General features: G+C 40.5%; 3 protein-coding genes across 6 annotated transcripts in view; 1 reads left to right on the top strand and 2 right to left on the bottom strand.

Moving 5' to 3' along the window:
• Positions 1-1,316, bottom strand: part of BCKDHB (branched chain keto acid dehydrogenase E1 subunit beta) — a gene marked incomplete at its 5' end in the record, with an annotated part of 229,743 nt that extends 228,427 nt beyond the window's left edge. The window contains one exon of the mRNA XM_079716325.1: positions 1,121-1,316. Within this exon, the coding sequence (XP_079572451.1) occupies positions 1,121-1,316 (196 nt within the window). The remainder of the gene's footprint in view (positions 1-1,120) is intronic.
• Positions 1,317-15,325: 14,009 nt separating this feature from the next.
• TTK (TTK protein kinase) lies at positions 15,326-57,159 on the bottom strand (the record flags this gene model as incomplete). Of its 4 annotated transcripts, XM_079716768.1 has the most annotated exons (22): positions 15,326-15,753; positions 17,467-17,564; positions 17,867-17,951; positions 18,470-18,646; positions 21,686-21,766; positions 23,112-23,236; positions 24,603-24,754; positions 24,887-25,044; positions 28,703-28,795; positions 32,112-32,238; positions 33,826-33,962; positions 40,828-40,976; positions 45,411-45,531; positions 46,611-46,698; positions 48,598-48,692; positions 49,006-49,078; positions 49,242-49,353; positions 50,032-50,175; positions 52,601-52,707; positions 53,304-53,526; positions 55,859-55,999; positions 57,144-57,159. In XM_079716768.1, the coding sequence occupies 21 exons, from the start codon at positions 55,995-55,997 to the stop codon at positions 15,667-15,669; spliced, it is 2,571 nt and encodes an 856-aa protein (XP_079572894.1). In that variant the 3' UTR covers positions 15,326-15,666. The 4 variants fall into 4 exon arrangements, with proteins under 4 accessions (XP_079572894.1, XP_079572892.1, XP_079572891.1 ...); XM_079716766.1 differs by lacking the exon at positions 57,144-57,159 and having other exon boundaries at positions 33,826-33,959; positions 55,859-55,997; XM_079716765.1 differs by lacking the exon at positions 57,144-57,159 and having other exon boundaries at positions 40,828-40,997; positions 55,859-55,997.
• Positions 57,160-72,393: 15,234 nt separating this feature from the next.
• On the top strand, positions 72,394-97,681 carry ELOVL4 (ELOVL fatty acid elongase 4; the record flags this gene model as incomplete). The annotated part of the gene is made up of 6 exons (XM_079716326.1): positions 72,394-72,493; positions 88,742-88,929; positions 90,536-90,616; positions 93,727-93,898; positions 94,969-95,096; positions 97,406-97,681. 6 exons carry the CDS (start codon positions 72,394-72,396, stop codon positions 97,679-97,681), a joined length of 945 nt encoding a protein of 314 aa, XP_079572452.1.
• Between the last annotated feature and the right edge of the window lie 46,498 nt (positions 97,682-144,179).

Genomic DNA, 144,179 nt, shown 5'->3' on the forward strand with positions numbered 1-144,179 from the left:
ATTGTTTAGAATGGGAGCTCGGGAATCTGAACAATTAGATTGCAAAGCTGATGCTACCACTAACTTATCTGTGTAATCCAGGACAAACCATCTCAAGACCTCATTTAACTTAACTGAAAAATGGGAATAACAACATTACCTACCTCTTAAGGTGGTCCTAAGCATCAAATGAGAGGATGAATGTAAACTTCTCAGCCCATGCCTGCCTGTGGTAAGTGCTCAATAAATGTTCATTTTTATTGCTCACAAGCAAATACTGGCACACTTCCCAAAATGTCAGCTCCAGCATGTGAGAAGTTATTAGCCAAGGAAAAGGTAGCTGTTTTCTCATTGTTTCCAATGTTCTGATGACAGACACTGGATCTTTTGGAGATTACAGAAAACTCGCAGAAGAAGCCATAAATGTCATGCAACTGTCATACCGTGAAGCGTGAGAGGTGCCACGTGTCTGCTGCCGTTGGAAGCACTTGAAGGCTTCCTCTGCCCGTCACCTACATCGTCACCTACATAGCTTACCCCTCCTTGGCTAAGTGGCAGCCTAGCCCAGCACAAGCTTAGTACTAGGCTCAGATAGGAAGCTGGATGTTTCTCATCTCTAGGAAGAAGCTGTTCTGTGACCTTGGGGAAATCAATTCAGTTACTTTAGTCCCTCCGTTTTCTCTTACCTACTAAAGCAAAAAAAGGGGGGGCGCTTTTTTTTTTTTTAACATACCGATGCCTGTAGTTTGTGGCCCAGCAATGGGCAAGCTGGGACAACTGTGGGGGGCGGGGGGCACTTGGGAAAGCAAGGATAGAGAGCGGAGAAAGGGAGGCTGTCCCTGGCACCACCCCTCCACCCCCAGGCCCCTGCACACCTGGTGTGCCTTGTCACCCATCTCGAGGGTGCCGAGGGGCTGCCTCTCGAGGGTTGAGCAGTCACAAAAATGGAGCAAGGAGGAAATCACAGTCAGACCCTAAGGTAGAACAAGGCTCCGGAGGGCAGGGCAGGGATTATGCCGGGATGCAAGCAGGTCAGCCCGCCGGACCCCGCCCAGAACAGGCAGGGCGGCACCCGTTATGACCTCCCGCGGGCCTGGGAGTCTGGGTTGCGCGGGAGCGGACAGGGCAGCCCCTAGCTCACCGTACTCCAGTGGCTCCGGGTCAGGCTGGAAAGTGAAGTGAGCCACCTGCCGCCTCTGGGCCGCATCCCCGTCGGCCGAGGCGGGCTGCAGGAAGCCCCGCGGCAGCCCCGCGCCACGCAGCCGACGCCAGTGTCCCTCGGCCCCGGCCGCGCGGAGCCGCAGTAACCTGCCCGCCGTCGCCGCCGTCGCCGCCATCCCCATTCGCCGCCGGGGTTTGCAGGCTGCGCCGCGGCCCGCTGCCGGCAGGGAGGGCGGAGCGCCGAGGCGGCTTCCACATTGGGTGGACCGAAGGGGCGGCCCCGTGAAGCGAACCAATCGGAGCTCGGAATTCGGGGGTGGGAAAGGCGATGAGAAGAGCCAGCAGTGTTTGCCCGTTGTGCGCATGCGGAAAAGGGGCAGGTGCGCTCCAATGAGATTGTTCCTGGAGGCGGAGTCCTCCCAGGGTCTGCTGTAAGGGCCCGGGAGCACAACGCGGTTCTGCAAAGTTCCACGCTCTACCTGGGTTTGTTCTTTTCCAATGTCGTCTGCGTTGTGAGGTTCCGATGGCTTTTCCATTTTAAGATTTATATTTTCTTTTGAAATGTAACCCTTTTTTATCCTCTCCTGTTCTTTACCTTTATTATCCTGTAAGTAAGGGATGGAAAGGGTTACCGATTGGCATTGGTTACTGGTTTTGAGTTTCAGAACACTGCGGGAATCGCTGCTCTAAACCTCCGCTCTTTAGTCAAACCCTCCCTGAGTGTTTAATAATTTGTATAGATTTTTACTGATTTTGTTTTTCTGGATTTAAATGAGAGTGAAAGAGGTAAATTTAGATTTCATCCTGCAAATCCACTTAATACGAATTCGGATGCATTTTTGCCCAGGTACAGTGAAAATACCTGATTAGCTTAGAAACCTGGAGAATTTGAGAATTCATTAATTTACGTTTAAAATAATCAACTTTGTAAATTTTCCTTTTAAAAATTCAGATGTTTAAAAGGATACCTACTCTGCCCATGAATTTACAAATTATAGCAAAATATGATAGAAACAAGAGTGAAAGTGTTTCCATCAGATGAAAGTAGGAAAGGACAGGCCCAAAACAATATGAAGAAGGAAGAGGGGGAAAGAGTGTCCCCCTTCTGCTATTCCTGGCCTCCCAATCCACCCTTGGTTTTGCAAGGAGGCAAAGGACAAGAGAGAAGAAATGGGGTGAAAGGAGAGACAAAGAGATGAACCAGCTGCCTGTTTTCTGATTGGGATTAAGCGACAGGAATTTAAAACTGCCCAAAGGAGAATAAGAATTCTGTCTCCATTATTCCTACTCCCATGTAAGCCCCAAAATTTAACATTTCGGGGATTTTTAATCTTGTCTTTTGTTACGTTCACCTCTTCTGTTTCATGGTGTGTGTGTGCATGTGCACACATGCGTGTGCATGCGTGCTGTATTATGTCTTTCATTTTTATGTGAGTGAAGGGTTTTTTAATTTTATTTTAATGAAGGAGGGGGTAAAAAAAATTAAATTACATTTACATAGTCAAATTTTAATTTTTAAAAAAGAGGATAAAGGGCTTCCCTGGTGGCGCAGTGGTTAAGAATCCGCCTGCCAATACAGGGGACACGGGTTCAAGCCCTGGTTCAGGAAGATCCCACATGCTGCGGAGCAACCAAGCCCGTGCACCACAACTACTAAGCCTGTGCTCTAGAGCCCACAAGCCACAACTACTGAACCCACGTGCCACAGCTACTGAAGCCTGTGCGCCTAGAGCCTGTGCTCTGCAACAAGAGAAGCCACTGCAATGAGAAGCCTGTGCACCTCAACAAAGAGTATCCCCCGCTCGCCGCAACTAGAGAAAGCCCGTGCACAGCAACGAAGACCCAACACAGCCAAAAATAAATTAATTAAATAAATAAAAAAAATTTTTTTAAAGAGGGTAAAAAGCAAGGATAAAAACCAATCAATCTACATTTTCTCAGTTTGCTGATAGTCTGGGGAGCTGGGGTGCTGAGATGATTTAGGCCTGGGGAAAAAAAAGAAAAATAATAAAAGGACTGGTGAGAATTTATTGAACCTCTGCTATGTATACCAGCTGGAAACAAGCTGCCATTGAGACAAGTATGTTCAAGATATAGTCTTGGCTTTAAGAATGTCCCAGGTGGCAAAGAAAGGAGACAGATTACATGACAAGTATAATCCAATGTGATAGGGGCCCTAGGACAATGTAAATAAAATGAAACATACAAAGAGCAATAAACTCTGCTTTTGTTAAGTCAAGAATGCTTCCAGAAGTAACACTGAGCTGCACCCAAAAGATGAGTAGAAGTTACCAGGCAAACTAGGGAGGAGAAGGCATTCCAAACCAAGAAAAAAATGTGAACAGGCAAAAGAAACATAGTGCCTTCCAGGAAGAGAAAACAACTTGGTACTATCAGACTCAGGGTATAGGGAAAGATACAGGAATTGACAGAAGCAGGGAAAAAGGATTAGAGGGAGATTTTGGAGGTCTTCATATGCTGGTCTAAGAAGTTTGCATTTCCAGCTGTATTCAGTCAGGAACAACAAAGAGAGCACCTAACAGATGTGTCCGCCAGCAAATCACTTTTTGGGGGGTGGGGGGTGGAATTTCTCCTACCCTCCACCACACCACCTACCCAGTAACCATGGAAATGTCTATGTTATTAAAGTGGGACCCACCCTGGCCACATTTCATTGATACTAATTTGGGAAACAGACTGTTATTTTCTGGGAATTTTGGAAAAGTACTTGAGAAAGAAAGATAGGCTATCTTTCAATGCCACTGGGAGATGCAAAAACAGCTTTCAGCAATCTCGTGGACCAGAAAAGGTGAAGAATGTGACTGCGGGCTTCCCTGGTGGCGCAGTGGTTGAGAGTCCACCTGCCAATGCAGGGGACATGGGTTCGTGCCCCAGTCTGGGAGGATCCCACATGCCGCGGAGCGGCTGGGCCCGTGAGCCATGGCCTCTGAGCCTGCGCGTCCGGAGCCCATGCTCCGCAACGGAGAGGCCACAACAGTGAGAGGCCCGCGTACCACAAAAACAAACAAACAAACAACAACAACAAAAAAAGAATGTGACTGCATTTGAGTTCCTAACTCTGTTTGTTCTTGAAGCCTAAACACGTTCTGGTCCTGAAGTTCTGTGAGATGCCATGATATTCTCAAAATAGATTCTTCTCTTTGCTTAAGCTACTTCCAGTTGCATTTCTGACACCTTAACCTCCCTGGACACATACAGAGCCCTGTGGAGCCAGAGTTCAAAGTTGCTGGCCGTTCTTCAGAATGACTCTTGACTTAATTTCTGTCCCTGAGCTGAACTACTTTGCAGCCTGTACCTGTTTGAACTCAGCGTGCTTTTGGACACCCATCATTTATAGCAACATAATATTTCGTAGTGATACATCCTTATATCCTGGCCCCTGCTCCCATTCAAACTCAACCAGAGGCATCAGGGAAGCAAGTAGCCAAGGACTCAAACTCTTGCTTTAGAATTTTAAAATAGATTGTAATGCTGATGGCCAAAATAATCATTTGAGAAAAGAGCGTGAGTTTTAAAGACTGGTTTCTGAGTATTAAACCTCAAGAACCTGAATGACTTAGGGAACAAAATTTATGACCTAAACAAAAGATTATAAGTAGCCTGCTAATTTAAGAGCCAGTCTTTCCCACCTTCCATGGAGGTAGAGCCATAGAACATGAAGAACTGTAGATGGGCCTGGAGGAGTATCACACGGTCCTCAAACACCCCTCCATGGCATGGCATTTGGAATAGCAGAATGTTTCTTCTATATGGCCAACCCAGATGCAGATATGGTCTAGGGAACCTGAGGAGGCCCAGCAATCAGAATGATAAGGAACTTATATCCGGAATATACTTTTTAAAAACTCTTAACAATAAACTGATAAATTACCCAGCTAAAAAAATAGGCAAAGAATTCTCATTCATTGATAGTGGGAATGCAAAATGGTTTGGAAGACAATTGGACAGTTTTGGGGGTTTTTTTAACTAGACATATTCTTACTATATAATCCAGTAATCACACTCTTTGGTATTTTCCCAAAGGAATTGGAAAATTATGCCCAACAAAAACCTGTCCACAAATTTGCATTGCAGCTTTATTCATAATTGCCAAAATTTGGATGCAACCAAGGTGTCCTTCAGTAGCTTATTGGATACATAAACTCTGGTACATCCACACAGTGGAATACTATGTAGCACTGAAAAGAAATGAGCTATCAAGTCATGAAAAGATATGGAGGAAACTTAAATGCATATTACTAAGTGAAAGAAGCCAATCTGAAAAGGCTACGTACTGTATAATTCCAACCATATGACATTCTGGAAAAGGCAAAACTATGGAGGCAATAAAAAGATCTGTGGTTGCCAGGGGTTGGGAGGGGCCGAGGGATGAATAGGGAGAGCTCGGAGGATTTTCAGGACAGTGAAACGATTCTATATGATACTATAATGGGGGTAAATGTCATTGTACAGTTGTCAAAACCCATTGTACCTACCAAGAGTGAACCTTAATGCAAACTATGGACTTTGGGTGAGGATGACATGTGTAGGTTCATCAGTCATAACAAAAGCACGACTCTGGTGTGAAGTGTTGATAGTGGGGGCATCTGCGTGAGGGCCAGGGGTCTATAGAAACTCTCTGTACTTTCCACTCAATATTGCTGTGAACTTAAACTGCTCTAAAAATAAAGGCTATTTTTTTTAAACAGGCAACGGTTTTGAATAGACATTTCTCCAAAGAAGATATACAAATGGCTGATAAACACATCAAAAGATGGTCAACATCATTGCTCATTACGGAAATGCAGACAAAACCATGAGGTTTCACTTCACATCCACTAGAATGGCTAAAATAAGACATCTATAGCAAGTATTGGTTAGGATATGGAGCAATTGGAACCCTTTTACATTGATGGAGGGAATGTAAAATGTGTAAAATGGTTCAGCTGTTATGGAAAATTGCTTAACCATCCCTCAAAATGTTAAACATAGTTTTATTATATAAGCTAGCAATTCCGCTCCTAAGAGAAATGAAAACATATGTACACACAAAAACCTGTACACAAATGTTCATAGCATCATTGTTCATAATAGTCAAACAGTGGAAACAATCCAAGTGTCCAGCAACTGATATGGGTAAACAAAGTATCATATATCTAGATGGCAGAATATTATTTGGCAATAAAAATAAATGAAGTGGGCTTCCCTGGTGGTGCAGTGGTTGAGAGTCCGCCTGCCGATGCAGGGGACACGGGTTCGTGCCCTGGTCCAGGAGGATCCCACGTGCCGTGGAGCGGCTGGGCCCGTGAGGCATGGCCGCTGAGCCTGCACGTCCAGAGCCTGTGCTCCGCAACGGGAGAGGCCCGCAAACCGCAAAAAAAAAAAAAAAAGAAAGAAAGAAAGAAACAGAAGAAGCAAATTCCAGCTCAATAAAAAGAACTTCTTATTAAGTACTCTGTCTTGGGAAGTACAGTTGTCTCTCGGTGTCCACGGGGGATTGGTTCCAGAACCCTCGAAGGATACCCAAACCTGAGGATGCTCAAGTCCCTTGTATAAAATAGTGCACTATTTGCATATAACCTGTGCACATCCTCTCATACACTTTGTCATCTCTGGATTACTTATACTACCCAATACATTGTAAATGTTTTGCTATGCAAAAACTTTTGCATAGCAAAAGTTTTGCTTTTTGGAACTTTCTGGAATTTTTTTCCAAATATTTTTGATCTGCATTTGGTTGTATCCATGGATGTGGAGCTCACAGATGTGGAGGACCGACTGTAATGAATTCCATATCACTAGAGATAATCAAGTACAGGATGGACGAACACCATTGGAGGAGCCTCTTGAGAGGATTTATGCTCCATTCAGAAGCTGTTTAGGGTCTTTCTAATTTTTAAAAATCTGATTCTACTATTCACGAGTGTCTATTGAGAGCCTTCCATGTGCCAGGTTCTGTGTTTTTTTGTTGTTGTTGTTTGTTTTTTTTGCGTTACGCGGGTCTCTCACTGTTGTGGCCTCTCCCGTTGCGGAGCACAGGCTCCGGATGCACAGGCTCAGCGGCCATGGCTCACGGGCCCAGCCGCTCTGCAGCATGTGGGATCCTCCCGGACCGGGGCACGAACCCGTGTCCCCTGCATCGGCAGGCGGACTCTCAACCACTGCGCCACCAGGGAAGCCCAACAAGGAGGCTTTCAGCAGGTGAGTCTGGTTGAGGTTCATCAGAGGCTCAATGGTTCTCACCTGGAGGGTTTGTTAAAGCCCAAAGTTAAGCCCCACCCCCAAAGATCCAGGAGGTCTGGGATGAAGCCCAAGAATTTGCATTTCTAACAAGTTCCCAAGAAGATAGGGTGGGGGTGGGGGGGTCCCTGGAGAAAGAGAACCACGCATGGCTTTCCTGACATAAGAGAAGGCATTTTGGCCTAAGCCATTTTGTGATCCAAGCCTGGCCACAGTGCTTGCCCTTGAACAGGTCTTAGTAAGTAATGATCTTAAGGGAAGTGAGGGAATTCAGGAACAAAGGAAAAGCAGTCAAGAAGCAACAGTTCAGCAATAAGACAAGACCTAGTTCCTCCTCAAGGGAAACGCATACAATCTGATACACGTCTTTGAGTTCTGCAGAAAGGCTCCCACCCTTACTGGGTGGAGGATGGAATGATGGTGTTGACCCTCCTGACTTCAGTCAACTAAAGCTTGGACTCTGTCGACCTTTGCCCCAATTCTATGCTGAATTCTCCTCTGCTCAAGCACTTTCATGAATATGAATGTACCATTAGTTTAAAACTTCCCCAGTTTCGCTGTTCAGGGACACACAGCTTTGGGAAAGATCCAAAGGTGTTCTCCTTACTTGCTGCAAGTAATAAATCCTTCCTTCTCCCTACCTTTGGCTTGGTTGTATCTTTTGGCGAACCCGGGTTTCAGGTGAACCATACTGATGCTGCTAGTCCAGGAACCACGCTTTGGGAACCACCGTTGTATGTGATGGATTGGAGGACACAGGAGTACCAGGGCAAGGAGGTGGTTTTAAAGATGGGAGTGAAAAAATAGGAGGGAATCAGGAAAGAAATCGGCACGTGGTTGGGATAGGTATGGGAAAAGCAGGGGAAAAGGGAGACAAAATTGTTTAGACTTTCAATCTGTGGACTGAAATGGCAAGGAAAAAAAAAGGGAGAATGTTGGACTAGAGCTGTCCTGATTATCAGAAGATAAAAAAATCAGTCTTTGTTATAAGGAGTGGCTGCTTGAATTGATCCCTTCCTGCCTTGTTCCCTGTTGCCCACAGTCATAGAAGATTAAGCAGCACGGACCAGCTGGTGAGGACAAAATAAACGCAAAGATTTGCAAGAATGCAAGGAAACTGGTCTGGGCAGTGACCCGGACAGATTGGGTAACCTGATTGCCAGTGTCTTTCAACCTGACCTGACCCACTTAGCACGCCAGTCCCTGGCTGAGCCCTACAGCATTGTTTCAACTGAGTCATTTGTGCACTCACACCCAAACCAGAAATTCCTGCCCAGGACCAGAACCACAACTGCTGTCGCGGCTACGCCACACAGGCCTGGGGGCTGTGAACTTTGACTCACTAAGCCTGGCTTCCAAACTTCTGGGGCGAGCGGCATCCCCTCTCCTACCACAAGGGGGCCCTCTCCAGCCAGCCAAGCGCGTGGAGCAAAGCGGGCCTCAGCCTGGGGTGGGGAGAGCATCCGGGGGTGACAAGCAGTCAGCTCTGGGGAGTGTGCATGCGAGAGGGAGCCAGGGAGCCCCTCAGAGTTGGGGAAGGAGGGCCCCCGCCCTCACCTGCTTCCCAGAGCTGTGGGCACACACAGGCTCACTGCTTGCCCCTTGTTCCTGTCAAACTTCCAAGCGTTTGCTCTCCTGTGGCGTCAGCGCGGACTAGAAAGTCAATGTCAGGACATCTGGGCTACAGCAAAAAAACAAAACAAAACAAACAAACAAACAAAAATTCCCTTCATATCTTAGGAAGAGGAGAAACACAGAAATAAGCACCCAGGGGCAGAGACTTCAGTTTACTTCATTTATTTGAACACAGAAATACTGCATCTGGGACCACGTCCTGAAACGCCTCTGTGGAAAGGCAGATCCTGATTCTGTGTGCAGTCCTATCAGTCAAGGGCACGCCTGGAAGAAGGGTCTGCCCCTGTGAACATCCTTTGCTCCTCGAATACCAGTGTCGCAAACCAGGTCACGTTGAATAGGTGATCGCCATCAAGGACATCTCATCTTGTCTAGCACTCTAGGGGTTATTACAGCAGTCGGCTGGGCTGGCCACGGTTTGCTAAAATGGCTCCTATTGTATATCCTCCATAAGAAATGTCTTATAATTCTCCCTTTCCAGGAAGAAAAGCTTTTTTTTTTTTTGCGGTACGCGGGCCTCTCACTGTTGTGGCCTCTCCCGTTGCAGAGCACAGGCTCCGGACGCGCAGGCTCAGCGGCCATGGCTCACGGGCCCAGCCGCTCCACGGCATGTGGGATCTTCCCGGACCGGGGCACGAACCCGCGTCCCCTGCATCGGCAGGCGGACTCTCAACCACTGCGCCACCAGGGAAGCCCCAAGAAAAGCTTTTATTCATGTTTCCAACCAGGATGTATCAAGTGGCAACTACAGGTCAGACACTGTGTTCAGCGCTGGGGATACAGGAGTGAACAAAACCAATAAAAAGGTTTGCATTCTGGGACTGGTATTACAATGGAGGGAGATGAACAGTAAAAAATCAATCATAGAGAATGTTAGACGGATACATACTATTATAAGTAATAAAGAAAGTAAGGCGATTATGGAGTACAGGGAACAGGGGGATTATGATTTTAAATATGCTGTTTAAGGAGGGTCTCATTAGCAAAATGACATTTGAACAAAGACGGTGTCACGATGTTTATTTATTTGTGGATTTATATTATTAGTTATGTTTTCGGACAAACATTAACTTCCATTCTTTAAAAACAAAACAGCTTTGTTGAGGTTTATTCTGAATTATTTTACACACAATAAAAAATAAGGAAATATGTTTGTATATTCACGTGATAGGATATTTTATAGGAATCAAAATTATATTTATGAAAGGTTTAAATGACTTAGGAAAATGCTTATGAGAAAGGCAGGTGAAAAAACAGGAGTATAAAGTTATTAACATTATCTCAGTTGTGCAAATAGGCCAAATGTTATCAGTAACCAACTCAGGGTGATGGGATTAGGCGTAACTTATGCTTCTTTCTACTTTACTTTTCAACTAGATTAAGATGAGACTATTTCCAAGGAAAAAAAAAAAAAAAAGGAATTCCCTGGTGGTCCAGTGGTTAGGACTCTGCGCCCTCAGTGCTGAGGGCCTGGGTTCAATCCCTGGTTGGGGACCTAAAATCCCACAAACTGTGTGGTATGGCCAAAAAAAAAACCCTTTTTCCTTTTATAATAACATTAAAAAACACACTAAATGAATAAACTAGATAATCCACAAGGACCTACTGTAGAGCACAGGGAACTCTACTCAATACTCTATAATAACCTATATGGGAAAGGAATCTGAAAAAGAATAGATGCATGTATATGTATAACTGAGTCACTGTGCTATACACCTGAAACTAACACAGCATTGTAAATCAACTAGACTCCACTATAAAATAAAAATTAAAAAGAAAAACCAACCCACTAAATGACAGATGCACAAGGAAAAGCCTCCATCTATGACTGCTTTCCATTTATCAAAAGAAATGAACTGGAGGAGGCAACGTACCAGGTTTATTTGGGACGATCGGTCCCGTGGAAGAGAAGAGAGGCAGCATGCTCGAGCCTCCCCAGATAGGGCTCCTAACCCTTCTCCAAAGAATCTCACTCATTTCCCTGCTTTCAATACCCCCCACCCAGCCCCACCATCACCACAGACTCCACTAGACTTTTCTCCCGGCTAGAGTTAGCTAGGCCACCATTGCTCCGTGACTACTTATCATTTTTCTTCATTGGCATATGCTTTGAAAAAAGCATATTATACCTCCTACATATTAGATATCCTATAAGGACATAATATATAGTATCCTTAAACTAAGTGGAGACTTTGTAACAGAGTTTGGGCTGGGCCCTGCGCTTCACTTGCTTGAGTGCCAAGGAGACTTTGTAACAGAGTGTGGGCTGCACTCTGCGCTTCACTTGCTTGACTGCCAACTGTGTTCTTGTCTTACTTCACTAGTGAAGTTGTAGCCAGAATGTGAACAGCCATCCACAATCACCTCCTCCTTACCCTATCTGTACCTATAGGGGCCTTTCTGACCTTATTCTCTCAAATGGACTAATTTAGTATATTTCTAATAACATAGCATACAAATTAGGTATATATTATACGTATTCTATACATAATTTTTACATTATTATAGCTCTACAAACATTGTAACCCAATAAAGCTTATTTCTTACTTTAACTATTAAGCAACTAAGTAGTGTAATTACTAATACATTTTCCTCTTCGGTACAATACACTTTCTCCAAAGGTAAAAGTGGAGAAGTAGAGGAGAGAGGAAGGAAGGAAGAAAGAAAATAAGGAAGAGAAAGGAGAATCATGGAGAGCATCCCAAAGTTGTTTGTAACTACTTCGGGAAAGTAGCATAAAATAAAACCCCTCCAAAGTGACGTTAAAAAATAGGATACTTCTATCCTCTTTGTGCCACTCAATACCCAGTAGTCCTGGGAGGCCCTGAACTACAGGGTAGGAACCCTTGATTGAAGCAAAATAAAAAAGAGTATTGCTATATCTTCTGATAAATTTTATTTGGTGCTGTTCATCATATATTTCTAGCTCTTTTTTTTTTCTTTTGAACACATGGTTATTACATTTAACCATGTAAATTCTTTAGCCAATGAATTGTGAGTGGAAGTAAAGGGTGTCACTTTCAAGGGGTAATTTTAAGAGAGAATGTATAAAAAAATGATAAACCACAACCAAGTGGGATTTATCCCAGATATGCAAGACTGGTTCAACATTCAAAAATCAATTAATGTAATTGCTAGAGGACGGAAGAAATGAAAAGTGTCTACTGAACTGGAAAGGCATCTTTTTGTTTTGTTTTGTTTGCTGTACGCGGGCCTCTCACTGCCGTGGCCTCTCCCGTTGCGGAGCACAGGCTCCGGACGCGCAGGCTCAGCGGCCATGGCTCACAGGCCCAGCCGCTCTGCGGCATGTGGGATCTTTCCGGACAGGGGCACGAACCCGCATCCCCTGCATCGGCAGGCGGACTCTCAACCACTGCGCCACCAGGGAAGCCCTGGAAAGGCATCTTGAGACGGACAAACTGATCCATATAATCAGTGGATCAGTTTATTTTATGGTAATTTAATCATAGGGTGGGGTTGGGATTGGGCAGATAATGACCTGGAAGCATTCACAGCTGCACTCTGCACGCTGAGGGGCCACTGGGACAATTTTATAGTTAACTTAGGGTATGGGGGGTAGGTGCTTGGAAACAAGACAGAGGTACAATCCTGCGCAGGGTCAGCAGAAGGACAGGAGAAACTAGAAGGGTCCAAGATGGTGTCAGTTATAACAACACACAATAATCCATCACATCAACAGGCTAAAAAAAGAAAAATCACATGACAATTATTGATCGATGCAGAAAAAGCATTTGACAAAATCCAACACCCATTCACTATAAAAACTTTCAGCGAGCTAGAAACAGAGAACTTTCTTAATTTGATAAAGAATATCTATAAAAAACATACAGCAAACATCATACTTAATAGAAACTTGAAGTTTTCCCACTAAGACCAAAAACAAGGCCAAGAAGTCCCCTCATCACTCCTTCCAACATCATACTGGAAGTACTACCTACTGCAATAAGAAGAAATAAAAGGTATACAGATTGGGAAGGAAGAAATAAAACTGTCCTGTTTGCAGATGACATTATCATGTATGTAGAAAATCCAAAAGAATCCATAAAACCACTCCTGGAACAAATAAGCAACTATAGCAACACTGCAAGATACAAGATTAATATATAAATGTCAATCATTTTCCTATATAACAGCAAAGAAGAAGTGGAATTTGAAATGAAAAACACAATACCATTTACATTAGCAGCCCCCAAAATGAAATACTCATGTATAAATCTAACAATGTATGTACAAGGTCTACATGAGGAAAACTACAAAACTCTGAAGAATGAAATCAAGGAAGAACTAAATAAATGGAGAAATAGTCCATGTTCTTGGACAGGAAGACTCAATACTGTCAAGACGTCAGTTCTTCCCAATTTGATCTACATTTGGGATTCAATATAATCCCAATAAAAATTCCAGCAAGTTACTTAGGGATAGTGACAAACAGATTTTAACTCTATGTGAAATGGCAAAACCCCCCAGAACAGCCAACACACTACTGAAGGAGAAGAACAAAGTTGGAGGATTGATACCACCTGACTTCAAGACTTACTGTAGAGTGACAGTAATCAAGACAGTGTGGTATTGGTGAAGGAAAAGCTAAATTGATCAATGGAACAGAATGGACGGCCCAGAAATAGACCCCCCATAAATATAGTTAACAGATCTTTGACAAAGAAGCAAAGATCTCACTAAAGAAGGTATCAGATGGATGGCACGTAGTATATGAAAAGATGCTCCACACATCAGCTGTCATCAGGGAAATGTAAATTAAAACAACAATGAGGGGGCTTCCCTGGTGGCGCAATGGTTGAGGGTCCGCCTGCCAATGCAGGGGACACGGGTTCGTGCCCCGGTCCGGGAAGATCCCACATGCCGTGGAGCGGCTGGGCCCGTGAGCCATGGCCTCTGAGCCTGCACGTCCGGAGCCTGTGCTCCGCAACGGGAGAGGCCACAACAGTGAGAGGCCCGTGTACCGCAAAGAAAAAAAAAAAAAAATGAGGTACCACAACAAATCTACTAGAGTGACCAAAATCTGGAACACTGACAACACCAAATGCTGGCGAGTATGTGGAGCAACAGGAACTCTCATTCACTGCTGGAGAGAATGCAAAACGGTACAGCCACTATGAAAGACCGTTTGGCAGCTTCTTACAGAACTAGACAGACTCTTCCCATATAATCCATCAGTCATGCTCCTTGATAGTCAACTCCTCTGAAGCTGAACACCACACAAAGCCCTGCACACAGATGTTTACAGCAGCTTTATTCATAGTTGCCAAAAATTGGAAGCAACCAAGATGTCCTTCAGGAGGTGAATGGATAAACTATGGTACATCCAGACGATGGAATACTACTAGGCACTAAAGAGAAATGAGCTCTCAAGCCATGAAAAGACATGGAGGTGCATGTTACTAAGTGCACATTGCTAAGTGAAAGAAGCTAATCTGAAAGGCTACGTACTGTATAATTCCAGCTATATGACACTCTAGAAAGGGCAAAACTATGGAAACAGTAAAAACATCAGTGGTTCCCAGGGGTTGGGGGTAGGGGAGGGACGAATAGGTGGAGCACAGTGAATTTTTCAGGCACTGAAAATATTCTTCTAATAGTATAATGATGGATACATTTTATTATACATTTGTCCAAATCCCTAGAACATGCACCACCAAGAGTGAACTAGGTATATGTATACTATAGACTTCGGGTGATTATTACAGTGCGTCTAAGTAGGTTCATTAAATGTAACAAAAGTACCACTCTGGCGGGGATGTTGGTAATGGGGGAGGCTGTGCATGTGTGGGGCAGAGGTTAAATGGGAAATCTCAGCACCTTCCCCTCAATTTTGCTGTGACTCTAAAACTGTTTTAAAAGCTAAAGAAAAATTGGGGGAAAAGAATACTATATGGTAATATCCTTAAGTAATCTGTTCGATTCAGACTCAGAAATTCTGGGACCACATTTGTAATTACTCATTACCAAGCAAGTCGTACAATTGAGGTCATGCCCTATACAGCCTACATCTTAGAATCCAGCATGATACTCTGAACACCCAAAACAACAGATATTATGAAGAATTAAACAGAGAATTAAAAGAGTCAAGTGAAGCCCTAAAATGCTGGAGTATTATCAGTGCCATAAAATAACTGGAAATCTATTTTAGAATTTGAATACTTTGGAATTTTTTTTTCCCCCAAAGTTAATTTACTAAAGTCTACTCTCATGCTTTCCCTTAACCCATTTTTATTAAGAATTCTGTTGCCTCACCAACAATATATTTGCTTGAAGAAAACAGTTCTACAACTTTGACCTTTTAGTGTCATTTTATACTATACAAAGCCAACATTTACATAGTTCTTCAGAAAATATTTCCACTTTTCACCCACTATCCCAAGTGTGAAAATGATATCAAATAGATTAGATTTACAGGGAAGCACAAAAGAGAAAACAATTCTACAATTTAATACATACAGTGTCATTAGTGGTTTTTTACAGTTTTCTTTTGAGGATAATCCACTGAATTTTTCTGCCAATGACATTTAGGAGTGAAGTTGTCTTCAGGAGTAGATTTCCACAGAGAATCAAGAGTATAACAGTCCAATATATTTTACAGGTGATACCTGACAGTTTATGAGTAGCTGCAAATCATTTTTTTCCCCATTTTTTTTCCAAAGTCTTGGATGATGAACAGGAATCATGACTTTCACCACCACTATAGTGCTCATATAAAGTCTGAAATTAAAAACACACATCCGATTTATAACTTTTAAAATTCAATGTATTACCATATCAGATTAACAAAGGTTTAACTCCACATCTTCTAATATGTAACAAATGTCTCCCTTGTTCTTATAATTAGGAAATTATTTTATACACTATTGGAGATAATGAAAAATTTTTAAACAGCTAGCTTGGCCTAAGAATCAGCTACCATGCGATGCAGATCAATCTTTCTGTAAGAAAAATGTAACACAGCTATTTATAAGCATATATATGCATCCTCAAGGCCTTCTTAATCTCCCTTACTTTTTCTTTTTCTTTTCTGTTTCAACAAACCTCTTTTTAAATTGTTTATTTTTATTGAAGTACAGTTGATGTACAATATTACATAGCAAAACTTTTTTTTTTTGAATTGAAGTATAGCTGATTTATAATATTGTGTTAGTGTCTGGTGTACAGCAAAGTGATTCAGATTATATCTATATCTGTATCTATATCTGTATCTATCTATCCCTCTCTCTATATATTGTTTTTCATATGCTTTTTCATTATAGGTTATTACAAGATACCTTACTTTTTCTTAAATAAAGCCAGTCTTAGATAAATTTCTACACTGTAAAATACACTCATCAGGAAATATACTTTCAACTGATATTTAAACTAAAGAATGGAAAACATTAAAGAAATACAACTGCTATACAAATAAGTATAATTAGCTATATTAAAATCTACATATTTAGTAAAGGATTTAAGGCTAAGACAACATCTAATTTATGAAGATGAAAGATATCTTTGCCATCAAGGAACACATAACCTTAGTGATAAAGGTAACCCACCTCAATTTTATTTATAAAAGGCTTTAAACAATACACTGGTAGAAATTTAAAACATAGAGATATAAAACATAGAGAAAAATTACAAAACAAATTTTGTCCAATTTCAATTCCTAAAGCCATTGATTTAGCTATCAGAACTTGAGAAAATTTAAGAAAAAATTTACCTTATATCATATGGATGCAAATATAATGGTGAATATATAGTAAATTCCTCCAAAAATGTATCCAAGTTCTTAACATCTTAGATTGGTGTTATCCCTATCCACAGAGCTAACAGTGTTTTTAGTTTAAGCTCCCATAATTTTACAATAATGTTATAACTGAAATATATAACTAGTAACTAAAGTCAATAAGCATACCTAGTGTTCTGGAAATGACTAGGTGTTTGATGTCAGTGAGATCCAAAAAATTGTGGTATAAATATAAACAGGCATTGGGAGACTACCAGATTTGAGACATTTGCTTTGAGAAATGTACTGACTGCTATATACAGCCTCACAGAAGTCATTACATGTGACAAGTACTGTGATTTCTCTATGATGGCTTAAAAATAAAGTTGGCTAGAAAAAAATGAATTCAAAAGCTGTGTTAAAAATGGTGTTGATTTAAGATTCCTTATTGAATTTATTCCAGTTGAGACCCGACAGCAGTCTTTTCAATGCACCTTATATGACAATCCATTTTCAATTGTGCTGTCTGCACAATAAGAATGTGAATCAAATAAATCTATATTTGTCAAAAAGCACATGTTAAGTATCTAAATACAGAAACACACTTCATAGCTGATCTGATGATTGGGACAACTTTCCTTTGCATTACCTGTTTAAGTGTGTAACTCACTAAATTATACAAAACAATTAAAATTAGTGTAGACAGAGAATAGACATACTTTAGCAGCTTTCAAAATGGAGTTAGGAGAATTCAGGCCAACAAGTTGGCCCAGAACATGTTTCATTTCTTCAGTGGTTCCCTTAGCCATCTGGTTACCTGTAAAATAATATATATAATCAATAGCACACTGGTATCAAATAAGAAAAATATAAGTTCATATATAAATATGCATTCTGTTTAAAAGCACAATAACTGGCATTCTTGTAACTTATCACTGATCATAGCCCCTTACCTAGGAAAAGTAAAAATGAATGCCAGCAGGTAAAGAAAGGTGATCTCATTTATTTTAGTATTTAGCATTAAGGAATATCCTTAAGGAAGGAGGCAGGCAGGAAAACAGTAGCCAGAAGGCTGTTTATATTAGCAATCTGGTAATAAACTTATTTTTAAAGAAGTACCTGGATGAGTTTGAATCTGAACATATGGATGTGCCAGAAGCTCAGGAATGGATATCCTCTGTTTAGGGTCCCTTATTAAACAACACTATAAAAATAAAGATAAATTTTTTAAAAAACGAAGCAAGTTTTCTTATGCAATATTGATACAGTATTTTCCCAGACTGCATCATATTACAGAAGTTGCTTTCTAGAGAGCCTACTTAGAAATGACAAAATTATTTTACACGTCATTTTTGCAAAATCTCCAAGTATTCATAAGTTTTAAAAACCTTCAAAATGAACTTAACACATCTTTAAAAGCTAACTCAGTAAGCAATTCCTCTCAACAGACCTCTCAGTTATATCTAAGCCAGTTACATGATTCCAATCATTTCAACTATTTCTTTTTCTTTTTCTTTCTCTTTCTTTTTTCTTTTCTGGGTGTGCCATGCAGCTTGTGGGATATTAGTTCCCTGACCAGGGATTGAACCTGGGCCATGGCAGTGAAAGTGCCGAGTCCTAACCACTGGACCGCCAGAAAACTCCCTCAGCTATTTCTTTAAGTAAACAATTAAGTACTACATGAAATATGGTTCTTCTATATGTATATACTATTAATGTTACCTTTAACACATCTTGAAGATCTTTCTCTGGAATATCAGGAAATTCAATTTCATGATTAGGGTCAATTATGGCATGTAATTTAGAAATCTGATTAATGATATGCTGAAACGGTGTTTTCCCGTAAGTCATATAGTACAAAATGCAACCTAAGGACCAAACATCACTTTTGGGGCTTATCTAAGTTAAAAAAAAAAAAAAAGAAGAAGTTACTGTTATTTTAACATAAAATTAAAATATTATACACACACACATACCCTAATATTTAAAATCATAACTAAACCTCAATAAATGTCCAAGTATTAGACTACGTTCATGACAAAACATCCTCTTCTAGTTTTGATTACACTTGGTTATTTTATCAAAAGAAATGAACTTCAGTTTAAATCTCATAATCAAAATATTTCAAGTGAAACAAAATATTACATTCTTGTCAGCCTGTGAAAACACAAAACTAAAAACGCCTAAGTGCAAATTTTAAATTTACTTGTTTTCCCCAAAATTACTGAATTAAAATAAGTTTTTATATAAATTCATAATATATAAGTATGTATAGATTTTAAAAAGGTTATTTAAGTTGAGCTATCCTAAACTTAAGAACACAAACTATAGAGCCAGATTGGGCTGGGCTGGGCTTGAATCCTGGTCTTATCACTAGCTAGTAATTCTACATATCTCTGTTTCCTCATCTCTAAAACAGAAATAACAAAAGTACGTTGTCATGGGCCTTAAATGATGTAACCATGAGATATGGGTAAGCATAGAGAATAGTTTCTGGTATAGTAAGTACTCAATAAATATTACTTATTATTAAATGTTCTTTGTATTAAATAATCTCATTAGAAATAATGTGATATTATAACATAATTATGCTTTTGACTTTTAAAAGAACCTGATTAAGACCAAACACAGAAGTGAGCATAATAAATGAGAATGGCTAAATTCCTCTTTTAAAAGATACTCAATATGCATTAAAACAAAATGTAACCACATGCTCTACACAAAGGATTAATCTAAACCAAATGACACAGAAAGGTACAAGGAAAAAAGAAAAGGACATCTATAACCAAATGCAAGAAAGAAAAAAAAAAAGGAAACGAAAGCAGAGACAGCAATATTAATATTAGAAAAAGAGAACATGGCAAAATGCTTCTAACAGAAGAGAGAAAGCCATTTTACAGTGATAAAAGGTACAATCAACCAAGAAGAGATGACAGTTATGAACTTCTATGCACTGAAACCACATTTAATAGAACTATATAAAGCAAAAATTGTATTAAATTCTTTGAAGGAGGACAGATTTAAACATGCCTTTCAGAACATGACAGATAGAATAGATCCCGTTATCTGAACACAAAAACTGAAAATTAATAAAATATAACCTCCTCTTCCTCCAATTTAACCACTTGGAAATATAAGTCCATTTCTAAATACTAAATCATGAATTAAGAAGAATTTCAGATTCTGGAAAAATGGCTGCAGCCGCATAGTTTTCAAACTCTCCAAAGCCCCAGATAAGACAGACAGAGCAGCCTGGTAGCAAAACCGTAAACATATGGAAAATATTTACAATAAAAGCAGAACATGAATGGAGACAAACTACCCACAGCCACAGGTCGTGCGTGGTAGAGGCATTTGAAGCAGAGAGGAGTGAGGAGTAATGAATGGGCCCAACAGACCTCAGAACAGGAGCCCCAGATGGCCAAGCCTGTTCACCGGAAAGCAATTCGAGAACAGAGCGAGACTGGGAGGGGCTTTGAGCTCTTCCATAACAAGGATTACCTCCCATGCTGGGATAAAAATTTATCTTCTATTCAGAATCACTAGTTGAGATTGACCAATACTACCTATTTAAGTACTGAGTTGATAACTGAAAAGAATCTGAACACTACATACAGTTCAGAGTAAATCTTATTTTAAAGTAACAAAGAATGAAACAATTTTAAAACTGAAATTAGAAATTTTGGAAATTAATGAAAATAAGAAACACTACCATAAAACCTAGAAGGAGCAGCTAAAGTAAAACTCAAAGTAAAATTCAGTTTTAATGTTTTAATTATAAGGAAGAATACTAAAATTAAATTAGCAATTATTTAAATGCAGAAGCTGGGGGGAGAAACCTAAAGGGAATATAAATAACAAAGATAAAAGCAGAAATTAATTAGAGGACAAATGAAAATAGAATTAATAAATGAAATGAAGACCTGGTTCTTTAAAATTAACAAAACCATGGCAAGTCTAATCAAGAAAAAGAGAAAGAAAAATCTAAGTATTAAAAGAAAAGGAGAAGCTAAAGAGGTGTAAAAAGAATTTTTATAAGAGAGACTATTTGGCATAATTTTATGCCAGTTATTTGAAAAGATATTTAGAAGCCACAATTTCCTAGGACGGAAAATATAATTTAGTAAATGAAAGCACATTTATTAAGCAATTGTTTCAAGCTGGACAATGTACTAAGTGCTTTATATTCTTTCTCATTTAATCCTCAATTACTTTTAAAATAGGTACTGTGTGCAAGCCTAACTTACAGAGGAAGAAACTAGGCAAATTAAGTCACAAAGACAGTTGATAAAGAGGCAGATCTATGACTTGAATGCAGGTACTGCACAGCAGTGTGTGCTTGCATCCATTTGAAGACACTGGTATAGAGATAGAAGGATTAGCTTGGGAGCCAGAGGCACCATGGCAGGCAGAATGGACCCAGCAAGGGGCACCAACAGGCTAACACAAAGGCTCACAGAGGTAGTGAAATAAGAAAAGTGGGAAGGTACCTGGGAATATTACCTACTAGAGTTGTTCTTGGAAACAGAAAATTAACAAATGAAGAAATGGTAAATAAAATTTAAGAATCAGAAAGGAAACAAAGGTCATCAGTTCACTGTTATTTAAGGTACCCATATCAGAGCTAATTTAGTCTTACTTTTTTTCTTTACTTTTAAAACTCAAAAAACATCCTGTGTGCATTTCTTATAGGAGCACATTGTGAGGCATCACCATATTAAAAACACAGTATTAAAAGAACAATCTCAAATCAATAAAGAAAAGTGAAACTGAATCCCATGACAGTTTGCTTAATAAGTCTCTGTTATGTCTCTGTAATGGCCTAAAAAGTTTTAGAACTTAAAGAAATAACTTTTCAGTTATCTGTTAAGTTCATTCAGAGACTAGCGCATTCCCTATTTGTGCCAGATAAATGGGATGTAAATAACCTTACAGTACCTTCGATTTGGCTTTCCCATTTTCTCTTGAGGAAGACATATCTTTGATTGCTTCTGGTGGCATATAATTAACTGTACCAACCTACTTGCCAAATCACAGAAAACACAGAAATCAATGAAAATACTTCATTCTGCTTTAGATTTTTTAAAACACTAATGCCAGATTCTTGGCAACTTGGATAGTTACAGGTTTCAGTAATATATTTGAGAAACTCTGAGAAACTCTAATAACTGACAAAAATATTAAGACATAAATTTCTTCACAATTCCAGCAAAATAAATTAGATTCATAATAAAAAAAAATTGACTCCTTACAGAATGCTGAGCTCTTTCTATGATTATGGTGGGCAGCAACCATAAATCTTTCCAGGATAAAATTATATTAATGGCCATAAACTTTGAAGGAATTGATCAATCGCTCATTTCTGTGCTGGAATAGACCCAGAACACTTTTTTAAATAAACCAAACAACCAACCAAAAATCCAGCTTTGTCTCCCTGGGCCTATGTCCAAATAGAGATGAGACGGGTGTCTGCATTATGCAAGATTTTCCACAGTAGGAGTATGCCAACCTTACACTGCATTCATTTTATTCTAAAACGATTCTGCTTTCAAACACAGAATACCTATACTTTAGAGCCTTACCATAGACGATATCATCAAGCTGATTTACAACTAAATGCTTAGCCATATTTTTGATATAGAAAGAAGTGATTGTCAAATAGAATTGTTTGAAGGGCACGCTGCCTATCTACTCCTAAAAGAATCCAGTTTTACTGCTAGGATTAAGGAAGATCCACATCAGAAATCTGTATACATGGAACACACTGTCTTGGCTCCAAGCAGGATTATTTTTAGTCATTCTTTGGTTGTCATCACCTCAGTTTTTATGGGGACAAATTTATTAAGATTGCTATTGCATATCCTATTATAAAAATGCAGTTGAGTATATTTATTACGGTGTTTCCAATATGAAGGCCCAATTAAGAATTTTTTTCAAATGTAAGTGATAGGGAAAGCTTTACTTCTCTGGAAGAGTGAAATAATTTTACCTCATGGACAATGAAAAACATGAAACTGCAATTCTCTCTTTGGTTGCTACCAGGAAACTGAGACAAAATTTCAGGTGAATTTTAGATAATGACCAAGATGATTTCCAAGGCAGGTATTACTGCTTCTCTACCTCAGCTATAGGAAAATCATTCAAAATTGCTGGATATATTTCTACTGGATCTTGACTTTCTATACTAAAATTGTCTTAATCATGTGATTAATTTTTTTTTATAGTTATAGTATCTGTTCTTGTAAAAAGGCTTCAAATCCTTTGAAAAATGAAGTAAGGAAAAATAAAATCCTCATTAGCAAAATAATACTTCAAAGGTGAAAAGGAATAGAACTCTACTGTGTGGTAACCAGCCATTCATTACCTGAGAGTCTTTAACAATACTTGTTGTATCTGGTTGCATTTGGTTTGCAATTCCAAAATCAATTAGCTTTAGCATTCCATCAACTATCAGAAAGTTAGCAGGTTTCAGATCACTGTGAACAATACCTTCAAAATAAAAATCCATTATAATATTAGACCATGTTAAACATCCTAAGTACAAAAAAATTTCACAATCTGCTGAGTTGATTCCTTTACTTAGTCAATCAAATTAAATATTCATTTTTAATATATACTACAAACATACAGCACTTGCTATGTGCCAGGCACTATTTGAAGTTTGTCGCTTGTATTGAATCATTTAACCCTCATACCAATGCTGAGGTAAGTACTATTATTATCCCCACTTTTAGCTGAGGAAACTAAGGCAGAGTTTAAGCAATCTGTTCAAGGTCACACAGCCTAAGTAACAGTGTCATGAGTTGAACCCAGGCAGTCTGGCTTCAGAGTTTATGCTCTTAACAACCACTGTGATTCACTGCCCACGAGAGAGCACTGTAAATTACACTGCCAGGTGGTAGGACCCTAATGCTCCTGACATATCCATCCCTACAGCCTGATCTTGATCACTGGTGAATTATCTTTTAACTTATAGGAGGGGAGACACAAGGAGACAATTTACAATTACCTACATTATCAGTTATTTAAAATAAGGAAAAGGTAAAGGCAAAGAAGCCATAAAAAGAACCAAGGCCAAGTAAGGTAAAAGCCAACCCAGAATGTAGGGCTAACAGTTAAAAAAAAAAAAAGTAAAACCAACTCCCATACAAGGTACACAATACAAAACAACTAGGAGAATAAGTGAAAAAAAATCTCAGATTTTTAGGATACCTGAACCCCAGTCTCATATCTGCTATAATCCAAGTATTTGGAGACCCAGGATTATGGACTATGTTAATACTGACAAAGATACATTTCATATTATGCATGCTTTATGGATGTGGGGATTTGAGTTCATGCACTACGTCCTTTCATTAACAGCCTTTTTTTTAATTAATTTATTTATTTTGGGCTATGTTGGGTCTCCGTTGCTGCATGCGGGCTTTCTCTAGTTGCCGCGAGCGGGGGCTACTCTTTGTTGCATTGCGCGGGCTTCTCATTGCGGTGGCTTCTCTTGTTGCAGAGCACGGGCCCTAGAGCACACGGGTTTTATTAGTTGTGGCATGTGGACTCAGTAGTTGTGGCACACGGGCTCAGTTGCTCCGTGGCATGTGGGATCTTCCCGGCCCAGGGCTGGAACCCGTGTCCCATGCATTGGCAGGCGATTCTCAACCACTGCGCCCCAAGGGAAGTCCCTGTTAACAGCATTTTAAAGAAATGGTTTTGTCCCTTCATCTTTATTAAACTTCCAAATATTTAGTTTATCTAGCCTAAAGATGCCAATAACCAATACCTTAAAATTATAGGTGTATTTCTCTAACATAGCACTACTAATGAATATTTTAATTTTACATATGAAGAGATTTTAAAATACCATGTTGATGAATCGTGTGAACTGCCTCCAACATATTTTTCCAGTAACTCTTGCGTTCCCATGGGTTGATGGATTTTTTCTTTTTAAGCCAAGTATTAAGATCAATATTTCCACATTCCATTACCATGTAGATGTACTGATCTGTGATTTCACTGCCATTAAAAACAAACAAAAACAAAAAAACAATAAATGGTTAGGTTATACTACTAAGATTTACAAAGTATTTATCTTAAGAATTAAAGCCAAAAAAAGTCTTCTTTTTAAGTTAAAAAAAAAATTCTTACTAATCATAAAGTCGGATGATTTTATCACTGTGTTGTTGTAGTTTATTCAGATAAGCAATTTCATTCCGGTAACTATCAATTGTTTGGCTATCTGCTTCTTCTAAGTTCACATACTTTATAGCATGTATCTGTTTCTTTCCATTCAACACCTGAAATACCTATAGAGTAGAACAAACGAAAAAGGTTAGAATACACTATTTATATACTGCCACAATATTTCTACATTAATAGATAAAATCTTAGATTAAGGATTATTGATGTGAAGAATTTAAAATGTCTGGGCTTATTTTGAGTATAGAAGGAAAAAAAAAGCATGTTAGGAGAGTAACAGTGCATTCTCAAGTACCTATGACAATGGGCATAGGTAGTTGCCCTATCTACATATAAGAAAGGTAATTTAAATTTCATATACATTCATAACACTCTGTTAGATGTTGCAACCAGGGAAATAACCTGAAGAAAAAGACATTAAAAAAGGCTAAGGAGGACTAAGGGCTGTAATAAAGAGTTAATTCATTGCACAAATGGTGTTTATTCCATTGTGCCTGGAGTTGACAATTTCATTCATGTGGTAGAGAATATTTTAAAATAGGTGCTAATTGTAAGCTATCAGTATACTTGGCTGTAAAAAGTAGATCAGGTCCAATTTTCAAAATCAAGTTGACAGGAACAAGATGTTCCTGTAAGCATATTGAGGTCCAGGTCGAATTGCTCTGGCTATAATGACAGTCAACTTCTAAGCAATACTGATAAGGCAGATAGTACATTCTGAAAACACTGCTAATGTGTCTAACTTTCAGCAAATGTGCAACAGGGATGGGCTTCTAAAATGCAAGAATTCAGATACAAAATGCTAGTGTAAGCAAGAAAAATTACATTCATTTATCTCCTTGCACCCACTGAAGTAAAACATCATTTATTTAAAAGCCATTAACCATGACTATCCAGCAGATACTGGCAAGAAATGAGAAAAGAGCCAAAGTGTAGATGAGGTTCATGCATTTCAAGCGTACTGATAAGCAGAGTCTGTCAGGTACAGCTTAGCTACCTGCATTTTAAATACAAAACTCTAACAAAGTATTACTAGTGTTACTTGCACAGAAAGCAAATTAGAGGAGATGGGGCATAAAACAGTGAAAGGACAAGAAGCGGCAGAAAGGAGCAAGGAAGAAAAGTAATTCTAAAACAGCAGAAAGCCATTCTGTGTGAGGCAAACGGCCTTATAGTGTCAGAGTTAGAACCTGTCAGTTTCATGGAACGTTAATGGAAGAACTAGAAAGGTTAGTGTTTTGAACATTCCCACTAGCCCCATGAGTTTTCTAAATGCTCTTAATAGGGTATAAGTTGGTCACTGTCTAAACTCTAGCATAGACAGAGCATAAACGATGTTAGTTTCATAAAGCATGTTACCCTCTTTTCCCTGAGGCGTGATGATTTTGTCAACGCCATCATAATAATTCAATCGCACTAAGAAAATATGGGTCGGTCATAGCTTTATCACTTGGCCCTTGACTTAAGGAAGCTTACATTTTCATTATCCTCCAAGGAAAAAATGTTCAAAACACTGTTAAGATTATTGTACATCTTCTGAAAACATGCTACTAAATAAATAAATATGTTGGTAGAAATCAACTCCATTGTCCTTTTATTCCCATGCCTAAAATGTAAGGCAAGGAAGAGAACAAAGGAAACGTACACAGAAAAGAAATTAATATTATTGAACAATTGCTAAACATGGTAATGTATACACCTTCTTTATAATAAGTTAACAAGACATGTTAAGCAAGTCTAGTTATTGTCAGCTGGCTTAAAAAATTATAATAAAACTTAAAATGAACCAAACAGGCTTTGTTTCATGTATCATCCTTAACAACTTAAAAGTAGCAAAACAGCTGAGGAGGGCTTTTCATTCAACAAATGCTTCAGTGTTTGTTATTTTTCCAGCCACTGTTCTAGATAACGGAGCAAACACTGGTGAACAAATCAGACAAACATCCCTACGCTGATGGAACTCACATTCAAGTGCAAGGGGACACAAACAACAAAACCAAATAAGTAAATTACACAGCACATTAGCAGGTGAGCTACAGAGACAAATAAAGCAGGAGAGGGGAATGGAGCTCGCTGGCAACGGGAAGGTAGGAGGTGGGGTTTTAGAGCATGGTCAAGGAAGGCCTGAGTGAGAAGACCCTAGAGCAAAGATGTGAGGGTATCGAGGAAAATCAACTCTTACGTTAAAATAGACCAGGAGAGCAAGGACTGAGTCAGTGAGACTAGTTAGAAGGCGACTGTGACAGTTCAGGGGAAAAGATGAGGCTACTTTGGCCAAAGGGATAATAGTGGAGGTGGTGAGGAATAGTCAGATTCTGGATAGACTTTGAGGTAGAACCAGTAAGGCTGATGACTGGCTGTGTGAATGTCGAGAGAAAGTGGAATCAGTGATGACCCCAGGCTGCTTGGCCCAGTAACTGGAAGAATGAAGCTGCCATTTACTGAAATGGGAAAGACTATGAAGCAACAGTTATGCTTGGGACATATTAAGTTTTGAGTATCTATAGACACCCAAGAAGAGATGCTGAGCAGTCAAATTGGATACGTAAGCCTGGAATTCAAAGGAGAAGTTTGAGCTGGAAATATAAATTTGGGAATTGTCAGCATGTCCATGGTACATGAAACCACGAGACTGGATGAGAACACCAAAGAAGTGAGCGAGTTTAGAGAGAGAAGAAAAGAGGCCAAGAACTGAGCTCAAGGGCTTTGCACCATTCAGATCAGGGATATGAGGAAGACAGAGAAGGAACGGTCGCTGGTGAGGAGGAATGCTGAAAGAGGCCAAGTGGGAACAAAGGCTTCAGTGAGGGAAGAAAAATCAACTGTTCCAATTGCTATGTAACCCACAATCAAGGCTAACAATTAGTTTTGGCAAAAACATGGAGGTCAGGCTTCCCTGGTGGCGCAGTGGTTGAGTCCACCTGCCAATGCAGGGGACACGGGTTCGTGCCCTGGTCCGGGAAGATCCCACATGCCGCGGAGCGGCTGGGCCCGTGAGCCATGGACGCTGAGCCTGTGCGTCCGGAGCCTGTGCTCCGCAACGGGAGAGGCCACAACAGTGAGAGGCCCGCGTACCACACACACACACACACACACACACACAAAAACAAACATGGAGGTCATTAGTGATTTTGATAACAATTGTTTGGTGAATAATGAAGGTAAAAGTAAAAATCTGATTTAGGTGGACTTAAGTGAACAAAATGAGAAGAATTGAAGATGGGAAGTTTAGACAACTCTTTTGAGATCCCTTCCAGCCAGAGAATTAGAACCATATGCATTTAGAACTCAGATAAATTTAGGAAATGATCTATTCCAAATCTAGAAATTCATGTGTTGCTAAATTCTGTTTCTGAAAAGAAAAACTCGAAACAAAACAAAACCCATTAATCAAATACCTTGCTGAATCATCCTAGGCATAGCAGTTATTCACATCACAGTCTGACTCACTTTTAGCAAGACTCTGGTGATAATACGAAGCTGTCATTTGCCACCCCCAAGTCAATGTTAATGTTATTTAGAGAAGAAATATGGAATCATAGGACACTGGAGGGAAGAGCAGGGAACTGAAATTAAGAGGTGGGTCTAAAGAAATATGCCATTTGTCGAGGGGAGGGGATGGGAGAAGGGGATGAGAAGGAGTTTCTGGCTCAAGGGAAATACGGGCCCCTAGAAGTTAAGAAAAAAGGCCTCAGAAGGTAAAAAGACAAAGAGAGGAAAGTTTAAAATATTTTTATCCATTCCTTAAATATTCAGGATACCTACCTTACTTGAACCTCCACTTCCTAGCTGCTTCAGTATGGAATATATTTTTCCGTTAACTGAAATGCATTCATTTGCTGAAGAGGATGCTGAAATCTAAATAATTAAAATAGATAAGGATTCAGATGTTCAGAGAACATGCCTGAGAAACCAGCTTGCATTTAGTACAGTGAAGTGCTTCCAATTCTGAAATTATCTGAACTCTTAATTAGATGTCACAATATTTCAATATTTTAAAGAAGCAATTTACATACTTTAGTCAAAAAATAAACTTATTAAATTAATATATAGGCAAAGTTCCAAACTCTCCCCTTCCAACTTGCCTTTACTTCTTAACATAATACATAAATAGAAAATTTAAGGGGGAAAAAAACCCTCTTACTGTCCAACACACAAACTCACAAGCTATCGCTTTCATTCTTTCTTACCTGTTCTTTTTTCTTACACAAACCTTTTTACTTACATACTTAACATATATAAACACACAACTTTATCTATATATTTTTTTCTCCTGGAGCATTACATTATAAAGGACGCAGCATGCTAAGGTGCTAAGAGTTCCAGAGTCAATCAGACAAATGCAGGTTTTAGTGATGCCCCCTTTATGCTGGGTGATATTCAACAAGCTGCTTATTTGGAACTCGAGCCTCTTCCTCAGCAAACTCTTAACCAATGCACTATATACAATACACCTCCCTTCTCTTCACTGATGCTAGACCATCTGTGGACCTATAAACGCTCTGAACAGATGGAGTGTGTGAGGACTTACTCTGAGCTGACAAGGAAGCTGGAGACACAGAGTGCCTGATTAGCTGATTAACCAAGTTGAAACAAGGTCTGAATAAACCTCAATTCAACTAAGTCCTGCTTTACAGCCCAAATGGTAGAATCTTTCTCACGTGCTCTCCTTCTACATAACATAAAAGATAAGCCTTCTCATAATTCAAAAACAGTCATGTATGTGCCCCAATGTTCATTGCAGCACTATTTACAATTGCCAGGACATGGAAGCAACCTAAGTGTCCATCGACAGATGAATGGATAAAGAAAATGTGGCACATGTATAAAATGGAATATTACTCAGCCATAAAAAGAAACGAAATTGAGTTATTTGTAGTGAGGTGGATGGACCTAGAGTGTCATACAGAGTGAAGAAAGTCAGAAAGAGAAAAACAAATACCGTATGATAACACATATATATGGAACCTAAAAAAAAAAAATGGTTCTGATGAACTTAGGACAGGAATAATGACGCAGACATAGAGAATGGACTTGAGGACACGGGGAGGGGGAAGGGTAAGCTGGGACAAAGTGAGAGAGTGGCATGGACATATGTACACTACCGAACGTAAAATAGATAGCTAGTGGGAAGCAGCCGCATAGCACAGGGAGATCAGCTTGGTGCTTTGTGACCACCTAGAGGGGTGGGATATGGAGCATGGGACGGAGATGCAATAGGGAGGGGATATGGGGATGTATGTATACATATAGCTGATTCACTTTGTTATACAGCGGAAACTAACACAACATTGTAAAGCAATAATACTCCAATAAAGGTGTTAAAAAAATAAAAATAAAAGATAAGGTTTCTAATTTCTTTAATCTAGGGCTGAACAACACTGTTGAGTCATGAAGTATGTTTTCTGTAAGAAAGTGTTAGGCTTTGAAACATGTACCCATTATTTGTCATTGAGTTGTAACTTCATGAAATTCTTCACTGCTCCCTCCCCTCTCTTGCTTTTGGAGCTTCCTCTCCTACTTAAACTGAAAATTTCTGAGAGGAAAGGAAGCCGTTCAATAGCCTTCCCCCCAGCTGCTGAAAGTTATTAGGTAAAGTAATTCTGACCTATTTCTGATTCAATGCCGACGTGACATTCAGTTTCCTACACGGGACATCCCGCAACGCGCTTAGTCTAAGATCACTTCACTTCCCTTCTCCAACCTGTTCCACGGCTTCCTATCCCTCTTGGGGCAAAACTTAAAGGGCCCAGCAGAACCCTCAGGGTCACCCCTGCCCCTTGGGGAGCTCTAGCCACACTCTGGCCTCTTTCAGTTTCCTCCCGACACTGGCCTCTTCTAGAAGGCTCCTCACCCCTTCACTCAGTCATGTCTGCCTTGGCTTCTAGAGTTCAGCTCAAACAGGGCATGACATGATTAATAGCTCAATGAATGTCTTTTGAATTAACGTATGGGCAAACCTGATCAGCCTGTTCTGTCTCCTTTATAATTTATTATACTGCTGAGTCGGTCCTCACAACACTATTACCTCTTTCCACCGTTAGTATAATCTATTGTTGGCTAAATTTTTTATTCCATTATTTTTAAAATTATGGTAAAATTTACATAACATAAAGTGTAACATTTTAACTATTTTTAAGTATACTCTTCAGTGGGGTTGAGTACATTTCACACTGTTGTGCAACCATTACCACCATCTACCTCCAGGACTTCTCATCATCTCATATTGAAAAAACCCTGCACCCCTCAAACAGTAACTCCCCATTCCTCTCTCCCTCTAGCCCCTGGTACCCACTGTTCTACTTTCTGTCGGCTAGTTTTTTAATCTCTTGATTTGTTTAGTTAATCACTTGTGGTTTATTTGCGGGGTTTTTTGCTGTTTTATTTCAACAATTGCTGCTAAATTTTATTATTTACTAAGCACCAGGCTCTGTTGTAAGAACTACATATATATTAACTAATTTAATCTTCACAATCATCCTATGGGGTAGATAGGTTTATTACCCCCATTTTAAAGATGATGAAATGAGCACAAGAGTTTATTTAACTTGTAAAAGGTCACATAGCTGGTAAGTAGTGAGGCCAGAGAGTCAAGGACAGGCAGTCTCCCTTCAAAGCCTATTCTTTCTACCAATATTAAGCTGCTTTTCAGATAGTTACCAGAAACAAATTTTAGTATTGATGTCGAGAGAGTCTCTAAATAATTTTTTTCCCAGATGGCAATACCTTACAAGCAAAAAAATTTTTACCTTAGCAATACTTTATAATAACTACTTTATAATATATTCTAGTAGCATCTCACATTGCTATTCTGATATTCTTAACAATTTGCTTGTATATTAATCAGCCAGTGAAATGAAGCTGCTCACTAACAGCTGGTTTACATTGTTAAACAGAAGAAAAAATAAACTAGATTACAAAAGAAATTTTATCTAGCTACTCAAACTAGATACTTCGGGCTAGTTAGTGAAAAAAGCTTCATTAGCTTCTTCAATAACTAACCTCTCCAAGTCATAAGGCACCTTTATGAGAATATCAGAAAAGAGTTTTGCTTAATGGGACTAAGAATGGACAAGTCTTTAACACCATTCTTAAAAACTAGATCCTGCAAAAATAAAACCTTTGAAATTGATCATACCTTAACATGTACCATTATAAATAAAGCTTATCAAACCTGCAAATTTTGAAGTGGAGTAACGGGTATTTGCTGCTGTTGCTGCTGGAAATAGGGAAGTTGGCCATATGGTGTTGACAACTGACAAGCAGGTAGAAAGTCGTTCTTTACAACTGGAGTCCTGAAACTGGGAAAGATATTTTTCAAAATTTAAAACATTAAAGCTTTGAAAACAAGATTCTGACTCATATTTTGTATGGTGGATATACATTTAAATGTGTTACATCAAACAGAATCCAAATCAGTTTTCCTAATAGATCTGAATTATTTATTCTAGATACACCATCACCAGAACTTTCATTTTGGGGGAGTTCTTTCTGAAAGTAATTTTTTGTCCCCAGACAAGAAATCCTTATTAAAATAAGTAAGATGTCATTTAAAATATAGAGTTGGGGTTATTTTATAAAATTTAGCCAAGGCAAATCTCAGTCTATGGCTGATCACAGATTTTATGAGTGCTTTTTTTTGTTGTTGTTGTTGTTGTTGTACGCAGGCCTCTCACTGTTGTGGCCTCTCCTGTTGCGGAGCACAGGCTCCGGACGCGCAGGCTCAGCGGCCATGGCTCACGGGCCCAGCCGCTCTGCGGCACGTGGGATCCTCCCGGACCGGGGCACGAACCTGTATCCCCTGCATTGGCAGGCGGACTCTCAACCACTGCGCCACCAGAGAAGCCCTATGAGTGCTTCTTAACAATAATGTTCTACACAGCCTCCTAGAAATATGTGAAAGCCAATTACATCCGAGCAGTTTGGCCTTTGAGCATAAAGAGGCTCAGCTCACATTCGTGCTTTGCTTGTCTTTTTCACTGTTGTATTCTCAACACCAAGAATGGTGCTTGGCACAAAGGAATTCTACAAGTATTTTTTGACAATAAATAGTTTCACAAGAAATAACTATATACCTAGTTTAGTTAGCTGTCATTCTTTAAAATATTCTAAGTATAATAAAATTAGGTAATATATAGCAAGATTGTATTAAGTAGGAAAGAGACTAGGTTATAAAACCCCAAGGCCAGTTCTCATTAAGATCAAAGATTACATTATGAAAATGGAAAGCAAAAGGCATCATGGACTTCAGTTATCCTCTAAGACATTAAAAATATAGCCCCTCGTTATAGGATATGCCACATCCCTTTCTTTCTTTTCTTAGAAATGCCATTGATTTGCTTTTCAATATCCTTGTGTTTCCTGTCAGTCAACACTGACCACCTTCTTCACTCATCCCTCACTGCCCGCCGCTCCGGTCTTGAACACCACCAGAACTATATGAGCTGCACCACCGGCAGAGACCATCACACTCCAGTTAACACCTCCTTTGCTATGTAATGTATCCACACTTTACCCGCTCTAAGAATGCTAACCTTTAAAATCTCTCTCTCAATTACAGAGAGTTATCCATGTGGCAATGCATGATTATCAAGAAGTTTTGCATACTTAGAGTATTTAAAGGTACTGCCTATAGGTAAGTATAAAAAGTATAGAGTATATATAGTAGGTACAGATTACAATATGACAGAGACTTTCATTACAATCCTTAAAAATATATCGTAGCCACCTTCCCCTCCCCTTTTACAGATGAAAAAACTGATGCTGAGAAAAATCATATGAATTTGGAAAGTCTTTAAAGTAAAAGAGCGGGATCCACCTCCAGATCTGTTTGGCCCCGAAGCCCATGTTATTTCTATTGTACCAAGCAAAGAACCAAAAGTAATTACCAGCTCATATAATCATCCAAGACACTGTTGCTGGGTGTCTTACAAACAGATTTTGGGTCAATCCATTTAGGTGTTGATATCGGTGGTGACTGCTTTGAAACCGAAAGGGCAGGTTGCTCAAAATTGGTTTGTTTCTGCTAGACCAAAATTAAAAAACATCACGATTTCGGGTTTTTAAATTAGTCACCTGTTCAACAGTTTCACAAACATAACTTCTAAAAGAAAATTAACATATGAAATACAAAAGCATACTAAAATAGGTAGACATATGTATTCCAGACTTTCAATAACTTTTTAGTACAGCTCTTTTACTCTAAATTTTGAAGTCTGTTATATTTTCCTCAAAGGGACTACAAGTAGAGGAAAGGTACACAGCATTGTTTAACAAAACAGGATCTAATATCCTCTCCCATTAGGGCTACTGTCACTAGCATTGAACTTTTATAATCTAAATAAGTACTCTGTGCTTCAGAAAACTAGTCTTTCTTTAATCAGTAAAATCACTCCCTACTTTTATGTTTGGAGGGAAAATGAGCAAATACTAATTATTTAGCAAAATTTGAAATGGCAAATACCTATCTAGTGTTCTTCTTTCTCCCTTGTAAAAGACATAGAGCTTGTAGAATTTATCTCATACAAATCCCAAAGCAACAATGAACATCGTCTACAGTAGAGATTGACAAATTACAGCATGTAGGCTGAATCTGGCCTGCTGCTTGTTTTTGTAAATAAACTTTTATTGGAACACAGCAATGTCTATTTGTCTACATCTTGTCTATGACTGTTTTCATGAGATAATGAAGGAGTTCAATAGTTGCATCAGTGACCATCTGGCCTGCAAAGCTTACTAAGCTTTTGCAGAAAAAGATTGCCAACTCTTGCAAACCACATTTTGCTTGAACGCTATTAGTGAGCGCTCACTACCTCTACTTCAATTTGGGGACAGCTTTAGCTGTTAGCAAGTATTCACAGATATTTAGGTTAAATCAGCTTCTATATTATAATTTCAACCCACTGGGTCCACATTAGGCTCTAGAGATCCACAGTGGATAAATCTATACTATTTTCTGCATTTCAATCCTTTGAGTTTTTGAAGATAGCTAGCATGGCCACTGCATCTCTTTTCCTGGGTAAGTTTTCCACTTCCTTTAAGATTTCTTCATATATATATCTGGATTAGTGGTCAGGATGGTATTAAGAATCTGTGATAGTTAAGATTATTAAGCAAGGAAAGTGGAAAGGTTGTCCTCATAGACCGGGAGGTTTGCATTTGAGATTTTGGAGATCAGAATTGAGAATATAGGAATGGGTCGCTAAGGTGAAATTAAGAAAATGGGCATGAGGGAGGAAGAAGTTATGAATCTGGAGGCCAGGTGTAGGACTAGTGATACATAGGGGTAAGAAGCTAACAAAGAGTGATGATAGATGTTGGGTTGAAGTTGAAAGTAGTGATCCAGAGCCTGATATTTTCAAAGAACGATGGGGAGTCACTAGGATGTTCAGAGATGATGGCAACGAGCAAGACAGGAGAGCATATCCAGGAGGCAGGCGCCTCAGAAGGACAGGGTTTTTGCAAGAGAAGAAATGGTCTGGACACAGCTTTGGGGAGCCTGTAGGAAAGTGAGATGGGAGACAAAAACAGCCTCCACTTGAGTGGGCTGCTGAAACTGCCTAGCTTTTTCTTCTTTACCTAAGTGTGCTATTCAGTGGTCTTTAATATATTCACAAGAGTATGCAATCATCCCCACTATTTAATTACGGAACATTTTCCTCACCCTAAGAAGAAACTCTATACTAGCAGTCACTCTCATTCCCCACTCCTCCTGGGCTCTGGCAACCACTAATTTACTTTCTGTTTCTATGGATTTGCCTATTCTAGACATTTCTTATAAAAGGGATCACAAAATATATGGGCTTTTGTGACAGGCTTCCATCATTTAGCATGTTTTCAAGGTTCATCCATGCTATAGCATTGATCAGTACTTCATTACTTTTATTATTGAATAAAAAAATGAAATAATAAAATCAGAGTAACACATTTGCTTATTGACTCACCAGGTGATAGATATTTGGGTTATTTCTACTTTTTTACAATTATGAATAATGCTGCCATGAACATTCATGTACAAGTTTTTGTGTGGATATATATTTTCAATTCCCTTGAGTGTATACCTAGGAGTAGAATTGCTGGATCTTATGTTAACTGTATGTAACCTTTTGAGGAACTACCATACCATTTTTTTTTAAATTCAGGACACTCTAATTTCAAATTAAGCACAATTAGTAATTATGATAGGTGCTTTACTTTTTAATATTTTCCCCCCAAAATTCTTAGTAATTAAATATGTTATAATGAGCACTATAATTGATAGATCATAAAAAATGCATGAATAAACATAAAATAACTACGCATACAAAGAAATTTTTATGAATAGCGAAACAATGCAAGTTGGTGGTTGATGAAGCAGTATATAGATACAAACCTGGAGGGCAACTAGCAGGCAGAGGAAAACTAGACCTCATGTGCAACCAGGAGTAAAAGGCAAAAAATTACTAGTAGGAAATCTCTTTTAAGAAGGCACATTTAGATTTTTTTCTTAAGTGTAAATCTTCTCAACTAGCACCTCATAATAACTCTGGTAAGGTGATCACCATTTATTTAGGTCTCAGAATGGTCCTCTTCTGCCTTGACCCAAGAAGAAGCAGTGGAGGTAAGTTATACTGCTACTATGCCATACCATTTCAAGTGACTGCACCATTCTACATTCTCACCAGCAGTGTATGAGGGCTCATTTATCCACATCTTCATCAACACTTATTACTGTCTCTTTTTAATTATAGCCATCTTGGTGAGTGTGAAATGGTGTCTCACTGCAGTTTTGATTTGCATTTCCCTAATGACAGATAAATAGTTTTAAGTCCCTTTACCATTCTACTGGTTTGCAAGTTTTAAAAAGAAAAAAAGAGGAGATGCTGTTTGTCCATGGTTCAACCTGTCAGGATTCTTCTCATTTTAACATTTGTTACCTACTCTGTTACTTAGATCAACAGTTCTCAAAAAGTGATCTAGAAATAGCAGAAAGAGAGGGGTTCCCAAGATCTTTTCCTGGAGTCTGAGAGGTTAAAACTATTTTCATAATCATACTAAGACATTATTTGCCTTTTTCACTTTCATTCTTTCATGAATATAAACTAGAGTTTTCCCAAGGCTAGAAGGTGTGTGATAGTGAAATAGATTGAATGTAAAAGTGGATACAAGAAATCCAGTCTTCTGTTAAGCCAACCATTATAGAAATTGTAAAAATTGTAAAACAATATCACTCTCTTCACTGTAATTATTTTGTTTTGAAAAATACTTATTTTTCAGAAGGAACATAGCTCAACATAATAAATCCATGTATGACAAGCCCACAGCGGACATCATACTCAATGGTGAAAAGATGAAATCTTTCCTCTAAAATCAGGAACAAGACAAGGATGCCCACTCTTCACACTGTTACTTAACATGGTATTGGAAGTCCTAGCCACAGCAATTAGACAAGAAACAGAAATAAAAGGTATCCTAATTGAAAAGGAAGAGGTAAAACTGTTACTATTTGCAGACATGATATCATATACAGAAAGTCCTAAAGATTCCACCAAAAACACCTGTTAGAAACAATACCATTAAAAACAATAAAATACCTAGGAACAAATTTAACCAAGTAAGTGAAACACTTGTATACTGAAAACTATAAGATACCAATGAAAGAAACTGAAGACACAAATAAATGGAAAGATATTCTGTGTTCATGGATTGGAAGAATATTGTTAAAATGACCATAACTACCCAAAGCAATCTACAAATTCAATGCAATCCCTATCAAAATTCCAATGGCATTTTTCACAGAAACAGAACAACCCTAAAATTCATATGGAACCACAAAAGATCATGAATAGACAAAGCAACCTTGAGAAAGAAGAACAAAGCTGGAGACATCACGCTCTCTGATTTCAAACCATATCACAAAGCTATAGTATTCAAGACAGTATGACACTGTCATAAAAACAGACACACAGATCAGTGGTGTTGGGAAAACTGGACAGCCACATGCAAAAGAATGAAACTGGACTACTTTCTCACACCATACACAAAAATTAACTCAAAATGAATTAAAGACCTGAATATAAGACCTTAAAATATAAAAATTCTAGAAGAAAACATAGGTGGTAAGCTCCTTAACACAGGTCTTGGCAATGAATTTTTAGATCTGACACCTAAAGTAAAGACAAAAGCAAAAATAAACAAGGACTACATCAAACTAAAAAGCTTCTGCACAGCAAAGGAAACCATCAACAGAATGAAAAGACAATCCATGGAATGGGAAAAAATATTTGCAAACCACATATCCAATAAGAGGTTAATATCCAAAATACACAAGTAGGGGCTTCCCTGGTAGCACAGTGGTTAAGAATCCGCCTGCCAATGCAGGGCACATGGGTTCAACCCCTGGCCCAGGAAGATCCCACATGCCATGGAACAACTAAGCCCATGCGTCACAACTACTGAGCCGCACTCTAGAGCCTGTGTGCTACAACTACTGAGGCCCATGCGCCTAGAGCCCGGCTCCGTGACAAGAGAAGCCACCGTAATGATAAGCCCATGCACAGCAACAAAGAGTAGCCCCCGCTCGCCGCAACTAGAGAAAGCCTGTGCACAGCAACAAAGACCCAACACAGCAAAAAAAAAAAAAAAAAACCCCACAGGAAACTCATTACAACTCAATACCAAAAACCAAATAACCAACTTATAAATGGACAGTGGAGCTGATTAGATATTTTTCCATAGAAGACATACAGATAAATAGCCAACAGATATATGAAAAGATGCTCAACATCACTAATCATCAGGGAAATGCAAATCAAAATTGCAATGAGATATCACCTCACACCTGTCAGAGTGCCTATTACCAAAAAGAGAAGAAATAAGAACTGTTGACAAGGATGTGGAGAAAATGGAAGTCTTGTGCAGTGTTGGTGAAAATGTAAATAGAACTACCATATGACCTAGCAATTCTACTCTGGGTATTTATCCAAAGAAAAGGAAAACACTAACTTGAAAAGATATCTCTACCCTCATGTTCATAGCAGCATTATTTACAATAGCCAAGAAATGGAAACAACCTAAATATCCATTGATGGCCGAATGGATAAAGAAAATGCGGTACATAAATACAACAGAATATTATTCAGTCATAAAAAGATATGAAATCTTGCCATTTGTGACAACACCAATGGACCCTGAGGGCATTATACTAAGTGAAATAGCTAGAGAAAGTGATAGCATAGTATCACTTACATGTAAAATCTGGAGGGGAAAAAATACCCAACAACAAAACACCAAGCTCACAGATATTTTGGTGCTTGCTAGGGGTGGGGATGGGTGGGTGGGAGCGGGGCTGGGTGAAGAGGATCAAAAGGTACAAACTTCCAGTTACAAGATAAATAAATCATGGGGATGTAATGAAAAACGTGGTGACAATAGTTAATAATACTGAATTGCATATTTGAAAGTTGCTAAGTGAGTAGATCTTAAAAATTCTCATCACAAGAAAAAAATTTGTAGCTATGTATGGTAACGAATATTAACTAGACTTACTGTGGTGATCATTTTGCAATAGGGTTAATCCTTGAACAGCTGGGAGATCAGGGGCACCAACCTCCCATGAAGTCAAAAATCCACATATAAATTTACAGTTGGCACTATGTACCCACAGTTCCACATTCTCGGAATCAACCAACCAAATATCATGTAGTACTACAGTATATATTTACTGAAAAAAATCTATGCATAAGTGGACCCACACAGTTCAAACCCATGTTGTACAAAGGTCAACTGTATATACAAATATACAAATATCGAATCATTATGTTGTACACCTAAAACTAATATAATGCTGTATAACAATTATACCTCAATAAAACAAAATACTTGTTTTTAAGTATATCTACATTCACATGTAAAAAGTTTATTCTTGTTATTTTTAACAAATTAGTAAATATTTTAAAAATGTATCGGTTTTACTTTCTAATATAGCAAATACAGATAAACATAGCCTATGTAAACCAAAGCTCTTTTTTTCCCCCTTTTTGGTCACATCGCGCAGCTTGTGGAATCTTAGTTCCCCAACCAGGGATTGAACCTGGGCCCTCGGCAGTGAAAGTACGGACTCCTAACAACTGGACTGCCAGGGAATTCCCACAAAGCTATTTAGGAACCTCGATAATTAAGAGTATAAAAGAAGGCACCAAGACCAAAATATTTGAGAACTGCTGAGTTAGAATACAACTGAAAAGTAATAATGACAAGAGTATGGCCATGGACTACATACAGGTATGGCTCTCTACCAGATCCTTGCTTCTGAAATGGAGCCCAGCCACTGGGAATGATCATTCAACCTGTTATGAATTCACATGATCTAGTCTATATTTTTCTATTTTATCCATGAGGACGACAATAGGAAATTGTCAAATGCTTGGTACAGCATTGCACTGGTTCAGCCATCTGCATATTGTTTTCTGTAAAAGGTAAGATAGTAAACATTTTCAGGTCTGCAGGCCAGGTGGTCTCTGTTGCAGTTACTCAGCTCTGCTGTTACAGTTCAGAAGCAAGCATAGACAGTAAGTAAATAAACGGGTATGGCTGTGTTTCAATAAAATGTTGTTTACAGACAGGCTGGGACCTAGATTTGGCTCCTAGGCTGTAGTTGGCTGACCCCTGCCCCAGTCTACCAGCATCCAAAAATACTATTGAAAACAGAAAAGAATTCAGCTTGACATATATTCTTACTAAACTAAACCTTTATTACTGATCATTGTTTTGTGAATTAAAAACAAAAAAACCACACACTTGAGCAAACTGCTCCATTAAATCTGGTACACAAGAATTCAATAAAAGAAGAAAACATTTAACACGATCATGTTATGAACAATAGCAATGCTACGCTTGAAAAGGAAAGTTACCTCTGTATCAACTTTTGAGATTACCTCTGAAATCTGCCACTGATTTGAAGATGCAGCAGGATTCTGGTTTACACATTCTGACTTTCTCTTAGATGGCCATTGTTTCTGGTTACTTTCTGGAACCTTTGGTTCTTGATGTTCTTTAGTTTCTGAAATTGTATTTGTTGTTGTTGTCATTAAAAGGCAAGAATATTTGATAATAACAAAATAAACCTAAACGATAGAACATGTTACAAAACTGTATTAGCATTTTGCTCTTAAAAAACAAAGAAACTGAAAACTTTAAGCCAGCTGCTGACAACTTGCTTTTAGCAAGTTAATTTTTCAAAGCTGCAACAGCCATCTTCCTAGGTTGCTACCTAGAGCTTTACCAAAGACCATTCTGAATTGAAACGCTTCCGGTCTTTACCAGAAAACAAGGAAATAAATAAGTAAAAATTTAAAAACATGTATGTCTTACTAATAAAGAGAACCTAGTTCACCACTTTTCATAGACCTCTAGCTTCTTAAATTTTATTTATTTATTTATTTATTCATTTATTTATGGCTGTGTTGGCTCTTCGTTTCTGTGCGAGGGCTTTCTCTAGTTGCGGCAAGTGGGGGCCACTCCTCATCGCGGTGCGCGGGCCTCTCACTATCGCGGCCTCTCATTGCGGAGCACAGGCTCCAGACGCGCGGGCTCAGTATTTGTGGCTCACGGGGCTAGTTGCTCCGCGGCATGTGGGATCTTCCCAGACCAGGGCTCGAACCCGTGTCCCCTGCATTGGCAGGCAGATTCTCAACCACTGCGCCACCAGGGAAGCCCAACCTCTAGCTTTTTAACAAAATTTTTACCTTAAACTAGCCTGTAATTTACTTTCTTAAGCGTCTGAACAAAAGAGCCTCAACAATAATATTGACTATTTTATGAATGTCAATATTCTGTCCCTATCATAACAGATGCAAAAAGTCTAAACAAAATATTTGCAACTGATATACAAAATAAATAATAAATTATGACCAAGTTGTGTTTATTCCTAAATGCAAAGTTGCTTAACACTTGAAAGTTAATTCAATTTGCCATAATAATAGAGGAGAAAAGTCTGTGGTCAACTCCAAAAATGCAGAAAAGGCATTTCATAAAATTCAATACCCAGTCACAAAAAAACTTTTAGTCTAGGTATAAAGCAAAACTCACTCTGTTTTGATATTTGATACAGAATACCTTTAAGGCTCTAAGGCAATTATCATGCAAGGGTAAAATAAGGAAAGTGGCTCTCTAAAATAAGGAGTGAACAAAAACGCCACCTATCATTCCTTCTATTCACCATTATGCTAGAGGTTATAAGTGCAATACAGCAAAGAAAAGAAATGAAAGTTAAAGGACTGGAAGGCAAAAAATGTTATATTATTTTCAAACAACATGAAAGAATTTATAGGAAAATATTAGAATTATTCAGTGACTTTAACAATGTCACTGTAAATATGATAAATAGCTAAAAATCAGTTGTATTTTTACATACCAGCAACAAAGAAGTAGAGGATAAGTATTTTTTTAAAAAGATCCCATTCATTATCATTTCAAAAAAAAATCAGATCTCTAAGTACATCTCTAGCAAAAGATAAGCAAAATCTCTACACAGAAAAGTATTTCTTCAATAATCTTTTAAAGATTACTTAAATGGATGAAGGGATATGCCAGGTTAGTGGACTAGAAAATTTTTCTGTTAAGATGTCAACTTGTCCCACTAGATCTCAATCAAAATCCCATTAAAAAAAAAAAAAATGGGGCTTCCCTGGTGGCGCAGTGGTTGAGAGTCTGCCTGCCGATGCAGGGGACACGGGTTCATGTCCCAGTCTGGGAAGATCCCACATGCTGCAGAGTGGCTGGGCCCGTGAGCCATGGCCACTGAGCCTGCACGTCCGGAGCCTGTGCTCCGCGACGGGAGAGGCCCGCGTACTGCAAAAAAAAAAAAAAAAAAAAAAAAGGAAATCTGACAGATTCTAATATTTATATGGAAATCCAAAAGGCTTAGAATAACTAAAATAGCTTTGACAAAGAACAAAGGTGGAAGATTTACACTGACAGATACGAAGACTTACTGCAGTAATTATGTCAGTATTAGCACAAAGACACAAAGGACTATGGAACAAAGAAGAATCCAAGACCAGACATCAAACACAGACTCATCTAATTTATAACAAATCACTGAGGGGAAAAAGGGTCTTTTCAACAAATGCTGCTGGATCTACTGGATATCCGCATGGGGAGAAAAAAATGAATCCTGACACTTGATCTTAACTATACACAAATATTAAATTCAAGTAGATCATAACTCTAAATGTGAAACGTAAAATGATGTCTTCTGCAATATATGGAAAGGGCTTCTTCCCTGGTGGCTCAGTGGTTAGGAATCCGCCTGCCAACGCAGGGGACATGGGTTTGAGCACTGGTCCAGGAAGATCCCACGTGCCACGGAGCAACTAAGCCCAGGCGCCTCAACTACTGAGCCTGTGCTCTAGAGCCCACGAGCCACAACTATGGAGCTCGTGTGCCACAATACTAAAGCCCGCACGCCTAGAGCCCAAACTCTGCAACAAGAGAAGCCACCGCAATGAGAAGCCTGCGCACCGCAACGTAGAGTAGCCCCCGCTCGCCGCAACTAGAGAAAGCCCGCTCGCCGCAACTAGAGAAAGCCCGCCCGCAGCAATGAAGACCCAACGCAGCCAAAAATAAGTAAGTAAATTTATAAAAAAATAAATTAAATAAAATATGTGGAAATATCTTTATGATCTTGGAGGAGGAAAAGATTTGTTTAAAGGCACAGAAAACACTCACCACAAAGGAAAAGACTGATAAATTAAAATGCATGATAATTAACAATTTCATCAAGTCTTCACCACATAATGGGAGAAGTTACTTGTAAAATATATACCCAACAAAGGAGCTGTATCTAGACCATATTAATGTCTCCTAACATCAATGCGAGAAAGAAAGGAAACCTAATGGAAAAACTGGTGAGGCTTGAACAAGTACTTCACGAGAGGATACCCATATGGCCAATAAACACAAAAAGGCCTTCAGCATCGTTAGACATCAGGGAAATGCGAATTAAAACCACAGTGAGATATCACTTAGCAGAATCAGAATGTTTAACATTAAAAACCAACAATAAAAACTATTGGGAAGAATATGGATCAAGAGCAACGTAAGTGCTGGTCAAACACAACACTTTGGAAAACCATTCAGCACTATCGTCGAGCTGAATATATACAACATCCTGTGACTCGACAACCCCACTCTGTATACGCTCCATGGAAAAGTGTGTGAAAGAAATGAAAGCATTAAATTAGGTGCCAGATCAGTACTATAAACAAGAATTTTTGGTAAAGATGATTTTTCAAACATATCAGTTTGTAATAGGTGCCATGAAAATATAAAATATGAGTTTCCCCCGATTACTAGGAAGAGGAATCTATAGTTGGCCCTCCATATCCACAGGTTCCACAGGGCTGACTATACAACATCATTTTATATAAGGGACTTGAGCAACCGAGGATTTGGGCAGCCGAGGGGGATCCTGGAAACGATGCCTTGCGGATACGAAGGGACGCTGATGTTCCCAGTCAAAATAATGGCAGCACACTTTGCAGGGACTGAGGGCTTTCCTGTGACATGGGATTTTCCGGGCTAAAACCAGAAAAGTCCCAGTGTTCCTCTTCAGTCCAATTAAAAGAAAAAATTACACCCAATCTGGCAAACTTTGTTTGGACAATGATCATCCAATTCATGATCCCATTCAAAAATCTTTGATCGTACTCTGACATCTAAAAAAAAAAAAAAAATTGAAGCCTGACATTCTAAGTCTAACTAGTCTTATCTCCCACTTCTATACTCACTGTGTTACAGTTTTCAGCATAATTGACCATCTTTGTTCCTAGAATATTTTATTCTTTTGCTTACATTATTCCCTCCATCTGAAATACTCTATCACTGCTATTTCTTCCTATTTAAATGCTAACAAGTCTTCACGTTTCTTCTCCTCCACAAACTATTTCCTTATTTCCCCTAAACCAAATTAGTTCCTCAGATTTCTCCTTCCACTGAATCCTCATAGCATTTTATTGATGTGGTTCTCATGATAGTCTATATTCTACCCAGCATTATATTTATCAGCAGATCTCCCACACTGGTTGGCAATCTCCTTGGGACCCTGTCTCATTCATGTATATATCCTTAAAACATTCACCCTAGTATTCATATATTGGAAAAGCAAATGTTTGACAAAAGAGGAAAGGGAGAATTATCATATAAATACAGCTTCTGTGTCCTTTCCAGAAAGTATTTATCAAGCCAACTGAGAACAATAACTCCGTGCCATTGTATATTCCCTCCAATCTTCCTTTAATGCACCTTTTAGGCAAATAAACTTTCTTTGCTATAGAATTTAATACTTTTCATATAATCTATAAAATTTAACTGAAATACAAGATAAAGGGACATAGTCATAGTCTTACATGGCAATTGTTAGGTGTCTGGTCAAATTTCACAAGTACACAGTGATTCTCTTAATTAAAGAAGTAGTCTGTTTTGTCACTCTTACCTTCTGATTTTGTTAGAAGGCTTGATTCACTTTTATTCTTCAGGGTTACTGAATCAGTAATAAGTTCAGAACTCTTCTCATCTGACATCAGAGGTTCCTTGGAACGAATATTTTTAACAGACTACATAAAAAGAATAAGATTTGATTTGATTTTATATAAAATAAAGTCTCATCAATGGAAGTAGTACTAATCTGTCTTAGTGTTCAATATACTAACGTCTCACCTATATGAAAAGACTGCTAGGAAAATTATCTATTATACTTACATGTGGACTCACAAACTGCCAGCAAAGATAACTTCTTGAATTACTGACTAGAGCAATGGGAATGGCCATAACCATAAAATTGGCCAATTTATTTTCAATAGACATATTAATCAAATGATAAAATATAGTCACTTAAAAAGAGAGGTTGCAAAATTTGAATCTAACATAAAACATACTTCATTATTTTGTTACTGTGATCATATTTTATCACCAAAAATAACAGCACTGGTCAAAATTAAGATTTGTATAAGTCTAAGACAGTATTATTCTAAATCCAGAAAATAAACTTTTGACACAACTATGCACTATTCTCTAAGATAGCTGTAAACTAGTTAAACTCATTATTTAAAAGCAAAGACCATGAAAGAGAGAGACAAATTACAAGGAATCGAAAATCAAAAAGACCTACATTGTGATGCCAGGGGTTTAACTCAACGACAGTAAGAACAGTATAATCCCTAAAAATCAGTGCACCAGGGATTAAAGCTGTTTCCTGTCTTTGAAGTTCACACATCTGCCATATCAGGATGCCAGAATTATCTCAGCCCTCATCTCTGCCCCATCACAAGGCCACTCCCTCACTTTTGTCTAAGATGCCCTGCCAGATCATATGATTAAACACACCAAGAAACAAAAGCTGGGGGGCCTGGCTCACCCTGCTATTCCCAAATCCAGGCCAACTAACCTAAAACACTATATAATAATTGCTACTTCAGAGTTACCCCAGGAGATCGCTGATCATTGCCCTACCACCTCAACTGAGGAGAAACAGTTTAGGACTTATGTGCCACTTCCCATCAGTGGTCCAACATCTCTTGGGGCTTCAGGAACACTGCTAGAGATACATAAATCATGGACTCCTTTCCCGGAAAAAGCTCCATGAACCCTGGGTCAGGAACCCTTGCTTCATGGAAAGATTTTAAAATGGACATACCGTTAAATGTCTCAAGTCACTGGAATCATTTCCACTTGATTTAGATCCAGAAACGACTGTATCTCGGCATTCTGATCCAGAGATCTGTCTGTTACCCATGAAACAAAACAATTGTAATGTTTAACCTGAAATCGATCATTTCAATGTATTATTTTTTCAATTTTAAAGTTGACTTTTTAACAATATGTACACCTTTTAATTGGAAAAGTCACTTGGAAAGATTTTTTTAAATAAATGTATGTATGTATGTATTTATTTATTTTTGGCTGTGTTGGGTCTTCGTTGCTGCGTGAAGACTTTCTCTAGTTGTGGCGAGTGGGGGCTACTCTTCGTGGTGGTGCATGGGCTTCTCATTGCGGTGGCTTCTCTTTGTTGCAGAGCACGGGCTCTAGGCATGCAGGCTTCAGTAGTTGTGGCACACGGGCTCAGTAGTTGTGGCACACGGGCTTAGTTGCTCCGCGGCATGTGGGATCTTCCTGGACCAGGGCTCGAACCCGTGTCCCTGCATTGGCAGGAGGATTCTTAACCACTGCGCCATCAGGGAAGTCCCCTGGAAAGATATTTTTTAAAATAACAAGGTTCCAGTATAAACGTGACTAAAGTGCTGGGCAGTGATAAAAGTGAGAGAGATGAGTAGTAAGTAGGTGATTGCCTACCCTGTTATGTAATAAGTAACAGCTGGAGTCAGGTATGAATGTGGGAAAGGACAAGGGAACAGCAGTATGTAGATCAAACTACACTTCAGGTTGCAAATAGCTTAAGGATAAGAACTAAGATGTAGGCTCTCCTATGGGAGACTGCCTAGCTCACAATCTATCAAAACAAGCACCGAGAAAATGGCTGGTTTGTTTATTTTTTTGAGTGGGAGAAAATCTCCTAAGCTAGCACTTGAAATGGAGATGACAAGAAAACAGTCATAAGATTCTGGAGCTTAACCTTGATATCCAAAATGCTCTTTAATATCAATGTTCAGTCAAGCCCTAAGTATAAAAAGAATTTAAGAATAGAAGACACCAGCTAAAAACAAGCGATTATATTTCTAAAGTTTACTTGCAAAATGATTTTCTAGAATCCAAGGAGCCTCTCCCATTAGAAATAATGTAATGAATAGTGGTTACAGTTAAAAATAGAGTAGAAAAATGAGGTCCCTTAGCTAACCTGGAATACGGGAATTCTCAGTTTTCAAGTTGAAGGAAGGAGAACACATTAGATGTGGTGAACAATACTTCATCTCTACCTACCCTGCCCCACTTCTTGAAGCCCTAGGCTCAGAAGCAAATGAGTGGGGACTTCCCTGGTGGGCCAGCGGTTAAGACTCCCTCCCAATGCAGGGGTTCAATCCCTGGTCAGGGAACTAAGATCCCACATACTGTAACTAAGCCTGCACACCACAACTACTGAGCCCATGTGCTGCAACTAGAGAAGCCTGCACGCCGCAATGAAGACCCAGCGCAGCCAAAATAAATAAATTAAAAAACCAAAACAAAACAAAAAAGAATAAGGGCTATGCTGACTGTAAAGTGAGGTACACATGTAAAAAAAAAAGTAGCAAGTGAGTGAATTAATCATCTCTCCCACTGATAGCTGCCTCTTTCCTTGAACTAGCTGCAAAAGAAATTGTTCCCAGACCTCCCTTCACCCCTATGGAGACTTCCATACCCACTAAAAAGAGTCTTACCAGAGAGGCTACCATAAGGGAGAAATGTTCAAACATCAGGAGTTTTTACCCCAGGGCTGTTTGCATAGTCTTTTAAGCTTCATGTTGACTTAATCTTTTTTCCTCTGTGTTTCCTAATTTTTTAATAGTTCCTTTAATGAATATTTTTAATGAGTGCAAAAGCAAAATAAAGTCATATCTCCCACTCATTCCTCATACTAAATAAAAATGTAATCATAATTACTTTCACATAGTAAAAGACTTTAAGATCATTCTGCCATCAATCTTCAAGTTTCAAAACCAAATTAAAAAATTAAAACTCAAACATACCTTTTAGTAAAAGGTGGTGCAACTGAAGCATCTGTCTTCTCATGGTAATCCGGGCTACTTAGAAGGTTAACTGGGACTCTTCCGAATGGGCATGACTAAAAATGTTTTGAAAGATTAAGTAACTAACTAGGAAATAATTATAGACCTCACCACTACCATTTTTTTTTTTTTTTTTTTTGCTGTACGCGGGCCTCTCACTGTTGTGGCCTCTCCCGTTGCGGAGCACAGGCTCCGGACGCGCAGGCTCAGCGCCATGGCTCACGGGCCCAGCCGCTCCGCGGCATGCGGGATCCTCCTAGACTGGGGCACGAACCCGTGTCCCCTGCATCGGCAGGCGGACTCTTAACCACTGCGCCACCAGGGAAGCCCTGACCACTACCATTTTAATCAGAGTTAAAAATAACTTACTCGTTTAGCTTTGTTTGTTTGTTTCAAAGGATTTCGATGGCCTATCTCTGCATCTTGAGGGGGTATGTTCTCTCTAAACAGAAAGAAAATACTCCTGATTTTTAAAATAATAATATTGACACATGCATTTTCATCAACTGTTAAACATTGTTATTGTAACATGAAAATATATACGCAGATGTATAAATAATATAAATGTAGGACGAGCATTTAAAAAATGGATTCAGTTTCCTTACCCATACAAAAACCTGGCCTTAGTCTGTGCTCTGGAATCACAACTGATATTCCTATTCGGTAAATGTCCAAGTGTACTGGGGAACGGTTCTTGCACATTTGATACTGTAGATGCTGTAAACATTTGAAATTGTAATTAAATTTATAAGGACATAAGAAATACACAAAAAAGTAATCTCATAAATAGGAATGTTTTAAAAGTCAATTCATAGTAAATATTTGTCCCCAAATAAGATATGCAGACATGAAGATGTTATGAAGATAATTCTCTAACTATACTTCAAAACTATTCCATAATTATATAACTGTTTACTCAGAGTAGAGACACAATCCTTATTTCTAATAGCAAAAAGTCATTCTCTTGCCTAGATCAAGTTCTTCTGTTTGTTTGTTTTTAACTGAAGTATAGTTGATTTACAATGCTGTAATAGTTTCTGGTGTACACAGCAAAGTAATTTATATATATATATTCTTTTTCATATTCTTTTCCATTATTGTTTATTACAGGATATTGAATACAGTTCCCTGTACTATACAGTGGGACCTTATTGTTTTAGATCAAGCTGTTTTTAATGTGTTACCAATTAGAGTTTGATTAGGGAAAAAAAAAATTCCAACAAGAAAGTAATGACTTTGTTACTTCTAAAACTCTTACCTCCTTTACATCTAAAACTTAATCTTAGATTTTGATCATTCTAAATAAATGATATTTTTCGATAAACTATTATCCTGAATCCTTTTTTGCAGGACAAAACACCACAGAAAAGTATTAGCACACACTAACGTATTTACTTGATAAACTCTTCTTTTCTTCCTCTGAAAGCAGCTGCTTTTTTTGGAGGTTTAAATTCCGAATGGCAATTTCCAGCATTTCTAGTGGCACTGCTCCACATTCCACAGCTTTATGAAGAAGTTGCTTACTTTTTTTGAAATTACCTAACAAAGTAAAAAATAATCGTCATTTTAATGCAGCAACCTTTACTCCCCAGAGGTGTATTCATCAGGACCTAGGAAAAAAATTTTAAAGTCTTAGGCAAAAATGTTTACTCCAAGGCTCACGCATGTTATTCATAAGGAAATAAGCAATTTCTCACTTCTGATAACAAGTCATGTCAAACAGTTTACTTGTGTAAGATGTAACTGATGTAATTATGTATTGGTTTATTGCCACAGTCCATTTTCACAAGTAAAAGAAATGTTAGCAAAGCAGTTACGAAATGGGGGCAGCAAAGGTCAACTCAAACAGAAACTTGAGAGAATTTAGTAAAAGGGAAAACTAAGCCTTAGATGTTGCAACAGTCTCAAGAGCATCAATCTGTTACAATGCAGCATAATAATTATCATTTATAATAACATTTAGTCATTAAGGTTGACACCTTTTACTAAAGGGAATTCCCATCAAAAGGATTCATGTGAAAAAATGTAACAATAAAGATTAATCTTTTTTTGTTTTTTTTTTTTTTTTTTTTGGTGGTACGTGGGCCTCTCATTGTTGTGGCCTCTCCCGTTGCGGAGCACAGACTCCGGACGCGCAGGCCCAGCAGCCATGGCTCATGGGCCCAGCCGCTCCGCGGCATGTGGGATCTTCCCGGACCGGGGCACGAACCCGTGTCCCCTGAATCGGCAGGCGGACTCTCAACCACTGCGCCACCAGGGAAGCCCTAAAGATTAATCTTTAGCTACCAGACTTAGCTACACCACCCCCAAAATGCAGAATAACTGAGAAACTACCAAAATTACCTTTTGACTACAGATAAATTACCAAACAAATTTTCTTTCAACTGCAAACTTACCCAATACATTTAGTTTAGAATTTCATTTATAAATATTAAATGTATATATCATGTATGTTATGAAATGTGTCAGCATTTTTGGGAGCCACTAGGCTATACTATGCACTTGGCACTTGGGTATAAAAATGGTTGAGTCAGCCTCTAGCTTCTCACAGTTTACAAATTTTAAGAACATAAACATATTTGATAGAGACTAAGACTACATTTATTCAGAGTACTGATATTTCATGTATTGAGCATTTCAGGATAGCAAAAGAAGAAAGAAAGGCTTAGACAGGAACTAGTAATTAGGGAGCTTACTAAGGTCATAGACTCCTTTGAGAATCTGATAAAAACTATGGAATGTCCTCCACCCCTACAAAAATACACATACATACCAAAAGCACATAGGACTTCGGGGATTTTGCATTTTTCCTGAAACTTATTCATCAACCTTGCTCAAAATAATCACAATTTGGACCTTGAGGTTACTGCTACATCCCAGTGGTACTAATGAGGTTTATTCCTTATTTACAGATAATATAATTTGAGATTTTCAAAATTTGTATTCTAAAGATATAAGTTTATAGCTGCTGTTGATAGGCCATAACACCTCAAAAACTTAAAAAAGTAGAATGAAGGAGAGATAGATGATCTTAAAGGCCTGGCCAAACTCTAACAAGCAATGAGTCAATTCTCCTAGGCAGGAAAGGGATGATTTTTTTTTTTTAAGTCACCTGATAGTGCACAGGATAGATCAGAGAAGATGATTCAGATAACTAGGACTCAGAAATCATCTGCATAAGTAGAAGTTCAGGATTTGAGTTTATACAGTGCTTTTCTCCAATCTCGGTCCCGCCGAATACTCTCCAAGGAGTTAGCCCTGCTTTGGACATGACTACAAGGATTCTGGCTGAGCCAAAAAAAAAAAAAATGGTGATAATATGTGTATTACTGGTGGGAAATGGGATCAGGGTTGGAGCAGCAACAAGGCAAATGGAAAAACAGGAAAACGTGGCCAGAGGGCCAGCAGGATAGATCCAAAGGCCCCAGAAAATGAGAAGAGTAAAGGCTAATGGCCAGGCTAAGAATGTCTGAGGAAAAGACGGCCCCTGTTCTATCTAAAATGTCCAGACTAGGTGGAACCAAGTGAGCAAGAAACAAAAGCTTCCACAGCAGTTTACTTTTTTTTAATTGAACTACCAATTAATGCTACAATTATATTCTGATATATATTCTGGTGCTATGACACCATCGTACATGATAAACTTATCTAAGCTCTGGTTTAAATATCTTAGATCCTCATCCCAGAAATACTCAGTAAAGAAGCCACTTTCCTTTAGATGTTTCCTGAATCTAATAGCACACACGTGATGTTCATGCTTATTTTCCTGAGTTACTCCTCACAAGTGGAAGGGCGAGTATGACAAATATTCTCCACTTACACTTAGGTAGCATTCTTCCGCCATATTCTCATCTGACGTTTCGCTTCATACTTCTATTTCATACACATGATTTAATATTCGAATGTAAGTTACAGTAGGAAGTTATCTTCTACTTAAAATTCGGACTTGACATTTTCAGATTACCTTGTGATAGTTCAAATTGTGCAAAAGATATATGCACGAAAGCAAATTTCTTGCAGTTTGCTCTGGCCATCTGAAAGTAGTCGCGTGCGTCATCTGGCTCTTGAATACTGAAATAAAGGTTTCAGAGTCAAGTTTTAAGAAAAAGGACACATTTGCCTAAGTTTGATAACTCCTCATTCTATTTTCCAAAAGACACAGGATATTGTTCTTTTTTCTGTATGTAAAATTAAATAAGTTAATTTTTATTTTTATTTATTTTTTTTTTTTTGATGGTACGCGGGCCTCTCACTGCCATGGCCTCTCCCGCTGTGGAGCACAGGCTCCAGATGCACAGGCTCAGCAGCCATGGCTCACGGGCCCAGCCACTCCGCGGCATGTGGGATCCTCCCGGACCGGGGCACGAACCCATGTCCCCTTCGTCGGCAGGCGGACTCTCAACCACTGAGCCACCAGGGAAGCCCAATAAGTTAATTTTTAAAATATTTTTAGGCAGAGTCTAGAGTATGTAACTTTGTGGAAATATGTACATAGTAAAGAAGGTTTACATTACTCACTTGTTAATTATAAACAAAAGGATTTTGTCAAAAAATATTAAATTTCTTACAAGTAATTCTGACAACATGTTTTCATTTTACCTTTTGGTGATGTAGTTATGTGTTATGTAATGTAGTTAGCTAAATGCAGTTAAAATGGTAATACTTACGCTTTTAATTCAGCAAATCTCACTTGAATTCTAGCAAAACTCTCATTTTGGCCATATTTATCTGGAGGAAGTGCTTCAATTGCTTGATTGTAACGACCAATCAATTTATTTAAAAGGGCATCATTTAAAGGGACACTGTTTTTCTCTAGTTTGAGCAACAAATTCAACCAGTCCTCTGGATTGTTTGCCATCATCATAATTTGGTTAACAGTTCCCGAGTTATCTGAATAGGGGACAAAATATACCACAACAGAGGAAAGACATAAAACAAATGCCAAATTGCACTTTTCTTTCAAATTACAGTTAATCACTGATACTCTCAGTATGAACATACACAAACTCCCTAAAATACTTTTTTAAAATTTTAACAACTCATGTAAATATAAGCAAACTTATTTACTGTATATATATTTTTATGATGGTACACTGTACTACAAAAAGCTATATATTTTGAAGGAAAAGAAAACTTAGAAATAAATGTTTATGAGGAGCTTTAGAAAACCATATGCAGTCTAAGAATATTGATGCTGCAGCAGCATAATTCTATCTTAGCATCTTAACGATGCAAAGAAAACCTAAGCCTCTCTCACCACCACCAGTACCAACTTTCTTGGAAAATTCTTCATGCTTATTCATTAAAAATTTAGAAACTTACTGCCCTAGTCCTAACATAACCTTTACAACCTTATTGATCCAACATTATATCCATATTCCTCAAACTTAGTTTTAAACCGATCAAACAAAACCAGTTTACAAAAGATAAGCAACTGGTATGGTCATTTTCTTCTCCCTCCAATTTACCCACATTTCTCCAAAATTTTCATGTTGTTAATTTATTTTTAACCTTCTTTAGTGTTACTAGTTGTCCTGTTCAGGATATTTTAGTCATTATTAAACATTATTAAATTTAGATTTCTCAGAGAAACTATCATTCCTTCTATTAGTTTCAGTTACCTTCAACAAGGGTTAAATATTTACTTTTACAAACAAAATTACTATTTCTGCTTTTTACTAAAAGAAAAACACAAAAAACAAACAACAGATTCATAACTTTGTTTTTACCCTTAAATTTAATCTGGTCTGATCTTAACTTCACTTTCAGTTTTACCTCCCATCGTCTTCCGAACAAGTTAGCCTTCAAGGTGTCTAAAAAACGGTCTTTGCAGATGTATTTCTCATACCCCATTCTCCCTCTCTTAAAACCTTAAAGCATCCTGTCTTATTGTGTTAGTATTCATTCGATGTCAAACATATATTACAATGTAGCATAGTAGATACTAAATTCTTCTCATCTAGAAACCACGGTTTTAATCTTCCTCAGTATCATGTCTTACATCCCAATTATCAATATATGTTAAGTATTCACAGTTTTGAGCAAGCTAAAGATTTTAAATAAGGACTTATCTACCTTGGCGTACAAGCTTTGTTACCACTGTTTAAATACACAAAGTGTGGTGATAGAATATCACCATATTAAGAATTTGCTTTACACCAAAATGATCAGTTTCTAAGTGGTTTCAAGTGAATATGACCTGCCATCATGACTAGTTATAGGTTCTTCCATTTGCTTTCAATCCCTCATCCACTTAATGGTTAGTACAGATACAACAAACTTATCCAAAGGTCACTTTTCAAAAAAACTCAACCATCTAAAATATAGTAAAGAATTCGGCTTCTGAGCTAATACTTTTCATAAAACTAGGGCATTAAACTTTGGGCACTTTCACTCATTCATCATTCAATAAACATTTAAGCACCTACTACTTGCTAGGCACCATTCTTAGCTCTGCAGACACAACACAACAGATAAAAGCCACACCCTCAGAGAGCTCACTTTCTAGTGGAGGAGAGAGACAATAAACACATGAGTAAAGGAGATATAAGGTGATTAGTGCTATAGAGAAAAATAATACAGGGAAAGGAAATAGGGGACACACACCCAACCCCACAGGTTGCTATTTTAAATAGGTGGGTTAGGGAAGGCCTCGATGAGATGACATTTGAACAAAGACTTGAAGGAGGCAGGTAGCTGGGGAGCGGTGTTCCAGGCAGAGAGCAAGAACAAAGACACTGGAATAGGAGCTGGTCCAGCACACAGGAGGCACAGCAAGGAAGCTGCTGTGAGCAAGGGAGAATAGGAGGAGTAACCAGGAGAGTAACAGGAAGATTCTTCAAATCAAATACTGAGTGTATAACCCTAAATCTGTACATCATTTTATTGAGATTGGTGAGGTTTTCTCAGTTTGCAGCAAAAAAAAGGAATGGAAAAAAAATGGCACACCTATTGATGGCAGGCATATCAGCAGAAATGAGAGCTGCCAATGGAAGAGTTACGAAAATTACCTCAGAGCACACTGTAACATGTGATGGTACGTGTCCTTTCTTAAGAAAGTGGAAAATTGTGGGAATATTCCCACACGAAAGGGTTAAAACATAAAATGTTTGTGCTCTAACTGGTGAGCATCAATTACTGAGAAAAGTACACCATGTGAACACCCAGTGGTTCACATTTCCTTCCTTTACAACTCAGAGGTATTCAAAACAAGGGAACTCACCTGTAGTATCAGCAGAGACTTTATTCAAGCTTAGCTCATCAGTAAGGTCTTCGTTTTTAAATTTATTTTTAATATCTCTCACTTTGTTCATTATGGAATCAATTGTCAATTCTCTGCCACTTAAATCCTCAGCCTCCATTTCTAAGGGAAAAAAAATCGAACTATTTAGAATTCCTATTTTTACTAGCATTAAAGAAAAAAATGTTGCAACTAGCCTCTTAGAACCCAGGAGACAAAAGCATTAATTGTATGAATATCTCAACAAAGATATTATCAGGGTGGTATTTGTGAAGCTATGTGCACAGAAACAACAGCATGTCTTTGTAATCCGCCCAGCAAGGATTCCAACAGGTAAGTCCACCTCTTCTTTCCACCAGAACGTCAATGAAGTCATTGCACAACACAGAAGTTGCTGCCCCCTTTCCATTTTTCTTCTCTGCCTTCCTTTCACTCTTTTTCCAGAATTATTTTCTCTGGGCCATCTGCAAATTCAGTCGTTTAAAAAAATGTGATGGTATGTTTGCTTGGATTCTGGTAGTGACATATAGGCATAAAAAAGTCCTTTTGGTAGTGAGAATAACCATTCCTTTATTCATCTGCTTTATGTCAGTAAACCTGCACATTGCAAGTGCTTTCAAAGCATGATACATACAACGTCACGGCCCTTTATTGATAAATGGGGTATCAGCAGCTTGTTCTTGTGCACATCTGGCAGAAACATGATGTGCTACCTTAATCATTCTAATACCAAGAATCTACTGTATTAGTACAGTACTGAGCTCATCTGCATGGTGTTGATGTTTAGTCCACAAAGTGTCCGCAGTCTTTCTTCCTTTCAATCTCATCTCTGTGATTCTCAAACCCATCAATCCAGTAACCCAGGGTCACTGATATCAATGGCGCCCCAGACCTCGAGCGTAACAATGAAAAAGGGGGATAAAGCGGGCAGCTAGGTATCACCCCTTGAAGCCAGGTTCCAAAGGTAACTGTCAGAATCACGGCCACCATCTCCTCTCCCTGTTCTAAAACACCAGACAAGAGAGGGAGTCTCCCCAGATGCCCTGCCAGGCCCTCTCTCCAGCCAAGTCCACATCGACCTCTCGTTTCCCGGGTTCTCAACAAAAAAAATCTCCGGCACTACGGGAGGATTGGAGGGGCAGAGAGCCCGCCCCTCCCCCTCCAGCCCGTTGAGCCGCACCCTACGTCTTCTGCCAGGCTGTGAGCCCTCCCCGCCTCGCCCCCACCGCTCACCGGCCCGCGCGGCGCGGCTAAAGAGCCCACACACCGGCCGCCGCCGTCCCTCCGTGCGCCGGCAAGGTAGGACTCTCCGCCGCAAAGCTGAGTTGAGGACAAAAGATGGAACCCCAGCCCCTCTCCGCAAACACGTTTGAATTTCCCCGCCGCGGCCGCCTATTGGCCAGTGCTAGCCACGTGGATACGTCTGCCGTGATTGGTTCGTGTGCCCTGGCACCGCCCTTCCTACTGCGGCCCACGAGCCCAGCCCCGCGGGGTCTTCCGGTCTGACTCTGGCCGCTCGGAGCCGGGAGTGAAAGGGATGCTGGCTGTTGGCGGGTGTCCCTGGGGCGCCGGTAGACTGGCTTTCCTGCACCTTCCCGTTTAACCAGGCCATAGTTTTGCCCGAGAGGTATCCACTCCCGGGCAGAGTAACCCGGTGAAAGGAAAATAGGAGTGCGGACGCTGCTCCCAGCATCAGGACCTAAAAGGGGCCGTGTCAGTCGGCCCTTCCCCGCCACCGCCCCCTCACTCCTCGGTTCTTCAGGCTCCTCACTGCCCGACTTAGGGAGGATGCGGCAAGGAAGGATCGTTCACAGCGCCAACTCAAGAATCTCAGTGCTTTTTGTCCTTGAGCTTCCACTAGCCTTAGTTCTTCCACTATACTTAAATGACTGTATGCCTCGTCTTCAAGCCAAGGACCTCCCCTTTGTCAGAATTCTGCGCAGAACTCACACGCCCATCACGATTGCTATTTCTGAACTCGCCTTGTCAGCCCCCCTCCCTCCGAGCCTGTCCCACTTTAGAGCTCGTGTCCTCGGGGGAAGGGCACCTCCCTGGTAACCTACGCGAGGGCGAGGCTCTGCGGCTAAGTGGCTTTGTGGTCCAAGGCAATGCTTCTCTTCATCTGCGAAACGAGATGCCTTTTGTACCAGCATTATGACATATGCTCTATGGCAGGACAGGTTGGTTAGTTTTGTGTACGTGTAGGAAACTAACTGCAGCTGTCACTTGTTAACTCCAAAGCTGTCAGAACCCTCGCATTCCCAGCTCTGACTAGCCACCCGGCCAGCCTGAAAGCCCTTCCTCACCGAATACATCTTTCCATACCTTCTGGCTCTGTATTTTTGCTTCAGCACAGCAAAATGATTTGCTATACCTGTTTGGCTAATCACTACCTGTGCATCATTGAGCCTAACACTGCCTTTAATTGAAGGAATATACTATTCCACCAATTCTTGTTGATCTCTTTGGGGCCTGATCTCAAAACTTGCATTTTGAAACGCATTTTGAAAACTGGATTTTCTTGAAAATTCTGCTACTAACTCTTCTTTCTGTACACTCACTCCTTTGGTGAGCTCCTCCAATCTTACTTTTTTCTTTTTTTGGGGGGGGGTGGGGGGCCGCACTCTGTGGCATGCGGAACTTCCCTCACCAGAGATCGAACCTGTGCCCCCTGCATTGGAAGCAGGGGAGTCTTAACCACTGGACCACCAGGGAAGTCCTCAAACCTTACCTTTTAAAATACCATCGTTGGGGACTTCCCTGGTGGTCTAGAGGTTAAGAATCTGCCTTCCAATGCAGGGGATGTGGGTTCGATCCCTGGTCAGGAGCTAAGATCCCACAGGCTGCAGGGCAACCAAGCCTGTGTGCCACAAGTGCGCTACAGCTAGAGAGCTGGGGGGCCCCAACGAAAGGTCCCATGTGCCGCAACCAAGACCAAGACCCGACGCAGCCAAAAATAAATAAATATTTTATAAAATAAAATACTATCTATGTGTTAATGATTCCCAAATGTATAACCCCAGCAGAACTCTCTCTCCTGAACCCCAGACTCAAATATCCACTGTCTACTTAACATCTCCACTTAAATGTCTCATAGGTATTTTAAACTCAAAATGTTCAAAACAGCTCCTGATCTCCCCACTCCCAACCTACTTCCTACAAAATCTTCTCTGTAAAAGACATTCCTTGTTCCATTTTTAAGCCCAAAATCTTGGTGTCCTTCCTGACCCCACATCTAATCTGTAAGCAGATTGTGTCAGGTCCAACAAGGTAGTCCTGGAATTCTACCACCTTTCTCCAGCTCCACCGCTACTGCCCTAGTACCGGGCACCCTCCTCACTCACCTGGGTTATTGCAGTAGCCTCCTGGCTGGTCTCTTTGCTTCTGCCCTCACCTCAATTTGTTCTCCAGCACAGCAGAGTAATCTTCAACGAGATCATGTCAATCCTTTGCTCAAAACCCTTCAGAGCTCAGAATAAAAAATCAAAAGTCCTTACAGTGGTCTAGAGCTGCACTATTTAATATGGTAGCTATTAGCCACATAGGGCAATCGTGCACTTGACCTGTGGCTACTGCACCTGAAGAACTGAATTTCTTAATTAGTTAATTTAAATTTAAAAACTGATACTCAGTGAAATTATTGGAAGAATTTTAAGTATATTGGAACAAATGGAGAATGTGAATCTACTTTTTCAACTGTAAATTTTGTGAGCTCTAAAAGCAGATGAGTACTTCCAATGAAAGTGTCTGAGTTTAATTTGTGTTGCAAGTATACACACTAGATTTTGAAGATTTAGTATGAAAAAATAATGTAAAATACATTATTGATAATTTTAAAAATATTGATCAGTTTTAAATGATGTTTTGATATATTGTGTTAAAATATATTCTTAAAATTAATATCCCCAGTCACAGATCAGAGGAGACTAAGACTTGACAAATAAAAGCAAGGTGGTATCATGGATTGGATCCTGGAACAAAAAGTGAACATTAATGGAAAAACTGATGAAATCCAAGTAATAAGTAATTGAAGTTTAGTTATTAGTGATGTACCAGCGTTAGTTTCTTAATTTTGACAAAGGTACCACAGTACATATGATCTTAGTAATAGGGAAGTTGAGAGAAGAGTGCACATCAACTCCCTGCACTTTTGCAGCACTTGTGTAATCAAAAATTACTCCAAAATAAAAAATTTCTTAAAATTTGGAATTTTCAAAGGAAAGGTAGGAGAACTAAAGAATGTATTTGAAGGAAATATGGCCAAAAATTGTCCAAAGATGGTAAAAGCTATAAACCAACAGATTGAAGAAGCTCAACGAACCCCAAGCACAAGAAACTTTACAAAAATTACATGTAGGCACATAATTAAATTGCTCAAAACTGGTGATACATATATACAATGGAATATTACTCAGCTATAAAAAGAAACGAAATTGAGTTATTTGTAGTGAGGTGGATGGACCTAGAGTCTGTCATACAGAGTGAAGTAAGTCAGAAAGAGAAAAACAAATACAGTATGCTAACACATATATATGGAATCTAAGAAGAAAAAAAAAGGTCACGAAGAACCTAGGGGTGAGACAGGAATAAAGACACAGAACTACTAGAGAATGGACTTGAGGACACGGGGAGGGGGAAGGATAAGCTGGGATGAAGTGAGAGAGTGGCATGGACATATATACACTACCAAACATAAAATAGATAGCTAGTGGGAAGCAGCCGCATAGCACAGGGAGATCAGCTCGGTGCTTTGTGACCACCTAGAGGGGTGGGATAGGGAGGGTGGGAGGGAGGGAGACGTAAGAGGGAAGAGATATGGGAACATATGTATATGTATAACTGATTCACTTTGTTATAAAGCAGAAACTAACACACCATTGTAAAGCAATTATACTCCAATGTTAAGAAAAAAAAAAGATACGTGTACCACAATGTTCGTTGCAGCACTATTTATAATTGCCAGGACACGGAAGCAACCTAAGTGTCCATCGACAGATGAATGGATAAAGAAGATGTGGCACATATATACAATGGAATATGACTCAGCCATAAAAAGGAACGAAATTGAGTTATTTGTAGTAAAGTGGATGGACCTAGAGTCTGTCATACAGAGTGAAGTAAGTCAGAAAGAGAAAAACAAATACCGTATGATAATACATATATATGGAATCTAAAAAAACGGTACTGATAAACCTAGTGGCAGGGCAGGAATAAAGATGCAGATGTAGAAAATGGGCTTGAGGACACAGGAGGGGAAGGGGAAGCTGGGACGAAGTGAGAGAGTAGCACTGACATATATACACTACCAAATGTAAAATGGATGGCTAGTGGGAAGCTGCTGTATAGCACAAAGAGATCAGCTCGGTGCTTTGTGATGACTTAGAAGGGTGGGATAGGGAGGATGGGAGGGAGACGCAAGAGGGAAGAGATATGGGGACGTATGTATACTTATAGCTGATTCACTTTGTTGTACAACAGAAACTAACACAACATTGTAAAGCAATTATACTCCAATAAAGATATAATAAATAAATAAATAACTCAAAAAATAACAAAAAATAAAAATTGCTTTTATCATGAGTCATCATTCTTTAGCTCCTTTTAAAAAAAATCTTGGATGTGATAGACTACACTTTGGCTTTAACTTTACTCGCTATTTATCCTCACTCTCCACACTCCCTGGGCATTCAAACAATTTTAATACATAAAATTATGTTCATATTTTAGAATATGGAATACAGCAATATTTTGTTTATTACAAATATTTTAATTTACAGGTTTGTATAAGTTTATTAAGAATATTTTAATTTACAGGTTTGTTCCACATAAGTAACTTAATTAACCTACAAATTAGAGAGAAGGAGGTAGAAGAAATCTTTTGGTCTCTGCATTTATACATGCAGCTATAGTCTGCAAGTCCACAGGCTTGTGGCAGGGCTCACTTGGAGGCCAAGATGACTAGCTTCTCTTTACATGTGGTCTTTCACCTTAAAAGAAGCTAAATGGGCCCCTTCATGTGACCATAGCATCATTCTAAGAATGCTGAGTGGCAAGACCAGGTCTAAGAGCATGAATGCCTGGGTATGGTTGGCCTGCCACGGTGACTAGGAATGAACATAATCCATTAGGTTTTGCTAACCTTCTAATTTTCCTTAAGTAGCCAAATATCTAGATACAAAGATGCAGAGTCTCTTAGTGATTATTATTATGATTCTGACTTGGCAGTTAGAGATATTTGTGACATTTCAAGTAAATTGTACTATTTGGTGATCTAAAGCCTCAACATACAAACACTTACCAAGCATCTCTTTGTATCATGTCTGCTGATGTCCCTATGAGCCAATGCTGACACATGGCCTAATCCAGAGTCGATTTGGAAGGGGATCCACAAGGGCACAGATACTGGGAAGAATGATTCATGGGGCATTAATGTGGCAATCACCACAAGATCATTGAAAATTGTACTGTATAATTTTCTTTTTTTTTTTTTTTTTTTCTTTTTTTATTAGTTTCTGCTTTATAACAAAGTGAATCAGTCATACATATACATCTGTTCCCTAATTTTCTTAATTATTAAAGTGGGAGCATATTTTGTCAATTAAAGATATCAACCTCAATGCATGGATTTCATTTTCCATATTTAGTATTTGAATTTAATTATTTCCTTTAACTATTTCATTTTATTATCAATATCATTTTGTGTTTCATTGAATTCATAGATTTTTTTTTTTAAACAGCATTGCTATTTCTTTTCTCACATTATTCTGCTCTGGATTTCATTGAATGTAATCAATTAACAATATAGTCATAACAATTATATGGAGAGTCAAATGTTTTAGTGTTTTTAAATTTTTTCTTTAGTAAAGAAAGTTTAGCATGTCAACAGATCAAAAGAAGGTTAATATTTCTAAAGTATTTTTATGGATGAGGTTCTAACTGTAAAATATTATGTCAAACAAACAAACAAACAACAACAAACAAGAACTACATATGCCACACAAAATACATCTATAGATCGAATTGGGCCCAAGAGCTATCAGTTTGCAAACTCTGCTCAAACTAAAAGTAAATGATAAAATTAATATTTTAGCATAACAAGCCCAATTTTTGCTCCATGCTATGTCATCCAGATAGGTCTTAAGAGAATTTAGAATGTTAATGTTTTCCACCATCTGCCATTTTCAGAGTGAAATCCTCAATCTAATTTGGAGAAAAGATCTGCCATACAGCAGACTGTTACAGAGTTTTATATATATTCATTAGTGATAAGCATAAAATCAGTTTAATTTATAGTTAAAATGCTATTCAAGAAAACTTGAAGGCAAGTCTTTCAGCCAGAACAATTTTAATTTCATGCCAGTTGATAAAAGTTGGCTAAATTAGGCCTGTTTTACCAGTAATCACTGGTCATCACTTTGTTTGTGGGGACAGAAATGGGATGTGTAGGACCCTCAAAAGTGTGGTCTGCAGACCAACATCAGCATTACCTAGGAACTCCTTAGAAATGCAAAATCTTGGGTGCCATGCCAGACATACCGAATTGGAATCTGCAATTTAACAAGATCCCCAGGGGACTGTGTACCGTTAAAGTTTGAGAGGCACTGGCCTGGGATACATTTCTTGATTAAGTGGTGTCTTGTTCAAAACCACCAGGACGGACCTCATCAGTGAGCTTTTGTTGGGAGAGGAGAAGCATGAGCACTTGGGGCAGGGCCCTGACTCTGGCCATCCTGAGACAGAAATATTTGAATTGGCTCCAGAGCCCCATGGACATTTTGCTATGGGCCCCGTGCAAAAATGTAGAGGTAGCATACTACCGCTTCTCCAGCAGCTGAGAACTGTTTCTATATGAATGCTGGTTTTCTGAGGGGACACACAGTCTTCCAGAAATACTTGCTGTCAGTACATTTTGCTCATACCCACTCCTAAAACTTTCACCCACACTTCATTTTACGACTCAACCTAATAGTTCCCCTGAGAGCCTAGAGAAAAGGAGCCATGGAGCCACTTGCCCTTCTAGAGACACACTGCCATGTAGTGTTACATGTGCAGTGGCCTTTTCAGTGCCTCACTTCAGAAGGCATATGGCATCAATCTGTCCCATTACTGGTCATATTAACATGATCACTTTGTTAAGGTGCTATCTGCCAGTTGTCCACTGTAAAACTTCCTTTTCTCATAGAGGTTCGGGAGAAAAGTATTTGTTGTGAGGGAACAGATAAAAATTCTAAATCCCAGTATATCCCTCTGTGAGAGAGAAAATGTTAACAAATATCTAATCAAAGATTAGAGAATATAGTTCATGTTATTCTTTTTAAGAACAATAAAAACAATTAACAATGCTAAGTTATCTAAATTACACTTGTGGTGGCCAAATCTGTATAATCCTTTTAAATTACCTTGGTATTGGGGGTAGTTTTTTCAACACGAGAGTACACTATAGAATATCCATATTTTTCCCCATGGGAAGAAATAGCGATGGTTATTTCCTTTTTGTACTTACAAAGTAAAATTCAGAACATTATATATGGTTACTTAATTCAATTATTAATGAAGAGAGATATATCACAATAGCTTTTTTTAAAAATAAATTTTATGTATTTATTTATTTTTGGCAGTGTTGGGTCTTCGTTGCTGCATGTGGGCTTTCTCTAGTTGCGGCGAGCAGGGGCTACTCTTCATTGTGGTGCACGGGCTTCTCATTGCAGTGGCTTCTCTTGTTGCAGAGCATGGGCTCTAGGCGTGCGGGCTTCAGTAGTTGTGGCACGCGGGCTCAGTAGTTATGGCATGCGGGCTCTAGAGCGCAGGCTCAGTAGTTGTGGCTCACGGCCTTAGTTGTTCTGCGGCACGTGGGATCTTCCCGGATCAGGGCTCGAACCCGTGTCCCTTGCACTGTCAGGCGGATTCTTAACCACTGCGTCACCAGGGAAGCCCCACAAAGCTTTTAAAAAATCTTTTCAATATCCACTAAAGAACTTACTCTCTTTAAAGTAAATTTATGGGTAACAATTTCAGTGGTTAAAATGCCATGTTTTTGTTTTTGTTTTTGTTTTTTGGCCAAGACAAGACACTCAGTTTTACTCTTCTTTCAGTGGCAAAAACATATAATCAACATGAATTATTACATAACATTTGGGCATGTAAAAATATTTTTCTAAATAAAGTTAAATCTAATACTGACTCCATCCTCCTGGACTTTGGAATTAAGTACAAATTTTCCTCCCTCCCTCTCTTCCTTCCTTCCTTCCTTCCCTCCCTCCCTCCTTTTTTTTTTTTTTTTTTCCTTTTTTAAGACTTCATTTTTTTTTAGAGCAGTTTTGGGTTAAAGAGATTTCCCATATACCTCCTGGGCCCACATATGTATAGATTTCTCTATTATCAACTTCTCCCACTAGAGTGGTACGCTTGTTACAACTGATGAACCCATGTTAACATATCATAATCACCTAAAGTCCACAGACACCTTAGGGTTCATTCTTGGTATTATACATTCTATGGGTTTAGACATGCATAATGGCATATATCCATCATTATGGTATTGTACTATTTTCACTGGCCAAAAAATAAAAGTGCTATGCTTTAACTATACTTTAATAGTCATTATCTCATTTGACCCACACAACAATTATATGAAGAAGATAGGGAATGCATTATCTTCATTTATCAGATGAGGAGAACCTTAAAGAGACCAGTGATTTGCCCATGCCCACACATGTTAGGGCCAGAAATAAAAACAGAACTGAGGTCTCCTGATTCCTGGACCAGGATGTTTTCCATTATAGCATAGTATTTATCTCCCTAGTTGCTCTTAAAATCTATGATCTGGGGCTTCCCTGGTGGCGCAGTGGTTGAGAGTCTGCCTGTGGATGCAGGGGAGGATGTGATGGGGAAATCACTCTTGATTTGATTCTCAAAAAATGATGGGGTAGTGCCTGATAAACATAGTAGAAACTCATTGAATGTTTGTTGAATGAACACATGAATTAGTTAACATGTATTCATGACATATATCTTAGCTATTAACTTTTCTAGTAAGCCACTGACAACCCCAGTCTAGGTTAGGAGATACTACTGTTTCCATTGTGCCCCATCATACTTCTGTTGTAATTTGTCATCAATGGTATTGTTGAGATTAGTATCATTATTATTGCTACATTTATTGGGTGCCAGAGGCTGAGGCACTGAGATTAACTCAGATTACAAGGTCACATAGTTAGTAAGGGAGATTAACTCAGATTACAAGGTCACATAGTTAGTAAGGGAAGAGTCATTTGTCATCACTTATTACCCTTTATTATACTCATCTTCTTACTTGTCTCTCTACTGCACTGCTGATTCTTTGAGGATTGAACCTGAGTCAGAGTCAGCTTCCATAATACCAAGAACAGTAGCAAACAACATTCACTGAGTAGTCATACTACTTTACATGGTTGACCTCATTTAAATTTCACAACATGCTTATGCTTAGGTACTATTCAACCTATTTTACCATAAGATACATTTGGTAGTTATTTCTTTAAGATATACCATATGGGGCTTCCCTGGTGGTGCAGTGGTTGAGAGTCCGCCTGCCGATGCAGGGGACACAGGTTCGTGCCCCGGTCTGGGAAGATGCCATATGCTGCGGAGTGGCTGGGCCTGTGAGCCATGGCCGCTGAGCCTGCGTGTCCGGAGCCTGTGCTCCACAACGAGAGAGGCCACAACAGTGAGAGGCCCGTGTACCAAAAAAAAAAAAAAAAGATATACCATATGATTGAAATTATTGCAAAAGGCTATAATTATTTTTCACATTTTATTTATTTATGATTTTAAATATAATCTTTATTCTTTAGAACAGTTTGAATTTAAATGAAAATTGCAAAGTACAGGGTTCCCATATATTCCACACACTTTCCCTTATTATGGATATCTTACATTCATATGGCACATTTGTTACAATTATTAAACCAATATTGAGTCAGTAGTTTATTCAGACTTCCTTAGTTTTTACCTAGTGTTCTTTTTCCATTCCAGGATCCCATCCAGGATACTACATTACTTTTAGTTTTCATGTGCCCTTAGGCTCCTCTTGGTTATGACAGTTTATCAGACTTTCCTTGCTTTTGATGAACTTAGTTTTTCAGAGAACTACTTAGATATTTCGTAGAATATTCCTCAATTGGAAACCATCTAATGTTTTTCACATGATTAGGCTGGGGTTATGGGTTTGGGGGAGAAAGACCACGGAGGTAAAATGCCATCTTTATCACATCAGAGCAAGGGTACATAATATCAATATTTCTTATCACTATTGCTGTTGACCTTGATCACCTGGCTGAGGTAGTGTTTGTCAGATTTATTGACCCTAAAGTTACTGTTTTTCTTCCCATTCCACATTGTACTCTTTGGAAAGAAGTCACTACATGCAGCCCTTACTTAAGGAGCAGGCTGTTATGCCCCACTCCCTTGAGCATGGAGTAGCTACCTAATTATTTAGAATTCTTCTGCAAGAGATACTTATCTCTTCTTCCCCATGTATTCACACAAAAGACCCCGAATAGTCAAAGCAGTCTTGAGGGAAAAAAAACAGAGCTGGAGGAATCAGACTCCCTGATTTCAGACTATACTACAAAGCTACAGTCATCAAGACAATATGGTACGTGAACAAAACCAGAAATATAGATTAATGGAACAGGATAGAAAGCCCAGAGATAAACCAATGCACCTATGGTCAACTAATCTATGACAAAGGAGGCAAGGATATACAATGGAGAAAAGACAGTCTCTTCAATAAGTGGTGCTGGGAAAACTGGACAGCTACATGTAAAAGAATGAAATTAGAACACTCCCTAACACCATACACAAAACTAACTCAAAATGGATTAAAGACCTAAATGTAAGACCGGACATCATAGAATTCTTAGAGGAAAACATAGGAAGAACACCCTTTGACATAAATCACAGCAAGGTCTTCTCTGACCCACTTCCTAGAGGAATGGAAATAAAAACAAACAAATGGGACCTAATGAAAAAAAGCTTTTGCACAACAAAGGAAACTATAAACAAGATGAAAAGACAACCCTTAGAATGGGAGAAAATATTTCCAAACAAATCAAAGGACAAAGGATTAATCTCCAAAATATATAAACAGCTCATACAACTCAATATTAAAAAAACAACCCAATCCAAAAATGGGCAGAAGACCTAAATAGACATTTCTCCAAAGAAGATGTACAGATGGCCAAGAGGCACATGAAAAGCTGCTCAACATCACTAATTATTAGAGGAATGCAAGTCAAAACTACAATGAGGTATCGCCTCACACCAGTTAGAATGGGCATCACCAGAAAATCTATAAACAACCAATGCTGGAGAGGGTGTGGAGAAAAGGGAACCCTCCTGCACTATTGGTGGGAATGTAAATTGATACAGCCACTATGGAAAACAGTATGGAGGTTCCTTAAAAAACTAGAAATAGAATTACCATATGACCCAGCAATCCCACTACTGGGCATATACCCAGAGAAAACCATAATTCAAAAAGACACATGCACCCCAGTGTTCACTGTAGCACTATTTACAATAGCCAAGTCATGGAAGCAATAAAGATAAAGAAGCTGTGGTACATATATACAATGGAATATTACTCAGCCATAAAAAGGAATGAAACTGGGTCATTTTGTAGAGACGTGGATGGACCTAGAAACTGTCATACAAAGTGAAGTAAGTCAGAAAGAGAAAAGCAAATATCGTATATTAACGCATATATATAGAATCTAGAAAAGTGGGACAGAAGAACCAGTTTTTAAGGCAGAAATAGAGACACAGATGTAGAGAACAAACGTATGGACACCAAAGGGGGAAAGCAGGTGGGGGTTGGGGGTGGTGGTGGGATGAATTGAGAGATTGGGATTGACATATATACATTAATATGTGTAAAATAGGTAAGTAATAAGAACCTGCTGTACAAAAAAATAAAATAAAATAAATTCAAAAAAAATTTAGTTGAAGTTATCAGTGTAAAATAGAGTGTTATAATTTTAAGCTATTTCATGTGCACCTCATGGTGAAGACAAGGAAAAAACCTTTAGAGTTACACACACACACACATACACGCACACACAATTTTTTTGCTATTTTATGTAAAATCATTTTATTATAATCATATCTTCTCCTTTAGTTTTTGTAGGTAACTGTATTGCATTTTTATTCAGTCCTCAACAAAGAACTGTTCTCAAAATTTTGCAGATACCATGGATGCTTGTATTTGATTTTGTTCTGTCACAGTGCCACCAAGATCTTTGTTAGATGGCTGTCACTCTAGCTGAGTGGACAACAGGTCTCCTTCCCTTTGCACAATCACAGTAGGTAGGCTTTGGGTTTGGTCAGCCAGTGGTGTTTGTAAACCACTTGTGAACTGAGGACTGGCCTGTCAGTCTCAGTGCTGGGTGATAGGGCTCCAGAGCAGGTAAGTTCTAAGGCTCTGGTTCTTGGTGTATGTTTGGACAGCTCATAAATGCAAACAAACATACTACTGTACCAAGGAGGGCATGAAGGTGTCAGAAGCCACTTCTGACATATTTGTCTTCACTTGTCTAGGATTTTCTTACATGTGACAGGCGCCCCCTAGTGAATAGAGGGACTTAAGTTGGCCTCACTATAAAAGAGAGACTGGAGAAATACTCTCTGAAATGGTTTTAAGAATTTCACACTATGGAGAACAGTATGGACGTTCCTTAAAAAACTACAAATAGAACTACCATATGACCCAGCAATCCCACTACTAGGCATATAGCCTGAGAAAACCATAATTCAAAAAGAGTCATGTACCAAAATGTTCATTGCAGCTCTACTTACAATAGCTCGGAGATGGAAACAACCTAAGTGTCCATCATTGGATGAATGGATAAAGAAGATGTGGCACATATATACAATGGAATATTGCTCAGCCATAAAAAGAAACGAAATTGAGCTATTTGTAATGAGGTGGATGGACCTAGAGTCTGTCATACAGAGTGAAGTCAGAAAGAGAAAGACAAATACCGTATGCTAACACATATATATGGAATTTAAGGAAAAAAATGTCATGAAGAACCTAGGGGTAAGATAGGAATAAAGACACAGACCCACTAGAGAATGGACTTGAGGATATGGGGAGGGGGAAGGGTAAGCTGTGACAAAGCGAAAGAGAGGCATGGACATATATACACTACCAAACGTAAAATAGATAGCTAGTGGGAAGCAGCCGCATAGCACAGGGAGATCAGCTCGGTGCTTTGTGACCGACTGGAGGGGTGGGATAGGGAGGGTGGGAGGGAGTGGGGTGCGGGAGGGAAGGGATATGGGAACATATGTATATGTATAACTGATTCACTTTGTTATAAAGGAGAAACTAACACACCATTGTAAAGCAATTATACTCCAATAAAGATGTTTAAAAAAAAGAATTTCACACTGTATTAAACGAGATGCTGCGATTTCGTGCATGTGAATGGGAGAGAGGATGGGGATCTGTTCTCCATAGGAAGCATCCAGGATCTCACAATACAGAAGTAGTCATCAATTTTCTAGAAGAAGTTCAAATTAATCTGAACCTTGCTAGACCACCAAAGTACATAAGTAGATTGTTGAACATTATTACTCCAAATATAGAGACTTGACTGGGTTTTTTTTTTTAATATGGCTAATAGCTTCTAGGATCAGACTGACACACATAAATTGCAGTTGAGACTTGAGAAACCATAATTTCAATCCAAAAAACTTTAATCTGATAAATATATTTGATAAATTACATTTTATTTTGTTAATTTCAAAAACAGAGCATTTAATGAAGACTATGGTTGCTTGAGCGATACAATAAATCAGTTACTTTTAGTTATCTCTTCTTTCCCTAAAGTGTCTGCCACTTATAGTCCTTGCTATGTTCTGAAAAAATATGTTATCATTTTGACATCATAAATACTTATTAATTATTATTTATAGCACTGGGTTGGGTCCTCAAAAAGGAACCCCAAATAATTCTTATACTCTAGGATGCTTCCAATATAAAATAAAATCAAAGAATATATAACGGGTCAATTGGAAAAGAAATAAATCTAATAACTATGACAAAAGATAGTATGCAGATTATTTTAACAGTGTCAAAGAGCAGAAGCAATTAACACTGCATTCAATGGCCTTTAAATATAGCATCCTAAATCAATTGGAGAAAAGGTTACACAAAAAGCAGGTGACATGCTTAAATACCAAGTAGGTGAAAAGGTTATTGGACTATTCTCAAAGGTCTTGTTCAGTGTCAGAAACTATCAAATTACGAACTTACGTAGTTTTGCTCCTTTTCAGAGGTAAGATTATCTTGTTACCTCCCATCATCTTATTATTATCTAAACAATTTAAAAAAATACTTTTCCCTCTTTCACCTAGATTGTCTTTTGTCTCCTGAGCAATTACTCTTTTAGATTCACCACAACTCCGTCAGGTCTAAGCGGATTTTTCTAATTGTAAGGCCTCTCTCGGCCCTCTCTCTTTTCCTCATGACCTCATTCAATTATTAGAACCTCATCTAACAATTAAATTGCTTTGACGATTCTCTGTATATTAAAAGGGCCTACGGAACACATGCAAGCATTCATTCAAATTATTTACCTTGCTAACGATTAGACCCTAAAGTCCATTCTCCATCACTGTAGCTGGGAAGACAAACATCCCTTTACTAATTTAGAGGGATAACTTCTGTATCTCCCTTGTCATGGTAACAAGTCTGTGCAGGTGGAGGTGAAGGAAACAGAACCCAAGGGAAATCGAAGTGAATGACAGGTAAGGACCAAAGCACGTCGCCTACCTCACCCTTCCCCACAAAACGCCCATTCTTCCCTGTCCAGTTTCCTAAGGCGCATCCAGGGTGGATGCGAGGTCACGCGTGGGAAGGCGTCATACTCCTCCGCAGGGGCCCGATGGGAGAGGGAGGCGGGGAAGGGGAGCGGGGAGACCCGCGGGGGGAGGTGGCAAGGGAAGGCCGCGGTGCCCCGCTCCCCAGGCCACGCGTAGAGGGCGAAGACCAGGGATGCGGGGCGGCCAGCGGCCTGCGCGGCCGGCCGCGCAGGCCCCTCCCCGCCGCAGTATCCCTGCGCAAAGTCCCCGCACGCGGGCGGGAGGAGGGGCGCGCCGGTCCCTCCTCCCGCGCGCGGCCACGTGATGCCGGCCGAGGAGATTGGAGCGGCGGCGGCGCGCGGCGGCAGACGGGTGCAGCGCTGGGCGCTCACAGCAGGATCTCCACCTCCTCCTCCTCCTCCTCCTCCTTCTCCTCCCCCCGGGAGCTTTGACGGTACCTTCTCCTCCGCCCGGCTCGTCGCCGCCGCCGCCGTATCCCCGCCGCCGCCGCCGCGGCGCCCCGACGTAGGGGAGAAGACGCAGCTGGGCCGCCGCCGTTAGAGGGGTCGCCGGCTGCCGCTCGCTCGGTCCGCCGTCGCCTCGGAGGTCGATCCTCACGCGGGGTCTCCGCTTCCTCCTTCCAACGCCGGCGCCCGCTCACCGCCGCGATGGGACTCCTGGACTCGGAGCCGGGCAGCGTCCTGAACGTGGTGTCCACGGCGCTCAACGACACCGTGGAGTTCTACCGCTGGACCTTGTCCATCACAGGTAAAGCTCTCCATCCTCGCCTGGCCCCGCGGGAGACACCCGCCCCCGGCCTCGGAGCGCCCGGCCCGGCAGCGCCCCCGCCCCCTGCGGCTGTTGGGATGCTGCGGATCCGAGGAGGTGCCGGGCGCGGAGACCGCGCTAGGGCACTGGTTAATCTGATCCGAACGTTAAGTCTTCCCCCTCCCCTCGACGCTTGCCCGGTTTTCCTCTGAGCTTCCACCATCTCTCGTCAGGTTCTCGGATGCAGGAGCTGGCATTTCAGATGGAGTCTGTGCTGCTGAGAGCTCGGCGCAGGCCCGCCCCACCCTGTGGTCCCACATCTTCCGAGCTCTGACAGTTCTCTTTTGCACAGGGATCATTTTTAATATTTAGCAATATTCCGTCGGTGAGATGGCTCGGGAGGGCGGAGGGCCCAGTGGTCGCTGTCCTTTGCTTCTTTTGGCCTCCTGGTTGCTTTGACACACCTGCTAATATTTTCTTGTCTAGCTCGTCCATCTAGAATATAATTTGGAATAAAAAGTCAAAAGCCATTGTTCGGCTCCTTGAACCTTGGAGGAGGTTAGTTTCCAAGGCTTTTTCAACAACAGATAGGCTTGAAGTGATTGTCTGTGGTGGCTTTGCGCAGTGCAGTGCGGTCAGGGGGAGGGGGAAGGTTAAAACACCGGGAAAGAAGTAGAGAATCTTTAGGAAAGGAGGTCTCTACAGCAGCACCTAGAGGTGGTCCCAGAAGCCCACACGTATACAATTGTCTTAAATTGGCAAACTTTTCCCTTTCTGTGTTGCAGTTTGACAGGGATCGTTAGTTGGCTGAGCTAGGCAGCTTTTCTAAGGGAAGAGTTGCGCTAATATGTTATTTTTATATTTTACCATTTATTTTCTTCACTTACTTCAGTTAGTTTTGGGTTTAAAGCATTTACAAGTTTTTGAAATAAACAATTAAGCTAACGGGATTTTAGAAATGATCTTATGTTTTGCCGTTTCCAGTCCTTTTGCAGTATTGCCCTGCAGCCCAGCGGCGGCGGAGGTTAACATTACATGTTAAGACTGTGCCTCCCTTCCCAAGGAATGGAAATATATTCCTATAGTTTGGTGTTCGTTGTTAGAATCAATGGGACAGTGGTTACAGCATGAACACAGTACAATACATGGGATATATGTCGTGGAAAAAAACGTGTGCTGGAATTATTTATGTGTGAGACAAAATGATTCTTGGGCATTGATATGGCTTTAACTTCTTTAGCAAAGTGTATTCTTTTTCAGAAGATCTCAAGTTTGACACTGAGAAATAAGCTACTTATTTAGCTGTTGCACTTGCAAATGGTTAAAAAGCACTTTTTAATGGAGTCGTTCCTTTTTAAGTCTCTCTTCTATGTAGTGTACGCTGAGGTTATGCTGCTGTACCTACAAAAACTGGGAAAGATGTATCCTTCCCTTCGTCTCTGTGATTTTGGTTATTTAAACGTTGCATCAGGGTTTCCCACGACACAATTGTACAGAGCTGAACCTCAGGCAAGCTCTTTGTCAGATAATTGCACTTTGCCTACTTCAGAGTTTTGGCCTCGTCAAGGTCCTCAAATCTCCATATAACCAGCCACACCCAGGAGTTCTCATTCCTGTCTGTCTTCCCCTCCTACCTCAGAGCGTTCCCACCTCTGACGTCGCAGAGCAATTGACAGCAAAGGTAGACTATGCCTTTCTGTGATGGTTAATTCCTTCCTAATGATGCTTGTATAAAAAAAGTCACAAATGAAACGGGAAGCTTTGTGCACTTGCCTCATGTGAAAGCTGTCCAGGAGCCTGTGAAGGGCAAATACTACAATATTGAGGGCCAAGCCGGAGTAGTGAGAGTAGCCACTAGAACAAAGTGACCTCTCACTAGCAGATCAGAGGGAAGGTATTCACCCATGCTCTGGCTATCCACTTACGAAACCTGAGACTGCTTCCTTGCTTTCTGTAATGAGCTACCTAGTGTAGGTAGATGGTATTTCTTAGCCAACTTAGAGGCTTAGTGGGTTCTACCTTGCTGCTGTGTAAGAGGGCTATTTCAGACTCAGGCAGAATAGGTCTGCCCCGTTTCCTTTCACCCTCACCACACACACCCCCCCTTCTTCTGTGCTCTCCGGTCTTTGATTCATTCGCACTACTCTGATTCCAAGAGGATCTCCTTGCTATAGTTTCATGAAAATCTGGGTGAAGGAGTTTCAAAGTAGAAAAGTAGCTTATGAGATGAGGCTGAAGAAGAAGTTGATGAGTCAGAGGGGAAGATAAAAGTGGGCAGAGAGAAAGATGGTGTTGAGAAATAGCGATGAGTATGGTGAAAGAATGCAGATCATTCAGGGAGAGAAAGAAATGAGCAAGGCTCTGTGCCCTTGAGTGCTTTCATCCTCACACTGTAGTTGTGTGCTTCTTTGTTTCTGTTTTATCAGTTCATTAAATACTTCTCTCCACTGAGGTTTCTGCCTAAGTGTAAAGTTAAGTGTAAAGTTTTCTGCCTAACTCTTATCTACTTTGGACTTTCAGAACAGGAATAGTTACACATTTGTAGAGTACATTTGATGAGCCCAGAGATTTTTGCCCTAGGGCGGTTTCTGCAAAAATACCATTTTGCACTGTTATATCAAATGGTGGTATTTTTTAAAAATTTATTTATTTATTTATTTATTGGCTGCATTGGGTCTTCATTGCTGCACACAGGCTTTCTCTAGTTGCGGTGAATGGGGGCTGGTGGCTTCTCTTGTTGCGGGTCATGGGCTCTAGGCTCACGGGCTTCAGTAGTTGTGGCATATGGGCTCAGTAGTTGTGGCTCACGGGCTCTAGAGCGCAGGCTTAGTAGTTGTGGCACACAGGCTTAGTTGCTCCGCAGCTTGTGGGATCTTCCCGGACCAGGGCTCGAACCCATGTCCCCTGCATTGGCAGGCAGATTCTTAACCACTGCAGCACCAGGGAAGTCCCCCAAATGGTGGTATTTAATAAAACACGTCCAAAGCAATGTATAAAAATTGGGCTTGGGCTTCCCTGGTGGTGCAGTGGTTGAGAGTCCGCCTGCCGATGCAGGGGACACGGGTTCGTGCCCCGGTCCGGGAAGATCCCACATGCCACGGAGCGGCTAGGCCCGTGAGCCATGGCCGCTGAGCCTGCGCGTCCAGAGCCTGTGCTCTGCAACGGGAGAGGCCACAACAGTGAGAGGCCCGCGTACCGCAAAAAAAAAAAAAAAAAAAAAAAATTGGGCTTTTCAGAGACACATATCTAGCAAATACAGAATATGTCCCATAGTGTATAAACACAGAAAGTATTACTTTTACTACATCATTAACACTTTATACATTGGAGTCAAAACTTTGAAAGAGCTGTACTTTTAGAAAAACAGCAAAAATAAATTTTCCCTTCTCTATATTATATTTTTAGATATTTTGAACAAGCAAGTGAGTCTTGGTTTATAATATATAGGAAAGTATGGACTGGTATAGGACATTTTTATACCCGTTGGTGGCATGAGAGTAGGTACTCTGATGCCATTGTGTTTTTTCACTTTATGCGCACATTAAAATGATTAGGACTGGGGTCCTCATCTAATCAAGAAGAATTGTATGTAAAATTTGAAAACCAATGAGTCTTAATATCCCCAAATTATAAAGACCCATTTGTACCCGAATTGTACCTTATATTTTCTGTTGCATTTATTATTTTAATAAATACTTATTAGTACCATTTTGTGTAACTGACATTAACATAGAAACATCCTAGAAAGTTAGTAGCCAGCATGCCCACAATAAGGCCAGATGTCTCTTGAGCTACCATATTTCTTTTTGATCATGTTTTTTTTTTATTATTTTAAACCTTTTATTTTATGTTGGAGTATAGTTGATTAACAACGTTGTGATGGTTTCAGGTGTACAGCAAAGTGATTCAGTTATACATATACATGTATTTATTCTTTTTCCAATTATTTTCCCATTTAGGTTGTTACATAACACTGAGCAGAGTTCCCTGTGCTATACAGTGGGTCTTTGTTGGTTATCTATTTTAAATATAGCACTATGTACATTGACCACATGTTTTTCTTTTTTTTTTTGCCGTACGCGGGCCTCTCACTGTTGTGGCTTCTCCCGTTGCGGAGCACAGGCTCCGGACGCGCAGGCTCAGCGGCCATGGCTCACGGGCCCAGCCGCTCTGCGGCACGTGGGATCTTCCCGGACCAGGACACGAACCCGCGTCCCCTGCATCGGCAGGCGGACTCTCAACCACTGCGCCACCAGGGAAGCCCCGACCACATGTTTTTAAACAGCCACTGTTCTTGGAGTATGTTTGTACATGCATGTGTGTTTGGTGGGGGACTTTGACGCTGCTCTCTGTTCACAGATATGGCACCCTATACTTGGGTGAAAAATGAGTGTCTACTTGGGAGTTGAAGTTAGAGCGTGAAAGGCCCGTCTAGCTGGCCTTGCCCTCACTTTGGAGGGGCAGAAGGGAGAAGGGGATGAGTGGTTCAGGAGGAGGGAGGCCTCCTGTGGGATGATGATGAAATTCAGAAGCTAGGCTTGTATAATCGTTCCTTCTTACCTCATCACCTGCCACGTGCAGGCACAGTTCTGGGCTCTGGGGAGAGAATGAGGGCACTCGGTCACTGCCCCGTGCAGCGTACGGCCATTCCACCTTCCTTGGCATCATGGCCTGAAGGCAGTGTGATCGGAGTCAGAGTCAGGCCTAGCTGGGGCCGAGGGAAGGTCAGGAGATCGCTTCTCTACCCTCCTCATCTCCACTTATACTTGCACCGCAGTCTTTAGTCGTGAGAGGAGTGTACAGGCTCTGCCTTTAGAGTATTTTAGCTGTTTCACCACGTGAAGTTGATGTGGATACTGTTGGGAAGAGTATTTGAAAGGTCGACTAAGGAAAGGGGTGTCAAAACTAAAAACCCATGGAAACTGGGAATGAGTTTAAGGGCCAGTGAGTCAGCCTGGCGTGCTGAAACTGGGGGCCCGTGGGAGGGGATGTTTAACTCAGCTCAGATAGGTAGGGTCTGTCCCACAGATTGCTGGGCCCCAGAGGAGCTTGGGTCTTTAATATCGTCTATTATAGTTATGTTGGGTTTGTTATTTGTCACAGTTAATGTAGAGTTTTTTATCTACGCTATTATCTAAAACAGGTTTTTTGTTTGGCCTAGCCTGGAAACTCACTTACCATTTTCAATGTTTCTTTGAGAAAAGACATTCTGAGTTCTAGGCAGTTAATTAAAGCCAAATATGTGGAACGTCTCCATCTTCTAATGTGGGATCTCCCTTCGGCGGCATTTTCAATGAGGTCCTGGTCTTATCTTTCTTTCATAACCTCCCTGAAGCCTCTAGGAGGTCCACGCCATTTTAGGGTTGTTTGTTTGTTTGTTTGATTCTTGTTACTTTTTCCCTCACCAGCGGTTTTTGGTGGCAGACTCCTGGATTCTAATGTCTGATGCTCTTGTCCATTCCCCAGCAGCATGTAGCGTAGCATCCAATCACAGATGGAATTCCAGGAGGGGAAAACAGAGCAAATTCTAAAACTGGTGTCAGGACACAGTTTTATACAGTTAGATTCTTTGGCTTAGGGAAACAAGGTTTTAAGAATTATGTAGATAGTTATATCACACAGTGCTTTTGTGATCTTAAGCGCCACAAAGAAGTTGGTCATCCTTTTAAAATTCGATGTTTTATTTTTTTTTGGTCCTATGATAATGTCATTAGTGAATGATTTAATATTATTAACATAAGTATTATTTTACATTTATTGAGTCACTTATTATTTTGAATTAGACATATATTAGCACATACAGAAGAGTTGGGTAACAGAATCATCTGTCTTTTCTCATGCTACATGGCTCTTTTTTCTTTTTCATTATCAGGACGTTTTTCAATTAAGGTGCTGTTGTTTTATTTTCCCTTAGAATGAGAATGTGTTAGAATATATATTTAAAAAATCGGGCTTCCCTGGTGGCGCAGTGGTTGAGAGTCCGCCTGCCGATGCAGGGGACACGGGTTCGTGCCCCGGTCCGGAGGATCCCACGTGCCGCGGAGCGGCTAGGCCCGTGAGCCATGGCCGCTGAGCCTGCGCGTCCAGAGCCTGTGCTCCGCAACGGGAGAGGCCACAACAGGGAGAGGCCTGCGTACCGCAAAAAAAAAAAGAAAAAAAAATCATATGGGTTTTGACTTTTAGAAAAGAGAAGGGAGGAAGAAATACATGGCCTTTCAAAACCAGTTTCCAGCTCTCCTTTCTAACTTGGTCAGTCAGCAGTTCCCTGCCCACAGATGTGCAGCTCTAGCCAACTTGGATAACTCAGCCGTGAGTCAAACGTGTGCACGTCTGCCTTGACGTCCCTTATCACACCGCCCTTGCCTTTACTGCCCTTTCCCCTGGCTCCTGCCACACGTGCCCTTCACCAAGACCCTCCCGGCTCAGTCTCCCTCCCACACGGAGCCTTTCTCGGTCGTGGTACCCGGAGCAGCTCATTGCTGCATCTGGTCCCATCATCCTAAACAATTGCTCATGTACATCCTTGTGCTGTTCCTTCTGGGACTCTGTTGTCTTGTACTGTTTTAACCTTCATTATTATTTATCTTTTCACTTCGTATTTTTCTCCCCAACACTAGGAAGTGCCCATACATTTGTTGATTTGATACAACCCTCTTAATCCAGTATAATTTCAAATAGTGATATATTCTGGTTGCTAAATACTAGTAAGGTTTTGGGCTACACTAAATTACAGAGAGTCTTAAAAATGATCTTTACCCTTTTTAAAGGTAGTCATCAATTCAATTGATGTTGACTAAATTTAATGAAGGAATCAAACCATTAAATCACTTAGCACGAAATACTTTCAGGAGATATAAAATCAGATGTAATTCTTCCTCTCTCTTCGTGGTCTGTGCAGAAGCCTTGTGATGTGTGTGGGAGTGAGGAGGGCAGCGTGGTGTAGGGAATGGAAGGGATCCTGGACTGGTGTTCAGATGACCGAGGCTTCAGTCCCAGATCTGCCGCTAATTAGCTGTGAGAGTTTGGAGCTGCCCCTTTGCTTTTCCAACTCAACTTTTTTCATCTCTTAATTGAGTTGAATTAGGTAATCTCTGAGGTCTCATCCGGCTCTTAAATTCTGGATATAGATGGAACTTTAAAAAATTATTTAAATAGGTAAAGCAATTTCAAACAAGCATATTGATAAGTAATTGAAAAACCTCATTCTGTGCAACAATGCCAATCTTTTCCAGCAAGACTGTTACTAGCGCTGCCCAAGTAGTGAAAATAACAGATTCATATTTAGTCCTTTTCACTTTCTCTTATCTGCTCCATAGGAAATAGTTAAAGGAATAGAAAAACAAAGGGATACAGATATTTAAGCACCTGTTTTGACATAGCACTGTGCTTGTTGCTATAATTCTGTACCCATTTAATGATCTACATGTTCCTTGAACAACCCAGAGTTAACTATTTTGTCAAAAATAATAACAGTAACATTAGAGAATAAGTGTATTATTCTGCAGGTGGTTTCATGGTCTTGGGCATGGTCAAGGGCAAATTATTACATGGTCAAGGGCAAATTATTACATGGTCAAGGGTAAATTATTACATTTTTACATGGTCTTGGGCAAATAATTCCTGATTCTTTGGGGCTCATATTTCTACCTGTACAATTAGAAGGTTTGAGACTACATGTTCTCTTAAGGCCATTTTATTGAATCCTTGTAATAGCTCCTAAAACAATGGCTTAGATAGTCTAAACTTAATCTTACTTTATATTTTTTTCTATAGAACATAAAAATTACTGATGGTAATTTTTCTTTAATTTGGTTTAACTCTTCTCTTTGGGCAGAGGAGGATTTAGTCGTTTGATTATTGTCAGTAATCATGACAATGCTGACACGTACTGAGCTCTTATTCTGTGTCAGACACTATACATGCAGCGTCTGATTCCTCCCGACAACCCTGTCATCACCCGTAAGGCCAGAGAGACTAGGTAACTTGCTGAGGCTTATTCAGCTGCTGAATGAGGAAGCTGGGGTTGTCAGGCTGCTAGTCTGACTTGAATGCCCATATCCAGAACCTAGGGAACTCCTCTAGGTCAGGAAGAAAAGGCCTGGAAGACATCGAAGGGCTTGACTCTTAGCAGGGGGGGCTCAGATGATCCCTGACGTAGGACACACCTGCGTGGAGGCGTGGGTGCAGAGGGAGCGGGATGCAGCGGAAGGAAGGGCTCTGCGGTGTCCACGTGTGCTGGGAACTCTCCCGTTTAACCATCGCCCATCAGCCCTGTGAGATGGTTATTATTTCCTCATTAAAAGGAAGAGGGGAGGGCTTCCCTGGTGACGCAGTGGTTGAGAGTCCGCCTGCCGATGCAGGGGACGCGGGTTCGTGCCCCGGTCCGGGAAGATCCCACATGCCACGGAGCGGCTGGGCCCGTGAGCCATGGCCGCTGAGCCTGCGCGTGCGGAGCCTGTGCTCCGCAACGGGAGAGGCCACAACAGTGAGAGGCCCGCGTACCGCAAAAAAAAAAAAAAAAAAAAAGAAGAGGGGAGAACAGTTGACTCTCCATCCATAGCATCTGTCACCCACCCCATCGCTTTCAAAACACCTAACTCTCTTGGCCCTCACAACATCATTTTCTCTTTTTCTTCCTCTCTGGTTGCTTCGCAGCCACGGATCCCACTCTTCCCTTAAGTGTCCCCCAGGGTTCAATCTTTGTTCCTTTTATTCTCTCATTTTATGCGCTCCTTCCCTTGTGACCTGAACTTCTGCTGGGGTTCTCACTGCCCGTGACTCCCCTGTGCGTCTGCAGCCCCGGCAGTCATCTGCAGCTCCAGAACCTACTGGATGCCTCCACTTAGGTGTCCCATGAGTGCTTCAAACACAAGCTGTTTAAAAATGCACCTGATCGGACTTCCCTGGTGGCGCAGTGGTTAAGAATCCACCTGCCGATGCAGGGGACATGGGTTCGAGCCCTGGTCTGGGAAGATCCCACATGCCGCGGAGCAACTAAACCCATGTGCTGCAACTACTGAGCCTGTGCTCTAGAGCCCGCGAGCCACAACTACTGAGCCCACATGCCACAACTAATGAAGCCCGCACGCCTAGAGCCCATGCTCTGCAACAAGAGAAGCTACTGCAATGAGAAATGAGAAGTCCGTGCACTGCAATGAAGAGTAGCCCCCGCTCGCCGCAACTAGAGAAAAGCCCGCGCGCAGCAACGAAGACCCAGTGCAGCCCAAAATAAATAAATTAATTAATTTTTTTAAAATGCACCTTATCATCTCCTTCCAGATCTGCTTCTCCTCCTTTATGCTCTGTCCTGGATCCATGACTTTACCATGTGTGCCACCAGGCAAGTCAGAAATCTGGGGGTAATCCTGAACTTTTCTTTTGCTCTCACCTCTCACGTCCATGTCAGCCACCACGTCTGTAGATTGTGCCCCTGTGACTTTCATATCTGCCTATCTTTTCCATCACCAGTGCAGCCCCCGAATCCAGGTTTCCCTCATTTCTTGCATTATAGTGGTCTCCAAGGCTGGCTGCCCATCAGCATCACCAGGGGAACTCTGAGGTCGTGGTGCTGTCCCCACCCCCAACACACACACACACAGATGTTGATTCAGTAGATACTGGGGTGGAGCCTAGGAATCTATATTTTTAACAAGCAGATGATCCTTCTGTGGGCAACCTAGCAACAGACAGATACCTGAGAACCACGGATCCAGCTGGTTTCCCTGCCTTTCCCCTTCAGTCCATCTCCCACTGCCTCCGTCATGATCTGCTAAAAGCCGAACGTGGTCTCCTGTTTCTAACCAATGAAGCATCTCCCCAGTATCTACAGGATAAATTCCAGCGTCTCCAGCATAGTTTGTGAGACTCTCCCAGGTCTGATCTGCCCTGTAAATCTCTGGTCATTCCCTGCCATCTTTCCTTGTATATATGCTCTACCTCAGGCCTGCTTAGTTTACAAAATAAGTGCTTCATCTCTTGATTTGGGGCTCTTTATACGTATGGTTCTCTCTGCAAGAAAGCCTTCCGCCCTCCCTGTCTGCTTGGTAAGTCCCTCGTCTTTTCTTCAAGGAACAGTTCAGATGTCAGCTCTGGAAGTTGCCCTCGTCGCCTCTCTCCTGTCCTGCCACTGCCCTCAGACTGGCCTCTGACATTGCTGTCATCGTCCTGCAAAGCAATTGATTTTTCATGTCTGTCTCCTCTAATAGCTGGCAAATTCTGAGCGGTCAGGGGCCAAATAACCTGTTGCAAATCACTTAGCTCAAAAGGGATGGAGCGTCTGACTTGAAAAGCTGTTCTATATACCATGCTGGATGATTTTAAAATATAAATCAGGTAAAGAATAAAAGACTATTGGTGGAGGGTGTTCAAGGGAAGCCCCACTTCAGATGGACCATTTTTCCTCCCATTTTAAAAATAAAGGTATAATTTATACAGGATAAAATGAACTCTTTCCGAGGATCAGTTTGTGAGTTCTGACAAACGCATACAGTTGTGTAACCATTCCGTGGCCTTTTAACATGGATAAAATTGTGTGATTGCTGACCAGGCTAATGTTTGTAAATAAATCAGTCCCACTCGGCATGAGCTTTATGAAACAGTCACAATGTTCTAAAAGGAAACTATTTACTGAGAAAGAAGTTAACTCTTAAGGGTCTGGAAGGTTAACGTAATGTGTCTTATTAGTAATTCTTATTATTGAAATAAAGTTTCTTGCTCCTAAACTTGATTTGCTATAATATTTAGCTTTAGGTTTGCTTAACTTTAAAACTCAGAGAGGGACCTCATTACCAAGGGAGACAACTTTTCTACTTACAGAAAAAGAGACCTCATGGTTAGAAATTTTCTGAATTTAGGTGTAATTTATTTCCCTAAAGCTCTTCTCACTGGTTCTCTGGCAATAGAGCATAAATCTGATATCTCTTTAGTATGTGATGAGGCCTCCTTTTTTTCAGGCTAGACATCCTTGGTCCTTCCCCAGCATTTAGTGTCATGTCTTCCAAAGCATCATGATCCTCGACCAGGTCTGCCAGATGCACCACCCGTGAAAGCGTGAGCCTTGGTTTGTTTATCTCTTGTCCTTCTTTCTGCTAAGGGGACTTTTGTAGGTCCCTCATGTTTTCTTTCTCATGAAGGAACATGATTGATAGGCACAATTCTATTTGAAAATTTTCTTTAAACCTATAACTTAGGAAGAAATTGATGGGAGCATTTCTCCCTTAGAATGAGTGGGCATGGTGACTGAGTGGTCCTGGAGGAGCTGTTGGGCCGCAGGAGGCTTTTGCTCCACCTTCTCCAGCAGGTCTCTTGGCCTCTCTGCATCTCATTTTTGAGATAAAGGGATCATTTCTAAATCTAAAATTCTACACATCTAATTTAGATCAAGGCTTCCATGCAACATGAAAGGCTTAAAATTGTTAATAAATAGGCTCAAAAATAAGAGCAAAATCATCAAGATACAAAGGCATAGACCTGTTGATAAACATATTAATAATATAAAATATAAAAAGAAGACAGTTTGGCAAACAGATCGACTGGAGTCCAATTTATATTTCTACCATAGTGATTCCCCCACACCCCCACCAAAAAGAAGAGCTTTTCAAAGAGAGAATTCCCAAGAGTGTTATGTGAAACCCATTTGAATCTCGGTATTCCTTGATGACAGAATTTGACTTCAGTGGTGGGGGGAGGGATAGGGTTTCAACAGAAGTTTTCTTTTTTTTTTTTCCCTAATAAATTCATGGTATGGAATCCCACCCATAACTATGTAGGATTAGGGTATTGACAGTGTACCAGAAATATATCTTCTTTTACTCTAATATGCATAATCTACATTTGGATTCAGTGTAACTCAAATGAATAGAGGATTTAATTTACTTTCAAAAGGTTATTAAAAAAATTAAACACTAAACTCAGGAGGAGAGGTCAGACTTATGGTTACCAGAGGTGGAAGGTGATAGGACGGGGCGTTGGAGGAAGGTGGTCAAAAGGTATAGACTTCTGGTTATGAGATAAGCACTAGGGGCTCGGTGTACGACGTGAGGACTATAGCTAACACCACCACGTGGTATATAGGAAAGTTGTTAGAGTAAATCCAAGAGTTCTTATCAGAAGGAGGAAAAATGTTTTCCTTTTTTTCTTCTTTCTTTTCTTTTTATTTTCTCTATATGAGAAGATGGATGTTAGCTGAACCTTGTGGTCATGATGTCACAGTCTATGTAAATCAAACCATCGTGCTATACGCCTTAAGCTTATAGAGTGATCTATGTCAATTGTTTCTCAATAAAACTGGAAAAAAGCCAAAAGAAAAAAGCAAGCAAGTGCACACATCTTTCTTAGAAGAAAGGCAATATATAAAAAATGTCATTTACACATTTGTGTTAATGAAAAGCTGGATAATTCATTATTTTATATAAAAGTTCATTATTAATATAAAATAGGTAAAGCTTCGGTACTCGTGGTTTTTCTTTACTGTCCTAATCTGCCATCACTTGTTTTTGGTTCAAGACTTGGGGGACTGTTCAGTAAATGGTGAATTTTCATACCATCGTTTGATACTACTGTGACCTACTCAGTCCTTCTTTTTCGTGGAAAAGGGAACATGTAAAAGAAGTGTAAGCTATCTTGTCAGATAGAAATAGTAATGCACACAAATTCAGAAAGACACAGATAACTGCAAAGACATGGAGAAATTTCATGCAAATGTTAGCACAGAGTGGAAGTTGCTATTGTACTGTGATTCACGTTGCTGACAATGACTACAACTTCTGTGATAATCATTGGGGGTGGAATTTTTGAGAGCCCTCTGACCCTTGTGAACTGGAGGGCTGATGTGAGATGGATATGGTGTGAAATGTCGCCTTTTATAGGCTGGACATAGGGCTCTGTTAAGTGGTTGTCAAGGGACGGCATGACTTGCATTGTTGGGTGTTGTGTTTTTTCCCTGGAGAAAGCAACGTGGTAAAGACGTTGAGCCCCGTGGAGCACACGTGCTCTCAGGACTGGGAGGAGGTGGTGTTGACTGACTTCAGGTTAAAGCTGTGAGCTGACGTGGAGGAGGTTTGGGAAGAGCTGTGGGAAAGGGCTGCTGGACTCTGAAGAAATCTCGACCATCAGTAACTGTACTGTTGGGGTTCACTGAAGGGATAGACACTAAAGGACTAATATGAAAAAAAATGATCTCCTCATTTATTCATCAAATGAATGTTCAGGCGCCTCAGCAGGCCTGGTAATACAAGAGCGAGATACCCAGCCCCTGCCTTGAGGGAGATGGAAGTTTAAGGAAGTTTACAGGACCTTGTGATGCCCTGTAAGGGAACACACGTGCGGGGACTCTGGCCCTGAGAAGTGGGTGCCCTGGCCAGTGGAAACTGCCTATTTTCTCCATCCAGTTTTCCTTACCTTCAATTCCATTCTTCCTCCTAATTGTTATTTTAAAAAGTAACCATTTTCAAAAGTTTTTTTTAAAACTCCCAAGGGATCCCCTAGTTTTCTGATCCTCAAGGACGGTCCATGACGCTCTTGGCGTAGAGTCAGTTGGCACTTCCTAGAAAATGCAGAATCTTCCTAAAAATGGGCTGTACCCTGAGCTGCTGAGTCAGAAACTGCATTGTAACTGTGCCGCCAGGTAATTCTTCTCCTCATTAAAGTTGGAGAAGCACTAATCTAGTTCCCCTTCATCTCTCCATCAGGAGATGAGGGCCGATTATGCCCTTAAGGTCCTACCCACAGCCGCAGAGCCGGCACTGAAACTCAGCCCGAGTGTTTCCTGATGGAGCCTCCTGTGCCTTCTCGGATACGTCTGCCGCTCCTTATCCGCTCCTCTCCACCTCTTTACCCTTCTCTTGGCCTCTGTCAGTGCTTCATCTTATCAGACCTTCAGCTTCTTACTCGTGTCTCTTTAAATACCTCTGCTGAGTGAGTTACTCATACTGTGCATCTGAAAGAAGGAACTTATTTATTTATTCTTGATTTAGGGGAAAGTTTGGCCCCATTTCTCTAGTTTTTTCCTGCTTGCTGCTCAGAACTGCCTTTGAAGTCAAGAGGAATTCTGTGTGTATAAGAGTAAGACAGGGCTTCCCTGGTGGCGCAGTGGTGGAGAGTCCGCCTGCCGATGCAGCGGACACGGGTTCGTGCCCCGGTCCGGGAAGATCCCACATGCCGTGGAGCGGCTGGGCCCGTGAGCCATGGCCGCTGAGCCTGCACGTCTGGAGCCTGTGCTCTGCAACGGGAGAGGCCACGGCAGTGAGAGGCCCGCGTACCGCAAAAAAAAAAAAAAGAGTAAGACATAATCCGTGATGTCAGAAATTAGAGTCTCCTTACAGGTGAATTTATCTTCCTGTCTTTGTTACATAGATTCTCTCATAACAGAGTCCTTTTGCTCTTTGTATCCATGGGAGAAGCAGCATCTGCCCTTTCTCTAGTTTGTGGATGGGGGTGGTGACCCTGGCAGCTCCTTCCCTAGTGACCTGAAGTACAGCCAAGCTTTAGGATTTAGGGGGTTTGTATTAGTTTTTTTTTTTTTTTCTATAATATAGAAAAATAAAGATCTAAGTCGATGAATACCCCATGTTTTAGGTTGGCTTTTGGCATAGAAAGATATGGTCACAGAAGAATAATATGACGACAGTAAAGAAAAGGGAACAATCACTGGTAAGACCATAGTGGCACAGTGCCTTCAACAAAACTCAGCCCCCCATCTTTTAAGTCACTCCCTCCTTGTAAGAGGATTACTGTCTCTCCTGTCTTTTAAGTACTTTAGTTTATTTTTAATTTAGAATATGTTTTGATTTGAATGACAGAACCATAATTTCCATGGCTGACAGATAGAGAGTAGGCCTCCTCTGTAAACGATAAAGTAAAATCAGTTTTTCTGGGTTTTTTGTTGTTGTTGTTGTTTTCGTATGTGTTTTTTTTCAAGTCACTATCCCACCCTTCTAACAACTCTTATTTTATAGAAACCATGGTTATTGTGTCACGCCCCAACTTCGGAAGCTATGTGATTAAATATTTTTGTATTTGTGTTTCATGTCTTGTATCTTATTTTCTGTTGACAGCATATAGAAACAGACTAATTTATTTTTAGGTAAAGTATTTTGAAAGACAGTTAACTTACCCAGAGCTATTTTGCATATATAGTTTTAGTAAAAGTGACAGTTTAAATAGGGGGACATTGTAATGAGCAATTAAGTTAAATTCATTTAGGCTAGGTTTTACGAACTGGCTGAAAGATAAATTTTTTTTTTTTACTTTTAAAAAAATATATTATTTTCCTCAAAATAGAACATAGAAGTGTTTTGCATTACCAAGAATAAGCTAGACATTAGATTCACAACCTTTAAAATGCTGTTTAGCTTTTAGAAATATAAAAATTAACTTCAGTGTCCTTTTGTAACGTAAATTTTTGTCAACCTCATGTTTCATCATCATGCTTCTCTTAGAAATGTTTTATTTGTGGCAAAATTCTATTATAAATTTGATGCAGGTTTGCATATTTGAATTTTAAAACAGTTGATTCGTTTTAAATGAAATAATATGTTACATTTTATATATATATATATACACACACACACACACACACACACATATGTAAGGTAAATGATTTATAGCTTTAGAGAAAAGTACTTAAGTTGGTTATATTCATGGGAAAAAAGGTAGACTCGTTCTCAAGGAAAAAGAAAAATGTCTTGAATATGTGGTTGCTTTTTAAATGTTATAGAAATGTAATGATCTCTAACTTAATCCTCAACTTAATACACATATAACTCTTGTCTTCAGTATCCAGAAATATTCTGGGGAACGGCTTCCATGCTCCAGACCTCTTCATTTTACTAAGTTTTTCCTGCTTTTGGCATAGGATGGAGCAGCTTCCAAACTGTGCTAATAAATTTCAGATGTTTAATATGAAAGTCAGGTTTCTCCTTAAAGTATTTATTTTCTGTCTATGAAACCTTTGATTAACTTTTCATCCCAAGCCTCTTCTGAATTTTCAATGAGCTTTGTTTCTTCTCTCTGTTCTCGAGGTTCTCTGTAAAACATATAACGTGTGCCTTATGTAATGAAACTTCATTTTCAAAAGGTACTCCCAGGAATTGGTCTTGTTTCTTTGGTTTTTACGTCATGTATTTTTGTTGGGCCTCTAAGAATCTGTGTTTGGTCAAATTAGGAAAACTAAGTTGAAACATTATGCTTCCTAATAAGTCCATTTTATAGAACATTTATTGTATAAGGAATTTTATGTTCTCTCTGTAGATAAACGTGTGGAAAATTGGCCTCTGATGCAGTCCCCATTGCCTACGCTTTGTATAAGTACCCTTTACCTCCTGTTCGTGTGGCTGGGTCCAAAATGGATGAAGGACCGAGAACCTTTCCAGATGCGTTTAGCGCTCATTATCTATAATTTCGGGATGGTTTTGCTTAACCTTTTTATCTTCAGAGAGGTAGGTTTACTAAAGTTCACTTTATAATTCCCCAGGTCTATTGCAAGTTAAAAAAGGAGAATGTGTAAAACTATCATTGTAATGTTGTGCCCTAAGATAAGTGTTAGCTACTCTAAGAGTAAATTTTATGTTATTGACAGTTTTCATTTTTGCGGTACGCGGGCCTCTCACTGTTGTGGCCTCTCCCGTTGCGGAGCACAGGCTCCGGACGCGCAGGCCAAGCAGCCATGGCTCACGGGCCCAGCCGCGGATGTGGGATCCTCCCGGACCAGGGCACGAACCCGTGTCCCCTGCATCGGCAGGCGGACTCTCAATCACTGTGCCACCAGGGAAGCCCAGACAGTTTTCATTTTTGGATAACAAAAATATGAAACATATATAAAGTGTAAGATAGTTGTTTAAAGTGGGATTTTGAAGTAGACAGACTGGATTCTAAAATAACCCTTACTAGCTTTTCTGACACTGGAAGTTATTTAACTTTTTTGAGATTCATTTTCCCCATCTGTAAGATGGGCATAATACCTAACTTTTAGGGTATCAGAGATAAGTGAGATAAGTTTTACATAGTGTTTGGAACATATTAAGCACTCAGTAAATAGTTGTAGCTATATGTTTATAATTCTTATTCAGCAGTTTGAGGTTTGGTAACTGATGAAAATATGCAGATGTAAAATACCAATCTCAGGTTTAAATCCTATTACATAGTGTAATTGTATTTTATGTTGGAACTGAAGTGAGTTAACTGTTACACAGCTGTTGCTGCTAACCACTGTCCACCTTTCTGAGCAGCAGCAAATCCTCCATGGCATTTTGAAAGAAAATCCTAAAGGCTGGGTTGGCACAGCCATTTCTTAAGTTGTAAGAGTGAAAGGAATTTGTTTTCCAAGAGACTCCTCATTAGCGTTCTGTATGAACCCAGGGTACTGGACTGGTGATGCTAGGAAGAAGAACAGCATGCTCAGGCTTCCCTGGTGGCACAGTGGTGGAGAGTCCGCCTGCCGATGCAGGGGACGCACGTTCGTGCCCTGGTCCGGGAAGATCCCACATGCCGCCGAGTGGCTGGGCCTGTGAGCCATGGCTGCTGAGCCTGTGCATCCAGAGCCTGTGCTCCGCAACGATAGAGGCCACACAGTGAGAGGCCCGCGTACCGCCAAAAAAAAAAAAAAAAAAAGAAGAACAGCATGCTCCTTTTAAAAAACCTTTCTTTAATTGACAACTTAGCCTACAGAAGCTCAACTTCATAAAAAACTTTAACTTGTTTGGATACTTTACCCAATTTGTTAGATGCAACCCACTCTGGTTCAAGACTAGAAATCCATTCAACTTTTGCTGCATGGTGAATCACAATTTCTCTTAATATTATGAGGTAGATAGTCTCTGTCTCAGTCCAAATGTCACATGTCATTTTAAATTTAGATTTCAATTTTAAAATAAATTGACAGATAGTAAATTTTAGAAATTCCAACATATTAAATGTTTAGTGCATTGAAAAATTTTAAGACAGTATTGCTTTTAAAAATATTTTGGAAGTTTGCATATTGTAGGTAGTGCTTATAAATGCTGTATCTACTAAAACTTTACTCCAAATATTATTCCCTTTTTCCAGTTATTCATGGGATCATATAATGCAGGATACAGCTATATTTGCCAGAGTGTGGATTATTCAGATAACGTTCACGAAGTCAGGGTAAGTACCTTAAAAACACTGTTAATCAGTAGAAGTCGGTTTAATATCATAGTCCCTAGTCTGTGAAAAACATTCTTCAGTAGAGTGTAAAAGTGTACTGGATTGTTTCGAGTCCATAAAGCTATGCTTTTTTTTAAAAGTACATAATTGAAAATCTGTTTTCATCCCTCCATTATCTTCTCTCATTTGGTGATGTGAGAGTGAAGGTGTGTTGGATTACTAAAACGCAGTACTCAAAAAAATAAAAAAAGAAGTTCCGTGTTTAGTATAAAGATGATATTTTAGATTTTTGGTTTTTTTGGTCAAGAATAGAAACTCTAAGAAAGTTGAATTCATTTGTTATGTCTGAGGAAAACGAACGTCTTATAAACTATGTAATGTTTAGTAAATTAAGCATAGCACTACTTGTATAGGTATAAACTCAGTTTTTATCGTATTTGCAGAAAAGTAGACTAGTAATATAATGTTATCATATTTTACTTTGCAGTCACCTACATCAGTAAAATTACCATTTTACTCAAGTCGAAGAAACAGTAAATTATCTTATTTTGTTAACTATTTATTGAACTCCTCTTGTGTACTATGGTTCATATTAAACATTACATATACATAAAACATATTTATATAGCATATATAACATATGTTATATGTATATGTGTGTTTTATGTTACATGTAATATATGTATTAATATAATTTGTAATAGCTGCCCTTGGAGAAAAGTAGCTCTTTAGCATCGGGGTGGACAATATAAATAGCAGTATTCGTCAAGACCCAGCACCACATTGCTTTAATGCAGTTATTATTTTATGTCTCTGTCTTCATTTCCCTATTAGGAGATATAACGTGCCGATGAATGAAAAATCACCCCTTTTGGTTGTCATGTTGGTTTTATTCATTGAACAAATGTGTATTGAACATCTGCTGTACGCAGATAGTGTGAGGGGCCCTGGGGACCCAGGTGGAAAGGCAGATAGGATCCCTGCCTTTGTGGAGCTGACATTCTAGCAAAGGTGGGAGAGGCAGACACTAGTCATGTAAACAAATGGTTAACAAGAACCTAAGACCCGTGATGCGACTGAGAGAGAATGAGAGGAGCCCCTTTATATAGATTTGTTGGCTCTGGTAACCCTGCTAGAGAGCCGTCTCCCTGGGTGGCGCGCTGACTCTGGTCTTGCTCAGGTCAGGGGAAGGAAAGGGAAAAGCGCTGGACTTGCTTTCTCTGAGGAGTGAACTTAGATAAACCCCTTGGACGAAACAACATGCTAACATTTTGGGGATAAAGTTTTAAAAATACCACTCTGGTCATTGTGAGCCTACCATCCTGGCATGCATAAACGGTCAGTTCTTTAAAAATGGAGCTATTGTGAGAACTGAAATCAAGTAGGAGAAAGAACCGGAGTGGCAGCAGATTGCATTTGAAAATTTCCTGGCTCTCTCCTCCTCTCTAATATGAGATGTGGCAGAATAAGTGTTTTACCCAAAGACTCATTTTTGTATCCATTGTTAGGTAGCCAAGAAGGATCTCTTCACTTTGATGTAGCTATTCAGTTTACAAACTAAAGAGAAGGATTATTTATTACTATTCATGAGTTGTGGCTAATTCAGAGGCCCAGATTGGGGGAGAAATAAGACATTATCTCTTCCCTTCTAGATAACGTTTGCTGCACCAAAATGTTATACTTTAAAGTACTAACATAGGGGCTTCCCTGGTGGCGCAGTGGTTGAGAGTCCACCTGCCAATGCAGGGGACGTGGGTTCGTGCCCAGGTCTGGGAAGATCCCACATGCCGCGGAGCGGCTGGGCCCGTGAGCCATGGCCGCTGAGCCTGCGCGTCCGGAGCCTGTGCTCCGCAACGGGAGAGGCCACAGCAGTGAGAGGCCCGCGTACCACCAAAAAAAAAAAAAAAAAAAAAAAAAAAAAGTACTAACATAATAGTGAATATTAAATATAGTGTTGCTGTGAGAAATCCCCTATTTCAAGCCTGTTTTGAAACAACTTTCTCATTTTCAACAATATTATTACTCAAGCAAATTCAGTAAATAATTCTCAGTTTGTAAATACAATACTATTTTTTCTTTGGCTTTTCTCTTTCTTCCTTGCCTACACTTTAAAATTGTAATTTTGTTTTTCAAAAGCAAAAAGCCAAACCCAGACAAATAAAAAACCCATGGCATCCAACAGGTGCAGGTATAAAATGAGGAAGGTCTCTATCAGCTCTGAAACGCCTAAGCCTGGCTGTGAGTGAATCTGCCAAACCCCTGACACACAGAGGTGTATGAACAGATTTCAGTTATGTACCGCTGCCTTTGGTATTTGTACGTAGGATACATGAGAAAATACTTGACATAAAAAAGATGAATTTAGGTTACTATTTTAGTAGGATTCTTGGAAAATATTTTAAAACACATATACAGAGGTCACCTCTCACTGGATCCTTGGATCTTTAATCTCAGCATGTAATGTAATCTTTCTGCACCATCTGGTGTCTTAATTAGAGCCCAGGAAAAGAAAAGACTTATTTATGTAAGCAGGATTATATTTATGACCTAAGAAATATTTGTTGTGTGTGTTTGTTTGTTGCAATTTATCATTTTAAAGATTTTACTGCCTAATAAAAACTACTGTGATTAAGTATTTTGTTGCATATGTTAAAGTGAGAGAGAGAGAAACAAGACACTCACAGAGCCCAGCTGATACCCAAGCACACTTGCAAGAATCTCTGAGGTATGATATAGGCTAGGCATGAACAAGTGAAATGCCTTTACAAAGTAAATATCTCAGTTTCTCTACCATGTTGAAAATCATAGCAATGTGAAAGTGTTTACAGCTCTGCATTCAGCAGTTGGGTACCAGTGACATCCAGCTATGGAACAGACTGAAATTTTTCTCTGAATTGTTGGCACTGTGTAGATATAGATTTGGACTCTTTCTTTCCCATTATTTTCCCTGTGAATAGATGCCTAGGTTTCACACCCACTTAGAAAAAAATGATTCTATGCCTCCTACGTTTTGTGCAGTGAAGATTGTTCAGGACTTAGAATGTGTAGAAAACCATATGATAGTGTCATTCTGGTGTTTGTAAAATGCTTTTTTCCCTTTCTTTCTACAGATAGCTGCTGCTCTGTGGTGGTACTTTATTTCTAAGGGAATTGAGTATTTGGACACAGTGTTTTTTATCCTGAGGAAGAAAAACAACCAAGTCTCCTTCCTTCACGTATATCATCACTGTACAATGTTTACATTGTGGTGGATTGGAATTAAGTGGGTCGCAGGGGGACAGGGTGAGCATTTTCAGAAACATATCCCCAGGTAGTAAATTATGTAAATATGGAAGATGGAAAGTACTGAGAATTTGACTTGGTCTATAATTTAATTTACTTTTTCATGGTTAATTATTTCTGTGTTAATTTCACTTTAAAGAAATTTGAAGAAAGTAAAGCTTTAGCTTTTTATCTGTGACTACTTTCACACCTAAAGATTTACCCCAGAGATAAGCATAAACGAATCCCAAACATAGCAAGTTATATTTTGATAGGGAGCAGTTCTAGTGGTTCTGATCCAGAGGATACCAAGATACAACTTCTCAATCTGAAGTCTTTGTCTCCTATCCAAGCCCAAAGCCCACTCCTGCTCTCAGATAGGCCCACATGCACCTGTTGGTTCTTACTCAAAGGAAATTGTGTGTAGCCTTCTTAGTGTTGAAGAGAATCTGAATTCACAGTTTGGCCAGGATCTGCCTCCAGCTTTCAGATGCCTGTACATTGAAGATGAGTCACATCATTGAGCTGTAAACAGACCATTCCTCTGATGGGGACCCAGGGTACAAGTTAGTATATAATAGTACAGTTCACCTTGCTACTTTCCATTTAAAACTATTTAGAAAACTAAGAAATAAGTACTATTTTGGTACTATTTTGTTGTAGCTATGTATATCAGCACATGAAAAGGCAATAATGAAACATTTACAAATCTGCTTAAACAATTATATGTACCATGACTTTTTTCCCCAAGAGTAATAGAATGCAAAGTAATACTGGCAATAGTTCTGTATTGGGGCCTACTTAAGCCACTGGAGTACCCTCATTTGAAAACTTGCCACTTTGAAAGTCCTTTGCATTTGAAGGACACCCTTTTTTATTTATATGGTAGAAGCCTGAGTCTAAACTTTAAAAATACTTGGCATGATCTGAAGAGAAGGCTTTTCCATTAGAACTATTTTACAACTTTTATTCCTCATCTGTACTTAAGATTAAATGTTGGAAAATAATGTAGATTCATTTATTTTATGTCCAAATGGTTTATCACCTAATACCGGTTTCTGTATCTTGTAATTACCTCTGTTTTTCTAAAGCATTTTTCGGAGCCCAGATGAATTCCTTCATCCATGTGATTATGTACTCATACTACGGGTTAACTGCCTTTGGCCCATGGATTCAGAAGTATCTTTGGTGGAAACGATACCTGACCATGCTGCAGCTGGTGAGTTAAATGCTTCTAAAGTTTTTTCTGGTGAAACACTGAGAATGTTTGAATCTAATTAATTGTAAAGTGCTGAGTCATTTTTGGCAATTTTCTGTTACCAAGTTGACTTTCTCTGTGCTCCAGCTATAGGAGTTGAGGCTGTTTGGTTCTGAACTACCTGTTCATAGACCTAGTGGTCGTGGCCACTCATTTTTTAAATGTCCTTAAAAGACCAGACTCAGCTCTTGTCTAAGAGAAATATCCTTTAAACATATCTGTGAAATGGATGAGTAAAGACCTAAGCACACCACAAAGTACACAGACTCCTTTATGATTAGAAAAATAATCTAACTTCTTTCTTAGACTTTTTTTTTTCACTTAAAATGTAACTACTGCCTCTCTTCATCCTGCCCTTACATAAATTTTCTGTTGTCTATTCCATTGTTCCATCCTTGTGAACAGATCCCATATGTTTAGAATATGAAAGTTGTGGGAAAGGCACAGAACCAAGGAAGGGGTGGGGAAAAGGAAGGGACAAAGGGGGACTTCCCTGGCGGTGCAGCAGTTAAGACTCCACGCTTCCACCACAGGGGACGTGAGTTCCATCCCTGGTTGGGGAACTAAGATCCTGCGTGCCTCGTGGCACGGCCAAAAAATTAAAAATTAATTAAATTAAATTTTAAAAAAGGAAGGGACCAAGGACCAGAGAACTCTTAATTCCCCGACACACAGTCCTTAGAGAGCAGAGCTCGGTATTCTCAAATGCTAGTCTTCAGAGCAGGCAGTTCTCAGCATCTACCCCCAGTAGGACTTCTTGTAGCATCTGGGTGCATCAGTGCCACCTTCCAAGCTAAGCACTAGCCCAGTAACCAAACTGGAAATCCAAAACCAACGTGGTAGCTATTCTTAAACCTTGGAATTCATTATAATTTGCTTTAATCATAGCGTGTATACAGTTTTATCAGTGGAATCACATTTGGAAACATTATTCATCTCTGCTTTAAGTTTCTAAACAATAGGCTAACCAAACAGGAAGCACAACCTTTGGGAAATGCTGGGTGTGCAGGACTCATCTGTAAGTAAAATGCTATAGGAAGCTTCCTCCAGTTTTTGTGTAAGCCGTTTATATACTTCGTGTAATTCATTTCTCTTAGTAATTATTAGATGGTCCCAAGAAAATGAGGAGGTGACAAAACTCATGTGAACTCTCCATCTCTGCTTTGCTGGAGCTCACACCTGACTGTCCTCTAGCGATGCCACCCCTCACACTCACTCTTCTTCCGTGAGGCACGTCCTAAAAACCATTGTGAAATCAAAAGTTCTTAAAATCTGGATTTTGCCATGGAAAACTTTTAAAGTTTTTTAGTCTGATAGAAATTTGGGGCTTACATGGGATAAATTTCAAAACTAATATTTAATATAGTAATTAATATTGATAATGCCGTCCTTTAAAGAGAAATCACAATTGCCCTTTCCAAACAGGATGTTAATTTCGTGAAGGGTAGTGTATTTCCAAGCGAGAAGTTCCCACAACAGTTAATCGTGTGTGTTAATCTTGTAAAAAGCTAACCCTTGTTAGTACCATGGAATTCATAACTCTTATGTTGAGAACCATTCACTCTTTTTACACTTATTCTCAAATATCTACAAAATTTTACCAAAAACTCTTAGTCTTTAAAGGCTTGTGTTCCTTCAAATGCATATTTACCTGTCTGCTGTTCTGTAAGAAACAAGTAATGAACTATTTTGATAAGCTCATTTTTAGAAGTATATGTACCGGCTTGCTGACAACTTTGTGGAAAGAAATCAGTCTAAAATATGGGAGGAAAACAAAAATTGAAGAGCCTATATTACCGTTACTTTACTCTCTTAGGCCATTGATATGCCCTCTCATTAGGTAAAATTATTCAACATTATCCAAAAAATAATTCCTTGAACCCAGACACCAGGCCAGGGGCTCGGGAATCATGGAGACCAACGCAGAGCCCCGCCCTCGGTTGTACACGAGTGGAGAGGTGGACAGTCCAGAAGTCAGCAGATGCAAAAGACATAATTCCTATGAAACGAAAAAACCCACACAAAGCAAAACCCTTCGGTTAAAGGGATGGAGGTACCCTCTGGGTGGAGGTACTTGAGTCTTACCAGGAAGCACTAGCTGAGGACATGTCATTTGAGCAGCAGCCTGAGTGAGGAGGAATCAGAGAACTCTTAAGCCTTGGACCGTGGGGCGACAGCGTGGGCCTGACTTAGCCACACAGAAGATGCTGAGGCCGTGACGAGCTGTCTGCTGCCCACAGTAAACGTACCTGCGCTGTTTTGTTTTTCAGGTTCAGTTCCACGTGACCATTGGGCACACAGCGCTGTCCCTTTACACCAATTGCCCGTTCCCCAGGTGGATGCACTGGGCTCTCATCGCCTATGCAGTCAGCTTCATCTGTCTCTTCCTTAACTTCTATGTTCGGACATACAAAGAGCCTAAGGAAGCAAAAACTGGAAAAACAGCTGCGAATGGTATTTCCGCCAACGGTGTGAACAAATCAGAAAACCACCTAGTGGTAGAAAATGGAAACAGGCGGAAAAACGGAAAGGCAAAAGGAGAGTAAAGTGAACTGGGCCTTACCTGGTGTCGACAGCAAGGAAGCTCCCACTTCACATAAGATTTCAGGGAAACCAGAAGTAAATGAGGGTTTGGGGATGGGGAGAAAAAGACAAACGTGCTCTATGTATTAGTAACCTTTAGATTGAGTCAAGTGTTAAATACAACACCCAGATGTTTTATTTATGAAGTTTTTATTTTAAACATTTTTTTATTAGCCTTGATGTTGTCAGACCAAAGCAATCATCACGTGACTTTGGAGGCCCCTCCCCCTGGTCATATTCGTGTGTACAATGTATGAGAGTTTTCATGCCTCTTCATTCTTCAGACTGACAATCACAGAAACATGGTCTTTATGCCTTTTTTTTTGGCTAAATTGCTACTTACCTACTGATGAAAATCAGTTACCTTCCATCTTCTGGTCCCAAACTGGAAATGCAGGTACTTTAAAACGTGCACATTTGAATTCATTTGCTGACTGGAGTGGTCAAATCTCTCCACCTCTAGTCTGAAGATACCCTTTTGGTTGGAATTAAATTTTAAAAATCTGATGGTCTCTGTAGACTCTTAGAGGCTTGATGATGATGGTGTTGGTGAAAATAAGAATTACAGTAAAATCCTGCCCAGCGACTCAAAGGTCACCATGACCCGCAGCACAAATCACTGTGGGAAACAGTTTTTGTGATGAAAAGGCAGCCTTTCAATACTCCTGTTACGACCAGATATATATTATAAACATTAAGATTATTGTCTGGTTGGAACATGAAACAACTCATGTCTCTATTAGTAACATCATAAAGTAGTTACATTTATGTGCTGTTAGAAGGGAGTATGTTGATTTTTATCAAGCTTTCCTTGTTTTGATTTGTGGCTGTTACCGATTTTTCATATGTGGAAATATACCTACCTCTTCTGTTGGAAAGAACATTTAAAATTAAATAAATTTTAATTAAAAAATCAAGGAGTCCTCTAATGTAGATTTTAATATTAGCTTTCAAATTCACTAACACCGTTTTGTGTTTTTTTTACAAGTAGTGTCCAGCAGGCTTTTCTGTGAAACTACCCTTCTCTTTTAATGTGTTTAATTTTGGAGTGATATTTTTCTTGTGACAAAGTTGCAAGATCTTATTTGTAACTAGATATGAAGTGTAAACCCATTTTGGTGCAATATTCTTGACTCCTTGGTGCTAAAGATCATTAAATTCAGTGCTTGATTGTTACAAAGTGTTCATTGCTAAGACATAAAATGAACACAAAAGTGAGAGTAGCCAGAATCAGAAAATTAAATTTGCTATTTACAAATGAAGTGTTTCATGTAATATAAAAAAGACAACTGGAAATTCACTAGGAAAGAACTTGCACCCTGTCTTATTACATAGGTTAAATTGCTAGTGGGTATTACACAGGGATCATTCGAGAAAATGTGACCAAAAAAAAAAAAAGGCATGAATATTTCTAAGTATAAGTATCTTTAACATGTCAAAACTGCATGTGCAGGATGTAATGCTGTTTGTGCAGAGTATTTCAGAATATTTTGTAAACCAGAAAATATTTATTGTGCATTAAAATTACACTCTTTCCCCCCAAGGCATGCAGACATGAGAATTACAGAAAATTTGCAACGCATATAATAGTTTGGTCTAAGAGGATTCAACACTTTTGTTTTTGCTGCTCAGTGTGTAATGACTAGAGATTTGTAAATCTTTGTGAACATTCTGTACTGGTTCCCCGGAGCTATTCATTCCCTGCTACCTGATTTCAGCACAATAAATATACTACTGCTGTGGGAAAAATGATTTTTTTTTTGGTTAATCAGTTTATTATAATGTAAATTACCTGCTAGATATTTATTTATTTGATTCAGTTGTTAATATTCTAAATTCTTCCCTGCTGCCAATTTCTAATGAAGAAAAGAAATGAAACTAGAACTTGGGTATCAATAATTTCTGGTAAAAAGCTTATTTCTTTATGGTAGCATATTTTTACTTTAAAACTTAGTTGTCTTTGGAAGAACTTTTGGATCCAGACATAAAACATATCATTTTCTTCTGAATTCTTACATTTGTCACTTCAAATGTAAGCTTTTTTTTTTTTAACTTTTTATTTTACATCGGAGTAGAGTTGATTAATGATGTGTTACTTTCAGGCGTACAGCACAGTGATTCAGTGATATATATACGTGCATCTATTCTTTTTCAAATTCTGTTCCCATTTAGGTTGTTACATAATATTGAGCAGAGTTCCCTGTGCTGTACAGTAGGTCTTTGTTGGTTGTCCATTTTAAATATGGCAGTGTGTACATGTTAACATTTTTAGTGCTGTGCTTTTTTTTTGTTCCAAAACTAAGTTGAGGAGCCCTCCTGTTCTGATATTTAAACCCTTCCATCCTTACTATACTTCAAGTTTCTTTACCAAAGATGATTTTAAGATGTGATCAATGTAGCCTTTTCTGGTAGCCTTCATAATTTCTCTGTCACCCCACTAAATATGCCTGCCTCATATGTAAAAATCAGTGAAGGAGGATTGCATCCTCTTTTCGGTAAAACTTTGTCACTAACTAAAGAAACATTTTCTTATTGTAGAAAATAGGGAATTTATGAAATGTTCGCATTGACTAGAAATAGCTGAGGCATGTTAGCAGTGCGTTTTCCAATAAGATCGACAACTGTGGCTCTGCCTTTTTCCCTTTTCTGTGTTACTCTTGGCTCCGTTTTGCTGGTGGTTGCTGCCTGGTGACTAGTTTCAGTTTTAGCATTATTAACTTAGTCATTCTCTTTTTCTCTCTTTCCACACCCACTCTGAGGCATTCAAAATTTTTTCCATATGGATCATTATATTCACATTTCAGAACATGGAATCTAGCAATGCTTTGTTATTTATCAGGAATATTTTAATTTACAGACTTGCTCCATATAGGGATACCCTGTAAATAAGAAAGAGAACCTAGAGATGGAGGTGATTTTTGCTGTTGTATCCATTTGATAATATAATTCAGGCATTATATATTGACCATTGGGGCATTGCTTTTGAATCTCACCTTCATAAGAACGTGACAGCACACTGAGCTGTCCCCAGCCTCTCGGCTCTTTCCTTGTTATAGCCTTAATCTCAGCCAGCCCTATTTGTAGCACTGTCCTTACTGAGAAAAAGATGACTACAGATGTACAGGATGTAAGTGGCATGCTCCGTACAGTACTGGGTGACTCAGACTTAGGATCCTGCTGGATGGTAAATGGGGTCACAGCGCTGAGGGGCACCGAGACGCTGAGCTAGATGCACAGGCGCCCAGCATCTGAGCAGTAAACGCAAAACGTGCTTAATGAGATTGGTTACCTTCCACTCAGCATGTAAACAATTGTGACAGGTAACCTTGGAAAGCAAGTCCTTAATAGTGTATTTTAGAATCCGTCCTTAATCTTAGCTATTTTAGACAGAGGACCGCTGAACCAGAAGAATCATTGTGAAAAGGGAGAGATGTAGAAACATTCCTCTTGTTTCAAAACACTACAAGTCACACGAGTATTTTTCAAGTCAGTTTTCCTGATATAAATTACAGAGGGAAGACATGGCTGTGAACTGAAAGGGACAGCTTTTTTTTTTTTTAAGTTTTTAAAATAGGAGGATGTAACATAACTCTACATTCCTGAAGGTGACTCAGAGGTCTAAATTAAAAGTTATAATTGAAATACAGAACAAATACCAGATGAAGACTGAGGTTTTGGAATATATCACTAAAAGAGCATTGTGACATATTAAGAGATGATAATAGCTGTGTTTAAATGGTGATTAATTACCAGGGATGTTAGGTGGGCAAGGGATGATCTGAGTTATCTCTTGGTTAAATTTATTTATTTATTTATTTATGTTTGGCTGTGTTGGGTCTTCGTTTCTGTGCGAGGGCTTTCTCTAGTTGTGGCAAGCGGGGGCCACTCTTCATCGCGGTGCACGGGCCTCTCACTATCGCCGTCTCTCTTGTTGTGGAGCACAGGCTCCAGACGTGCAGGCTCAGTAATTGTGGCTCACGGGTTTAGTTGCTCCACGGCATGTGGGATCCTCCCAGACCAGGACTCGAACCCGTGTCCCCTGCATTGGCAGGCAGATCCCCAACCGCTGCGCCACCAGGGAAGCCCCATCTTGGTCTTTTAGACTTACAGGTCTAAGTTTTGCTGTATCCTTTGAGAAATTAAACATTTTTCTATGTTATAAAAGCCCAGAACTTAGGTCTCCTTTTTTCTTTGTCTTTTTCATTTTACCACATAAGGACATGTTTACATGTTCACATGTGAACAAATTTTCCTCCCCACCTTTATGCCTAGTCTTAAATTGAAAATTCAACTAGAATTTTTTTATTTTCCCCATTCTCATAGGTGAGGTTTTCCCAGCGAAAGTGACATTAAAGCAGTTATCTCCTTTAAGAATAAATGCATGCTGAAACAAATCACTTGATAGCTCTCTACCTAATTATAATAATCTAATGCAGCTGTCAGAAGGTCATGTTGTAATTGAACATCTGCACAAAGAATATGTCCCAGTTAAAAGCCACTGTAAGACTAAAAACTCTTGGAAGTTTTAAATAATACAGCCATCTCTAAAAAGAGAGTGTCTTGAAATTATTGGATATCCCACTTTAAATACAAGACTGTGGGCTGTAAAGAGTATCTGTCAGCCCACAGGAGTGTTCCATATCCTCTGTCAGTCTCCACGTATCCCTGAATCCCTTTTCTGCAATTTTAGAGAAGCCAGTTAGGTGGTTCCTTTCCTCAGTTTAAGGTTTTTTTCTTTGAATGTGCCACGAGGAGAAAGGAAAGCATCCAGTTGAGATTCCTTCTTTGTCATCCCTGATGCATCAAGTTTAAACTGAGTTTCTCCTCCCTGTGAGGAAGCTATCCTAAGAACCAGTCTTTCAAGAATAATGATTACCAAGCTATTTGGTAATGAGAGGGTGGGTAGCTTATGAGTCTTGCACAGTATTATGTTGGTGACATTCACACCTCACCTTTGAATATGACTTGTGTTCTAATTTCACTAATAAATCTGGGAATCAAATACAACTTTAAATTTTTTCTAAGCAGATTATATATATATGTACACACACACACACATATGGGGAGAGAGAGAGAGAGGGTTTATCAACTGTACACATAAGGTTGGATTTCAAATATTTTCCGAGTTCAGTTCTCATAGTGAAAATTTAATTAAAATGTTACATGATCACATCAAAGCTATATTTATTCAACAACATTTACATATTTTCGTTGGGCTTGAATTATTACTGCCAGCCCTTGTAAAAGTGGTATCTGGTCTTTTTTGCCAGAAAAAAAAAAAAGGAGTATGGGAGCTTGTGAGGCAAAAGTGCAACCAGATGACTTGGGGGAACAAATTTCTAACTTAGAGGTGAGATTTGGAGTTTACATCCTAGAGTCTTCCCTACATATTAACTACTTCAGAAATCCAGCCCCATCTTTAGGTTAGTGTGCTAGATGTTTACTGGCTCTTTGAATCCATTCCTAACCCTTTGAAATGTTCTTCCTCCTTCCCTCTCCTGGTGTTACAGTCTGAAGGACTAAAAATTACATTTCTCAGACTCACAAGTTTAGGTTTTGTCAATGTGAGGCACTCATGAAATTTTTGGAAGGCAGAATTTGGAGGTGGATGCCATCCCCCTGTAATAATGCAATCATATAAATAGACTCTTATAGACATAAATAAGTGTTGGCAACAGCTGAACTATGTGTTCTACTATCTTGGCACCAATTTTGTGAAGGCAGGGAGTGGTAATGGTGATAGCAGTCATGGCAGATGTGGTCATATGAATTTGAAGTCAAAGACTTAGGCAGTGGCCTCCTGACTTTTATTCCTCCAAGTTACCAGTAATCGTATAAGCATCTAATCCTTTGAATTAAAGCTCTTTCTGCTTGAAATACCTTGAGTGGTATCTGTTTCATGCAGTGAACCTTACCTAATTAAGTATTCAGCACCAAAATGTAATCAGGGAATGGACTGCCTAAGGTAAGAATATGGAATTGGTTATCTGACCTAGTTGAGTTTATAGGCAGTGACAACTTCATGACCAGCGGGAAACAAGATACTGTTTTCCATGAAGCAAATAGCTGACTTTTTCACCTACGGTCACCTAGAACGAAATAACTATTGAAAGCAAAGTCTTTGGCAGACTGAGTAGCTGCAGCATTGAAATATTATGATAGAAATGAGGAATATAAAGACTTGAGTGAGATGGCTGCTTCTGATTGTCCTGCAGAGCTTACAGAAAGAAAATTAGCTCATTCTTGGCTGCCCTAAGAGACCCTCTCATATCTTGCAGCAACAGATCTGAAACGTCTTAAAATGAGATCCAAAGTTTGATCCAAAGTGGGGTGCAGAATTACCACTGAAGTTCACAGCCACAATAAGTGAAAGTTGTGGTATTAACTGGGGAAAAGTGGGACCCAAAGAATTGGAATGGGGACATTTGGATGGGTTTGGATGAATCTGAGAACCTGAATCTCTAAATCCCATTGAATATTTCTAGTCAAGAAAAGCAGCACTTTCTTCCTTGTCAGATATTAGTCCTTTGCTGCTTGAGATCCTGTAAGGACTTCAACCAAGGTAGTTACCTTCCAAAGCAACAACCAAGGTAGTTACCTTCCTTGTGTCTTGCTTTCTGATCTTTCAATGTCATCAGATCTATAAGGAGAATTAGATCACAGCGTGCCCCAGGGGGGAAAATACAGAATCTGTCCTGGGAAGAGATAGCTTAGAATTATAGGATTTGGCTAATTTTCCCCTGCAAAAGTGTGTAAGAATTGATTCTATGAGTGCAAAGAAAGCAGAAAGAAACACATCTTTGGGTTAGACTGAAATTATTTAAAAAAAAATTTTTAGGGACTGAAATTATTAATATAGTTTCACTTACCAGAAACTCTTGATTTGAGGACATAGCTCAACAGTGAGGAGTAGCTTTAATGATTTGTCAACTCTTTAACCTGGAATCATTGATGGCCTACATCAAAGTGAGACATATGTTAGAAATTCATTGCAATAATGGAGGAGAGAATTCAAAGGCTTAGGGCGTTAGGAATGCTGGAGATTATTTATCGTGTGCAGCCCACTTGATAACTCTCACTGTATTTGAGAAATACATTGGTAAATGCACATTGGTGATATGTCCTTGAAAACTTCTATAGTGGCTATTTTCTGTAGGCTGTGTATTGTAAGGAGGAAAACTTTTCCTCTACCTTCTTAGGTTGGTGGCTGAGACCTGTGAATTAAACTGATAAAAGACAGATTAACAGGAGAAAAGGTTTATAGCTTTTGTTGTTAATCTTTTAAATTTTACATGCATAGGTGAAGAAGTGAAAAACCCAAAGAAGTGGTTATACTTGGGGGTTATATACCATTTTAACAAAAGGAAATAAATTGTGGAGAAGTGACTAGACAAAGGAAAGGGAGTCTGGGCTTCTAGGGCTGATACACTGTGGGAAAGTAACTAGGAGACATATGGGGGAAACTGGTGGTAGATAAGGGTTACTTCATAAGGTTTTTTTATGCAGACTCATCTCTGTGCCTTCTCTGTTTTCAGGGATAAGAGTTGTTCTCCTTTTCCTGATACAGGAGAGGAGGGGACAGCTTCATAAGGGAAATGGATGCCCTGCTGTTAGGCAGTCAGAGGGAAGGCAGGGAGCTCTTCCCCGTGTCTGCTTTTGCTCAGTTGCCTTCAGCTCAAAATAATCTTTATGTCAAAGTGGCGTATTTTGGGGGTGACGTATTCTGATCCCCCTCAGGATGATGAAGGAGGGAAGGTGCTGTCTCTGAAATGCATTCCCTGACTTCAGTAGGAATGATGGTGTTGCAGATTGCCAGAGGCCAAATGCCAGTACTTAAATGCCAGAAACAAAGTGGACATGGTTACAGTAATGGGCAGCTGAGTCTGAGTACTTATTATTATTATCGGCCCCACCATGTGGCTTTCTGGATCTTAGTTCCCCGACCAGGGATCAAACCTGTGCCCCCCTGCAGTGGAAGCGCAGAGTCTTAACCACTGGACCTGCAGGGAATTCCCCTCAGTGGTTATTAAAATGGCTTTATCCATGAGTATCTATGGTGGCAGCTAATTTATTATGATGTCCCTAGGACTGAAATAGACAGGCGACCTACTTGATTTCTATTCCTCACTGTAAAGTTGGTGAACACAGGCATGGCTTGAGTCACCACAATAGAGTCCCCTCACCAATTTTCATTCCTGAGTCAGTTCATAGACCCCGAGCTTCCTAAGTGAAGGGAATGTTGGATTCCCTTGAGAAAATTCCCTGTGACGTTGTCACAAGTATGCACTGTAAATTCTACTAGCTTTTGCCAAAAGGCAAGGGTAATAAGCAGACTTTGGGCAAATTACTGGGACACTGATCAAATGCTGATCATTGGGCACCCAAATTGCTACTGTGACCATCAGTCCAAACAGGGGCGTAAGGAGGCCAGGTGATAAATGTAGCTTTGGCCTGAGTCCATCTCACAGTGGCCCTGAGGATCTCGAAACCTATCGTCTCTGGTTCCTGAACATATAGTGGATTAGTCCTTCTCAATCTTTGGCTGAATCTCGACATTGGTTCCCTGTCTCACGAAATGAGGGCTAATAGGTATTAAAGGCCCAAGTCAAAGCCCCTAAAATATCCCCTCCTTCTTGAAACAGTGGACCAAAAGCAATGCTACATTTCTAGGTGAATGTTAGAGGTTCATGCCAGCATCATAGGCATGAAGGTTCAGGAGTGACAATTTTTATCATACATTCATTTAACTCTCCTCTTTGACCTGACCAGAAATTGGAGAGTCTTGGAGAATGACCCTGGATTATCATTAACTTCATCATGTAAGTTGGAGTTCAATGGCTGTTCTAGACATAGTCAGGTAACTGAAGCAAATCAGTATAATTTTGGCATCTGATATTTAGCACTATTAATCTATTAAATGTTTTTCTTCTCCTTTCCAATACAGAGATAACAGAAGTTGTTTCTTTCCCCTTTATTCCTTTGTGATCTTACTTCAGGAGAGTGTCACTTATCCAGTATCCTGTAGTAATCTAGGAACCCTGTTTGTCTCATTATGCCATAAGATATTGCTTTGGTCCATCATACTATTAGATATGGTGAGTAGGAGGTAAAGAGTACCATGATTCCTTGGTGAGGAACAGGTGTGCCCAAGGGTGGTGGGGGCGGGAGGCATGTAAACTCAACGGCTGTGACATCAATAGTTTGGGGCAGGCCAGTGGTCTGTAGCAGGTTGAGAGTTTTCCTCCTCAGTGAAAGACGATTGTTATACTTTGTTACCCATCACTATTAAAGAGGTGAATTTCTTCGATTGGTAAATTTCACTGACCTTTGAAACAACTTACATACATTTGAGGGAGCTGCTTTGACCCACTTATCTAGTAACCCATCAGGCTGCCAGTTCTGAATGGATCCAAAGTAAGAGACAGCTTTGTTCCTACTATGGACTGCAGTGCAAGTTACTCTGCTCTTTGAGCCTTAAGATCCAACAGATCAAATCGTTCTTGAAAAATCTGACAGAAAGCAGTTCTATAGGGGCCTCTAGTCAGCCTTTACTTAGAATTACAGTGCAGTCCTCTAGGGTTTTAGAGCAAAGCCACAACCTAGTCTCCAAATAACTTTTCTTTTAAGAAACAGACCCTGGGGCTTCCCTGATGGCGCAGTGGTTGAGAGTCCGCCCGCCGATGCAGGGGATTCGGGTTCGTGCCCCGGTCCGGGAAGATCCCACATGCCGCGGAGTGGCTGCGCCCGTGAGCCATGGCTGCTGAGCCTGCACATCCGGAGCCTGTGCTCCGCAACGGGAGAGGCCACAGCAGTGAGAGGCCCACGTACCAAAAAAAAAAAAAAAAGAAAAGAAACAGATCCTGGACCACTTTTGGACCATGGCAGATATTTGTGTATCTGATCACAGACTATCACATGATCATGTAAGCAGAGCTGCCTGTCATGGACTGGGTATTATCTGATTCACCATATCATAAACTAAGGCATGCACAGCAGCGTCCTTTCATCACGTGGAAGGTTATGAAGCCACAGGTAAGCGTCATGGGCAGTGGCTCAGACTACCACTGCGTCATTCCTGCTGCACTGTCACTTTTCCCTCAACCCACACGTTTGACCTCTTGGAAGTTCCTTTGAAGCGTAGGTCGATTGTGTTTGCACACCTCTGATCCCTTCTGCCTTGTTTGGTGTCCTAGGGTACTGACCCATATGGACACTGCATCACTTTGTCTCCCTTGTCAGCTGGCTTCCAGCTGGTTCCAATCAATAGGAGATCAATACGTGGATGGATGGATAGAGTGGGTAGGACATCTGTTCCATGCTTTCTCCCTGCCTGGCTGTTACATCTCTGACCCTAGCTACTCTCTCCACAGCCACAGCTACTGCTGGCAAGTCTCTTACCATAGTTTTAATTCTCACAGAGCTCCAGGAGCACTGTTTTCTTCTCTTGTTTCTTCACGTCTAGGGGTGATAGTAACATCATACCCTTGCTAGCGTCTGGGTACCCCACCATCCTTTGTTTCTTTAACCTTGCCTACACCTCTATAAACAATCCCTTTATTAAAGGCTGTTCCTTTAAACCATCTGGGATAAATTTTAATTTATGCTGGAACCCTGATTGAGAAACTGAAAAAGGAAATAACTGAGCCTGGTTACAAACTATTCCACATAATATATGCAAACAAGCTGAAAATGCACAGTGGCAGTGTTACAGCTTCATTTAGGACTGGCCCTGAAAGATGTGTGGAAGGAAAATCCTCCCAGTGAAAGGACTTTGGGCAGTACATCTGGTTGTCCACTGTTCCTAGAAATTACCAAAGTTATGAATTTACATTGGCTTTTGGGTAGTTGATAAAGGTTTGGCCAGGTGTTCAGTAACTTGTAAGGAGTAAAATTGAGAATTGATGACAAGAAGTGCTGAGACGCTCTGAGTGTGACATGATTTGTGTTCTCTGTAAATGCTTACCAAAGGCACCCACTGTAGGAGAGGTTCTCAATAGACAGAGGGACAGGGTGACCTGGATGTTCTATGGGTATTAGCCTCTTTTCCTAGCCACCCTATATTTGCTCACTGGGCTCGTAAACAAAACAAGCAAGGTGGAATGTAACGGGCTAAATGGTGGCCCCCAAAGATATCAGGGCCTAATCCCTGGAACATGTAAATGTTACCCTGTTTGATAAAAGAGTCCATGTAGATCTGGTTAAGTTGAGGATCTGAAGATGAGGAGATAACCCTGCATTATCTATGTGGGCCTTAAATGCCATCACAGGTGTTCTGATAACAGGGAGATGCGACCCACACAAAGAGGAGAAGGTGATGTGAAGAGGCAGGCAGAGATTGGAGTGATGCTGGTCAGGAATGCTGGACGCCACAAGAAGCTGGAAGAGGCAAGGAACATATTCTCCTCTAGAGCTTCCAGAAGGAATATGGCCCTGTTGATGCCTTGATTTCAGACTTCTGTCCCCCAAAACTGTGAGAAAATCAATTTCTGTTGTTTTAAGTCAAGAGTATTGTGGTCATTTGTTACAGCGGCCACAGGAAACCAATACCTACAAAAAGGAAGGTTGTACTGGGGCTTAAACGGTATGGACTTCTCAGCAAGTCTGGTCTGGCTGGACCACTGCTGAGTGCCCAGCTTGCTGTCATCAGAGACCAGTGCTGACCTCATGATATGGATCCATACTTGGAACAGGAGTTGGCTCTGATGCTGGGGACCTCCCCATGCCAGAATGAGGAGGACTGTATTTTGAGGCACCAACACCTATATTATTTGCATTAGTTCTCACCATAATTTTTTTCAAGAGGTAAGCTTTCCTTTTTTTCAGTGAGGGTATAAGAAGTGAAAGTTGGTGCTGTAATACTATGAATTTTATGGAGGAGAGTGGGAGAAAGGAATGGGGGTTTTGATTGTTCCATAAACAGACTTTCCAAACCCCTTTTTTCAACTCAACTTTTCATCCCCAGCCTCCATCAGTGTGGCATTTTCTGGGGGTAATGGAGGGAAAGCCAGCTCCCTGCTTCACTAGAGCCACCTCTGCCTGTGGCTTGGTGACAGCTTCCTCTACTCTGCTTCACGCTTCTGTAATTTAACTACCCAATTTCCATCTTCCAGAAAATTGTTGAAATCTCTCACCTGCTGTGGCCCCTTCATATTCTCCCCATTGTTGTGGGTTTGGACATTTTACCAATCTTTTACTATCTTTGAAATAGAGCCTTGAGAGGGAATGAATATAAACAGGTGACCTTGATGTACCATCTTGAATCAGAAGGCTTTTTAACATTTCTAAAAAAGAAAACATTCTTGAAACAAGGGGGGATTTCAGATCTGAGCTGTGTTACTGATATAACCTTCAACAAGTTACTCAATCTTTCTGTTTCCTCATCTATAAAATGGAGATAATAATATCTAACTCGAAGAGTTAATATATAAGAATTAAATAGAAGAATGTATACAAAATATTTAGTATAGTGTCTAGCTCATAGAAATTGCTTAATGTGAACTCCTTGCATTTTTCTTGGCCTCTCCTTAAAAGTTCATTCTTCCTCAGATCTGATAGAATTGTTTTATTTTTATTTCTTAATTTATTTTGTGGTAGTAATGGGGAGGGTTAGGTAGTTTGCAGGGTTGTTATTTTTTCCAAAGCCATAAAAAGAAAGAGTATCACTGCCCTAGGCTTTTTTTCTAGTTGCAAGTGATCCACAATCTGTTTTTATGTTCATCTCCAAAAAAAGATAATTTTTCCCTCCCAAAAAAACAAACTATTTTTTTACTTATTTAAGACAATTCATGATTTTCTTCTTGTTTTCTATTCATAGCTTAAAACCTACTTCTGAAGTGGTTTTGCTATAGTTAGAAAATAGTAGAACCTTTCTTGTGAATTGATTGTATTACGCATCTTTAAATTTAAAGATAATATAATACTCTGTATATATTAACTGCTTAGTAAAGCATTCAGTGTATTGACACTTAGCTAGTGTATTATGATTCATAACAAATCACTTATAATGATGCTCTGAATTTGGGACCTCCTTAGAAAATATTTCTAAGGAGATGGAAATAAAATCTCCAGTGCAGAGGGAAACCTCCCTCCAGTGCAGAGAGAAACCTTCAGAGGGAAACCTTCAACAACTAAAGAGTTGTTGTGGTGTTAATTGTACCTCTTCTGTCCTGATATTATTGATTGTGGACTAATAGACTGTAATTTGAATTCAGGCAAAGAAAATCACGAAAGGAAAGAGTGTGATTTCTTAACCAAGTACTGAAGCACTTCAAAATTTATTTAATAGCACAATAAATTCAAAGAACTTTCTATATTAGCTTTTATTGTTTTATATTAGGAATTAATTTGCACTTATAAGACAGTGCTGGAATAGATCTGGTTAGAATAGCAGGAGAGATAATCAGATTAGGGGCTCCTGGTCAGGCACTGTGACAATAATAGAAATTAATGACTTTTAATCCAGAGGGGCCTGCCATGGATTCCTGGATTAAGGAACGTTACTAATACCATGTTGATCTCTGTATACATCTGTAAATCTCCTGCAGTTTGAACATAAATATGATTTTTGAATAAAGCTGTTATAAACACCGTGTGCAGGTTTTTGTGTGGACATAAGTTTACAATTCCTTCGGGTAAATACCCAGGAACAAATTGCTGGTTCATGTGGCAGGAGTATAATTTGCTTTTGTAAGAAACTACCAAACTGTCTTCCAGAAGAGGGGCACCATTTTGCACTCCGACCTGCAGTGAATGAGGGTTCCTGCAGCCCCACATCCTTGTCAGCATTTGGTGCTGTGTTTGGGAGTCTGGCCATTCTAATTGGTGTGTAGTGTTATTTCATTGTTGTTTTCATTTTCAGCTTCCTAATGACATATGCTGTGGAGCCTCTTTTCATATCCTTATTTGCTACCTGTCTATCTTGTTGGGCGAAGTGTCTGTTCAAGTCTTTTTCCAGTTTTAAATTTGGATTGTTTATTTTTCTTACTGTTAAGCTTTAAGAGTCCTGTGTATATGTTAAATAGCAGTCCTTTGTCAGATATGTCCTTGGCAAATATTTTCTCTTAGTCCATGGCTTGTCTTCTGCTGTCTTGAAGAAACATTTTTTTATTAACTTATCATTCTTCAGGGCATACACACTAGAGCAAACATATTCTAGATTTGTTTCATTCTTGCTGGTTAGACAGAAATTATGATTTTATAAATATATTGTCATCACAATCATAGACTATTATGAAGGTGACACCACTTGCTTCTTGGAATAATCAGTCACAGACATTTAATCACTTATATGTCTCATGAATACAAGTAGTTTAATTTAGATATTGTTAAATGAATCATCTTTTTTTTTTTTTTGCTATCATTGTGCTGTAGACCAGGCAGGCAAAGGGGAAGAAGGAATTCTTTTTTCCAATAAGAATTTGAAGTGGCTTAGTTCATCCCATATTTTATTTTTGTACTTAAAATTCATGTTAGTTTGCCCACTTCTCTATCACAATTGAGTAGTTCAGGTTTTAGTGAGAACTCAATGAGATACTGCTTGAAAAGCATTTAGCCTAGGGCCTGGCATATACTAAATGTTCAATAAATAGTCAATGTTATCACAGGGTTTCCATAATATTATTGCCAGTGTAGTAATGATAGCATCTTACCATTACTGTCATATAGTTGTAATATTACATAATAATTTTCTTGACTAATAACTTGTCTCATTTTGATTTATACTTATCAACAATCTTGGGAAGCAGTGCTCACCTGCTATGGACTTCACAGCACCACCTGGCCAGCTCAGTTTAGGAAAGGGATTAACTTCATTATACACTAGGCTGGGAGCCTATTTCAGCCAGTAGCATCAGGAACAATTAATAAACATATTATATGCAAGTAGAAGAAAGGTCTGATTTTCATATTCATGGAATTAGAAGAAGAAGTGGGTCACTGTAACCTAATGGGAATTCTTATCACTGTGGGTGTAGAATATTAATTATTTTCTGGTGAGTTGAAAGGGTCAAGAGTGACATGGAGAAGAGTAAAAAAATAAGACAGATATGAAGGTTATTTAATGTTTTTCTCATAGATTTACTAAATATTTAATATAAATTAATACATTGCTTTAATTTTGGTCTGAAACTTTTATTTAAATATAAATAAATCTTGATATGTAAGTTTTATACATATATATGTATCATTGTGGTGTAAGTTCCTCTTAAGATACTTCAACATGGCTATAGAATTGTATCAATACCACCACATGAAATTAACTGTCTTTCAAAGACAATTTTGAACATCTTTGGTGACGATTAAAATTACAATAATTTATAAAGTTTGTAAAGGTTGAGATAAAGGTTAAAATTTCACCAATTTATGCAACCTTTACCCTTTTGTATTCAGATTTTAAGTCAGAGGTTTCCTAATTGTAACCATAATTTATATAAACATTTGGGAAACAGTACTGTAATGCAGGGAACAAGACAATTCCTTATCAAGAAGTAGTGTGCTTATGTCAGAATTTAGATAATATAAAGAAAGCTTTGCTTATCATTTTATGGTAATCATACTTTATACTCTCAGATTACTGTTGAATATATTCATTTGACAAATGTTTGGTCAATTCTTTCTATGTACCAATTATTGTGTTAGCCTGAGGAAGATAATAATATACATCCTAAGCTTTTTTTTTTATGTTCCAAGTGTTTATATATTTCAAAATGCATCCTAAGCTTTTGAAGAAGCCAATGACTTGTGGAGAAGATGGGCAAAGAAAACAAATAATTATATTATAAAAGGCGCTAAAGGGGCTTCCCTGGTGGCACAGTGGTAAAGAATCCACCTGCCAATGCAGGGGACATGGGTTCAAGCTCTGGTCCAGGAAGATCCCACATACCACGGAGCAACTAAGCCCGTGCGCCACAACTACTGAACCTACGCTCTAGAGCCCATGAGCCACAATTACTGAGCCCGAGTGACACAATTACCGAAGCCCGCATGCCTAGAGCCCGTGCTCCACAGCAAAGAGAAGCCACTGCAATGAGAAGCCCGAGCACCGCAACGGAGAGTAGCCCCGCTGCTCGCTACAACTAGAGAAAGCCAGCAAGCAGCAACGAAGACCCAATGCAGCCCTAAATAAATAAATAAATAATTTTTAAAAGGTGCTAAAATTCAGGTCCAGACTAAGAGGAGAGAGAGAGAGAGTTAAAACCACTTCGTAAAAGCTTGCTTCTAATTTATAAAGAGTTTTTGGACTAATATTTTCATGCCTGGGCATAAATAGATTTGCATTATCATTTGTGGTGATCAATACGGTCTTAGATGTGACACTATACTATACTAGAAACATTTTTATTGAACTATATACAATATTATATAATATACAATATTATATTATGTGCACAACGTAGTGATTTGACACTTGCATACATTGTGAAATACCATCACAATAAGTTTAGTTACCATCTGTCACCATACAAAGTCAGTACAATGTAATTGACTACATTCGCCATGCTGTACATTACATCCCTGTGACTTATTTATTTATAACTGGAAGTTTGTACCTCTTAATCCCCTTTATCTTCCTCCCTTCTGGCAACCACCTGTTTGTTCTCTGTATCTATGAGTCTGGGTTTCGTTTTGTTTGTTTTGTTTTTTAGATTCCACAAGTAAGTGAAATCATACAATATTTATCTTTCTCTGCCTGACTTATTTCACTTAGCAAAATACCCTCTAGTTCCATTCATGTTATCACAAATGGCAAGATTTACTTCTTTTTTATGGCTGAGTAGTATTCCAGTGTGTGTATGTGAGAGCAGACAGAGAGAGAGTGAGAGGGAGACACTTTCTTTCTTCATTCATGCATCAATGAACACTTAGATCTTTTCCATATTTTGCCTACTGTAAATAATGCTACAGTGAACATAGGGGTGCATATATGCTTTTGAATTATTGTTTTCATTTCCTTCAAATAGAAACCCAGAAGTGGAATTGCTGAAACCTATGGTAGTTCTATTTTTAATTTTTTTGAGGAACCTCCATACTGTTTTCCATACTGGTTACATCAATTTACATTCCCATCAACAGTGCATGAGGGTTCCCTTTTCTCCACTTCCTCACCAATACTTATTATTTTTTATCTTTTTGATAATAACCATTCTGACAGGAGAGGTGATCTCACTGTGGTTTTGATTTGCATTTCCCTGGTGATTAGTGATCTCGAGCATCTTTTCATGTGCTTCTTGGCCATCAGTATGTCTTTGGAAAAATATGTATTCATATTCTCTGTCTTTTTTTTTTTTTTGTGGTACGCGGGCCTCTCACTGTTGTGGCCTCTCCCGTTGTGGAGCACAGGCTCCGGACACACAGGCTCAGCGGCCATGGCTCACAGGCCCAGCCGCTCCGCGGCATGTGGGATCCTCCCGGACCAGGGCACGAACCCATGTCCCCTACATCGGCAGGAGGACTCTCAACCACTGCACCAACAGGGAAGCCCAAAAGCTCCATATTTTTGAGATTCCTTTTAATTGTGGGTCACCTTGCCTGGGTGAGGTTTCTGGAGAGAGTGTGTCTCCTCTTATCCTACCAGTCTTGCTGTGGCCCTTTCATCCTTTGTTGTGGAGGTGCTGTTCATCTAGTTTTCAGATCTTCTTCAGAGGAAATGCTTCCATATGTAGCTGTAGATTGGTTGTGTCTGTGGGAGAAGGTGAGTTCAGGGTCTTCCTGTGCTGCCATCTTGATCTGCCTCTCCTAGAAACTCTTGATACAATGTAAATGGATCATACCACTTCTCCATAAATCAACTGACCAGTTCGTTGACTGAAACATATGCCCATGGAAACATAAATCTGGGAGGATGTTTAATTTAAAAATCACCTTATTTTGACTATGTATAAAAAAATAATCAGGATACAAACTAGAAGACTCTGACCAAGTTCTTACAGCCAGCTAGAGCCTGCACTAGAACCCGTGTTTCCTCTTTCCTAGTCTGTACTGTCATCTTTAACACCAAAAGACATTAGTATATGTGAAAGAGGTAGATAAAATAATAAGCTCAAAGAACTAGGTAATTTGCCAGCTAGTTTCATACCTACTGGAAATGATATGAAACATTTAATATAAGAACACAGTACAATTGAAAAGAATATTTAAAACAAATATTCTTTTAACATAAGAACATAGTAGTGGTTTAATATAAGAACACGGTACAATAGAAAAGAATATTTAAAACAAACACAGTGGGTTTTTACTATGAGTTACACATTTCTAGAGTTAATGTTGCAGAAATAAGATCGCTGATATGGTGCTGGAGAGTGCACTAAATTTTCATTAGTTCCTTTAACACATAGTTGTGGTAAAATGGCCAAATGCCAACATACCACTACAAGAGAGTACATAATAAATGCTTAAGAACATTACGGAAAAATTTAAACATGTTAAAAATAAGAGATAGTTGAGACCAAGTTGAACCAAGTCATACTGTAATTATTAATTTATGCAAGAGTAACTAACTAGGTGTTTACTATCCATAAAGTGTGACAACAGAGTTTGCGTTGCCAGGCAAGTTTGGATTCATTGCTACGAGTTTAAATTGATACTGTGAGAATGCTCCTTGGGCGAAGTGATATTACACAATGCACTAAACATCTGTATCAGTAGTCTCCTAGTTATTGTTGGGTTGTGTTTCAAAATTTGTTGGTCATTCATTTATTTGGCCCTCTAGCTGAAACAATGTCATACATAGATATTAAACTTCAGGCCTAATGCCAGGGCCTATTGAATTTAAAGTTCATCTGAAATTAAAAGTTGTATTTGAAACTTAACCACCAAGAAAATCAACAGCATTTATCTGGGAAACGGAGGTGCCTGTTTCATAGCTAACAACCCCACCACAATGGAAACAGGAACCCACAGAGGTTTAAACCATCGCTGGCAGATCTAACAGCTTAGAGCAGGTCAAGGTCTGGGTATAAGGGACAATAAGGCAGGGAGGAAATAGACCAATGGGAAATAAACACCTCACTGGGTAATAAGCCTCCTATAAGATTGCAAGTTCTTTGAGGGCTGAGACAGTACGTTACTTGTCTTTGTTGTTGTTGTTTTATTAATTAATTTATTTATTTTTGGCTGCATTGGGTCTTCGTTGCTGCGCGTGGGCTTTCTCTAGTTGCAGGGAGCGGGGAGCTACTCTTCATTGCAGTGCGCGGGCTTCTCACTGCAGTGGCTTCTTTTGTTGCGGAGCACGGGCTCTAGGCACGCGGGCTTCAGTAGTTGTGGCACCTGGGCTCAGTAGCTGTGGCTTGTGGGCTCTAGATTGCAGGCTCAGTAGTTGTGGCACACAGGCTTATTGGCTCCGCGACATCTTACTTTGAAAAGATGTTTGAAGCCTTAGGGTTTGGCAAAAGCAACTGTTTAAAAATGGCTGCTGTGATTTGTCTAATAATGGCTAAAGTCATTAATATACAATTCAGCCCAGGAGTAAACTGAGAGCTTGCACTGCATCCATGGACCAAAAGAAAAATAGGTGTCCCATTTTCAGAAAGCTTCAGATCTTGGAAATAAAATCAACAGTCTCTTAAACATAATGATTATTATTACTACTATTATTAACTACTATTAAATATTAAACTACTATTATTACTTCTATTGATTGAATACCTATTATGGCCTTCTCAACATTGCCTCATTACTCTGTTTATGCCAGCAATTTCAAATTATCCATATAATTAATTCTCAATTAAACGAAAATTTCTTCCAGATCAATAAACATTTATTGTGCATTTCCTTGGTATAAGATGCTATCCTAGGGGCTTCCCTGGTGGCACAGTGGTTGAGAGTCCGCCTGCTGATGCAGGGGACACGGGTTCGTGCCCCGGTCCGGGAAGATCCCACATGCCACGGAGCGGCTGGGCCCGTGAGCCATGGCTGCTGAGCCTGTGCGTCCGGAGCCTGTGCTCCGCAACGGGAGAGGCCTCAACAGTGAGAGGCCTGCGTACCGCAAAAAAAACAAACAAACCTAAAGACAGATGAATTTGATTAAATGCATAGAAGAAGGTAACAGAAGACACTAGTGTCTCTGTCCACTTACTGATATTTATGGCTGCATTCCCAGCCCCTAGGTCAGTGGCTAGCATGTACAAAGGGCTTAAGAAATCTTCAGGTCTTTTTCTTTTAATAAATTTATTTTATTTATTTTATCTTTGGCTGCGTTGACTCTTCGTTGCTGTGCGTGGGCTTACCCGAGTTGCGGCAAGTGGGGGCTACTCTTTGTTGCGGTGCACAGGCTTCTCATTGTGGTGGCTTTACTTGTTGCGGAGCATGGGCTCTAGGCACGTGGGCTTCAGTGGTTGCGGTGCTTGGGCTCAGTAGTTGTGGCGCACGAGCTTAGTTGCTCCGAGGCATGTGAGATCTCCCCAGGCCAGGGCTTGGACCCGTGTCCCCTGCATTGGCAGGAGGATTCTTAATTACTGCACCACCAGAGAAGTCCCAAGAAATCTTTGTTGAACACAAATTGGATTAAATGATAGTGAAGGGCCTTGTAAGGCAAGTACGGAAACAATGGAACAAGCGAAGAAAAGCATCGAACAACCTAGTCTCTTCACTGCAAGCAGGAGATGAAAAATCACCTTGGAATTTCTGGAGTGACTGTGAGACCTGTTTCACCAGATCATAATTTCCCTGTTGGCTTATGGAGTTAGAGAACCAGTCGCCACAGCTTGGGCTGGGCTGTCATCATCGCCATCCTTTGTTGCCCCTCTGTTATTACACAACGCCATTACAGCAGGTGTGAGTCAGGCATACTTACACAATCTTGAGTTTCCTGAAGGAGAAGTGCCATTTTGTTATATATCAACTCCTCTCTTGCCCAACCAGTAGATTTAATCTTGGATATTTAAGCAGATGACATGTCAGCAATATAGACAGAGCTTTTATAAGGAAAGAAAGAAAAAGAAGATGTAAGAATCACTGTCTAGGTAGCTTATTCAATTACAAGAGAGACAAATTGCTAACGTGATGATACCAACTTCAGAGGGAAGTGTATCGGTGTATTAGATGAGTTTCTCACACCAAGATAAGATAATGAAGTATATGTATTGTGGGTGATGACTAAAGAGGGAAATAGTAATTTTTAAAGAGTATGATGGTGCAAATAGCCAAGGAGGAATAGAATTGATGGGCTCAAGAATTAAATAATGAGGAAAAGAAAAAGCTGGTAAGAAGAAAAGGGATATTTAGTCAAAGGACTTGAGACTATCCTTTTTTGGTTTTATTTTTTCATTTAATTTTTTATTTTGTTTATTTTATTTTTTAATTGAAGCATAGTTGATTTACAGTATTGTGTTAATTTCTGCTGTACAGCAAAGTGACTCAGTTATATATATATGTATACTTATTTTATCCCAGGATATTGAATATAGTTTCTTGTGCTATACAGTAGGCCCTTGTTGTGTATCCATTCTATATATTTTGGTTCTAATAGTAAGTCTAACCAGGTACTACGTGATTAAACAAAATGGGGTTCAAAGACAGCCTCTTTATCTCCTTTCAAAAAATTCTGGACTTCTTGTAACTGATGATATTCAAAAAGAGTGTTGCTGACACCACTTCCACTCATGTGTCCATTAACGTAAACCCCAGCGTGCACAGTGATCATTTTCATAGTGGAAACATCTCTATAATCTGTTTAATTTTTACTTATTGACTTAATTTTACTCAGACCCTTCCTGGAAGAATTTTTTTTTCTTTTTTTTTTTTTGCGGTACGTGGACCTCTCACTGTTGTGGCCTCTCCCGTTGCGGAGCACAGGCTCTGGACGTGCAGGCTCAGTGGCCATGGCTCATGGGCCCAGCCGCTCCGTGGCATGTGGGATTCTCCCGGACCGGGGCACGAACCCGTGTCCCCTGCATCAGCAGGCAGACTCTCAACAACTGCTCCACCAGGGAAGCCCTCTGGAAGCATTTGAGGAAGTGTGATACATGCTAAGGTTAATGAAATCAAGTGACTCTTATTCATTCTATTCACAGCTCTTAGAATAGCCTGAAGCATGGTAAGCACTTAAAAGAAAATGCGTGTTTAAGGAATGAATATAGCATCTAAATGACTAAAGGGAAATCTGGTTAAAACAGTCATTACTCTATTCTGGTTCCATAATCATTCTTTTCATGAGGTTAACTATTCCTTGGAAGGTATGCAGGTTCTACCCCTTTTATAATCTAGTATCAAGTGGAATTATTGGATTTAAGGGGCTTATATCTTCATTGGGGCTGTAAGTGGCCAAATGCCAGTGAAATGACATAGAAAATGCCATCAGAATGTCCACATATCAGTCCTGCTCTCTAGAAATACACCAGTTCAATCACCAAGTGCCTTAACTTTTCCTTTCCTAATGAAGTTAGGAAAGTTCAGTGCTTCTGAACCTGCATACCTTCCAAGGAATAGTTAACCTCATGAAAAGAATGATTATGGAACCAGAATATAGTAATGATTGTTTTAACCAGGTTTCCCTTTTAGGGGATTTGACTTGAAAATTCAAAGCAAGATGATTGCTTTTGCTTGGATTCTGTGCTCTTTGGGTGGATTGAGAAAAACTGTTGGAGACTAAAGGTCACCCTTGTCCCCAGTCACCCCTTAGTACTGCCACTGATGGTCGGGGCTCCTAACACAAGACTTCTGTCATTCTAGTCTATACCTGCCTTGCCTTGGCCCCGCTAAAGCCAGTGAGCATGCTCCATGACAGATAATCTTGGGTGTGAAGAAGTTTTGATAGATACAGTTTCATTCATTCATTCATTCAACAAGCAATCATGGGGCATCTATACTAAAGAAATTGTCCTTCAAGGAGCTCAGGGTACAATCGGGGAGTCACCTCTGGATTCTTGAACCCAGGCTCTAGCTCAATTCCACTACCCTAGACATTACACGTGTTTCATGAAACATTACAAGCCATGTCCTGTAAAACCATCTCACATTTATCAATCTTCAGTGCTGGCCCGACTCCAGCCATCAAGTCACTATGTGAAGAGTGGAACTGAAATTCCACTCTAAGGCCTAATTCCACAGTCATCGCTGAGGGTAAGAACCTCTGCCTTCTCTTCTCCTGATAGAGCAGTCATTCTCTGAGGGTAAGAGTGGGTTTCTTCTTTATTTTTAATTGAAAGCTGCTAGTGGATTTCAACATCAGTTCATTTAAACATATTTATTGAGTGCCAGGCATATTACAGATAAGTGTCTCCCGGTGCTTTCTGTCTAAAAGAACACACCTTGACAAATCACTTGGGGTCAGTGGGGTGAAGGGCCTGGACTTCTCCCCAGCAGGAGATGACAACATCTATCCCACAGTCATCAGTGACGAAGTGAGTGCAGTCCAAGGTTAGATCATCACCGTTAGCTTAGGCTGTTCCAGGTGGGTACTCTTCCAGGGTACTTTTTTTTTTTTTTTTAATTTTGTGGTACGCGGGCCTCTCACTGCTGTGGCCTCTTCCGTTGTGGAGCACAGGCTCCAGACGCGCAGGCCCAGCGGCCACGGCGCACGGGCCCAGCCGCTCCGCGGCACGCGGGATCCTCCCAGACCGGGGCACGAACCCGCGTCCCCTGCATTGGCAGGCGGACTCCCAACCACTGCGCCACCAGGGAAGCCCCAGGGTACTTTTAACTGAAAGAAGGGAATCTCCATTTCTGCTACTGGAAATAGGGCGACTTTCTTGTGCAAAGGCCCCGGGGGAAATAGAACTCAGTTTAGCCAGCTATGAGCTCAGCAGGCCCCTTCCCCAGCCCTCGAGGACCACCGTGAGGATGTGGGCTCTGAGCATCCTTCCCCAGACCCGCTCCCCGCTCGGCGGGTTTGATGTCCCTGTTGGCCGCTAGAGGGCGATCAGCTCCCGGACAGCAGCAGCATTTGAGGGACCGCTGTGGTCACCTGAGCCCAGGGCCCACTTACCCCGACCCGGCTCAGGAGTCACTCAGGTGTGTTTAGAATGCCCTGGAAACAGAAACTATGGAAACAGTTAAAGATAGGATTGCCAGACAAAATACAGGACCCCAGTTAAATCTGAATTTTAGACAAACAACAAATAGGAATATTAAATCATTCCTTGTTTATCTAAAATTCACATTTAACAGCGTGCCTTCTATTTCTCTTCGCTAAATCTGGCAACACCCTCCAAAGATCAAAGGAGCCTGGGAAGAATGAAAGCCTTTCTAGGGGATGCGGAAAAAAAGACAGTTTTTACTACCTTCCTGTTACTTGACTCTAGAACAAAGCTTTGCATCCTTTAGACTAGAAGGCCTTGTTCTCTCTGCTGTTGGCAGAAAAGCAGGGATGCAGCCTGTGGCCATGGCTAGGAGAGGCATGAGGAACGGATCTCTACCTCAGAACACCTTCATATCTTCCCCAAGGCCAAATGCACCATTAAAGACCTTCCTACGTTTAGCATTCCTCCAAAGGATGTAAATATCTTCTTAGGAGAATGTCTCAGCTCAGGCTGCCATAACAAAATACCACAGACTGAGTGGCTTAAACAACAGACCTATATTTCTCACAGTTCTGGAGGTTGGAAGTCAGAGATCAGGGTGTCAGCAGGGGTGGGTTCTTGGTGAGGGCTCTCTTCCCAGTTTGCAACGGCCACCTTCTTATTGTGTCCTCACATGGAGGAGAAAGAGCTCTGTTCTCTACGTCCCCTTATAAAGTTGCCAAGCCCATCACGGGGGCTCCCACCTCAAGACCTTATCAAAACCTAATCACCTCCCAAAGACCCACATCCAAATACCATCCTGTTGGGGTTAGGCCTTCAACGTATGGAGTTGGGGAGAACACAAACATTTAGTCCATAGCAGAGGAAAAGAATATAAGCTTTGTCAATGAACTTCCCGAAAGAGTACTTGGCAACCCTTGGGAAATCAGTACCAGGCCAGAAAAAGGTATAGATTTAAAAGCCCAGATTGAGAGGTGTCAAGACAAAAATCAGGACCCCAAGAAGAGGGGGGGCCAGTGTTACAATTTTGCTACACTTACAGCTGCTCATTTTGTCCAGGGCTGGAGCCCTTTTGGAGGATTTAGCATTTAGGATCTGAATCGGTGGCTCATGGCAAGTTAACAGTGACTTCTGAGGCCCCGAATGCATGGCCATGATTACTGGTCATTGGCAGTAATAGTCTTCTCAGACTGAATAATCTCAATCAATCTCAAGGAGCATTTAAATTTCTCTGGATGGTTGGAACAGAGTTCTAATGTCCTTTGCGTCCTCATAAAGTTGAAAGTAAACACAAGGGCTTTGTGCTCACCATCAGCCAACACAAGCTTTTCGTCCTGCTCATGTTTCCTCTTCAGAGTCGACAAAGGTACATGGAATGCCGAGAAGGTTCTTAGGACAAATATCTTTATAAGAGTCACAAAAGGCAGCATTGCATTTCTTCTTTGCTTCCTTTTTCCCAAGGTCAGCATCAAGCAGAGTTCCTAATTGCTGGGAGAGGCTATGTCTGAGAGGATATTTAAATGACCTTGAATTCACAGCACCTTCCTGCAGTCCTGGATGCTGAGGATTTTTCCAAAAAATTTAAGGTGACGTTAATACCAAATTAAATCAGCAGGGGGCACAATTTCTTCACTATGTATTAGGCTTGGGGGTTTTTGTTGTTGTTGTTTTATTCGAAAGAAAAACACCTAAGCTGTTTCTTTGTGCTGTTTTGAATTGGCCCTACCCGATGATAAATAATCCAAATCTCAAAATGTCACACACGTATTCATTTTCCACAGAAAAAAGCAAACTAAGCCCTCTAAAAGGGGTAGGTGAATGTACTGACAGTGCCCTGCTAATGATATTATTTCTGCACCAGTAATTCTTTATTTAAAAAAATAAACAATTGTTGAGTGGGCATGTTCAGGACTGTACATGCAAAGCCCTGCAGGGGAATCTGTTGCCCATATTTATTTCAAGTTTCTCCCTAGAAACTCCCAGCCTGATGGTGACCTCCCCCTCTCTGGGCCACTAGAAAATTAGGAGGAAGATTTCAAATGATTGATTTTGTCAAGGTTTGGAACAGTTACTTGCGGGGGCTGTGTTTTGCAGCTGTCTTGCACATTTTGAAACAGTTTGCAAATTTGTAATACCTCCAAATCAGGTTGACTATATTCTCGTTTTGATGTGCTAAAGAGGAATAGGAACCGATGCACTTGACTCGTAGCTGTGCCCATATGTGTGGCATGCAGTGCCCCGCTGTCAGCTCCTGCACTTGTACTGCACTCAGTGCTATCTTGAATTAATCACCTTGTTTCTCTTGGCGTTAATTTTATTTTCTTCGCAAACAGAAACAGCTTATCCCTATCACACAAGAATATTGAAAAGATTCCAAAAATCTCATCACTAAAGGGTTACTACGAGCTCTTTAAAATTATTAGTAGTAAATGCAGTACTAGTAACAGCCCAGACTTGCAAAGAACTTACTCTGCTTCAGGCTTGGTTTATCTGCATATTTCAACTCATCAAATTCTTCTTCAGAGAGGTTAAGAAACTTGCCCAGATTCACTGATGTAGTAAAAGGTGCAGCAGAGATACAACGACACACAATCTGGCTCTAAAACCTACGGGCAAGATGTAGGATTTTAAAAATTTAATTTCTTGGAATAAGTAGTAATTCACAGGTTTTAAAATCAAAAATGGTACACAGTGAGAAGTGTTGCTTCCACTGCATCCGCCCTGTTCTGCCATCTGCTCTCTCCCTGGCAGTACACACATCCAGTATTTTCTGCAGTTACAAACAAAAACAAATGCAAAATCTTATCCTCGCCTTCATGAAACAAAGGCATCAAATTGTGGTCCCTACGCTGAACTTTGCTTTTCGACTGAACCATCTGTCCTGAGACCTTCCCCGAGCACAACAGAGAAGGCAACCTCCTTCACGTTCAGCTGTATAGTATTCCACTGTGAGAACCTACCCAAGTTTATTTAACCATCCTCCCTCCACCTACAGAAATGGCTTTGCTTCTACACTATTAGTCAATTCCACATACGTGCCTTGGGTGTATCCTTTTGTAACTGTGAAGAGACTTCTGTAAGATGAATTTCCAGAAGGAGGGGAATTGGTTTAAAGAGGACAGTATTTGAAATATGTATTGCATAGATATCGCCACGCAGTCCCCTCCCACGATGGTACCATTTGCGCTGCCCCCAGAAACGCTGAGATTGCTCGTTTCCCAACAGTCTCACTCACAGGGTATGTTGCTGAACTTTTGGATTTTTGCCAATATGATAAGTGAGAACAGCATCTCAGCATAATTTTAATTAACATTTTAAAAATTATGGGTAAGTTTGAGCATGTTTTCATTGGCTCAAGGGCCACTTACACTTCTTTTTATGCGATTTGTCTATGTCCTTGCCTGTTTATCTTTTGGCTTGTTGATCTTTTTTAATCTCAATTTCTAGAAGTTTATATACATAGAAAAATAAACCATTTTTACATAATAGGAGTTGCAAATATTTTTCTTGTTTTGCATTTGCTTTTTTTTTTTTTTTTTTTGCGGTACGCAGGTCTCTCACTGTTGTGGCCTCTCCCGTTGCAGAGCACAGGCTCTGGACGCGCAGGCTCAGCGGCCATGGCTCACAGGCCCAGCCGCTCCGCAGCACGTGGGATCTTCCCAGACCGGGGCACGAACCCGCGTCCCCTGCATCGGCAGGCGGACTCTCAGCCACTGCGCCACCAGGGAAGCCCCTGCTTTTTATTTTGATATTGTGAGTGCATTTTTAATTTTTCTGTGCTTGAATTAAGGTATAGGACTTTATCAGACAAAGATAAATACTGTATGATATCACATATGTGGAATCTAACATATACAATGGACTAATTAATATAACAAAAAGAAGCAGACTCACAGATATAGAGAAAAAACTTGTGGTTACCAGTGGGGAGAGGGAAGTGGGGCAACATAGGGGTAAGGGATTAAAGAGGTACAAACTGTTAATGTATAAAATAAGCTACAAGGATATATAGTACAACACCGGGAATATAGCCAGTATTTTATAATAACTGTAAATGGAGTATAACCTTTAAAACTTGTGAGTCACTATATCGTACACCTATAACTTATATAATATTGTACAGCAGCTACACTTCAATTTAAAAAAAGGTAGGGGCTTCCCTGGTGGCGCAGTGGTTGAGAGTCCGCCTGCCGATGCAGGGGACACGAGTTCGTGTCCCGGTCCGGGAAGATCCCACATGCCGCGGAGCGGCTGGGCCCGTGAGCCATGGCCGCTGAGCCTGTGCGTCCGGAGCCTGTGCTCCGCAAGGGGAGAGGCCACAACAGTGAGAGGCCCGTGTAACAAAAAAAAAAAAAAAAAAAAAAAAAGGTAGGATTTTAATGTTATAAGTTAATAATTATTCAAAGTTTAAATAGATTTATTCAATAAAAATATGTTGAGAGCTTACTACTGTGCTTCCCACCTTGTGCTAAATGTTTGGGACAAAACTGCTCCCTTGGGAATGTTCCTAATCTGGTGGGTGAGATGGTTGGATAAGTAAATTATTCCAGGGTGCCAGTGGTACGGGTGACAAGAGAAATATGAAAAAGGGCTATAAAATTACAGATGGTTTGACTAACTTTGAGAAACTTGTGAAAGATTTCATAAAGGAAGTTATTTTTAAGCAGGGTCTTGAGGGATGTGTAGGAGTTTGACAAATGAAAGGGAAGGTAAGGGTAGGTTAAGTTCTCATAGCCTATCTCCCAAGGGATTAGGTCCATTGGTAGCATTTGAACAACTTTCTCCCCTCCAGACAAGATAGTTTGATTTTTCTTGTATCAATTTGCCAAAACACAGGTAATAATCCCAACCATCTCTTAACTAAGTAAGAAGTGATATAGTACTCTTACCTGAAGGAAACTTACTATGGTTAGAATTCTGCAAAGGTGAGTAAGCTTGTGGTGGCTTCAGACTCTCGATATCCACCTAATGTCACTCTCTTCTAACCATTTGATGTCAGCTCTGGTATTTCAGCTCTAGAATGAAGAAAAGAAAAAAGGCCTGAAAAGGCATTTAGGGCTGGTGTGTCTCTAGTCTTTGATCATGGCAACTCTAATAGCTTTTTCTTTTAGGTGAGTCTCACAGTTTCTGCAGAACTGGAAATTGTCTTCACAAGGCCCCCAATTACCTCTTCACTGGCCAGTTCAAGTATGAGCTAAAGTTGAATCACAAGCAGGGAGAGAGAGTGGACTCAGATGCTAACTGGTCTTCAGGAGTGGGGAAAGCTGGGACTCACCACATTGGTTCAAGTGGCAACACGGTTGTTGCCTACCCAACCCGTTCTCCCCTCTGTTTCACCAATGGAGCTCCTGTCTGGTTCAGAGAGGCAAGGAGAACCGCTCAGCAGTATACTCTGACTACTCTGGTCTAGTCTAGGCCAATCATGTCAATCTAGTTCCTCTCTTTCAAAACTGGATCTCTGGCCTCCATTGAAGTTCGGGGTGGTGTGACCCTGTTAGGGCCAATAATGCACAAGGGGAAGTCTGCTGGCAGGTTTCTGGGAAAGCTATTGCTTCCTAAGAAAAAAAAAGACAAGAGAGCTGGTGCCTGCCTTCACTGCTTCATCCTGTCTTGAATGCAGATGTGATGGCTGCCACTGCAGCAGCCATCTTGTGACCAAGAGACTTGCAGAATTTTTGCAGGGACATCAGCCCTGACATCATGTTGCTAATTGAACATAGCAGTTGCCTACGTCTAGACTTCTTAGCATGTGAGGAAAATAAACATCCTCCCTCTCTTAAGCTACTGTTGATCAGGTTTTCTACCAAGTGGTCAAGCAGCAGTGTGGTGGCCACTTAGAATGTGATGAGGTTGGCTTGCCACACTTTGAAGGAGATATCGAGCCCAGGTGGATTTAGACAATCTAAGATCAGTGTGCGTCAGCTACCTGTGTCCCAGTCCCACAGGACTACACCAAACAGAAAGGGCCCAACAATGATGGTGACATGAGCAGTGGGGCACTCCGTTCCTGAGGACCACAACCAAGCAGTTTTAGAGTCTGCATCTGTTTCTGAAGACAAGGGACAGGTGAAAAGTCCCGTGCCTCCTGGGAACCAGGGGAACAGATGAGAAACTGCCTGTGGCATCTCCCACAGGCAGGGCAGTGGATGGAAAACAGCTTGGTGACATTTCCTCTAAAAACTGCCTCTCTTGCTGAGTTCCTAAGAGGATGACAGACATCCACCAAGACGAGTCAGGCTGCGGCTGGGCCTTGCCTCCGAGGCCTGTGTGAGGACCTGGCACGAGGGAACCACGGCAGAGCTGGCCTCCTACAAACTGCAGATAAAAGCCTTTCTGATCGAGAGAGTTCTCATCCCAAGGTAGCAGGGGAAAAAGGACTTAAGCTTGTTAAAGGACACATGTTTTTCAGAGGAATAATATATTCTGTTTAGAGTTTTATCTTTTGCTGAAATATTTCCCAGTGTCTCATAAGACTAATTACAAGGACATTTCCCTGCACACAAAGGTAGTGTTGAAGTACATCCCCAGGCATTGGCAAGGACTGATTCCAAGGTCTTGAGTGTGTGCGTCTGTGTGTAAACATGTGTGTGCAGATGAAACATTAGCAGCACACATCACAGACCCCCAACACCCTGTATCAACCTACTTTCTGCATCTGACTTTCAGAAGTGATGTGTCTTATGACATGTTCACATTCATCCTCAGCCATACAAACTGGCTCGTCTCACTCTTATTTCTTAAATAAATCATACAGATGTGGAAATGTGACATTCCAATCTTAACAAGCCTTAAAAGAAACATTTCTTCAGCCATTGCCTCTTCATGCCTGAAAGAAAAGCTCAAATCACTGCCAAAACAGAGCACAGGTAACAAGGCTTGTTCATTTTTCACCCGAACTAGCACCGCTTATTCATCTGTCACACCTACGACTTTGGGAGGAGATGTTACTGATACTCATGATTCAAAGTCTTCATAGCAATCACTTTACTGTCCTGAAGGAGAATTCCTGATGTCTGTGTATGACTCATCCTAGATATCCACAGAGAGAGAAACAAGATGGGTTTTTTAGTGCAGAGTGGAATAGATGCTCTTTGAGTTGGAAGGGAACTAAAGATCTGAACATCACCACCCCCCATGGTACTGGTGAAGGCAAAGTAATTAACCCAAACTGTTACTGAACCAAACTGGGGTCCCCTGGCCTACACACAGTAAAGCCAATCTACTGACACCGGATTGTGGTGAAGGAAAGCGCAGCGTTTATTGCAGGCGTAGGTGCCAAGCAAGGAGTCCAGGGCAGCTGGTGCCTAAAAGACCCGAACTCCCCGCAGGCTTTCAAGGAAAGAGTTTTTAAAAGGAAGAGGTGGGGGCTTCCCTGGAGGTGCAGTGGTTGAGAGTCCGCCTGCCGATGCAGGGGACACGGGTTCGTGCCCCGGTCCGGGAGGATCCCACACGCCGCGGAGCGGCTGGGCCCGTGAGCCATGGCCGCTGAGCCTGCGCGTCCGGAGCCTGTGCTGCGCAACGGGAGAGGCCACAACAGTGAGAGGCCCGCGTACCGGAAAAAAAAAAAAAAAAAAGAAAAGGGTGAGGGAGGGGTTTTGGCGGGGGGGGATGTGATCAGCTCATGGGCATTCTTCTGATTGGCTGGTGGTGAGGTAATCGGGGGTCAACATCATCAACCAGTCTGGGGTCTACGTGCTGTCGGTCAGCATACAGTTAACTCCTTCCACGTGGTGGAGGTTTTAGTATCTGCAAAGCAGCTCAAAAGATACGGCTCAGAATATTTCTCCATAGCCCTTGAGGAGGAACTAAAGGTCCTTGACTTTGTTTAATGACTAAACAATTATTATTTTGTCTTGCTTGACTGTTTTCCTTTCTTTCTGCATTTTCTCACTTCTCTGATTAAATTTACTCTTTCACTAAAGTTTTTCTACAGACAAAAGGCAGGCGGAGGACAAGGGTGGGAGTCTATTCTGGCAAGGCTCGGTTACACAGCACCCTGTCCCCATGGGCCCAGGACAAGAGCACACAGGTGTCCCTGAGCCACCTCCCACTCATGCCCTACACAGCGCCTTGTGAACATGCATGTGGAAATGCCAGCCCGGGTGACCAAGCCCTTGTGCAAGCAAACTATAACTATAGAGCCACTTTTCATCATTTTCCTCCGAAGGGGATATAAGAAAAAACGTTTTCAGGTCTGATTTGCAACCTTTCAAAAACTACCCTACTGAATTTTAGAATTTGCTGGAAAGACTGGATGAAGTTTCTGGAGTTCCCGCAGAAGGAAGGGTCTGAAGAACACCAGGCTGGGGGAGGTGGGAGTCCGGGACCAGAGGCCAGGAGGATTCCGTGAAAGTCCAGCATCTGGCGGTGAGCCTACACTCGACCCCAGCCCCAGGCTCATCTCTCTTCCCTGAACACTGGGAACCAGGCTTATCCTATCCAGGTGGGAAGGGGAAGACACCTCTCTAGAGAAACAGACGTACAGACACGGATATTTGAGGGTCACTTGACAAAATGACCACCTCTGCCCAAAACCCCACAGCGAGATTCACCAGGCCAGGAGGGCCAGCCCTGCACAGGGCTTCCCTCGACTCCGAAGGTCTACCCTCATATGGATGAGTGAGTAGAGCTGAGGATGGGATCAATGCTGCTAACGTGAAAGAGACAAAAAAGATGAAAAGGAGCCCAAAGGAGCTGGGAACTCTCCAGAGAGGAGGAGAAACAAACTCCACCAAACATCTTGCAATTGAACTCCTCAGGGAGAGACAAGAGGATACGTTACAGCCACAGAATGAGAACTGGAGGGCTCTTGAAGTCAAAATCAGAAACCGGAATAGAAAAAGTCAGTAAAACTGCTAGGAGATAAATTTAAGGAAACAGAAGAGGAAGTAAAACAAAATAAAAACACCATCACAAAAAAAAAAAAAGAAAAATACCCTAAAGAGTTCTAATAGGAAAATAGAAAAGAAACCATAAGAAAATTGGAGGATCAAACTAGAAAATAAACTTCAATAATTAGAACTTCTGAAAGAGAACATGGAAAGGAGGAAATGACTTAAAGAAGTCATGAGACCATGGCTATATTTAAAATAGATAACCAACAAGGACCTACGGTAACACTGCTCAATATTCTGTAACAACCTTAATGGGAAAAGAATTTGAAAAAGAATAGATATATGTATATGTATAACAAATCACTTTGCTGTACACCTGAAGCTAACACAACAATGTTAATCAACTATGCTCCAATATAAAAAAAAAAAAATCGTAAGACATTTTCAGGAATGGAAGGATGTTGGTTTTCAGATGCGCATGGCAGCCCAGCCCAGGGCATGAGAAAAGCCCGTGACCAAGGGCTCCCAGAGGCTGTTCAGAGCGCCCGGTGACCACCCAGTTGGGTGTGAGCCCCGATCTCTCATTCGTCCTCCAGGCTCCTGCTGGGACTGGACTCTGTTCTGAACAGCAGGCCACGTGTCCAGGCTGGACAGCGGTGAATTCTGTCTCAGAGCCGGAGCTGCCGTCTGAGGACCTGCTTCGATGCAGATGCTCCTCCCACTCCACCCCCCATTTCAGAACGGGACCCTCATCCGACCACGACTATCACCCCGTCTGCGGAGTGCTCTGTGTGTGGCTCTCTGTTCACCAGAGAAAACCCTGGGATCAAGCTGCCTGCTTGGCTGGACCTCTTTCACTCCACCATTGGGAAGCTGGACAGCCCCTTCCAAGGCGGCCACGGTGGCAGAGTTGCTTCCTGGTCCCCACCCTGCCCGTACTGACCACACCCCCGATCCCCACTTGTCTGTGTGCCCCATGGCTCCGCCTAAAGTACTTACTTCAATCCCAGCTCATGATCTTAGAGTTAAAATACAAGCTGAGTAATGTCGATGAAAATAATCAATAAACAATCAATAATAAGAATAGAAAAGAGCTTTATTCGAGCCAAACCAAGGACTAGCCCAGGAACCCACTTCCCAGATGACTCTGAGAAACTGCTCCAGAGAAGCAGGGTTTTCAGCACAGTTTTATATCTTGTCAGAACAAAGAACATTAAACAAGTCAGGGACACATTTCTTCAAGGTTTAAAAAAAAAACCCAAACAAACAGAACAGCACGTATAGCATGGCCTTGGCACCTGGGAAGGGAGTCATCGTAAAAGGAGGACCAGCATTGGCATCCCAGGAAGAGGGGCACTTAATCTTTATTTTTAACATGGATATTCTTTACTTCTGGTCAGTGTGCCCTTTTCTTTAATAATTAAAGCAGATGTACAGTGTATGTTTGATAGGCCACAAACAGGCTATTTCAGTTAGCATCAAATTCACGTTAACTCATGGATAAGCCAGAATGACTTCCCTATATCTCAATGTGTAAAAATTGTTTTTATCAGCACTATTTCTGGACTATATATTTGGGCCAGAAGGAGCTCTAGCCCTTAAAGTATCAATATAAGATCTCAATAAGCGAATTCCTATGTTAACAAGATTGGATTCCCAGAGAATTTGTTGGCCTAAAATATTTCTATGAGTCCATAATTAAACACATAAGCCAAATCACCCAAATAAGATCATTGGACAAAGAAGGCAGTGAAACACTAGCGGGAAACCCAGGAGGACTGCATGGAGGAAGCTCAGGGTGCTCCCAGCCACTGTCTTAGCACTGGGGATGTGCAGAGGGCAAAGCAGGTCCTTTCCTCATCCAGCTTATGTTCTAAGAGGGGAGACACTAAACAGCAAACATCTCACTTACCTGTTTTATTTCACAAGCATACAATATGACTATGTGCCACATTCTGCTTCAAGGACTTCAGGGACTTAGAGCAACTCATTTAATCCTCCCAACAATCCTATAAAGTCGGTGCTATTAACATCTCTATCAGAAGAGGAAACTGGGGCAAAGAAAACTGTGAGGACCTGTCCAAGGTCCCACAGCTGGCAAGTCACAGATGTAGGTTGCACACGAAGGCTGCCACCTTCCCAGAGGCTGGCCTGCCCTCCTCGGGCAGAGTGAGGGGCTGGAGGGTCATGTGGGGAGCATGTCCCTTTGCACAGGAGTGTCATCGGTGACATGTCTGCACGGCTCTCCATGTGCTCTGGAGCTCAGTGTTCTCGGCAAAATCTCAGGGGCGAGGGAAGTCTCTTCTCCTGTTCCACCCTCTTGATTAATTTTAAAAGAAATAGGAAGTTTCTTGTTTCCCAAGTGATGTCAAACTCCTTAAACTACTCAAGGCCACAGTTGCCAGGAGGTGTGTCCACCATCCCCCTGCCAGGAATGGCTGCGTGGTTTCTTGGGAATTTTTACTTCCTTTCATGACTATAACTTAGATTGTATAAATGACTTAATTCCCACCCTTTTCAAATATGTGATACACATCTCTGCTTCTTTTTAAGGTGTGACAGGTTTATCACTATGTGACTGTTTCTATGCTCATATTTACACGCCCTATTTGGATGTTTTTATAGTTGCTACTAAACATCACATCTGTAGAACCCCAGGAAAATATCATAGGCATTATCTACCCAGATAGATTAAGCAAAGGTTTCATCTTCCCTTTACTTTGGCCTCTACATTTCATCTGTCACGGTTCTCACGATGCTTACCAGTGTCTACGTTTTTTTTTTATAGGGCCTGGTAAAGAAATTGCAGAACTAAAGTGCCCAACTTTTCCTCAGTCCTCTTGTGCTTTCTGCAATTAGGAGAATCTTATTTTTTTTTAATTTTATTGGAGTATAGTTGATTTATAATGCTGTGTTAGTTTCAGTGTATAGCAAAGTGAATCAGTTATACATATATATATATCTCCATTCTTTTTTAGAATCTTTTCCCCTATGGGCCGTTACAGAGTGTTAGGTAGATTTCCCTGTGCTACACAGTAGGTCCTTATTAGTTATCTACCTTATATACAGCAGTGTGTATATGTCAGTCCCAATCTCCCAATGTATCCCTCCCCCACTGCCTTTCCCCTGGTAACAGGAGAATCTTAAAGTTAAAATTAAAGTTATGGTGAAAGCCTTTCTTGGCTGTAGCCAGCTGAGGACAGCTGTGGCAGCTGGCAGCCCCAGGTAAACTTATGTCTTCACTGTTAAATGCCATAAATTTTCATTAGGTGATCAATAGAAATGACATGATTGCTCAGGAGCTCAACCCTGATATTTAACTTTCCTCTCCTCGACCTTAACGAGGGCATATATCAGAGCCGTGGAGTGGGGTGACATTTACGGCCCTGCCACTCCGCTCTGTGATTAGACACAGATCATTCAGAGGTTAGACTACGGGCTAGTGGTGAGGCCATCATGTTCTAAATGGCAATCGTGGTCATCACAAAACTTGCAGTAAGAACAACAAGCAATATCCTGTTTCTCAAGCTGCGCTTCCCTGTGCCATAGCATCACAGTGGTGGTAGTTTGGAAGAAGCGTCGACTCTGTGCCAGGCCCGGAACCCAAGGTGGGAGGAGAGGAGGGACTTCTGGGACGATGAAGAAATAAAGACTATCAGACGTTGGGGGAGGTAACGGGAAAAGATAAAAGTCACAGAACCTAAGTATGTTCGTCAGGGTTCTCCACAAAGGGTTAAATTAGGTCTTGTAAGAGAGCAATCGTGAACTTCATCTTTTTAAAGTTTTTTTATAAAAACTTAATTTATAATTTAATTTTAATTTATAAAAGTTTAATTTATAAAACTTGACTCTTAGCCTTTAGGTCAAGGTATATCCGTGTTTTTCTTTTTAATTTTTAAAAATTTTTAATTTTTAAACGTTTATTTCATTATTTTTTTATTGGAGTATGGTTGCTTTACAGTGTTGTGTTAGTTTCTGCAATACAGCAAAGTGAATCAGCCACACATATACATATATCCTCTGTATAAAATATATTCATGTTTCTTAATCCCAATTTCCAGACAAAGGAGAAACCAACTAATTCAGAATCTCAGGTGGGATGTGTGCTTTACTGTGTAGCTGTAAAGGTTTCTCAAAGCTGTAAGAAAAGTGATCTATCCAAAGGAGGTTTCTGATAGCTGAGAGTTCTAATACCATTATATCATGTAGCTGAACATTTGGATCCAGACAAACTTCATCAGCCTTGAGACAATCTTTAGCTTTAGCAAATGTATCAACTAGTGAACCATCAGGCAAAAGCCACAGCCAATCTTCTAACTTCCAGGAGGGACCCTGAACCAAAACTGTTACAACCTGGTCCTCCTACTCTTAAGAAATGTACTCAGGGGCTTCCCTGGCGGTCTAGTGGTTAGGACTCCGTGCTTTCACTGCCAGGGCCTGAGTTCGATCCCTGGTCAGGGAACTAAGATCCGCAAGATATACAGCATAGCCAAAAAAAATTTTTTTAAACCATTTTTTTAAATTAAAAAAGAAATGCACTTAAGGGTCTGGTTACTATTCCATAAGGAACTGGGACAATAATTGTCCTGCCCTCTGGCCGCATCTTCTCTTTCCTTCTCTGAATTATAGTTCCTTTTTTTTTTTTTTTTTTTGTGGTACGCGGGCCTCTCACTGTTGTGGCCTCTCCCGTTGAGCAGCACAGGCTCCGGATGTGCAGGCTCAGCGGCCATGGCTCACGGGCCCAGCCACTCCGCGGCATGTGGGATCTTCCCGGACCGGGGCACGAACCCCTGTCCCCTGCATCGGCAGGCGGACTCTCAACCACTACGCCACCAGGGAAGCCCTATAGTTTCATTTTCTTATTGGCAGCCTTGCTTTTGCTTTTCATCTGACGGGACACATTTCAGATCCTATAGAAAGTCTTTTGCATTAAGCATGGTTATCAATGTGGTATCGCTGCCTGACTTAGGATGGTGGATGCTCGAGATCCTTTCTTCTGGTTTGAGGGAAGCCTGGCTTGAGAAATTGGTCTCAGAGCTGACCACGCTCAGGACTCTGAGTCTCATGGGCAGAGACATCCTCCTCTGTTACTGGTTTCAGTGGCCTCCTGTGGGAGGTGGTGTAGCGTCAGTTTTGAAGCGTTCTGTTTCTTCTTTTCCTTGGACTCTTTCCTGGTCCTGTGTGTGGCGGGCAGCTGGGAAAGGGTACTTGGTAACACGGGATCCACAGGTGCTGTATTTGGGCCAGTCCACGGTTCAGGTACATTCCATTCTTCTCTGGCCTTTACAGAATTGCAGAGATAGATAGTCTTGGAAACTGCTTCTGATCCTCCTCTCTCCCCTGCTGAAAATATCTTGAGTCACGGTTACCTCAGCATCCCCCAAACACCTCTGATGTAGGGCAGTTACATCATCATCTAGATCAGTCTGGATTAGAGATCTTTTCTTAGCCTTAATTTTGACTTTGCAGCAATATTTTCCACAGACTTAGCTTCAGACAAAGACCTCATCTGTTCTGTTTGTACAGTCCATACTTTGGGCCGATCTCTCTATCTTTTTTTTTTTAAGGATGAGAAAAATGAATGCTTGGATTAGGATTTTTTTTCTTTTTTTTAAATTGAAGTATAGTTGATTTACAATGTTGTGTTAGTTTCAGGTGTACAGCAAAATGATTCAGTCATCTATCTATCTATCTATTCTTTTTCAGATTCTTTTCCCTTATAGGTTATTACAAAATATTGAGTATATTTCCCTGTGCTATACAACAGGTCCTTGTTGTTCATCTATTTTATATATAGTAGTGTGTAGATGTTAATTTCAAACTCCTAATTTATCCCTCCCCACTTTCCCCTTTGGTAACCATAAGTTTGTTTTCTATGTCTGTGTGTCTATTTCTATTTCGTACATAAGTTCATTTGCATCTTTCTTTTTTAGATTCCTAAGTGGTATCACATGATATTTGTCTCTGTCTGACGTACTTCACTTAGTACGATCATCTCCAGGTCCATCCATGTTGCTGCTGTTTCATTCTTTTCCATGGGGGCCGATCTCTGTCAAGGTTACACACTCTTCATCTTCAATCCATAGCTCCTCTGCTTTTGCTAAAACTTCATCTGCTGCTCGTTTAACTTGAGCAGATCCCCAAAGACGTGTTTCTAGGGGGCATGTCTGTCTATATTCGTCGATGTCGCTGTGTCACCACGAGATAGCCAAGTTCGTCTTTCCAGTCAGATCTTCTAACCATGGGAATATTTTCGGTGGCTGCAGTAGGACATGAAGAGCAGGATGAGGTAAGTGCACATTATTAAGTAGGAATAAGATAGACTCCAATGGGGCTTCCCTGGTGGCGCAGTGCTTGACAGTCCGCCTGCCGATGCAGGGGACACGGGTTCGTGCCCCGGTCCGGGAGGATCCCACATGCTGCGAAGCGGCTGGGCCCGTGAGCCATGGCCGCTGAGCCTGCGCATCCGGAGCCTGTGCTCCGCAACGGGAGAGGCCGCAACAGTGAGAGGCCCGCGTACCGCAAAAGGAAAAAAAAAAAAATAGACTGCAATGTGTGGGATTCTCTGGGTTGGTTTCCTTTCCACTCTCCCAGACCACATAGTTGGTCTCGGCATTCTCGGGCTGCTAGAATGCCTGACAGTCACTGTGTCAGCCTTCAGCACCATCTCCTGGGTGTTGTACTGTTGCAGAAGGCTGAGCACACGTGTCTTCCCCTGGCGTCAGCACATCAATGAACCAGCGGCACTAACAGCTGGCCATGCCTACAATAGCAGCTGGGCCTCCAAGCGTCCCACACTGTGAGGCCTCAGAAAGCCACATGAGATCATCTTACTAGGCCTTTTCCCTCTTGATGTCATTTTTTTAAAAGAGCAGGGTCCAAAGTACCTATCTACAACAGTCACCTTCACTAAGAGGGGCTCTCCAAAGATTTCACACTTCACCTGTCTAAAATTGGCCTCTGGACGACCTGCTCATGTCCACCTAAACCTGCGTCTCTCACAACCCTTCCCGTCTTAATAAATACAGTCAGCCCTCTATCTTGTGAGTTTGCCTCTGTGGATTCCACCAACCGTGGATTGAAAATATTCAGAAAAAAATATTCCAGAAAGTTCCAAAAAGCAAAACTTGAATTTGCCACACTCTGGCAACTATTTGCATAGTATTTACATTATATTAGGTATTTTAAGTAACCTAGAGATGATTTAAAGAATACAGGAGGATGTGTATAGATTCTATGCAAATATTATGTCATTTTATATAAAGGATTTGAGCATCCTGGGATTTAGGTATTCGCAGGGCCATTGGGGGGTGCTGGAAGAGATCCCCCCCAAATAAGAGGGACCACTATAGTCCTACTCAGCTGATGAGGCTCTTAACCAGAGTTACCCTTCATTTTTCTCTTGTTCCCACCCCATATCCAACCCAGCCAGAAATCCTGTCTCTGGTCCAAACCCAGTCACCTCTGGGGAGGTTTTCTATAATAACCCCCTATGTGGTTTTCCCATTTCTATTTTTAGCGTTTCCCCCCCGCCAACCCTGCCCCAAAACACACACACATAGTCGAGTCTTTAAACTATAGCCAGAGTTTTAAAAGGCAATTTGGATTGTGTCACTCTTTTGCCAATACGCTCTAAATGCACCAACCAACCCAAAGTCCTTCCTGGGACCTCCACGTCCTGCACAACTGTGTCGCTAGGTGTCTTTCTGACGTGACTCATGTACTCAATCCCTTGCTCACTCTGCTTGCCACACTGGCTGGTCCTCACAACTCCCCTGCCTGCATCTGCTCTTGCACAAGCCTGCCCCAGGTCCTTTGCACCTGCTGTTCCCACAGCCTGGAGCTTCTTCTTCTAGGCAGCCCAAAGCTGGAACCTCAATTCACCCACTTCCCTGCTCAGAGATGCCTCTCCTCTAGAGAACTCTATTTAAAATGTCACTCCCATCACCTCATCCTTCTTTATTTTTTATCATATTATTTATGGTGACCCAGTATCAGATGGGAAAACTGGAACTTCAAACTGTCCTTATTTCTCTGTTTTTTCCCAAGGACAATTCTGCCAAAGGTAAGGATAATCCAGTGTACAAATAACGGGAACATCCATGTTCAGAAATTGAGTGTAATTTGAACTCAGGTCCTGTTGCCTCCCTTTGGGGCTCCCTGTGGACTGTTGTAATAACATTTTATAATAGTCTGCCAGACGCAATTTAAAACTAAACTCTATCTAAGTTCTTTTCCCCTAACGTTTCTGAGTAACAATCCCAGCCCTGACCATGCAGAGGGTCTGCAGGAGGTGATTTACTGGAATGGTGTATACACCAACCTGGGATTGGTACAGCGGCGTCAGTATTGTATTTGCCAAATTATGTTGCTAATGAGGACATTTCCAGAGAGTTTCAATGACAGACTCTTCATTTACTTCCAGAGCTGCACGTCCAACTCCAACAGCCCCAGAAACAAGCTTGGTAACATCAGGGCATAAATCACTCTTCAAGTGAGCAAAGAAAATATGTCATGACTTACATTTGCCACATGTAATAGAAATTGAAGGAGAACCTTTATTATTGACTTACTTTGTTTCCTTTAGTTTTTAAAATTGTTCTAGTTGAACTATAAAACTCTACCAAATGTTTGGGCTTCCCTGGTGGCACAGTAGTTAAGAATCCATCTGCCAAGGCAGGGGACATGGGTTCGAGCCCTGGTCTGGGACGATCCCACATGCCGCATAGCAACTAAGCCCGTGCGCCACAATGACTGAGCCTGCTCTCTAGAACCCATGAGCCACAACTACTGAGCCCGCGTGCCACAACTACTGAAGCCCATGCGCTTAGATCCCGTCTTTGCACAGGAGAGGCCACTGCAATGAGAAGCCCGTGCACCGCAACAAAGAGTAGCCCACGCTCGCCACAACTAGGGAAAACCCGTGCGCAGCAACGAAGACCCAACACAGCCAAAAATAAATAAACAAAAAAATTAAAAAAACAAAAAAACTCTACCAAATGTCTTAGACTGACCTCCATAGCAGAGTGGAGGGATTTGTAGTGGCAGTTAGAAAACTTAGATTTGTTTCCAGCAACGTGTAAACTTGTGGAAGCAGCTTGCCATCCTTTGGTCTCTTATTCTAGTGGAGGATAATACAGTCAAAAACTGTATTCCCGTTTTCAGGAAATAACAAGTCCCATAGGCTTCCTCCTTTATAGGAAAAGAAGCAGACAACTTAAAATACAAAGAGAAAATACATTTATGGAACAAGATTTGACTGTCTACAAATCCCTATGTAAAGAGGGAGTTTCTCTAAAATTCTGTTTTTCTAAGTTTCCTGCATTTCTTCATGCATTTAGCCCACAAATATTTATTGAGCATCTACTATGTTCCACACACTTTGCTAAATAGAGCTAGGGCTAGGCAATGCAGAAGACAGATAGGGATGTACCTGTGTATTACTTTTATAATTAAGTTAGAAGACTATATTCTCTCTGATCAAAATACTCTTGAGTTTCATAAAAGTTTGAGGGAAAAAGTAGAAGGGATTGTCAACATTTCAAGAAAAATCTTGTAAACTAACAATTCAAACGAACTGAATATTTAGGTTGCATCTACATGGCTATGGGAGAATCAGATGGCAGGAGTTCAGAAAATATTTGCAGCTTCTGAAACTGGTCTCTGATACCCCTATAATAGTATTTATTTTAGCTCTGTTGTTTTTTGTAAATCTCTTTCATGAGGTTCTGTGAACCTAGTGACCTCCCCATTGCCAGCGCCAGAGCCTCTGTTGCCAAGAGTAAGGCCCAGCAGCCCAGGAATGGTGAGGCCAGAGGTCTCACGCCCTATGGAGGAACTGCTTACTGTGCACTTTTGGAAAGCAATTTGCAAGAATGCATTCTTCATCTCACATGACATTCGTGGAAAAATTTACTTCAGGTCTGGCCTTAAAAAAATTGAAGATAATATGGGGAAAAAATTTGAAAAAGAATAGGTACATGGATATGTATAACTGAATCACTTTGTTGTACACCTGAAACTAATACAATATTGCTAATCAACTATACTCCAATATAAAATTTTAAAAATAATAAAAAATTGAAGATACTGATCATGGAAGCTCTGATTCCCCTTTCTGTACCTTTCTCCTTCTAAAAGATAACCTCCTCAATTTCCTGACGCTTAATGTGTTTTGTCCACAGGCAAACCTGCTTCTTGGGAATGATTTTGATAGAGTCATTCACACCAAAGTTCAAATGTCTAATGTGTCTTTCTCCTTTTCCATAGGCATTTACGCTAAAAAGATTCATCACTTCAATCAAGGGGGGGGCTCACGTCTGGGGGACTTCCTTGGTGGCACAGTGGTTAAGAATCCACCTACCAATGCAGGGCACACGAGTTTGATCCCTGGTCCGGGAAGATCCTATATGCTGCGGAGCAACTAAGCCCATGCACCACAACTACTGAGCCTGTGCTCTAGAGCCCACGAGCCACAACTACTGAGCCCGCGTGCCACAACTACTGAAGCCCGCGCACCTGCAGCCCGTGCTCTGCAGCAAGAGAAGCCACCGCAATGAGAATCCCGTGCACCGCAACGAAGAGAGCCCCCGCTCGCAGCAACTAGAGAAAGCCTGCGCGCAGCAACGGAGACACAGCGCAGCCAAAAATAAATAAATAAATACTTTTTTTAAAAAAAAGAGGAATCACGTCTGAATTTCTTGACCATCTGTTAATTGGAGACAGAGTGACTTCCAGCTCTGATGTTCTGTGGTTCTAAATGTATAGCAACATTAAGGGGACAAAGAAGAGGTAATATTGCTGGTAAACTTCTTTGGGGAAAACCCTATTCTCTGTGTGATTTTCCTTGCACATAACGAAACACCTAGCAGTATTTTAACCAGTAAAGTCATTTAGTTACTCATGTAACAAGAAGTCTAGAGGTGGGAGTTTCAAGAGCGTGTCAGCAGCTCAACATGGCTCGGCCACTGCCTCAGTCTCTCTGATTGTCTTGTCTTCCCATCGCGGCTCCCCAACGGTCTGCTGTAGCTCCAGGCATCAGATCTACACGAAAGTGTTCAAAGAAGGAAGGGGAAGGGGAGGGAAGAGGGCTGGACTCATGGGCCTTTCGCCCTCTGTCTGAGAGGAAACTCTTTCCCAGAGCCCCCAGCAGATCCCCTGACATCACATTGGCCAGGACTGCGTCATTCTAGTAGCAAAGAGTTGACAGACACCAATCCTGAGTTATAGCCTAGGGTTAGTCATATTGAGACCTGAGCAAAACTGAGATTTTGCTAGCAAGGAAGCAAGGGAGAGTGCTGCTGGAAGGCAGTGCAGCTGGAGGGTGTCCACCTCAACCTTGCACCCACAGCACCAAGGGGCTGCCCTGAGCAGGTCTATGGCCAGGCTTGAAAATAGCCGAGTCAGACACCTGGGGTCTTTCCAATCCTCACACTTTGCAGTTTCTTTCTTGCTAATGTTCAGGTTAAGAGGGGAGGAGGTTGTGACAGAGAACAGACTGTGATGTTCTAAATTAAAACAGAAACGAGGTGTTGTAGCATTGTGTTCAACTTGCCTGTTCTTATATGGTCTCATGCTTTTAATTCTTTGACTTGAATTTACCCTGCTAACCGTCTTCTTCATTCAGATCTGCAAACTTGCTAGAAAAAAGCAATAGATTTTTCTTTTTCTTCTGGTGGGGCTACTCTCTCACCAAATTGGTCCAGAGATGATTATATTCAGTTTTATTTTCAAAATCTCCACTTATCAAAGGCTAGCATGCTAAGAAAACAGATGGTTTGATCTAAAGCTTCTTTTATTGTAGGCAGGCTAATGTTTTAAACATCATGCCAAGATTTGATTTGAAATTGTAAAATTGTTGTTTTCCCAGACTGAGCTTGGGGTACTATCAAAATTTTCAGACAGTCTTCCTGAGGGGAAAGCAGAATTTGTGCATGAGGGTTAATTGAAGAAAAACAAGAATGTTTAAAGGACGTATTTTTTCCCCAAAGTAAAAAATAGTTTTATTGATTCCAATGGAGAAAAAAATCTCTATTTTTAGGACATATGGTGCCTATTGCATTCAATAGAAGATATCAGTTTACAAGTTCTCACTTCTTTTTTAGCTATTAAAATACTGATATATGAGCATCACTGTAAAGAAGCAAACTTAGATTCATCTTTCTAATCTTTCATCTTTTATAATTGGATAGAGTTTGAGTTCATGAAATTTGTTTATACACACCATTTCATGTTATCTTTCAATTAACCTGCCAAAAATATTATTATTTTTCCCATTTATAGATGAGAAAACTGAGATTCAAAAAAAATATAAACATATAACTTTCCTAAGGCCACAGAATGTTAGCCATGGGGTTAAGGCTAAAATGAGATTGTTGTAGCCACTGCAGCTAGTGTGGCTAGTGTTACTAGTGCCCATCCTATGTCAAGCACCATATGACACTGGAAATAATAAAATAATATAATGAGATCTAACATTTATTGAGCACTAGATGCCAGGCCCTGTCTGAAATATTTACACACATTACTTCATTTAATCCTCTCAACAAATCTATGAAATAGGGATTATTAAAATTCCCATTTTGCAGATGTGGAAACTGAGGTCTAGAGGCTTTGATAAGCTCATACTGCTAGAAACAGGGAGTTGCTGCCTCTGAATCATGTAACAAGCACAGACCTCTCTGTGCATAGGCTGCAGGAGCTGGCCACAGGTGACCTGGGCAGGATGGAGACACGTCTGGATGCCGTGGCTGCCATGATATATGGCTGCTCTTTGCAGCCCTGCTGCATTTTTTCATGACTCTCAAGTTGCCATGTTGCAAACCCAAGTCAAAGAAGCTGAAGCAATAAAGGATGTCTTTGACTCATGGAATCCAAGCGACGGCTGAACAACCAAACCACCCACCACGAGAAGGACAGGGATGCTACTGGTCTCAGGCAACGCTGAAACCAGGAACTTCAGTGCTGATTGAGTGTTTGCCGTCTCTTGCCTTTGTTTTCTTGTGCATTGGCTTCATTCTTTTTCACTACCGATGGCTTTTTTCAAATGGCAGGAATCTCAGTCTCCAATAGCTCATGAAATTCATCTTTTTACTTTCACCAACAGAGAAGGTCTGACACTCTTGGGTCTAGTTGGAAAAAATTCCACAGAAGAGCTCTGATTGGCCTGGCTTATATAAGAAGCCATCCCTGGACCAATCAAATGTAGCCAAGGAGACACATCCTGTAAGAACATGTAAGAATTGTCATGTACAGTTGTGCAGTTTGTGTATTTCACACAGGTGTCTACCCAAAGGACACGTGGGGCTTGAAATCCAGCCAATACTCTGCTCACCAAGCCGTGTAGCCTGGAGTAGAAACCTTCCCAAAGGAAGGGACGCCCTTTGTTTCTCTCAGACACTGGGGTTTGTCAAGCTGGGCACCCACTGGGCTGAATCCTTTTTTTAAAAAAAATTGAGGTATAGTTGACATATATCATTATGTTAGTTTCAGGTATACTGTGTAAGGATTTGCTATTTACATATATTGTGAAATGATCACCATAGGTCTAGTTAGTAACTGTCATAGCTATACATTTTTTTTCTTGTGATGAGAACTTTTACGATCTACTCTCTTAGCAACTTCCAAATATGCAATACAGCATTAGTATTATAGTCACCATGCTGTACATTGCA

Source organism: Hyperoodon ampullatus (genome assembly GCF_949752795.1).
Source record: "Hyperoodon ampullatus genome assembly, chromosome: 12".
Classification (NCBI taxonomy): domain Eukaryota; kingdom Metazoa; phylum Chordata; class Mammalia; order Artiodactyla; family Ziphiidae; genus Hyperoodon; species Hyperoodon ampullatus.